The 132395-nt window shown below is 40.3% G+C and overlaps 6 protein-coding genes across 17 annotated transcripts in view; 1 reads left to right on the forward strand and 5 right to left on the reverse strand.

Moving 5' to 3' along the window:
* LOC113589465 (protein shisa-8) overlaps nt 1-12998 on the forward strand; it is a 44080-nt gene extending 31082 nt beyond the window's left edge. For both annotated transcript variants that reach the window (XM_027029145.2, XM_027029146.2), the window contains one exon: nt 5798-12998. In XM_027029145.2, coding sequence (XP_026884946.1) covers nt 5798-6261 — 464 coding nt within the window. In that variant the 3' untranslated portion in view covers nt 6262-12998. The remainder of the gene's footprint in view (nt 1-5797) is intronic.
* A 9454-nt stretch (nt 12999-22452) lies between these two features.
* On the reverse strand, nt 22453-52235 carry mrtfaa (myocardin related transcription factor Aa). 7 transcript variants are annotated; one of them, XM_035525261.1, is made up of 19 exons: nt 52149-52235; nt 50011-50073; nt 48431-48636; nt 42287-42352; nt 34681-34736; nt 34499-34574; nt 32153-32314; nt 31763-31902; nt 31498-31608; nt 30563-30801; nt 29444-29612; nt 28552-28974; nt 27648-28259; nt 27029-27226; nt 26828-26935; nt 25805-25939; nt 24972-25058; nt 24821-24878; nt 22453-24732 (listed from the first exon to the last, which is right to left on the reverse strand). In XM_035525261.1, the coding sequence occupies exons 3-19, from the start codon at nt 48597-48599 to the stop codon at nt 24179-24181; spliced, it is 3363 nt and encodes a 1120-aa protein (XP_035381154.1). In that variant the 5' UTR covers nt 48600-48636; nt 50011-50073; nt 52149-52235; the 3' UTR covers nt 22453-24178. The 7 variants fall into 7 exon arrangements, with proteins under 7 accessions (XP_035381154.1, XP_026884934.2, XP_026884935.2 ...); XM_027029133.2 differs by lacking the exon at nt 52149-52235 and adding an exon at nt 50244-50269; XM_027029134.2 differs by lacking the exon at nt 52149-52235 and adding an exon at nt 50244-50262 and having other exon boundaries at nt 50011-50079.
* slc25a17 (solute carrier family 25 member 17) lies at nt 51485-58624 on the reverse strand. 5 transcript variants are annotated; one of them, XR_003411984.2, is made up of 12 exons: nt 58437-58624; nt 57859-57919; nt 57550-57616; nt 57171-57322; nt 56132-56248; nt 55599-55747; nt 55280-55375; nt 55051-55136; nt 54562-54727; nt 52446-52521; nt 52281-52331; nt 51485-51733 (listed from the first exon to the last, which is right to left on the reverse strand). XR_003411984.2 is itself a non-coding variant. In XM_027029140.2 (10 exons), the coding sequence occupies exons 1-9, from the start codon at nt 58542-58544 to the stop codon at nt 54577-54579; spliced, it is 987 nt and encodes a 328-aa protein (XP_026884941.2). In that variant the 5' UTR covers nt 58545-58624; the 3' UTR covers nt 54113-54366; nt 54562-54576. The 5 variants fall into 5 exon arrangements, 3 of the variants coding, with proteins under 3 accessions (XP_026884941.2, XP_026884940.2, XP_026884943.2); XR_004775880.1 differs by lacking the exon at nt 51485-51733 and having other exon boundaries at nt 52239-52331; XM_027029140.2 differs by lacking the exons at nt 51485-51733; nt 52281-52331; nt 52446-52521 and adding an exon at nt 54113-54366.
* A 1832-nt stretch (nt 58625-60456) lies between these two features.
* Nucleotides 60457-61310, reverse strand: zmp:0000001062 (GTPase IMAP family member 8). Its single transcript, XM_035525060.1, is given in 2 exon segments — nt 60457-60599; nt 60602-61310. Coding segments are annotated over 2 exon segments (852 nt in total).
* A 9192-nt stretch (nt 61311-70502) lies between these two features.
* Nucleotides 70503-96683, reverse strand: LOC113589463. Its single transcript, XM_035525061.1, is given in 33 exon segments — nt 70503-70526; nt 71093-71258; nt 71443-71688; nt 71861-72021; nt 72198-72382; nt 72501-72620; nt 72939-72988; nt 73121-73559; nt 76307-76390; nt 76516-76531; nt 76940-77319; nt 77627-78034; nt 81466-81528; nt 81660-82049; nt 82581-83075; nt 83339-83410; nt 83509-83895; nt 84121-84236; nt 84285-84615; nt 85723-85794; nt 85884-85997; nt 86082-86270; nt 86493-86987; nt 87837-87905; nt 88013-88399; nt 88626-88741; nt 88802-89132; nt 91861-91926; nt 92014-92400; nt 94092-94490; nt 95029-95091; nt 95638-96024; nt 96185-96683. Coding segments are annotated over 33 exon segments (7707 nt in total).
* A 19385-nt stretch (nt 96684-116068) lies between these two features.
* Nucleotides 116069-123444, reverse strand: LOC118241146 (uromodulin-like). The gene is made up of 8 exons (XM_035525062.1): nt 123375-123444; nt 122166-122228; nt 120979-121186; nt 120362-120431; nt 117388-117579; nt 117192-117255; nt 116376-116498; nt 116069-116259 (listed from the first exon to the last, which is right to left on the reverse strand). The coding sequence occupies exons 1-8, from the start codon at nt 123442-123444 to the stop codon at nt 116069-116071; spliced, it is 981 nt and encodes a 326-aa protein (XP_035380955.1).
* Nucleotides 123445-132395: the final 8951 nt, after the last annotated feature.

Genomic DNA, 132395 nt, shown 5'->3' on the forward strand with positions numbered 1-132395 from the left:
ATCATTACCGCTGCATCTCCTTCTACCCTGAGCCCTCTGCAACCCCACGATCCAGGAAGCTCTGGCCACCATCCAGGACAGCTCCGCACACCATCCAGAATAGCTAACAAATATGTATTCTTATGTGACAATAGAAGGTCGGGGTTAAGAATATTATCAGCATAAAGCCCTTGCTAGAGTGGAAAAGAAGATTTTTTAAAGTGAATATTTAACTACTTAGTGACTGAGTGAGTTTTCAAAACAGCCAGATTTAGCTGAAGAGACAGCCATTGAAAGAAGAGGCATGTTGTCATGTCTTCATTGTGTCTTGAGGGTGGTTTTAGTTAGGGCAGAGAGGGGTTTAATTAGAGCTTTTAGGTATCTGTGAGCTGGTCCACTCATGGCTTTGTAGGTGTAAGCGTATTCAATCTGATGTGAGCCAATACAAGGAGCCAGTCGAGGTAACGCAGCAGGGGGGTGACATGGGAGAACTTTACATCTGCATTCTGGATGAGTTGAAGGGGTCTGATGGCACAGAGGGGAAGGCCTCTTGCAGTACAAGCATCTGAATGGCCTCTGTGGAGAGAAATTGCCAGATTTTCCTGATGACTGAGTCAAGGTAGCAATATGAGGAGAGAATTGGTTATCCAGCAGTACCCCAAGATTGCACATCTTTTGGAGTCAGTTGGAGTGATCCAAGTGTTCTCTAGTGAGATCCCAAGGTCTTAACTAAGGAAGACAGCTCCTGAAATATATTGCAGCACAGTCCTGCTGAGATTTAGCTTCAAGTGATGAGCTGCCATCCATGAAGAGATGTCTGCTAGGCCTCCCAAGATACGAGCAGAAACCTGAATGTTGGGTGGGTGGGGGTGGAAAAGACAAACTCAGTTTAGTATTATCAGCATAGACATGGTATAAGAAACCATGTGAGGATATAACCTCACTAAAAGTTCTAGAGAAAGAACAAGAGAGGACCAAGTATTGTTGGTTGGGGAACACCAGTTTGTATGGCATCGATGTGGATCTTCTAACCAGATATGACTGTCTCTGAAGGTATGAAACACAGAAAATATATTGTAATGAACATATAATATGAATATATGGCCAGGGTTGGGGGTGGGTTCTGTGTATGTGCAATTCAGACACATTTTTTGCTTAAAGCTATTTTCATTATTTGGTGCATCCCACATACAAATGCAGATATTGCTCTCTAGTCTTCCACCATTGACCTCTGACCTCACTTAAATAACCACATGTAGAAGACTGATGTAACAATAAATATAAAATAAATTAAATATTAAAATCTGCAATTGTACCCAGACTTTTGCATTAGGGAAATATTTTTTTATTCTGACTAAATGGGTCACACACACACACACACACACACACACACACACACACACACACACACACCCTGCCCCCACCCCCACCCCCCACCCCCACAAACACAGCCACACTGCATATGTCTCTACCAGCTAATGCTTGCATAAAGACTCTGCAGCCATATGCTCAGGACCAATACACACACACACACACACACACACACACACATTCTATGTGGATGATTTCACCTGGAATCGACTCGAATCCAACAGTGCAGTCACAGTAAAAGGAAAGGACAGAGAAAGGACAGAGAGAGATCAAATGGAGGAAGAGTGAGAGGGGGAGGGGCCTGAGTGAAGGTGAGAGGAGTGGGGCCAACATGTGACAGGTGCGTCAGCAGGTCATTGGCCCAAACGCAACCTTAATTAAAAACACTAACGAGGTAGAGGGAGAGAAAGTGGTAGAGCTGAAAAACAGAGACAACAGACAGAAACAGAGACAGAGGAGGTGAAGGAGTGAGTGAGAGAAAGTGACTGAGTGAAGGAGCGGGTGAGGAAGAAGTAGAGAGAGAGAGAGAGGGAGGGAGATAGAGAGGAGAGGGGCAGAGAGGGACAGAGAGAGAGAGAGAGAGGGGGATAGAGAGATATGAAGAGAGAGAGAAATAGAGTGTGAGAGAGAGTGCAGTATGGCCATGGGAGGTGACCTAGCCCTCCTGCTAGCTCAGGGACATATGTTGCCCCCACCAGCACTTCCTGTGCATGTGATGCCACTGAGCAGTTCTGTCACATGTGCTCCTCTCGCGTCATCATCCCAATGCAGACATGTATGCACCAATAGACATTCTCCAGCGCACACGCACACGCCGACACACATGCACGCCAACACACGCTCACAGGCACGGGCAGGAAGAGCCTCTTTTTAATGCCCAGTGGAGGAATCACCCGTGCACTTGTGCATTCAAGCCCACACCATGAGGATTAATGGGGTTGTTTATTTTCACAACCTCCTGACTGACCTTACAAAGGAATAACTGTGGAGCAATGGAACTAAACTCTAAGTTTAACTCTAAACTAACTAAACAAACACTAACTGTGTCAGAGCAGAAGCAGAGGGATTTACTGGAGCAAAACTCAACTGTGATTTTCCTTACATGATCTTTGATCACTTTTCTTAAAGAACTGCTGTTAACCTGAGTCCAGTTTTTCAAAAGATACACAATGGAATGATCATTTAAACCATCAGACTGAAAGAGAGAGAAAGCGGGAGGGAGAGAGAGAGAGAAAAAAGTGAGAGACTGAGAGGGAGAAAGAGAAAGAGAGAGGAAGAGAGAGAGGTTTTTTGATATTTCACGATATTAATCAATTACGATATACAAGCACACAACATTCAAACACACCTTACAATTTCAAAAAGGAAAAAGAAAAATTTAACTAAATAAATCATCAAAAACCACTCCCTCATCTTTCACAGTGCACAAAACATCATTGTAACCCCAAATATTTTCAGATATATTCATAGTAGAATAAAACTTTTATCTTTTAAACATATTTACAATACTACTATCAGTCTGTGCTTCAAACACTTCCTACTGATCCACACTGCCATCTTAGATTGCCCTAAAATTAAATTCAAAACATTGACAAAATGTTGACATTGTGCTTTCTGTATGTAATTATACCCACAAATAAAGAGTGTTGATGTAAAAACCACACCAAATCGCTCAAAAATAATTATTAAGAGGTTAAACAATGATGTCAACCTGGGACATTCCATAAAACAGTGAAAAACTGTTTCCCTCATGCCAGAATACTGACACTCAGGACTCACAGCTGGGTTTAAAACTGAAACAAGAGCATTAACCGTTACTATATTATGTAAAATTCTCCACTGTAAATCACTGTAAGGCCTTGCCAAAGGTGGTTTATGGAGAGCTCTCCAGGCTGGATTGAACCCTTCCCTAAGAGCCAGTTTCTTGCACCAAAGGGTATCGATCCTGCCATTTCGTTTATCTTTATTTAATACTTTAACACAGGCTCTATAGAGGGTCTTCCCAGACACCTCCTCCAAGGTCATGTTCTCAGTAGCAGACAGCTGCAAAAAGTGGCTCTCACAGTCCCCAAGGTCAGGTGACCACGACAACAACAGCATAGGGAATACATAATTGCCACCATCAAAACTACTACTGCTGTAAATGGGATTTGATTTCAGCAGAGCAGGCTCTTCCTCTGTTAATGAAAGTCTCTATTTACCTAGAAGTTGTGACACGAAATGCTTGAAGACATTACATTCAAGTGGGATGCTACTCTGTCCACATCACCCAGCTCAGGACCTGGTAGGGTTAGGGGACAGAGAGAGACGGGGGGGGAGAGGCAGGGAGTCCCCCAGTTCATCTCATTCTGCCATTTCATAAAGTCGTCTGGGCTATGACTCACCCGTGGTCTTTTGCAAAAGGATTTGGGCGGTTTGTAGTTATGAAGCCACTGTATAGACACTGGGGAGAACCAGAACAATCATGCTAGGTCCTAATATAGACATGTTTCCAAAATTGATTTAATAATATTTCTGATAACAAACCACTAGATTTTCAAATACTGATCAATTACTATTATGTAGTACAGTATTAAAATTTCTAGCACTCAAAAAGGTTATGAGGAAATTAACAAAACAATAAACTAGCACTTTATACCCACCCCCTAAACAATAAATTAGCACTTTACACTTGCTCCCTGAAACACAGTCTGCCCTCATTTCAGAGTTTTGCCAGTATAAATTTACAGTGGGAATGTCAGCCAGTATATAAGATGAAGTAACAGGAATACCCATTAAAATCCAGGAAGTCAACAGAAACAAGCCACACATGCTAAGCTAAGTACTAATTTGCATATCAGCATATATTAACAAATTAGCGCTTGAATTAGCATCCATTTGAGCATATGAGTCCATTGGCACATTTACACTAGTGAATTAGCTTGACTGTACTGTCTCCATACTGAAAAGAACGTAAGAAGTGCAGCATGTGGTGTGGTGGTGGATGCAGGCTTTGCCCACACACAAATACACTGTAACATCCTGCTCGTTTTCCTTCCCTCACCAGTGAAATGAGCTGTGCTAATGGAGAGATTTTTTCTTCTCCTCTTAACTCTTAACCCTTAAAGAGGAAAAAACACCAAATACAAGCACAAAGCTGCTAGAGTGTGATGGAGTGACACTGGTGGATGTGGCCTCACTGAACAGGGCACAGCAGAGAGTGGCTAATCCAATAGGAGAGGTTAACACTCAATCATTAGTTTAGTTTACTATCACCACACTAACACACGCTAACACAATGTGCTACAGCCTGCTCAGCATTGCTAATACCCTACCACACTGTACTATGCTCTCTTCATAGCTAAAATGCTAACACCTGCTCTTGTTTCTGCTGATATGCTAACCCCTGCCTGTAGTATGGCTAACATGCTAAACCTTGTCACTGCTACTGCTCATATACTGACATAACATAACAGTCCATATTACAGTACTATGCACCACCTAATATGAACTAATATGTTAACATACTAGCACAATATACTTATTAATAATATTTTCTGATATACTAATATTCTCTGTTTGCCTACCACTACTAACCAAAATATGTAGCTATTATATAGAATTATAATAAGACATAATTATCAAACAGTTGCCATTCCTTTGTTGAATTTTTGTTAAATTGTTGGCACATGTGCTTTTTTCAGCAGCAATATGGATAAAAATAAGAAAACATTTGACTTACCAAAAAGCCATCACTTGACTGCCACCACTTTTCCATATCCTGGCTTAGCATGCTGTCAGTGTGTAATATTTACACCGGGAGTACTGCAGGACCCCTCACTAAGAGCATCCCCCCTACACAAACACTAACTGCAAGGACTTCATTTCAGCACATTCATTTCCAATGCTAAATGGGGCCAAAGACTCTGTTTGCATGTGTTAAAGAGAAACCCAAGGGCACATCTGACTATGCCAGAACCAGTGACTCTCAGCCTCCTGTATTTAAATTATGCTTCATTTAAATGACCATCGCACACAGCACAAGATAATTACTACTACAATTGTTTTGCAACTCATATCCCTGCATTTACCATTCAGAAACATAAGTATATATTGAGTATATATAATTATGTAAGTTGATCAGCATAGCAGTTTTTGAATAGCATTTTGTTACATCAAATATTTCTTCTTTAAAATGTTCCATCTATCATTATTAGTTATTATGCTACATTATTTAATGAATAGATGTAGAGATGTTAAATGTGCTTTCTCTAAGGGTGCCAGAATTCATAATTTCTACAATATGTTATACCTTTCCTTCCTGCTTTAGAGAAATTGTAATGGATATGCTGTTGCTTTGGAAAAATGTGGTTTCAACTGATTCTAGAAACATTTACTTTTTGTTCTATATTCTGAATGCCTTGTATAATTTCCTCTATCTCCCTCTTTCTCTCTCCTTTTCTCACAGTTGATACAACTGCCAGAGACTACTACAAGAGTTATCCTGTAGTGGACTACATACACCGCCAGCCTTCTCCTGCCACCTTCCAACCCATCGCTTTCCACCCAAAAGACAAGCCCTTCCTCCCACCACCAGACATCCACGCCCCGCTTGCGATCACCATCACACCCACTCACCTCCCCAAGCCCAATATCTCAAAGACCAACACCCACCCCCTCACCTCCAGTTCAGCCTTCAGAGCCTGGGACCCTGTTAAGAGCCCTGCCCTCCACCATGTACCCCTTATTGGCCAGCCGCAGCTGCCACTCTCCCACCCCAGCAGCCGACACCAGGCCTATTCTTACAAGCATCAGTTCAGCATAGAGACATTGCCAGAGATGTTCCCTCAGCCCATTGGGTACAGACAGTCCCCCCACCTCCTACCCAAACACAAGCTGCCGACAAACAGCAAGACAGAGGTGACTGTGTGAAAGCAGGCCTAGCATGATGAAGAGAAGAGAAGAGAAGAGAAGAGAAGAGAAGAGAAGAGAAGAGAAGAGAAGAGAAGAGAAGAGAAGAGAAGAGAAGAGAAGAGAAGAGAAGAGAAGAGAAGAGAAGAGACTGTCAAGGCTAATTGGAAGGTTTATGATTAGAAACATAGTAGCTTGAAAATGGGTTTAATAAGATGCTGTGGTGGTAACAGCTGACTGGGTCAACCAAAACATTTTCTGAACAAAAGGAAAGTATTTTGGTGAGTGGTCAGTGTCTCACAGAACTTTAGGATCTCTGGGTCATATTTTTAATCTACCTTCCATTAAGTCTCTCAGCCCTCCATTGTCCATGATTCTGCGAAATACTGTGAGGGAGCTGGACCTTCTCAGGAGCCCTGTGTCCCACAAGACCTTACACCCTTGTGCTGTCAGCTCCCATCCAACCTCCAGCTTACACAGGGGAGACATCACTACAGGAGGTGAGAAGAGAGGAGCATGAGGCGAGGGAGAGCAAGCAGAGTTGTGAAGGTTAATGACAGAGCTGGTTTAAAGTGGGTTGGAGACAGTGTCATTTATTAACTGAATTGGAGACAGAGGTGGTATAAACTGGGATGGAAATAGGGTTGATTATTTTCTGTTTTGGGGATAAAGTAGTTTATTAATTGAATTGGAGACAGAGCTGGTGTAAAGTGGATTGGCATCAGGGTTCCTTGTTTCCTGGTTTGTGGACAGTGTCATTTATTATATGAATTGGAGACATGGTTGGTCTAAACAGGGTTGAGGACCACATTGACAGGAGGCATGGTTTGTGGTTCTCAAGAGTCTGAATAGGAATAGAAGTCAAAATGGCAACAGGAAGACACCAGGTGTTAATTGGCTTGCGAACATTTGTGTCAGGCTTGGGTACAGATGTGGAAGAGTTACAGTTTTAAGTGACAGCAGAAGTGGGACAGAAACAAGTTTTACTGCTGCCAGTCAGTCAACACTGCTCCTGCATGTAGTCATGACAGCTCCTCTCCAGTTGTTACTATTTGCACCATCACCCGGTACAGGCGATAAAGTTTACAGGTATAGGCAATGTTATGAAACTTGGACACGCAGAAATCACCAGGGACAACAGTGGCCTGAGAAGATGGGAGTGCCATAGCAACAGACAAGCGACTGTCTAGGTAGCTGGGTAGGAGTTCAGAAAAGTCAGTTTCTGCTGTAGATACAAAAAATTGTTATGTTTCAGAAGTGCGACCTGCATCAGAACCACAGGATGCTTATGCTCATAAAAGTAGCTGGACTGCATTGCTATTTTGATGCATGTACACCCTTGATGATACCACTATTTTGGGCTAGATGTTCTGAGAAAACAACACAGACATGGGCACTATTTTGTAGACTTTTTTAAGTGCCAAAACAACACTGGGTGACATATATAACAGAAACAAATAACCCACCAAGGATGTATGCTAAGCTAGTATCTGTGAGGACATAGGAGATGCTAAACCATGCTACTCCAAGCAGAGATGCGTGTTATGATGTGCTAGTCCAGGCAGAGATGCCTGTTATGCTGTGCTAGTCCAGGCAGAGATGCATGTTATGCTGTGCTAGTACAGGCAGAGACATGCACTGTGCTGTGCTATCATGGAATAAGAGGCAGGGATGGGTGCTGTGCAGCACAAAGCGATCCCAGGCAGGGGAAAATGACTGATGACTGCTGTTGGATCTCAGCTCGCCTATGCTGCTCCAATCTGTTTGCTGGCCTGCTTCTGGCAGCTGGGATGGCACACACTGCACTGCAGGGGGCGCTGTAATTAACGACGGCCCCTTTGTGATGTGACAGAGCTAAAGTCCCCAGCTCCTCATCCAGAGCCGGACATACATACACTTTCTACAGCTGATACTGCCGCTGGCCAATTGCAAAAATTCTGCCTTTTGACTACAGAAATAAGACAATTTGACCTTAACAAATTTTGCCCAGATAGAATTTAATAGTAGCAGAGAGCAAAGTATCGTATGACTGAATTGTAATTTTTACAGGATCATGAATGTGGAAAAAGAAAATTTGAAGGGATTTCCTGATCTGCACTACTTCCAAATGCTTCAGAACCCAGGATGAGATGGAATTACAGGAATCAGAAAAATAATGCCACACTCATGCAAAATGTCACACTCTGCAAAGTGTCACCACTGGAATAAGTGCACTTTACACTAGTGCTAAACTATAGCAGCAACAAAAACAGTCTCTCCCTCTCACCCTTTCGCTCTCTCTACTTCCAGCAGGGTGCATTTTGAAAAAGAGAAAAAGAGTTCGTTTCTACTTAGTGACAAACTGTCAGGACAGGCCTGTATAAAATGCAGTTGTTGAGGTTTCAACGAACAGTTTTAAACAAAATTTCCCACACAGTCTCATGGGGTGGTGCTGAGTACAGCGATGCGATTTAATTATCTGGCCCTGCTACCATCCATGGGTCTGTCTCCATGGAGATTGGTCTGGAGTATCTCTTGGCCCCGGGTGAACCCACAGGACTCAGTCACCAGCCAGCCTGATACACAGATGTTATCAGCCACTGTCTCTACATGTAGCCAATTGCATACGACAAAGCCTGGGAGAAAGAGAACACAGCCACATTACAGACTGCAAAGGCAACAGTGTTATCCTCCAGATGTTCACTGACTTTCTCCTATAGAGCAGGGAGTTCTGTGATGATGAGACCCCTCTTCATAACTAGAGCACCAGCGGACTCCTGTAGGGTATCTGAAGGGCAGCTGGAGGGCACCTGGAGGGCACGAGAAGGTGCCAAAATCTGCCAGAATCCTGGGCAGTGTGGGAGATGTGTTCTGGCTTTCAACATAAGGACAAGCATAAGAGTACTCCTCCAGACACTCCATAGCCTAAGAAAACCTTGGACACCTTGGATTCATTTATCATCTGTCCTGGACTTGCAGGAGCAGGACCAACATGTAAAAACACAAGGTTAGAGTACATAGGATAGAATACAGTATGGTAGAGTATGGCAGTCTGCAGTAGAGTACAGTTGGGTAGATAACAGTAAGATAGAGTAGAATAAAGCAGAATACAGTATCATAGGATAAAGTAGAATACCATAGTGTGCAGTAGAGTAGGGTAGAGTAGAATACTGGAGGGTACAGTAGAATAGAGTAGGGTAGAGTACAGCAAATAAACCTCTTTGATGCTGTCTCCAGAAGGTGTAAATATCAAATGAGCTCAGTGACTGTTGTATTGAAAGAGTTCTGTTATCCTATTGAATGCAGCCAGTAGTTCCATACTCCAACTGAACGCAGCCATGAGTTCCATACTCCAACTGAACATGACCAGGAGTCCAATACTCTAAACACAGCTTGTGTTTTGTCGCTAGCAATACAGTGTATACAGTTCTACCTGTTATGTTTTGTACAGAACTTAAAAATACTGAATGTTGAGTTGAACTTGTAGCATTTGACAAGCACGTCGAAGTGCTTCCAGAGTTTCAGTACACTTTTGACATGGCCCTTTCACAGTTTAAAGATGTCTTTGTTGCCATGTTTGAAACTTGTTCTATGTATAGTAAATAATGTTTAATATAATCTCCTTTAACAATGCATTAATGTTTTGGTGAAAGATTACTTGCTAATCAAATGATTTTGGACAGTGTATAAAAAATAATCAAACTTAAAACTTTCCATTTGTTGGTAGTGTAACATGCTGGCCTGAGTTGCCGAAGTGCATGGAGCAGGACAAACAGACTCTCTCGACATGGACGAACATTTAATTACATAAAACATAACGGCACTTACATATAACGCAAGCAATAAATGTGAATACTTAACGATTAACACTGAACAGAACAATGAACATGACTACCTTTAACAATGACGAAAAGTACAAGTTGACAATGACGACTCTAACATTTACATCAACACCCTACATCAACAATGACCAACACCCTGCACACAAGAACACAGGTTTGTATACATAAAGACAAGACAAGTTGCAGGTGTGTATAGGCGTGGCCACAAACAAATATCCTCCCACTTCACATGGCGGGCCAAACCTTGTGACTCGCGGGAGGCAAGCATTCTGTGACAGGTGGTTTAATTGCTGTGTATTCATATAACCATGTAAGCTGTACCTTTTGTCAGTGATTACATTTGAATTTGTGTTAATATAAGGGCTTATTAATAAGGAAAACCGCTTTTATGTGTAAGATGCACAAAAACGTTGAACTAATTCCAGATTCTCCAACACGAAACAACGCAGTTTGAGAGTCCAAGGATGACAATTTCCAGCACCTGGCTAAAATAAAGGCAACAGAATGGCATGTAGGTTATGGGCTGAGAAACTGAGGAGGATGTGTGTGACAAGACCCATGCAGCCACTCTGAGCAATCAAATGATCCTTATTTTCCTTCAACACTGGTAGGGTTAATTGACTGTATGGTTAGAGAAACTGTTCCATAGGTGAAGTGCTTCAGGTGTGACTAAAGGAACACAGCCTGGTATGCTGGAATATGCTGGGGTACACTGGAATATGCTTCTGTGGGTTGTTCTAGGCTACCGCATGTCAAAGCCTAACAGAAGGTAATAGCTTGTATGTTGACCTTCAGCAATAATAAAAAAAATGTCTACAATTAAATCTATATCTGTTGGGCAGAGGAGTAAATGGTTTTCATCTTCACATTGCTTTGGCCAGAGAGATTCCAGAAGAAGGACCTTAGCCTTTGGAGATGTTTGACTGCTATTAAGATCAGTGGCTTTGGCTTTGTTTCTTAATATTACCATAAGTTGATAAAGAGAAACTAATAATAAGAATAATAATAATAAAAGGCCTGGAAAGGCCACCTCCTCCATTGGTTCTGAGGTGCTTTTGAATATAATGCTTGGACGGCAGCAGCATTATGTAAAACAGGAGAAGCCACAAAATAATTGGGGAAACCAGCACTCAGAGGAAGCCTCTAGTCAGCTGCTATAAACAGGTCATAGCTAATGAAGAGCCATGCATGACCCAGGCTCAATTCTTACAGGAGAACTAATTAGGCATGCACTTGTTTTTAATGATCCCATTGGCAGGAATTTTGATTTTGTTGTTGGTTTCATCTACTGTTAATTGTAAATTTTAATTATCTCATATTTATGCACAAATAATGGTTTAGAGCAAAAAGATACTGTAAATATATGTCATGTGAAAAATATTTTTTTGTGTATAAAATGTGAACCTACATCAGCATGTACATGTATGCACACACACAAACACACACACACTACATATATTCCTTGGTAGTGGCCGTGGGTGCAGAGTGCACTTTGCTCTGAGCAGCCTAGCTCTGCTGCTCTGCCAGGGGCTTGCAGTCACAGTGAAGACACACCAGCAAAGAAGCTGTTCTTTATGTAGCAATGACAACTAGTACAAAGAAGCAGTCCATTTGACTGTGGAAGCCCACTGAGTATTCTAGAACCAGGTGATTGTGCAGTGGCTGGCTTGACTGCTAATAAGAATCCTCATTGAGATTACACTGCTGAGTGGACCAACTGTCCAAATGCAGACCTTTATGGTGCCCAGTGCAGACCCAGCTCCATAGACCTGCAGTGCCATCCACCACCACCGCTGCTCACAGGTCTACAGTAGCAGGTCTCTGCTACTCTAAGCTTATTCTGAAGTCTTTCTCCATCACACCTGGTTGGCCACCTTATCTGGGAAAAGGCATTTAGAAGGTAGGAGTCCACTTTCTGAACCATTCTCCTCTCCTGCGACCTCTGCATTCCTCATTCTCTCCATCCATCCTGCTTTGGTGGAGAGAGAGAGTGAAGGCTGGTATAGAGAGAGAGAGAGAGAGAGAGAAAGAGAGAGAGAGAGAGAGAGAGAGAGAAGGCTTGTGGGGAGAAAGACTGAAGACTGGTGGAGAGAGAGAGAATGAAGTCCCAGATGGCACTGATGTCTGAGTTCATTTGAAGCCCAAGCGTGAGTGAGAGCCAATCCATCTTAACATCCTTCCCATACGCTCAGTCTGCTTGGAGCTGAATTAAATTCACCTCAGCTAACTTTTCACTCTCCCCATCTCTCTCTCCTTCTTCTGCAGTTTCTTTATGAACCTCCTCATTCAATATTTCAGTAAATTCTCTTTAATCTTTCACTGAAGAATTTTCCAGCTGTGGTCAATCTATAGGCTCAGTGTGTTACGGTAAGGGTTTTCCAGCACTTACTAAAGTGTACCACTGAGCAACTTAAAACATTTCTATGACATACTTCAGACAGGAACAAGGATGTACAGGTGTTATGGACCATTGCAGCAGCACATGTATAATGTTTGGCTTCCCAGGATCAAACCCATGCGAACAGAAAGAAACAAAAAAATCAGCCCAGAGGACTGGTGAGCATTCCATAGTTGTATTTCAAGCAATTTCAGTATGAAACCAATGTCATGTTGTCCTGGGAATCCTTCATGAATCATGCTGTGTTCCTCAGACATCAGCCAACCTCTAAAACTCTATATGACCATATGAACCATTGTGGAATGGAGAACAGCAAACTTGCTCTGGTTCAAATGGTCCGAACTGAGTTGTAACTGCATCTCTGGACATGTAACAGTACTTAATATTAACATTCCTATTAGTTATGATGTTGACGATAAAGGTTTTTAGAATGCTACTTACAGAAACCTGTATGTTTTTTTAGCATCTGTTTATAGACAATCCTTACTAAATGGTCTTTGTATAAACTTACTACAAAAATTAAAATGAAGAGCAAAATACTTTAGAGTGTTATGTGTGGTTATTGCTTATGGTGTGAGAGCTGATGGGTGTGAGATCGACAGTGATGGTTGATGGGTGTGAGGTCAGGCGGAGTGACGTTTGATAGGTGTGAGGTCGGGGGAGTGATGGTTGATGGGTGTGAGGTCAGGGGCTGTGAGGATATTGGAGTCTAGTTTGAACTTGTGTGTGTGTGTGTGTGTGTGTGTGTGTGTGTGTGTGTGTGTGTGTGTGTGTGTGTGTGTGTGTGTGTGTGTGTCTTAATATTTCTATCTGTAGACTCAGTGTATGCAAGAAACAAACTGAACTGAATTTGTTTGCTATTTTTGTTTTAATGTCATGTCTAATCCAGCAGCCGTTCAGTGGGCAGGGCTCACAGACCAGGAAGTGATTAGGAATTAACTGGGTTTACCTGGGATTACACTGGATTACCTGGAATTACCTGGGATTTCTACTACAGAACAATGCTGCCCATTTCTTTCTCGCTGTTACAGTGCTTGTGGTGAAGAGAGAGCCGAAATCTGACAGAGGCTTCATCATTCAGGCAGTGCAGCAGGTATAATGGGCAGAACCGGATTTCTAGACACACACACACACACACACACACACACACACACACACACACACACACACACACAGACATAATGATAGATATCTGTATATAATTTATGCATCACCTACACCTAACCTTAATCCTAACCTTTACCTCAGTGACCACAAGTAAATTGTTTGTCTGAATTAGTCCCCACAAGGTCAAAAATGTCAAATATTCCTGTATTTGTGGGGACATTTGGTCCTCACAGAGATATATAAACACATACAGGCACACACACAGATGAACACACATACACATGTATCATCACTGTTTTTTCAGAGGGTGAGCAAAACAATGCTAACATGTTTCAGTTTGTGCATGTTTATTTTAATTAATACATTTTTATGCAGGCCACTTGATGATCTATCGGCTCCTGAAATCATAAAGCATTCTGAACATACACAGAAGTTGATGCTCAGCAAATGAATAGCCAAGAGATTATTACTGCTTAAATATCCTTTAATTTTAAGATATCACTTCTTAAATATCCTTTCATTTTATGAGATTATTACATTTTAAATATCCTTTCATTTGAAGAGATTATTACTTCTTAAATATCCTTTAATTTTAAGGTTGACATGTTCCACATCTTCCATGTCTGTCTTCAACTACAAGGAAAGATCATTTAAGTAGTTTAGTAAGTAAGTAGTATGAATCTTTCCCCCTTTTGTTAACTGCATTTATAGTTTGAAGGCAAATCAATTTTTTTTTTGCTATTAAGACAATATACAGGGTGGGGTTGGGGGAAGTATCAGGAAGTATCTATAGTTACAGCAACATTTAACAGGTTGTGAAAGAGGACCGTCAGTTCAGAACCCAACCTGCAGGGACAACAGTGCGAGCCTCACCGAAATGTCTAAAAATGTCCCCGTGTCAAGATAGGAGAGAACTGAAATAATGAGCACCTATTCCAAAAGTCGGAATGCTGGCACAGGAAGGAAAGGCAGAAAGCAATAGCTGAACCTCACAGACTGAGGTTAGCAGCTACTGGGGGCTGAAACCCCCCCAACCCAAGATCCAAAAAATGAGCTCATGACTCCACTCCACTCACTCTGACTCAGTGTCACGCAAAAAGTAGCCGTGCATCACGACATTCATAACGCCACTGCTTTTTCCAGACATTGGAAAAATTATACCAATGTGAAAAAGTATGAAAGCGATACATATAAAGATCAAATACAAAAGCAAAAAGATTGATAAATAAGAATATGAAACATAGTAGATGTAATGGTACGCTCCCCTTCCCACTTGTCACATGGTACGGCCCACCACGTGCAGTGTGAGTTTACTGTTAACTGTTCTCTATGTGACTGCCCCCTTGACTGACCCCTTGATTGTTACCACACACCTGAACCTTGCTGTTGACATCATTTATATATATATTTAAACCCCTGTGTGTGTGTAGCAGTTGGTTATTGTAGGTGTTAGCATCTGTGTTAATGTTCCCGCTCACATTTATACTTTGTGCTAATGCTTATGTGTCTGTGCTTGTTTACTATTCATCGCTTGTATCACGCTGCACCATTTGTTTCATGTGAGTGCCATAACGTTTATTGTTTTTCCGTGTCTCGTCTAGTGTAAATAAATATGTCTGCATTGAGAGGTGTTTGTTCGTCCTGCTCATTGCCCTGCGGCACTTGGGCCGTCACAGCCGACACAGCAGCAAATAGAGAGCCCTACAGTTGTTTTCCTCCGGGAAGGTCACTGGTCTGAGGAACTTGTTCAATAAGTTACAGGTTTACTGCTAAAGCTTGTGCACCACATCATGCCAATATAAACTGCAACTGTAATCTGAACCCCTTTACTACTCATGCTGTTTACTTACTGCCTACAGTATCCAGTATTCTTGGTTAAAGGTAATCTGGCCCCTTACTACCCATGCTATTCACTTACTACAGTTCCCAGCATTCTTGTTAATTCTTGGTACTTTTAGGAATGATTGAAACTATTGATCACTTTGCATTATAACTGCTTTACAGTACACCATGTGCACAATTATTAGGCAAGAGAGTATTTTGACCATATCAACATTTTTTATGCATATTCCAACTCCAAGCTGTATTATCTTAAATTCTTATTGTATTTAAGCATATCAAGTGCATTTTTTGTTTGTTTGTTTGTTTGTTTGTTTAATGAGGGAGGGTGTGACCTAAGGAGATATCCTATATCAAGGTGTGCATAGTTATTAGGCAGCTTCCTTTCCTCAGAGAAAATGGGCCAAAAAAGAGATTTAACTGATACTGCAAAGTCAAAAATTGTAAAAAGTCTTTCAGAGGGATGCAGCCCACTTAAAATTGCTAAGATGTTGGGGCGTAATCACAGTACCATCAAACATTTTGCTACAAATAGTCAACAGGGTCACAAGAAATGCGTTGAGAAAAAAAAGACAAATTAACTGCCAAAGATTTGAGAATAATCAAATGTGAAGTGACCAGGAACCTGTTATCCTACAGTGCTGTCGTATTCCAGAACTGCAACCTACCTGGAGTGTCCAGAATTACAAGGTGTTCAGTACTCGGACACATAAAGAAGGCTGAAACACGACCACCACTGAACAAAACACATAAAGTTAAACATCAAGATTGGGCCAATAAATATCTGAAGACAGCTTTTTCAAAAGTTTTATGGACTGATGAGATGAGAGTAACTCTTGATGGACCAGATGAATGGGCTCATGGCTGGATCAGTAACAGGCACAAAGCTCCACTTCAGCTCAGATGCCAGCAAGGTGCAGGTGGCGTACTGGTATGGGCTGGTATTTTTAAAGATGATCTAGTTGGATCTTTTTGGGTTGAAGATGTGCTCAGAATCAACTCTCAAATCTACTGCCAGTTTTTAGAAGACACTTTCTTCAAGCAGGTTTACATGAAAAAGTCTGCATCTTTCAAGAAGACCATGATTTTTATGCAGCACAATGCTCCATCACCTGCATCGAAGTACTCCACTGCATGGCTAGCCAGTAAAGGCCTTAAATATGAAAGAATAATGACATGGCCCCCTTCCTCACCTAATCTAAACCCTATCGAGAATTTGTGGACCCTTCTTAAAAGAGAGATTTACGGTGAATGAAAACAGTACAGCACTCTGAACAGTGTCTGGGAGGCTGTGGTTGCTGCTGAACTAAAAGTTGATCATTAACAGATTCAGAAACTGACAGACTACATGAATGGAAGGTTTATGACTGTTACTGAAAAAAATGATGGCTATATTGGTCACTGATTTTTTTTTTTAAAGTCAGAAATGTTTATTTGTACATTTTGAATAGTTTGTTTATTATTATTTAACAGATGAAAATAAACAAGTAAGATGGGAAAATTTCAGTTTTTCATTTAGTTGTGTAATAATTCTGGACACTAATAGTTTTCGAACAATTATGCACACATAGATATTCTCTCAAAAACCTCACTTTTACTTTCTTAAATATTAATGTTTGAGGTTTATTAACATTTTGATTGACCGAGAGCACTGTAGTTGTTCAATTATAAAAGGAATTCTCAAAAATACAACTTGCCTAATAATTGTGAACAAAGTGTATAGTGCCATACTTTTAAAATTACATGTTCACAATTAAAAGTGAAGAGGTTTGAATGCATTCACAGATAAAGAAGGGCAGCAACAGGACATAAAGGACAAGGAGTGTGTGACAAAGTAGACGAGCAGAGAGAGGAGGAGAGAGAGAGCAGGAGAAAGACTGAGAGAAAGAGCAGATGGAGGGAAAGAACAAGATGGAGAGAAGAAGAAAGAAAGAGAGAGAGAAAGATACAGAGAGGGAGAGAGATATTCGCAGATGTCTGCGGATGCTGAAGGAGATAGGGAGAGACGAAGGGAGAGAGAGAGAGAGAGAGAGAGAGAGAGAGAGAGAGAGAGAGAGAGAGAGAGAGAGAGAGTGGAAACACATGAGGAGATGGAGCAAGTTGATGAGAGAGGAGATAGAAATGTCAGTCAGCAGAATGGCTCATGGGAAAGGAAGACGTGTGTGCTATTACAGATAAACAATCCCCACATAGTACACCTACACACACACGCGTGTGACTATAGGCACGCACACACACCTACACACACTATCATTAAGATTGATTTTGCAGAGTGAAGCAGATGCTGATGCAGTGAATGCTTCAGAGTGAGGACCATCAATCTATTGCACACACGCACACACACACACACACACACACACACACACACACACACACACACACACACACGCACAGTTTCACATACAACTATATACACACACATACAGTCTCACATACAACTACACACACAGACAGTCTCACATACAATTACACACACACACACACACACACACACACACACATTCAGACACACACACACACACACACACACACACACACACACACACAAACACACACTCACAGTCACAAATACACTCACTAGAGGGCTAATTGCAGCCCCACTAGTCTCTCCACTGGTCCTGTGTACAGCAAAAGTTGAGAGACAGACATACAGAATATTAAATATGAGATATAGAAGCAAGGAAAACTGGCAATTGTCCAGTAGTCCCAGTACTAACCCCTACATAGCTGTCTGAGTGTGTGTGAATATAATAAGCACAGCACTAACCCCTACACTAACCCCTGTCTGATTGTACTTGAGAGACAGCAGGTCGAATGGCGTGAAACAGATGTGTTCTTTTTTGTCCAGCTCATTCATTTTTTCCTGACAGTTCTAGAACTTTTACCTGCCGATCACACACCTCTTCTCACTCCAGCGATCCTGAGCAGATCAGGGAGTGGGCGAAGCAGAGGAGCTTGAGCCATCCATCTTCAGTGGGCTAATAAAGCCCTCCTGGGACTCCAGAAGCAGGCAGCACAGGCTGAAAACAGCACCATCTGCTGGACAGATGTTGGACAGAAATTGCAGCAGGAAATGCAGCTCTGCCTTATTGAAGGGGAAGAAACCAAAACATTGTCATTGCTGAAGCGCTCAAACTCTCTGAAATATTTTCCTGCCAAATAAATCAGCAGTGATGTGCTCACGTGTGTGTATGTGTGTGTGTGTGTGTGTGTGGGTGTGTGGTGGAGGGGTTGAGTTGGCAAACAATTATAGCTAATGGATATATCCCCCTCACCGCCACACACGAGGAGAACAGGAAATGGGAGCCTGTGATGTCGTATAGTTAGCTATGGAACAGACCACAGGAGGGCGCTCTCTCCCAACTCCTCTGTTTAAGCCCCACTCAGCTGCCTCCAACCATCATGAGATAGTACAGCTGGAGGTCATGGAGAGGCAAAATATCCTCAGGAGTTACCAAACTCCAGAATCAGTCTACAGTACCAGACTCCAATACCACTCCAGTACTCTACAGTCATGGCCAAAAGTTTTGAGACTAGCACAATATTTTTTTTTTTTTTTCACATAGTTTGCTGCTGCAGTTTTGGGGCAATTTGTGGCAATTTTGTGCCAATTTGCATTAACTCTAGATTGTGAAGAGTAATCAGATGAATTGCAACTAACTGCAAAGTCATTCCTTGCCATGATAATTAACTTAATCACAAAAATGACTGCATTCCAGCCACTGCATTTCAGCTCTGCAACAAAATGGCCTGCTAAGATAATTTCAGTGAGCTTCTAGAAAGTGCTAATGAGGACAAGACAGCTGATCAACCAGTAATCGAATCAAACATTTATTGAATCATCAAGAACTTCAAGGAGAGAAGTTCAATTGCATTGAAGAAGGCTTCTGGGCACCCAAGAAAGTCAAGTAACCACCAGGACTGTCTCCTAAAGAGGATGCAGCTACAGGATCGGGTCACCACCAGTGCAGAGCTTGCTCAGGAATTGTAGAAGGCAGGTGTGAGTGCATCTGCATGCACAGTGAGGCGAAGGCTTTTAGAGGATGGCTTGGTGTCAATAAGGGCAGCTAAGAAGCCACTTCGTTCCAAGAACAACATCAAGGACAGACTGACATTCTGCAGGAAGTATAGGGATTGGACTGCAGAGGACTGGGATAAAAAAATTAAAAAAAAATCCTCTGATGAAACCCCCTTCAAACTGTTTGGGACATCTGGACAAATGATTGTCCGGAGTAGAAAAGATGAGCGCTACCATGAGTCCTGTGTCATGCCAACAGTGAGGCATCCTGAGACCATTCATGTGTGGGGTTGCTTCTCATCCAAGGGAGTGTGTTTGCTCAAAATTTTGCCTAAGAACATTGCCATGAATAAGGATTGGTAGCAAAACATCCTCCAAGAGCAACTTCTTCCAATGATTCAGGAGCAATTTGGTGATGATCAGTGCTTTTTCCAGCATGAAGGAGCATTATGTCACAAGACAAAAATGATATCCCAGTGTCTTGGTGAACAAAACATTGAAATTTTGGGTCCATGGCCAGGAAACTCCCAAGAGCTCAATCCCATTGAGAACCTGTGGTCAACTCTCAAAAAGAGGATGGAGAAACAAAAACACAGACACTGTGATCAACTCCAAGCACTGATTAGGCAAGAATGGGTCACAATCAGTCAAGATTTTGCCAAGAAGCTGATCTCCAGCTTGCCAACAGGGCCCAACAGTGGCAACATGGCTGCAGTAGGATTTGAACTGGCAATCTTCTGATTATTAGTCAAGGACCTTATCTACTGAGCTACCATTGCACAGAGGAGACGCAAGACATGCACGAGGGCAGCACTACCACCATACGTACACACACATGCACAAACACATCCTTCTAACACCAGGGTCACAGTGCTAACGCCACACACACACACACACACACACACACACACACATATATACATGGTAGAAGGCTGTTGATGGATAGAGAGCTGAAGTGCTCTTAAAACACATCTCTCTTTCTCTCTCTCACACACACACACACACACACACACACACGTCACACACTCCACAGCCTCAATTTGCAGAAGAATGTATGCATGTACCCACACACACATGCCATACACATCTCAGTCTCTATTTGCGAGAGAGAATGCATATATGCACCCCCCCCCCTAACACACACATACATACACGTCACGCACATACACACATTACACACATCTCACACATCTGAGCCTCGATTTGCAGGATACACAAACAAACACATACACACACACAGAAACACAAGACAAACATGCACACACACACACACACTTACATCCAGTTGTTTATATACATTTTCAGTACATGGGTAATACATGTGTATGTGTATTGTACTGTAACTACTTGTATATGTAATATGTAATATATTTGTATATATTTATATGTAACTATTTGTATATGTAATATGTAAGAAGTTTCTATGTCCAATCCCAACCATTATCTTAACCCCAGTAAGTTTTACCTTTTCACTTTTGAAAAAGGAACCAAAAAGCACTTATTTTACTGGTATGAACCAAGTAGGTTATGCACCTGTTATTTTATAGTCAGTACAGCAGCCCGTGAGAAACCTTCCAAAGCAGAGCATACCTGTCTTCACAAGTTTAAACTTGTCTTGTCTGCTTGTCTGTCGTTTTCGACTGGTCCTGACGCAAAGCTGAGTTCAGTGAAGTCCACCACTGCACACCACTGCACAGCCTTCTTGTTGGAAGGCTCGTGAGAGATGATTTAGCCCAGATGAGGACTCTGATTAACAGGCTGAGGGAAGCGAGTTAGCTCGGGGAATGCAGCAGGAGTCTGGCCTGCACCTGCATACAGCCACACTTCATCATCATCATCATCATCATCATCACCACTGCCATTAGTGAGCACCAGGAGACCCTACTCACTGGAGCTGAGTTGGCATGCTGAGTTGGATACAGTAAGCATCTTGCCGTTATTTGTTGGGTAAGTGTGTCGTGTTATATGTAACTTATCTTGTTTATCTTCTTGTCGTTGTTAATTTTGAAGAAGTCTATAACTGTAATTATGCTCAAGACAGGACAGTACTGCAGGAGGGTCTCTCCTAAACCCCGATACAGTACTGCAAGAAAATCTTTCCTAAACAGTAGTACAGTACTGCAGAAGGGGCCCTCCTAAACACCAGGACAGACTATCAAGTGGGTCTCTCTTAAAATTACTGCATACAGTTTTGCTGCTGTGTCCCAGCACCAGAAAGCATTTTCAGAGAGGCCACAAGCACATGGAAGAATATTTCATCTCACCTCACCTGTCCCCCTGGATACCCTGGGTCAATATCATTTATGTGTGGAATGAAGTGAAACATCACTCATGAGCCCTGCCTGTGAAATGCACCTATCATTTGACCCTGGCTCCTGTGCGCCTATACTGCACAGTGATCTGTACTTCACAGAGAGCTGTATTACACACAGATCTGTACTGCAGAAAAGCTCAATAAACGAAATAAATCTGACTCTGGTGGCAAGAGTGACATCATTGCACTGCTCTGCTCAATCTGGATCCCCAGGATCATCCAGGCCATGTGTTATCACAGTCCCAGTGTCAGGCCCTGAGGCAGGTTCAGGCTGTAGAACTCCAGGGTGAACCGGCCCATTCTGCACTGTGTCTCTGTCAGTTGGGGTTATTAACCTACAGATGGTATCAGTCAGAGGTATTGACCAGCAAACGGTGTCAATCAGAGGTATTGACTGCAAACGCTGTCAATCAGAGGTATTTACCTGCAGACAGTGTCAGTCAGAGGTATTGACCTGCAGACAGTGTAATAGCCTATAGATGGCTTCTGCCACAGCAGATGAGAAGAAGTGCTGAGGTTCAGGAGTTATGCAACATTCTCCTGGAACTCTCAACTTCTCAGAGCGAGGTAAACTGGGTCACTGGCAAACAACTTTTATATTAGCAAATGTGAGTTATTACTTCTAGTCTTAAGGTTCTGGTGAATATGACATCATTACACTGTGATAGGAACATTGTACTCCTTTCTTTAATAATCAGTGCAGAAAAAAAAAAACACTTTTATTTTTCATTTATTTAAAGGGAAAAACAAACATTATAAATGCCCAAACTTTAGGCCCTATCTGTGACACGTCCAGCCAGCCAGTGAAAGGGAAGCTGTAACAGCCAGTGATAAGGAGGCTGTAACACACTGTAACAGCCAGTGACAGGGAGGCTATAACATGTCCAGCCACCTAGTGGGAATGGGACTGCTGGCTACTGGCTTTCAGAGCCCATTCCATGAGCAAAAGTCCAGTCCGGGTTTAACCACACAGTCCAAGCCATTCTAAGTGCACATTTACACTGAGAGAGGAAGCATTACAGAATAACGATTCCCCTGTGCATGATTATATACCATATATTAACATGTATGCAAACATACAAGACAAACAGATCATACACACACACAAGGATCCTGAGTTGCATAAGCAGCAACACAGTAAATACACTGAAGTAAAAAAATGAAATAGAGAAATGTGTGAATGTGTGTGTGTGTGTGTGTGTGTGTGTGTGTGTGTGTGTGTGTGTGTGTGTGTGTGTGTGTGTGTGTGTGTGCCTGCTTACCAGTCATGCATATGTACCTCTTATGTAAATTCAGCCAATCTATATCTCACCAGTGGTTATAAACACACAAACGCACAGATGTAACTCAGTTCCTGGACTTGGACTGTCACATATCCAGTCTTTGCCACTTGTAATTGAGGTTGCTCTAACACAAGCTCTGGGTCTTACACACCACAGACGAGTACATGGGACTGTGTCCTTACTGTACAAGAACAGATAGTAGCTCTTCACCTGGGTGATGCATGAGCACTTTGTGCTTGGAGTTACCATGCACTGAAGTACATGTTATCAAACAGAGGGCCATGTGTGGGCTAAAGTCATCAGTGGGATACAGGATCTCTGATGTCAACGAGCCAGAGTCAGCCCATAGCTAGATACGTGCTGCCTCTGGCTCTTATAGATAGCCATTTGTTTCTCACTCAAGACAAAAGGAAAGTAAGCTGATGTTGGCCATGGTATGTTAAAACATAGGTTAGAGTTAGCTCTGGCCCTTGTGCACACACCAGTGCATGTTTTAGTGATGTCACAGCTCTAAGTGTGCTCTTCGCGTGTGGTGCCAGAGCCTAGCCACGTGGCCACGTGGCCCTGAGCCAGCACAAGAAAACTGATTCACTAGTGTTTCAATGCTGCTGTCCAGTCAGAGAATCTGTGTGTTAGTGTGTCAGAACATTCACTGTTTTAAAAATGACCTCAGTGAAACTACAGCTTCCTTAAAAATGACAATAGTACAATGACCCCTGACCCCACAGACCAGGCAGCCTGCTCAATAACAATGTGATTTAGATCTTAGAAACTGTCAGATGTTCAAATGTTAGCTAATGAGGGAGACTACATCTCTTTTGCATGTTCAGCCACCCAATACCTCCTGAATGTGGTTAGTAAACAAATCACATTATGAGGGCTAAGAGGTGTTCAAAACTGCAATCTTTTAACCAATTGGGTCTCTTGAAGCAACTGGACTGATGTGTAGTTTTATAGAGTTACTCCAAGTGAAAGGACAGCAGACACTAGAAGGCTCAGTATGACAGGAAACATTCGGCTGTTTGGCAATATAGGACCACAAGGGCACTGACTACAACAGCAAATGTGTGTGTGTGTGTGTGTGTGTGTGTGTGTTTATGTGTGTGGTTAATTGCATGTGTGTGTGTGTGTTTAGTTCCTTGTGTGAGTTTCATTTGGTTATAAGCAGGAGTCCCAGTGCAGCTGAAGATCAGAACTGTCCAGAAAGTCTGTTGAAAACACACTAGTGGAAGGGTGTCCATTGAGGCCCACTACACCTGGCCCATCCCCACCTGTTCCACTCAAACCAAGATCTAGCCAATCCATGCTGTTGAGGGCGGATTCTGCCAGCTCTAGCCCCGTATGACTGGATGGCAGCCCAAGGTCATATGTGTCCATTGGTGAGGAAGGGTGGTCCAGGATACTAGGTGTGCTTAACAATTGGCTGTGGAGTTCATCAATGAGAGTGACATGACCACCAGGCTCCACCCCCAAAAGAGGTTTTCCAGTGGTGCTTTCAAGGAAGTCCTCCAGGCGCCCACTTCCAGCACTGCAGTTAGGAAGTTCTCCATGAGCAGAAGACCCATCCATTAAAGGTTCCCGAGGGGTTTCTGTGATGGAAGGAGAGGGCAGGGAAAGCTGAAGAGGGGAGGAGCTTGGTGAAAGGGGCGGAGTATGTGGGCAGAGGCAGGACAGAGCAGGATCGGGAGTCGGTCTGAAATTTTCCGAGATTTCTGCAGTGCAAACAGAGATGGCACAGAAGAATAAACAACTGTCTAATAAACAACAAACAAAAACAGATCCTTTCTGTTTTGAACTCACCACCATTCTGAACAAGGGTGTCAAATAGGTTATCCACACGCTGAGTGCGTCCGTTCTTCTGCAAACACACCCACACAAACACATGCGCTCAGTGACACAAGACTACAGCTATGTATATCAAGAAAGAAAGAGAAATGGAGCAAAGTCGCACCTTTCGGCGTGAAGTTAGGGTAGACCTTAGGTTAAAGGGGGAAGGAGAGAAAACTGTATGTTGGTCTGCACCCACACGCATCTCCTTCTGATGGGGATGATGGGCAGGGATGGAGGAGAGAGAGATGGATGGACATTCATTCATTGAGAAACAGAGAAAAGAGAAAATTAGAGAAGGAGTAGAAGGGTAGAATTTTCAAATGGCAAAATAATCCAAATGAGGGGTCATGCAGAACCCAGCCTTCTCACTCTGGATGAAAGTCTAAGGTCTCAAGGACCATAGTAGAGGGACCAAGCTAACCTGCTAGCTCTGTTAGCCATTTGGAAGACAAACATGACCGACCTGTGCTGTCTCACAGAGTCTAGGTCATCAGCTACATTTAGGCATCTTTGCTATATATAGCCTTGTTTATGATTAGCCTGAGCTCTCAAGGCTCAGCCAGACCTATCTTATTCTATCATTACAATTTTATCATCCAACCCAATTAGGCTGCTAGGCCAGCTAGTGGCCGGAAGATAGCTAAATGTAGCTGTCCCAAGCTGTGTTGGAATTATTATGGGTTTTTTTTTTTTTCAGTTTATATGTTTTAATCTACAGTATATATAATAAATCCAGGAAGTACATAGTACTATGCAATTAAGTATTTGCTCAAACAAACCTTATTTACCTGAGCTGCTTCATATAGCACATGATATATCAGCACACATAACAAACATCACAATTAACCTTTAACACACAACAAACATCACACTCAATCTTTAAAACACAGAACAAACATCACAATTAACCTTTAACACACAGAACAAATATCACAATTAACCTGTAACACTTACTCTTTGGTTTGAAGAGGAGTCCATCAGAACATTAGTGGAGACAGGATCTACCTTGGCTAAAAATGACTGTACATTGGACAGCGCATAGCGTGCTTTCATGTGATTGGGTGAGACATGTTTCTCAGGTTTTAATGCCTGTCAAGGTAAAAGAAATCCATTTCAATTAGCCATGCTAATGAGCATGCTATACTAATAGTTCTATGCTAATACATCAAAATCTGGGGCAGTGACCCCATTAGCCCCTATTGTGTTAATAGGCCATTTCAGTGAAACTTTAATTTTAGGAATATCTACAACTATGAGACACATTAGCATTTCAATTAGTGAAATTATAAGCCCTATTACTACACTCAATTGCCTATTAATTATATTTATCACAGCATAATTTATATAACTACTTTGTGCTGCAGAAGCTCAGACTAACTTTCATAGCCCTCATTAACCAGAATCTTCCCTAGATCAGTTAGCAATAGGGTAAAGAGCAGTGTGCCTACCCCAGCATAGTCCATGCTGTTTTCTACCACTTATACAACCTGGCTCTTGACAGCAATAGAATACTAATCTATACAGTAGGTGTGCCAGCAGAGCACATGTGTGCAGGACACCATGCCCATCATTTCTATGCAGTGCTGTACATCACTGTTTGGAAATCCTGCACAAGAAGCAACCCTGCCCCATGCCCTTGTGGGTTACTCCTTACACACACACTCACACACTCTCACACACACACACACACACACACACACACACACACACACACACACGCACACACACATGCACACACACACACACACACACACACGCACACACACACACACACACACACACACACACACATTGAAGATGCATCGGAGGGGGAAAGTGCTTGAAAGTGCAGGGAAGTATAGTGGTTCTCCAGGTGCATGATGGGAGTACATGATGATGTAAGTGTATCTTCATTGAGCTGTTAAATACACTAAACTAAACAAGCACTGGCGTATTAGACAGCTCCATCCAGCACAACAGCAGTGACCTGTCGCTCACCTTTTTGATTGGTTGTTTACAGATTGTCAGTGGCTTTGATTTGACGTCACTGATAGGTATCTGAGATGCTGCTTGACTGGATAGCTTGGTGGGTGTGGACTCCATTCTCTGGAAATGACATTAGCGGGCATTTTATTGAATAAAGCAAAACAATGTGTGATATTTATTAATTTAGGGCATAGTACAAACTCTGCCTGGCACCTGAAGAGTGATTGGATTGGCCATGTTGGTAGGTGGGTTGTCATTGGCTTGGTTATCAGTGTTGTTATTGGTCAGCATTAGCAGGAAGTGATTGCCGTTGCTGTCCATCACTAGTGTTCGGGAGGAGTTTGATTTAAGGACATCCAATGACAACGAGGGGAGGGTTCCTGACTGCTGCTTGACAAACACTTGAGACACCTGCATGAACAATGGAAATAAAATAAATAAATAAATAAATACATAAATAAATAAATAAATAAATAAATAAATAAATAAATAAATAGAATCCCATCAAATTCACATCCTTTCACGCTCAGTGTGTGAATAATGGTGTGAATAATTATGATAACCACATACTCCTACATATTTTATTCATATCCCTTTATTTAACCTGGGAACTACTAATGCCATTGTACTGTTTCTCTTTTTAGTGTGTGTATCACTGTTTCTTAGTTCCAGCATGCACAGTATAGCAATGCTGCCCTGCTCTGCTGAAGTGGTTTGTAGTGAGTGGAAATCAAGTGCACTAACAAGCAAGACAAATCTTAAACTGCAGTGTAGAGGGTAATCTCCACTCAGTAATCATAATGCAATCCCTAAACTTTGTGCTGAAGTATACCTGCTCGAAGGAGGACTGCTGAGAGGAGCTCTTCTGGGAGGTTTGGAGGGAGGAGCTCTGCTGGAAGGTCTGCTTGGAGGTTTGGTCGGAGGAGCTCTGCTGGAAGGTCTGCTGGGAGGAGCTCTGCTGGGAGGTCTGCGGGGAGTAAGTCTCTGGCTGTGCAGAAAACATGTGGTTCTGCAACCTGCTGTACATTTTCTTCCTCCTGTGCTGCGTTTGTCTGTGTAGGTTGAGCTGGTTCTGCAGTTGCACCTGCTCCTCCACCACGCACTGCTGTTCTGGCTCCACCTCCTCCATAGGAATGTCCTGAGGCTCCTCCTTGATGGTGATTGGTGGATGTGGTTGGCAAGCTCCACCCCCAGCCTGCTGATCCTGCAGCTGGGAACGCAGCGCCTCCACCTGCTGCTGCTTCTCCTGCAGCATGCGTGTCAGCTTCGCAATGCGCCGGTCTTTCTCCCGCAACATTCTGTCTTTGTCCACTCCCCCCCGAGCAAGGTGGAAGGGGCCAGACTCAGCGAGGGGCCAGGCAGCAGGGGGTGCTGAGGGCGGGGTTGCAAAGGAAGGATCAGGAGAAGAATGCTGGAGGGAGAGCTGGGTCAAAGGAGAACTCACCTAGCAGAAAGAGGAGGGCGAGACAGCTATTAGAAAACCAGACAGGTATTAGGGGTACACATTTGTATTCACTTTCAGCAAACTGCTGTATGTTGTGCCAGTTCCATCTTAATAGGTCATGACTTTAGTCCAAGCTAAAACTAACATAAAGTAGAAATCACTGGATAAATCCTTCTAAAGAAACAAGGCATTAGTTAAGGTGTCAAAGTTAGATTGGGGAGATTAAAAAGCTTAGTTGTCTATGGTTGTAGTCACAGTGTCACTGTCTAGGGGTATGAAACACTGGACATACCATGTCTCCAAAAGCATCTCCATTACAGCTCTGGTCATCTGGGCTTATCCCAGCCAATGAGTGCTCAGAGGGGGTGGGAGATCCAGGAGATGAGGGACTAGAACCGCTAAAATGAGACTGAGTTGCAGGCTGAGCTCCACCCCCTCCCAGACTGGCAACCAATGGTAAAGCTGCCACAACCATGCCAGAGTTTCCTGACTGGTTGAAGACAGTGGTGGAGGCTAGGGATTGGGTAGGTTGCTGTGATGTTGACTGGGATGTGCTGGTATTAGAGTCAGCTGGCACACTAGTGCTCCCTGTGGTACTGAATGGTGCATTGCCACCATTTTGTTCTTGGAAGTTTTTCAGGCGCTCTATAAGGTCGTTTTTGGTCCCTGAGACAGTGAGGCCACGTAGTTTGAGTTCATGCTTCAGCTCTGCCACCTACAGGCCAAAGAGAGACACACACAGTGGCTCACAATGGTTTATGGGTAGTTATAACTAACAATGTTAATCAAGTCTAATACTAATACTAATCCAGTGTAACAGTAGTCTATGTTAACCTAGTATAATACTACTACTAATCTAGTGTAATAATAGTCTGTTTTGATTTAGTGTAATACTAGTATAATGACATAATATTGCCGTTGTTGGATTAAAAACATAAATAAAATGCATTATTATTATCATCATTATAATTATTGTTGTTGCTGTTGTTGTTGGGTTTTTTTTGTGTTCCTTTACCCTTATTAAAATTGCAATTGTAATTTAGTGAATCAGTTGTTTAATTGGTTTAATTCTATTGACAAAGACCTCTTAAAAACTGAATTGCACCTTAAAAGCTACATTGCATAAATGCACCTGCAGTGTGTTTTGACTCATGCATGATTTATTTAAAGGGTGCCTGACTAACCTTTAGTTCATCCAGGTTAGAGGGCACTGGTGGTAGATTAGCGTCAAGTGCTACTGCAATGGGGTGGCGACTTGGGCCATTCATATTGGTGGATGTTGGTTGAGAGGGTGGTGTGGACCTCACTGAAGTCATGCCATTGGTTGAAGGTGCTTGCTGGTCTGCTGGAGGCCTGAGTGAATACATTTTATTATTAAAAAAACCCCAATATTCAAACGAAACAGTAGTAATACAGTAGTTACATAACTGAAGCAGAACATGTGTACAAAGGTACAAACAAATATGCATTGCAGACTGCTTAATTTTAATTTCAATCAATAACAAAAATAATTCACAAGGAAAACTGAATCTCTTCAGGTTATCTGGCACAGTTTATTTCACATGGCCTGGAGAAAGTCCGCTGTTCATACAAAGCCAAGTGCCCAGAAATAGGGGTCATGCGATAAAGGATGCTCAGTGCCGCTGTATCCTCAGCACTGCAGTGGGGCTGGCGGCATGTGGGGCTGGCACATTCAGCTGGCTTCACATAGCTAAACGCATGCCTTAAGGGGTGTGTAAAGATGCTTGGGACTCTGGAAACCCCAGGTCAGGACTAGGCTGTGAAATGGTAGCCTGGCCACTATCTGGGCACCAAGTTGTTTCCAGCAGGGAGATACTGCACGAAAGCATCTTAGGCTATGTGGTGACATGTATTTGTACTCTGGCCACTGTGAGGAGAAGGTTATTATTATTATTATTATTATTATTATTATTATTATTATTATTATTATTATTATTATTATTATTATTATTATGCAGGATTATTTGGCCAGCGTTAGGAGAAGGCAGGGTAATTAGTACTAAAGTAGCTTTGTATTTCATTTGTATCTTTTTGTCAGTTTTGGCCCCAGATGTTCTTGGAAATGCATAAATAATAAACAGAGTTTGTGAAGCCAACAATAATACCCTGTTCTATCTGGTTAGTGGGATAATACAGTGTTGTGCATGGAGCCCTAAATGGATGGAGCTGTGATATACAGTGTTACCCACTGCTCTGCCTGGATTGGGCTATGATATGCAGTGTTACCCACTGCTCTGCCTGGGTGGAGCTGGGAGGATATACAGTGTTACCCACTGCCATACCTGGGTGGAGCTGGGAGGATGGCTTGGTAGTTGCAGTGCTGTTGCTGCTGGCTGATGATCTGCAGCTGTAAGAAGAGCTGCTGCTGGTGGAGCAGTTTGGAATAGGTGGAGTCCAACATGGTTGGAGGTTCTTTCCCCACTTTCTGGTCAGGAGGGATGTACTGGTGGTACTTCAGCTTTCTCACCTTGGGCTTGCTGTCTCTCTGTTTCTTACTTCGCTCAGGAGCTGCCTTACCACCCTGAAAGAGAGAGAGAGAGAGAGAGAGAGAGAGAGAGAGAGGGAGAGAGAGAGAGAGAGAGAGAGAGAGAGAGAGAGAGAGAGAGAGAGAGAGAGAGAGAGAAAGAGAAGGACAGTAAAGGAGAGTCAGGGTAAGGAAGAAAGACAAAAAGAAAGAAAAGGTGAGAGAGTGAAAGAGAGGCAGAATGAGAGAGAGAGAGAGAGAGTGTGTGTGTGTGTGAGAGAGAGAGAGAGAGAGAGAGAGAGAGAGAGAGAGAGAGAGAGAGAGAGAGAACCAGGTTAAGGCAGAAAAAAAGATTCACAGAGTGAATGAGTGACAGAGAAGATATCAAACAACAGTAAGCAGGGAGTGTTCAATCTATACTCTCACTGTGTGAATCATATGTATAAGGGACCTTTTCTGATACCTCTGATTTTCTTTCCTGTATAAATTAAAAGTTGGTTTTCATACATTTGAAAGCCAATCTGGAAATAAAATCCAGACACCTTTGACTCTGGTGACAATGAAGACCTTAAAAGCTGTGAACAACATTTTTAAATGAGAAGTTGAAGAGACCATTTTGCAACATAGGGCAGTTATAACTCAATGGTTAAGGTATTCAACTAGTAATCAGAAGGTTGCCTGCCAATTTGCCACTGTTGGGCCCCTGAGCAAGTCACTTTGGATAAAAGTTTTAGCTAAATGCCAACAAATCACCTTAACTTGTCCAGATGTGTGCCTTTGGGGTGCTGCCGTCCCATTGATCAGATTCTGCCCAGGGGCAGGAGCAGTGGTCACAGGTAAAGGAGGGGGTGGGGGAGGAGAAACCTGGGAAAGGACCAGCAAAGAGAAGAAAGATAGGGGAACACTCAATATATCTGTGTAGTTTGCAGTATTGCAGAGTAAATATGTATGTGTGCATTTATGTGAGTGCGTATGTGTATGCATGCACATGTGAACATGTATATGTGTCTGTGTGTACCTCTGCAGGTGAGGAGGTGCTAGGCAGTGAATCAGATGATGAAGTTGGCAGGGTGATGCCAAGAGGAGAGTGATGACTGATGGAGTGATCAGGAGAAAAAGCATCACTGCTCTCGTCATCACAGGAAGTGTTTGCTTCTTCTGAGTGACACAGTGAGAAAGCAAGAGAGAGTCAGACACAGAGAGACAGAGAGCTACAGAGATTAAACAGATGATTAAGTGCTATTAGGATTATCTGATTGCATGCAGTGAGGGTTCGAAGTCAATATGCTTACTTGTTTTAGGTAGTGTTAATGATATGTTGATTTTACTCCTAAATGTTTGTGTGTATGTGTGTGCATATTTATGTGTGTGTGAAAGTGTGTGTGTGAGTGTGTATATGTGTATATACCTATCATAGCCTGTGTGAGGCTGCAGTTGACTGAGAGGATGTTTTTCTGGATAAGTTCCATGGGCCCAGGCCGCTGGGCCAGTTTATCGTTCAGGTCGTCAGCCAGGCGAGCTCTCTTCAACAACAGCTGCTTTGCCTGCAGAGAGGGCTCTGCTGATGTCTCTGCACACACACATGCACACCACACACACCATTACCAAAGACTCTTAGAATAATCAGTAAGGTCCTGGAAATCAGTGATGCCATTTTGTAACTGGTTGCCCAGCTGGCATTTGACCAACCTTCAACATTGAAATGTGGTTGAAATAATGTCGGTTGTTGTTTCAACATTGAAAAAAAAAATGTTTAATGTAAATCATTGTGAAAAGGGTACAACAAATTACTTATAAATCAACATTGGAATTTCAACAATGAATCAACATTGAATCAACAGAATTTTGAAGTGGTCATGATCAAACTTAAAAATGCTGAATCAACACTGAATCAACATCAGCATTTATAATATTTTGATCATGACCACTTCAAAAGTCAAAAATCGATATCTCACGGAAAAAAAACAAACAAAGCTAACATTATTTTATATACCCCAGAGGTAAGGTAGTTAACGGCTCTGCGTGTGAGTACTACACAGGAGTTTATTCGCGCGCGTTTATAACTCTACGTAACACCTTCACGCCATTTTGTCGACAGAGAACAAAGAGGAAAAAGACAGGGATAGAGTGCCCCAACATTTAAAGGTATGCCATATATTAGAAGGTCATAACCTTTGTTATAGAAAGTGATGTTACTAAAATGCATTCTGACAACGCTTGGTTAATGCTAACGACACAGTTTGGCTAGCGTCAGCTAACTAAATTAGCTAGCGGTTGGGAAACGATGAGAAACAATGTCACCAACAACTACAAAAGTACAAGTTGACAGTGTAAGAGTTACACTGGGTGGCTAGGGGTGATTTGTGCATCTTTTTGTATGTTCTCCACATTAAAATGTGAAAGTTTGCACTACTATGAATAAATTAATCTTCTCATTCAATTAAAATAAGTATGATTTGTCTTCTATTTTTTAGAATAAGCAACAAAACGTGCAGGGAGGGAATAGATTGACTAGCTCAATAAATAGTTTGTGAATGAATTAATAATTACAGGCATTTGTAAAACAGTATTGTTATTGATCATACATTTTCTTAATGTTATTCTCCACTTTTCTGTGATCAGTACAGCTGAACAGCTTAACGTAGCTATAGACTTGAAATTTGCTCTTAGAAATACATTGGGGAATGTTGAAGTCTGCCACTTACTGAAGTCAGTATAGTAAGACACTCAAAGCACACATACACGGACCCCATCCCTCTCTTACTTCCTAGTCACGCCTTAGCTTTAGCACTCACCATACAGAGATTAGCTATAACATCATGTAGTAAGACCCATAGTATTATTTACATTTCTTATTATTGGCATTTTTAATTGCCTGTCTTATTCAGTTTCTTGTTGTACTCTTCTAGTTCTCTGATATTCTAAATATTCTAAAAAGTGTTTTAATTTTGGAATCTTATACAGTGCTTTTTTTCCCTTCCATATATTTACAGCATTTAACTGATGCTTTTATCCAAAGCGACTTACAGTTATGACTGAGTAAAACTTGAGCAACTGAGGGCCTTAAGGGCCTTGCTCAGGGGCCCTTAAGTGGCAACTTGGCGGTGGAACCAGCAGCCTTCCGATTACAAGTCGAGTACCTAAACCACTGAGCCACCACCATAGAGATGTACAATGTAGAACATTCCAACTGTGGAAATCTGACTGTGCCATTTAATCACATTAAAAGCTGATATGTATGTATGTTATGGCAAGTAAGTTAAATGTGAACAGTATTGCATTGAAAACATGAAGCGGGTAAATAATTAAATTCTAAACTAGCTTATAGAATAATTGAATTCATAATTGTGTATGTTGTAAAATGAAAAGTAAATGAAATGTCCTCAGTGTTAAAAACAAATTTGACAGTGCAATATCAACAATGATTCACTTTTTAAAATTGAAACAAAATTCAGCACTGCTATGTTGATGCAATTGCCATCGAAAGTTGAAATGCATATTCAATGTTGAAAAGCAAAACAATGTTGCGGTTTCAAGGTTGATTCACTTATCAAAATTGAAACATAATTCAACATTCATTCATCCTTGTTCCATGGCACTGATTCAGCAGGGAATAAACGTTGAAATGCTAGCTGGGTTTTCAGGTCCTGAATGGATTGGTTGCAAGCTGGTGGCTTAGGGGATGGTAGCACTGCATGATAATGCTTTTGCAGTGGACGCAGGGTAGCTGAAGGGGGCACCGTGAGTGACTTACCCTCCAGAATATGCATCCTGACCAGCTCAGAGCGGTCTGGTCGAGCGCGAATCTTCCTCTTTAGATAGTCCTCTGTCTGAAGAAAAACAGAGAGAGAGAGATGAGAAGTGAAAGTAAAAAAGAGATGAGTAGTGCAGGGAAAGCGTGATCGTGGAAGTGCACTGTGGGAGAATCTCACTCACCCTGGCTCTCTCTAAACTGCGTCTCTGTTCATGGAAGGCAGCAGGACTTTTCAGGGCTGATAGAGACAGAGAATCAGAGAGGCAGAGAGAGAAACAGACACAGAAAGAGAGAGAGAGAGAGAGAAGTAGACACACACACAGACAGTCAAACAGAGTTGCAGGGAAAACGTTTCTTGCACATCCAACACTCAGCATTATGTTACTCTCCACTCCTTGTCGAATAATGGTCTGGACTGTGCACATATGTGGTGAAGTCAGAAATCATTCCATGTGAATTTGACTTTTAGTCTCTTTATTTTGACAGATATCAGCCTTCATATTTGTAGTTTTCTTTTTGTTTTCATAAAAGCACTGAGGGGAGGCGAATCTCAAACCACGAGGAACTGGGGTATAGATTCGTTTCCTTTCACCTCCCACTAAGAATGAGGCAATGGATAGTGGATGACCCCACAGAGGCCTGCATTCTGTCTATGAAAGCCATTCAGGAAGAAGTTTCTTCTGCATGTATTTCTAGAACTCTCTGTGTGGGTCTGGAATCTGATTAGTTGCTATTGATATAGTTACCATTGTTATATCATCAGCAAAACTCTCATTTAAGTGGCATTGCAGTCACAGCAGCTTAAAGTTGCTCTCAGAGAGCCTGAAGAGTGTGGACGTATGTACTTGTATGCACATGTGTGTACGTGAGTATTTGCCCGCGCATGTGTGTTTGTGTGTGCTTGAATGTGTCTCAGACGTGCTGTTGTACTTCTCAGTCATGCTAACTGCTGAAGTGCCCTGGGTGTCACTTTCAGTGGGGAACATAAAACCCCATTTCAGGGATCATGGGTAAGCAAAAAAAGAGTGGAACTCAGACAGACAGAGAGTGAGACAGACCGAAAGGAGAGAGAAAGAAAGATAGATGGACCACCTGGTGGTACACACAGCTGTGATGCCAGTAGACTCGGCAGTGGTATTAGTGATGTGCTGATTTGTGATGGATTGTATGCATTGTAGTTGTACTGGTAAATTCTATTAAGAGCACTCTTACAAAACTGTAAAGGAAATGTTCCTCTTCAGAAAACAGACATGAAAATAAAGCAAAACAAGAAGTGTCTGTCTGTCTGTTTTTGGCACTGACCTGAAAATGAGGCTCAATGCTTTTTAACTGAGTAAATAACAAACAATGTGTGTAATAGGGTTGGGTGATAAGAAGGTAATGCCCTGTATTTGAAAATGGTGATGGTAATTAAAATAATTATTGTTGGTATTTCAAAATGGCAACATGAACATGTCTGTTCCACTTCTATCTTGTAACATGTAATAACACATGCAGGGACGGTGCAGAGCTTTAGAGGTTACAGATTGGTGATTGATGTGCTTATTGTTTGTTGAGGTCATACATTGACAGAGATGGGGAAGACAACATGGATAGTGGTGAGTTAAGCAAGCTAATTTCAAAGAAAAATTCTACTGCTGCAATTTGGCAGCATTTTGGATTTGTTCCAAATGAAAAGTGAGAACCAGCAAACCTTGATGAACCTGTATGTAACATTTGTCTAAAATCTAAGGATGGAATCCAAGGATGGAAACATGTTGAATATGCATTCTCATCTAAAATTAAGAGCCCCTTAATTGCTTCACAAATGCCATTGACCTCAAAAAGCCACATGGTCACTGCTGGTAAAGCCACAATGACTGTCACAACAAATGGTAGCAGGTGCTTTCACCAAATCCACAAAATATATAAGGGGTGGTGTGCGATGGAAGGCATGTACATTAGCGGTTGCAAAATACCTCACTAAAGAAATGGTTTCAATCCACATGGCCAAAAAAACATTCATTTAAAGCCATGATACAAACACTTGATTGCCAGTCTGAGCTACCTGGAAGGAAATACTTTTCTAAAATAGTGATTCCCAACTTTTATAACAAAGATCGACAAGATGTAAACACATGCAGCCGTAGACTGCAGACAGCTATTCACTGACAAGATATGTGGTCATACCTGAACATGACTCCATACATGTCACTGACCGTCATACTGGATATTACCATCTAAATGTCTCAAAGCAACGTTTTTCCCAGAAAGTCACACAGATGCCAACATTACTGGCGGGCTAGGTGATGAACTCTGAGAATGGTGACTGGTTGAAAAGAAGCTCTCTGCTATAACTACGGATAATGGATTTAATATTGCAGCCGCTATCAAGCATTGACCATTGACCATGGTTAAAATGTTGTGGTCATGGTCTCAATTTGGCAGTGTCAAGCACACTACAAGACCAAAAACAAAAACCAGATCATTGTCTTGGAATTTGCCATGCCATTACTGTGGCTTCTCCCACTGCTGGCCTGGGAATGAGAACTGAGAAAGAACCAAGTGGACTTGGGATTTCCTCAACACATGGTAACTGTCCATTTATTTTTTACAAGCCTATTCTGTGGTTTTGTAGTAGCCTACATTTGTAGCCTACATCTTAATCTTTAATGTATATAATGTACCTTGAATAAAACAAAATACCTTGAATAATTATACATTTTGTAACATGCCACATACAAGCCAATTTCAGTTTGCTACTAAATCAGCATTGAACTGTTGAACTGTTTTGTGTTCACTCCATAAATGCGCATGTTTTTGTCTTATTAATTGTTAAAACCTAAAGTTTTGCCTCTGTTTTTAGACAGTATTTAGCAAGAGATTAAATCTATTGAAACTAATGGCTGAATAGTATAGGCTAGGTGTGTTTAAAAAACCTAAAAAAAAAAGGTTTAAATGTGGGGTTTTTTTTCAGATTTTTCCATATTGTGATGTGCAAAATAAGTAACATTTGTAATAAATATTTTTCAAATAAAACATATGTTTGTTTATGGAATGTATGTTAGTGTGTTCATCCTGCCCCCCCTCCAAACCCCTGGTAATACTGTATACCACGAGATTATTTGAAGATGGTATGATAGTTTGATAAAAGGCAATACTGCCCAACTCTTGTGTGTAAAACCATTCACTTCAGTATTACAACAAAGCCTGAGCAACTCGTGTTACATCCGTGCTTACTCGTGGTTAAACAACCTGCCTCTGCTCTGGTGTAGAAGGTGCCCAGTGTTGCATGTAGTACTAGCGTTGCACATAGTAATCTTCCACTATCTTCCACTACCATTTCAACATGTACATATACCAATGTGTCTGTCATGAGCTATGCTCCATGTGCCAGTCATTTACATTTGTGTGTGTGTGTGTGTGTGTGTGTGTGTGTGTGTGTGTGTGTGTGTGTCTGTGCGCATGTGTGTACATACTCTCTCTGTAATTATATTCCCTGTTCCACTTCCTGTGAGTGATATTGCAATTCCATCCAACCTCAGTGTGCAGAAGTCAGTATTTATATAAAGATCACACACAGGCACACCCAGGCACACACACAGGCACACACACATATACTTCAGCATTTTACACAACATTCAAGACCCTAATCAGAACTGAGCTAGACTTTAGGTTTCGTCTTAAATATGTTTAAAGCACATACCCTCTGGCTTCCTCACAGAGGTGCACAAGTTCAGGTCCAGGCTATAAAAGCCATGCTAGGACTCTGTAGCACCTGGCTGTTTTCACTAATTAATTCCACTTAATGGTTTTAACTCATCAGCAAAGCCAGGCAGTTGGAAGAAAATCCTGGAAAAAAAACATGGGCATTCAGAATCAGAGTGCTTCACGTCTGCTTCTATTCCTGGACAGATGGCAGACAAGCACTCAAAGACGTAGCTTCATCTTTTATTGAAGAGGGTTAGGGTTCAACCCCAGCTGATGGCTTCAAGCAATGTGCTCTTTGAGCTTTGAACTTGTCCATTTACTTCCTGTAGGTCACAGAGACCAGATAAATGTAGAACAGGTCTAGATTTTTTTTTTAGTTAACAGATGCATGACTGATTCTTTTCCTTTATGTCAGTGCAGCAATCATATCTAGTATGCATGCTTTTGTGTGCATGTGTGTGTGTGTGTGTGTGTGTGTGTGTGTGTGCGTGTGTGTCTAATCAGATCTTTCTCATTCCTGTTGTACATATTTGACACCTTGACATGCCTTATTTAGCTCATTAGATCAAGTCTGAAACACATCAACCAAACCACAGTTCCATGGACGTTCTGTGAATCAGTGATGTTGAACAGCGCGCGCGTGTGTGTGTGTGTGTGTGTGTGTGTGTGTGTGTGTATGTGTCTCAGTGTGTCTAATCAGATCTTTCTCGTTCCTGTTGTACGTTTGACACCTTGACATGCCTTAGTTAGCTCATTAGATCAAGTCTTAAACACACCACAGTTCCATGGACGCTCTGTGAATCAGTGATGTTGAACAGCGTGTTTATGTATGTATGTATGTATGTATGTATGTGTGTGTGTGTGTGTGTGTGTGTGAACATAAAGGCTGTGTTTACCAGGCCCTGAGTATGGTTCCAGGAAACACCAATCCTGAGCTAATATGTACAAACACCAGTGTTTTTTTTTTTTTTACCCCTGAGGCCTCATTTCACCTTTAACCTTTCCTTTGCTTTAAGAAACCTGACAGATTGCACAGAGACACTTGAGGTCACCACAGAATGGGGGCTCATTCCATACTGTAGGCCTCTATCAATGACACGACACCACGCTACTGTCAAGAATTACTGCTTACATGCGCTCTCTCACACACACAACACAAAACAGAAAAGGCTTTTCCTCACAAGGTTTTGCTAACCACAGGAAAATATTCATGGAGGTTAAAATGTGTCTGCTGGAATATTTATCAGAAATTAATATTTGGCTTAAGGGGCAGTGCAAATAAAAATATCCAGCAAGGTCATCTTAATATAGACCAAGCATTCTGTGTGTGTGTGTGTGTGTGTATGTGCGTGTGTGCGTGCGTGCGTGCATGTGTGTGCGTGTATGTGCGTGTGCACGTGTGTGCGTGTGTGTGTGCGCGTGTATGTGCGCGTGTGCGTGTGTGTGCACGTGTGTGTGTGTGTGTGTGTGTGCGCGTGTGTGTGTGCACGTGTGTGTGCGTGTGCATGTATGCGTGCATGCGTCATAGCAGCACACCCATGCCTAAGCTTGGCTGCTCATGCACTTAGAAAAAGCTCAAGATGGAAAATAGTCCTCCAGCACATTAAGCCTTCATAAAACTGAAATGAGGCTCCCATCTTGTCCTGGTGAGGGAAGGGATACAGCTCATCTTGTTTTGAGTCTCACTCTCTTGGATACATATATCCTGGTATATTTCACAGGCTTCAAGACCCCACAGGATTTAATCCTTGATTTACCTTGCCAGAATTACACTGAGCTTTGGCCAAGTGGCTAAAAACTCACCACTCTTCTTCTGGAAGTGAGATTACACCATGGAATGTATGGAATGTTCCACTGAAATGTTTAACATAATTCCAGAACATTAGTGGTTGCATCTTTTGGTTATGTGGTCTCAGAGCACATGTTTACAGTTGTGGAGAAGGTCTACTAGAATCAGAGGGCAAAAAGGAAGAACACACCCTGAGAGACTGCACTTCCTCATCTTCACCACACTGTATCAGAATGGCATCTTCAACAAGGGGACATCTGAAGACACTGGTGTGGACATTTTAAAAGGAATGAAACAAAATCTTCCACAAAGAAAAGCATGTAAAGTATCAGACAAAAGCTGAGACCGGGTTCCCCTCCTACTCAGTTTCTTGGAAGCTGAAACTTAATGTTAACCGGTGCCCTTTAACATTCTCGGATACGTAAATAGAAGGAGCTTAACTTGATCACACCTTCTACTTACAGTTACTTTACATCCTCAGCAGACACACTTCTACGGAGTAACTGACATGTTTCTCAGTATTACAGTGTGTGTTCCTGAGAATCACCCTGGTTGTTGTGTTGTTGCTAGCACCTATCTACCAGCTTTTTCGGATGAGTTACCCAGCAAGGGGTTCACAAACACAGTGTACTCAGGGAAAGAGAGCTGATCACCACCTAGGTTTTGGTAGAGAGTCTTAGGACATGCCTTTCATGCCTTAAGCAATGTGACTGGATACAGGTTTAATGAAGACCACACAGGCTCAACTTGGCCCAGATCCATGCCTCACCAAGAGAGTAACACGGCCTTTATAACATACATGTAACAGCCTGAGGGGAGGGTGGGATACAGCAGCCTGTAATATAACACACATATAACAGCCCAGGGGAGATGATTTGGAGATCTGCACGGTGCATCTTGTCGCATGTGGCTAATGTAATCCCAAATTACCATTACTTTAAATCATGCACACCACACTTGGCACTAAAGGTACTTTCCAACAGCCACAGTTTCAAACAGCCACTGGAGGCTAGAGCAGAGAGATGCCCACTATCCATAGGTTAAGCCCCACTCAGGCATGTGCTCTGTTCAACACGGCCACCATGAACTAAAGAAGCAATTCAAAACTTTGTCTCTCTAGAGCTGACAGGCATTAGCTGTCTCAGACCAGAGGGTGCATGCTTTCTCAAACATCCCTCTGCCTCTCGTCCCAATACGCAAACACTACATACAATACTGTATAAATAAATATTTTGTACAGAACTATTATGGACATTTCATAGTGAAATGATCATAGTTCCTTAATACGTTATACTGTATTAAAAATATATTTATATTGTAAATGTGTTAAATATGTCCAGTTATAAATGTATGAAAGGAAATGGCAATTGTGTTTAAAAAAAATCTCAATGTTAGTTTTACAGGGCTTTTTGCATTACTGCAAAAACACCATAAACAATCCCAAAGGCTGATATAACTCCTCCAATTTAAGTCCTCCAACCTCTTGAGCCTTGGCATATTGGATATCAGCTTCTTGGCAAAATCTTGACTGATGGCAATCGATTCTTGCTTAACAGTGCTTTGAGTTGATCACAGTTTCTGTGTTTTTGCTTGTCTACCCTCTTTTTAAGGGTTGACCACATGTTCTCAATGGGACTGAGATCTGGGGAGTTTCCTGGCCATGGACCCAAAATTTCAAAGCTTTGTTCAACAAGCCACTTGGTTATCACTTTTGCCTTGTGACATTGTCCTCTGTCATGCAGCAAAAAGTATTGTTCATCACCAGATTGGTCCTGGATCATTTGGAGAAGTTGCTCTTGGAGGATGTTCCTTATTTATGGTAGTGTTCTTAGGCAAATTTTTGAGTAAACTTTTCAGTGTTCTTAGGCAAATCTTTCAGCATTGCCAATAAAAAGTGAAAAAAACAAACTTGAAATGCTTATAATTGTACTTCACTATACCATATAAACATCTGATAAAAGGAACTAAAAAACTTTGAAAATCAAATTTTGTGTTGGTCTCAAAACCTTTGGCCATGACTGTAGTTTTAATTTGAATGGCAGATAAAATAGAGCGGAAATGCAACCCACAAGGCAAAGGGAAATGAGTTTTACTCAATCTTACAATCTACAAACCAAAGCTATACGAGGAAAAAGGGCAGAATGAGACAGCCAGTTTAATCACTGGTAAGCAGGCTTCAGTTTACCTGTGTATTATACAGGTATTTTATACTACAGTTTCACAAATGTCTACAAAAGCAAAAAGTGTGGGTTGTGGGTTGTGCTGGTTTTGTGGTTGTTCGTGTTTAGGGTGAGGAAGGGAACACTTACGTGGCATGATGCCCTGACTGACCAGTTCTTCTCGTGTGCGTCTTTGCTGAAGCTTGATCTGCAGCACTGCAAGAAACCACAGGGAAAGAACCAGTGAGCAATGCCAACAGTCTGAAACATTTCCACTGCGCAGTGAATCCCTAACTACAGGAAGATCTACACAACCATTACACAGTCTTTACAACTCAAACCAGAAATGTGCCTGTGCCACTCAAACACATGAGCAAATTACACTGATAATAGACTGAGCTGATAATAGACTGTATATCCCTTGAGTAAAGCACTGCATAAGCAGGGAAATACCAGCAGCCAATGCTGCTAACATTCTGCTGCTCGTCAAATCAGCCCAGCCACTAAGGATTCACCAATCAGCCAGAACTGATCACAAGTTCCTCACAGGACACTCAACAGCAGCTGTGGAGGCCGCTGTTTGCAACAGGAGTTAAAGTGCCACCGTAACCGTTCAGCAAAGCTGTTATTCTACGATAATTCTATCAAAGCAGCTCAGGAAGTCCTGCTAACAACACCCTAGAGAGGTCCATGTTTTACCTTACACACAGCACAAAGCCACGCTCCATTCAGTCTCATCAGCTGCCAGGAAACTTGATGAAGACCCTGTAGCAGCTCTAACTCTCCTTCACACAGACGTCAGTAGAGTCAGTAGAAAATGTATCATACGGCAAAAGAAAGTGAGAGCAAGAGAGAAACAGAAGGACAGAATGAGTGTGTGTGTGTGTGTGTGTAACAAACTTCCTCTTCCTGTTTCTTCATCTTCTTAAAAAGAGAAATGAACGCCTGTGTGTGTGTGCAAGTGCATGTGTGATGTGTCTACAGCTGGCTGGTGCATACTTATATTTTAACAGATAATTCAAACCTGACTTCAGGTTCCAGTCTGAAATGAGGAAAAGTGAGTAAATGTGCATACACACCCAAATGGCAGACTGGAACTACCTCCAAACATACTCTGATCACCCTGAACTGTAGGGCATGATTAGGGGCATTAAAGTCTGTACTAAAAGGATGAAAATTGTAGAGCTGCACATCTGTTATATGATGCTCTTAAAACAATAGCCAGCACATATCAAAACACACATCATTGCTGTCTACCATAATACGACCTTCAGAGACCATGAATAATAACGCAAATAATGACAATCAGCATGGTATCTGACTCCTCTGAGAGCTGAAATAAGGATGTGAGTTTTGGGCTAAACAGAGTTTATCCTAGATCAGAACTCCTATGCAGAGACTCCACTAATCACCGCCCATGTGTCTGCACAGAAAGCAAAAGCTAATTATCCATTGGCATCTCTGATTATCCTCTGTCATCTCTGATCACCCTCCGACATCCTGCACTAAGCACATTAAGAACATGGCACATGCATGCTTCTACTAATTCAGTACTGTGGGGAACTGACAGACTTCCTCTAAGAAGTCAATAAGAGTTGCCAGAGGAAGAGATATGGTCGTCCTGTGGTTCACTAGCATGGCAGCTGTGAGCAAGGGAGCACTGCTTTGACAGCAACACTCGCATCTCCTTCCTTTTCTGCTGAACATCCAGTCTGTGCTTCATCAAAGCCTAAATAACGTGATTATTATGTGTACGTGTACCTCTAGGGCATGCTGCATCAGTGTCACACTGATCACACTGATCAGTGTCGAAAGATGATCATGCTTCATCAACACACCGGTTCTGTCTAATTTCTGCATGTGTAAAGAAATGACATCACAAACGGCATCAAATACTGCCACAGTGAAAGTCGCCCCATGTACAGTCGTGGGTTGGGACTTGAAGCAACGCTTACGTTCCTGTCCACATTTATCCACAGAGCACCTGCTCAGGGACTATATGCGTCCCAGAGCGACATCCCCCAGCACCTGTTGGATTACTAAATTGTAGTCCTGGCTCGCAGCTGCTGGGACACTAATCAGTGGGCTGTGTCTGCAGCCCCACTGAGGTGCTAGATCACCGGCCTGAGCCGGACGCGGGTCCCACATTCCCAGCAGCCTGAGAATAGGTTGTCTTGTGGCCTTCTCTTAGCTGAGAGCCAGAGTGACGTCCAGACCTGTAGCAGGAATTGTGTACTAGGTCATGATGCTGCTCTGGCCTGTGGGGGTGCAGAGGTCTGAACCCAGTCTGGGGTGTTTGCATGTGTCGGAGGGGGGTAAGTGCATGTTTAGTATTAGTCATACAAAGTGCACTAAACACTTTAACCACACACACCTTGTATGTTAAATGTCACTGCTCTGACTTTAGCACTCAGAGAGTAGCCTGTAATAAACCTGCCCGAGTTTGGCTGGTTTAAACATGTTGGCTGAACCCTTGTCTGAAACACAGTAAGTGTACTCATCTGCCAAGCAACTTTCTAGAGGGTGCCAGTGACATCGGCTCATCTGGGCTAGAAATACACAGTCATGGACACACAGCATGTGTCAGCGCCTTGAGCGTGTATGTCCCTGGGATTAATAGAGGGAGAATGGAAAATAAAGAGCAAGCTGATGCAGAACACATGCATCACAGTATACCCTCTCCATTTCCCCACCACACCAACACATACGGTCTTGCGCAGCCTTTAAGCCTTTACTGCTACTGAAGGAGTGAGCTGCTTCATGTTTAAATGCTAAAAACTATGTAACAAAAAATAAATAAAGCATTGGCTGTAAACTGAAATTATTTAAAATTTTCTTTAAAATTCTGAATGTTTTGCTTACAAATATAAAATGTCTCAATAAATAGTCTAATTAGTTTTGTTTGACACACAATGAGTTTTCTGCTGAAAGTGATAAAACATGCTCAAAAGTGCAAGTTGTCTTACAGGATGCTATACCCACAAAATATTCTCCCTCCATTTCTCTCCATCTCTGTCTCCCTCTGCCTCTCTCTCTCTCTCTCTCTCTCTCTCTCTCTCTTTCCACAGCAGCTGACAACCCTCTTCTGCTCTCTGCTGTCCTCACTGTACTTTGCTGAGTGTATGAATGTAAACTATGACTCCACCTCTTAAAGTGAAACCTTCATGAAAACTACACTCAAGACTTGTGTGTGTGTCTGTGTGTATCAGATGTAGTTTTATTAGCCCTGGACTGGGCAAGAACCCTGACCTCTTCCAACTCTCTCAGACAGTTGCTGACCTCATTACTGTGCCCCAGACTAATAATGCCACAAATGAACTCATAGACCCTGTTAGTGTCCAGGGAGCAAGCCTCCAGTGAGACATACTGAGACACACAAGACTGAGAAACAGAGGCACATATATAAGACACGAGCCACCGCTGTGCTGTTATGTGAGTCAGCGGAAGGGAAGTGGTGTGTGCACAGAAACAGGAGTTCACACACACCACACACACATCACACGATGAAGGAACATGTTGGAGTTCACACACACTACACACACACACAACACATGAGGATGAGACTCGCTGGCAGCTGTGGCTCCTATGCTGCAATATTTGCAGACACAGTGGGAGGTGGTGAGATAAGCAGAGTGAAAGTGGGGTGTGTGTGTGTGTGTGTGTGCGAGTGGGGATTACAGAATGCTGGGTGACTGGTCTTGTATGTGTGTGTTTAGGGGTTACTGTGGTTACATCTCCAGGATGAGGTTTAAATTAACAAACACAAATGCACAATGTTTTAGAGCCAGTTAATAATGGAGTAAATATGCCAGTAAATATTACCACAAACCAGTAACGTTAGATGTCATGTTTTGTATGTCTGGGTGTGGGTTTGGGTGTGTGTGCGCGTGTGACTTTCTTACCTTCTCTAACACTTGGGCAAGCCCGCCTCTCCAGGTCCAGTTGCATCCCTTGTTTTTCTATGCTGCTGCTGATTGGCCCAAAAGGGGTGTGGTTGATGTGGAGACATGGGCTGGTGTCCAGCATGGTGAAATATTTTTTTTCAAAGCAGTAAATAAAGCTAAAATCAGCCTAAACAAAGCAATAGTTTATGACTTACTGCATTTATCACTGACAAACCAGAGCAGACTGAATCAGAAAAAAAAAATAAATAATTAATGGTGAGCTCAAAAACACAAAAAGCTACTGAAGTGGAAATGTCTTGAAACATAGGCAAAATTCTTGAAGAACAAGAAGGTCCTGAACAAGAGAAAACTCCTGAAGCAGAAAATTCCTGAAGCAGATAGAAATGTCCTGAAGCAGAGACAAATGCAGCACAGAGCTCAGAGGCAGATGCTAGCGACAAGAATGCTCCCATATACATTTCCCAGGGCAGGGCTCTCAAACCAGGGAGAGGAAGATACTGATGAGCAAAAAGACCAGAAAGCGACAGAAGAATGCAAAAAAAGAAAAGAATATGCAGAAATATGAGAGAAAGTAATTTTAAAAGTAATTCCCTCTGAGCTCCTGCACTATAAACAGCTCTGCACTTAAGTGGGCTCCTGCACTGTAAGTGGTCTGCACTTAAGTGGAGCAGCGTGAACTGAAAAAGAGAGAGAGAGAGGTAGAGTAAGTAAGAGGGAGAGAGAGAGTGAAGGGGGAGAAGGAGAAAGTGAGAATGTGTGTGTGCGAGAGAGACACAAAATGTGTTGCTGTGATCAGGGCTATCACAGAACTGTAGCATTCAGATCTCTTGTCTCTCTCAATCCTAACCAGAATAACATGCACATATGTGTGCTTTACATATGTTACCCTGTTATACTATTTCACAGTCTATGTATGCGTGTGTGTGTGTGTGTGTGTGTGTGTGTGTGTGTGTGTGTGTGTGTGTGTGAGTGTGTTGCCTGACAAACTGCTTCACACTGGGCATTTAAAACGGTGAGAAAAAGACTTTCATATAAATAGTGAAAACCACACACACCATAATACCCAATCACACAACACATATCTAGAGGTGTGTGTATGTGTGTGAATTTTTCTTCTATTAAATGTATCTTCTAATTACACAGTATTATCTTTACACAGTACTTAATCTATACAATCTAAATAAATAAATAAATAAATCTGAGCAAATACAGTATTTTCCCCACACAAAATGAACACACAATCTCACACACACACACACACACAAACACATGTGCTTCCCTGGGGATGCAGTTTTAAATAACTGGTCCAGCTGGCCTGCACAACTATATACAGCAGCATATCACTTCTACCATGAGAGAGTGGCTAGCTAGAGTTTCTTTACACACACACACACACACACACACACACTCACACACACACACACACACACAAACTTTAATTTGTTTAAGTATCAAAATGTGCAAATAAGACTGTGAAACCAAATAGAATCAGAACATTTTCTTAAACAACACAGCACGATAATGAAAAGATGTAGTAAACTGAATTACTGTCTCAGATTGTCAAATTCTAATGATATTATAATTCAGTCGTTTAATTACACAGTGGGTTAAAAATTAGATGCATTTATATAATGACGTATTAATGCATGATCATCTCTAATCACATGTATACAATAAAAAAAAAACATTTATCAGTTTAATTAATATTTAAAATAAAGCAGTTCAGATAAAAGACCTGTATATGTATCAGATACACTGTCAACACCAGCACCCAGGTGACCTTTATCTAAACTTGTCTGCTGAACCCAGGCGCAGGACCTCTTCTACCCACCAGGTGGCAGCACATGTAACAAATTTTGCCATCTGACTCAGGAATCCTGTTTAAGTTAGTTTCACCACTCTTGCTCTGAAATTGGTCTGTCATTAATGAAGTTCAGCAATTTATTCATGTATCAAAGGTCAGAGTGGTGAGCTGTGTATGACATTGCCCTCTAAAACCAGCAGTCACACAAGAGTCTTCCCAAGGATGGAGTTTATTCTGAATTACAGACACTCTCCCTGCCTCCTCAGACTCTAATCTATAGTCTCCATGTAGCCTGCTCATGATGGCAGACTCCCCTTCTGCAGCAGTAAGGACCAAAATACACCCACACAACACAGAAGAGAACACACGCAGCACACAACACAGAATCACACACACAGCACACAACACCGGCACACACATACAGTATACAACAAAAAATAACAGGAGTGCATCAGAGAAACTTTTCACAGGAACTCATCACAGCTGCATTTTTCTCCACTGATGGTTAAGCCACCGCTCTGAACAGAGAACCCAGACCACAGGGCCCTGCAGGAAGAGCAGTGTGGCCCTCACTGAATCCCTCACCGTTCCTCCGCTCCTGAATGGGCAACAAAAGGCTGGGGGTGGGCTGAAGAGACAGTTCCTGGAGGTCACTGGTCACCGCGTCACTCTTAGAGCTGGGGTAAGGACCTGAAGCCCCAGCTACAGAAACAGCATCAGTGGAGGTCAATCCATATTCCTGCAGGCTTTCCATGGTTGCCAAAGTAACAGAGAAATGTTACATGACAGGTCTGAGAAAGAGAGAGAGTGAAAGGGAGATTAGAAAGTTTAGCTCAGCAGAAAGCATCTGGGAGTCATGGCGTCTGAGAGCCATGGTGCTTTTTGAGGAAAGCTCGGGAACTAATGTAACATCCAGCACTAACATTTCAACACCAAGAACTGAAGAGTTTGTGGCTGGGATAGTTTATCTGCTCTCAGAACAAACTGGCACTGAAGAGTGCAGTGCTTCACAAAACTTGTACATTTTACAAGCAGCTGCAAAATATGTTCCAGCAAGTTCTTCACAGGTAAAGCACTAGCAGAAGACCAGCACACATGGAGGACCGAAGAAAACCAGGTATTCCCCTTTAAAAGACACAGCAGTTTCCACTGAGTGTTGTAGGAGAACACATATATTACCATGAACGGTGATAGATTTGGATTCCTTGTGGGTGTTTCTCAAAGAGAGTTATACAAACTTTTACTCCTTTGTACGAGGTAAATAAGGTTTAATAAGTGGTGAGGAGAAAGCAGCTGATGAAAGCAGTTTCTGTGGCTGAGGTCATATTCTCAGTCCAGCACATTCTCATCTTAGCAAAGCCTCTGTCCTACATCCATAGCAGATCTCCACTAAAAACATTTACTCAGAAAAATATCACTCAAACACATATATTCACACACGCAAAACACAAAACAGCCTTTTCATGAGTACAGTGCGTCGGTGTGCTCATGACTTGCACGCTGCGACAAATCCAGAGATAAAATTAAAAACTACTTAAGGAATCGCTGGTATGTTCCCATGGAAACCTCTGTGCAGTCACTTTGTCACCATGGGGATTAGTGACTGACAGGCTGTCTGACCAATAGGAATATTAGATTAATTAATGCATGATAATCTGTTAAGATCCACAAATGTGCAGTGAAGCTTCAGAGCTGTGTGAAACTGAACAGAATCAGAACATTTTCTTGAACCACACACCATGACGCTAACGAGATGACGCTAACGAGATGACCGTGTGAAACCAAATAGAACATTTTCTTGAACAAGACAGCACGATGAAGAGATTACTGTCTCAGGTGTGTCAAATTCTAATGATAGCAGTATTTTAATTAACTACATAATGCACTGTTATAATAAAAATACTAGCATATTAAATGTATTAACAATGTATTTGGCAGTATATATGACTGATAAGAATATTTGCCACTTTTGGGATAGATATGTTTTTTCTGCTGCTTGTAAATGTGCAGGGATGTGCATAAGGAGGAAGTTGTGAGATTGTCTCGTAAACAGAATTAAACTATATATCCCTCACATACAGCATGGGAAATGACAAACTAATGATATAGTTCTGCAGGAGCTATATGCGCACAAACCTGTGATGAGGGATGTGATTTATACTCACCTGGCCTATTTTACCCCTAATTATCAGGCTGTTGCACTTTCCCCACCCCACACACAGCACAACCTAGACCTCAAAATAGAGAGGGAGAGAGAGAAAGAGAGAGAGAGAGAGATAGAGAAAGAGAGAGAGAAAAACACATTTGTTTGATGTTTGCTTATTAAGACATCTGTGGTGATATTGTTCAGCATTTGCTACAGTTCAGCATTTAACATTATCATCCCCTCCCTACTCACTACAAAGTTAGAGGATCTAGGACTGCATACATCCCTGTGCGACTGGATCTCCAACTTCCTAACAGACAGACCACAATCGGTATGGGTGGGCAACTGTGCCTCATCCACCCTCACCCTCAGCACTGGAGCTTCTCAGGGTTGTGTCCTAAGCCCCCTGCTCTACTCACTGTACACCTACGACTGCACAGCCACTTCCAGCTCCACCATCATTGCCAAGTTTGCTGACGACACCGTTGTCATGGGTCTGATCTCGGACAACGATGAGAGGGCGTACCTGGAGGAGGTTAAACACCTGGAAAATTGGTGCCAGGAAAATAATCTCCTCCTAAACGTCAGTAAGACAAAGGAGCTGATCGTGGATTGCAGCAAGAAGCAGGAGCGGCACTACCAACCTGTGAGGATCAGTGGAACCATGGTGGAGAGAGTAGATAGTTTCAGGTACCTTGGTGTTCACATCTCGTAGGAGCTGTCCTGGTCCCGCCATACCAACTCCCTGGCAAAGAAGGCTCGTCAGCGTCTTTACCACCTCAGACGCCTAAGAGACTTCAGACTGCCCTCCAAGGTACTGCGAAACTTCTACACCTGCACTATCAAGAGCATCCTCACGGGGAACATCACAGTCTGGTTTGGGAATAGCACCAAGCAGGACAGACAAGCACTCCAAAGGGTAGTGCGTTCAGCAGAGTGCATCACTCACACGGAACTTCCTGACCTGCAGACCATCTACTACAAGCGGTGCCAGACCAAGCCCAGGACGATTGTGAAGGACCCGACCCATCCCAACAATAGGCTTTTCTCTCTGTTGAGGTCAGGGATGCGCTTTCGCTCCCTGAAGACCAAGACAGAGAGACTGAAGAGGAGCTTTTTCCCACAGGCCATTTGGGCCCTGAATCAGGGAAACTGATCAACTGTGGGGACCACCACCACCATGTAGCATAACTGTATATATATATATATATATATATATATATATATATATATATATATATATATATATATATATATATATATATATATATTCTATTACCACCATGTAACATAAAAACTGTAAATATGCCATTTTACAAAATGGATCTGTACATTCTGTACATATATATACACACAACCATATACATTGTACATTGTGTATATAAACATAATATACATATATTGTACATACATTGTTAATATATTTTTGTACATATATAGAATATATATTTCTCTATGCACCCACCCATTTTCTTTTTCCTCAGTTTGGACAGAGCATTCTCAACCATTTCACTGCGAGTTATACTGTGTATGACTATGTATGTGACAAATAAACCAAACTTGAACTTAAACTTGAACTTCAACTTGAACTTGTGTTCATTGTTCTATTAAGCTTTGGCAATATTTATTTTGCATATTTAATATTTTATACTTTGTACAGTCATGCCAATAAATATATCTTGACTTATCTGACAGATAGACAAATACAGTGCGTTTGCACTTTTCCCACGCACCGCCTCGACCTACTCAAAACAGAGAGAGAGAGAGAGAGAGAGAGAGAGAGAGAGAGAGAGAGAGAGAGAGAGAGAGAGAGAGAGAGAGAGAGAGCGCTAGATGGATGGGTGGGGGTAAAGTACGATACTGACAACAATGCCCTGCTGTCTGGATCAGGTGCGGGTTCACAGGTGAACCAGAGAACCGAGTCAGCACCGCACACAACCGGATTTTTCTACACTAGAAACCCCGGCATCAAGTCTCATTTCACTAACGGGAAGTTTCGGTTCTTAAGCAGATTCCCTTATCCAAAGCAACCGGTTTACATGTGCTGCGGACACCAAAAGATATTTGCAATTTTGCTGATCAGCCAGGGAAACGCTTCAAAAATCGTGACGGACATTACGTAACGCGCCAACGGGACCTCATCGGCCCGTTGCTTACCGTGACCAGATGTTGCTCGCGGTGTCTAGGTGATTCTGATCCGTTGCTTTTCAAGTTATGCAGTTCATAGATAGCTTCAAATGTTACCACCACATGTCACGCAATTCGTAGACACGTCCAAGCGTTACCTACCTCGAGAGCTCGGCTCAACTGTCAAACCACGATCACAAACTTTCGCTATTCCTAGAAAAAAAAAGCCAGACACATATCCAGCAACGGCAAACACTCGGGCGTTACAAGGGCGCCTGTGCGAAGCGCGTGGGTAATACTTCCGAAGAACGTATTCACTGCGCTTACATTTTCACGCGCTTCGGCATTCCACGGACTCCGCTCATCAAGGTCCTTTTCCGTTACCGTCTTTCAACCGGAACACCTGGCCAAAAAAAGACAACCACTTATTGTTTTGTCTATAGAAAACGTTTTTATCGACTGTTCTGAGAGCTGTCGTCATGATGAAAAGTTGGATTTAGATGTCATGACACAAGTAATTTTTAATTTTTTTCCCAGCAACGTAATCGAGAGATGGGATGAGACCCGTGGGTGGCATGTGATGTAATGCTATTTCTATGTTTCTGTATTAAAGGACATGAAGCTTAAAAACGTCACAAGTTTCCACTGTGGTAATAGGATGAGCACAAAGAAAATAAAATGTTTCTGCCTACATGTTTAAGGCATTTTTATTTGTATAAATCTAAACAATATTTAAAATCAGTGCAATAGTTGTAGTTAACAGATTTAGTCACAAACTCCTGTTTTAGTCTCTCTCTCCCCCCCCCCCCTCGCCCCCACTGTGTGCCTTTGTATATCGGATTGAAAAGGGTAAGGATAGGTGCTTCGCGTCCTTGGGTCATTTTGATTACACTTGGCAACAATTTTTACTTTTTTGCCCCACAAACTTAAATAGGCGGACTTTCTATAACTTTTTTTTTTTTATTACTTAATTTGAATGTTAGGATTGTGCTATCAAGCATGGTTTGTAAGTGACAGAACAGTGACCTTTTGAAATAAGTATTATTCATAAACAAGGCTATTACATTTAATATGTGTACAAACATATTTATAAAAAGTGTGGGTATGTGATTTTCACCTATATTTGGTTTCAGGAACCTCCCTCTTTAGCATGTCTGCCAATTTATAGGGCCCCCACTTTCTCCATACATATGTGATGAGTAGACTTGAAAAATAATAACTTTTGGGCAATGAAGTTTAACACTTGCCTCTAGGTTCACAGGCAAATGATACCAGGTTCTGTTTAGTAATCCAAGACAATGTTTAGATTACATACTTTTTGGTGACGACAACAACAAAAAGATCACTTTCATAGAGCATTATTAAAAACAGTGTAATATTTGCAATTTATTGATGAGTCTTAATTGTTATGTAAAACACATTTACAACCAGGTCTGGGTTGTAAGATTACTGGTAATGTAACCTAAGCCAAAGAAGTCAGTTACTTCTAATTAATTTCCATTACTTCTCACTTACTTTTACAGTAGTGCTACATTACTGAGACGGCCCTTTGAAGCAGAAAGCTCAGGCTACTCTTCTGTAATAGATATTGGCCATGTCTATTTATAAATTTTGCCCAAAATGGTGCTCATTTTAGAAACAGAGTAGAAGTTGGTCAAGCAGGGCTTGTATGTCAAAAAGTGGATTGGAATGCAGGCTCTTCATTATATATAAACAATATTTAAAAACTTTTTTTTTCCCCTTCTCTAAAGTGCCGCAAACGAGATGAAGAATTAGATTGCTTTGTAGTCCCCGAATGACCTAGTTTATGCTCCACAGAGTGGGTCATAGAGGCTGCCATGTCTAAAATAGTTCACAATCTCTGAAACTGGCCACTGTGTGTCAGTCCTGCAACTCCAAGACAACCTTTAGGTGGGGAGACAGACTGTCTCTTTAGTTTAACAGACATGTCTGGAAACTAGACTAATTACACCTTACACGCACAGTCACCCATCTTAAAATTAATCATCATTTATTTTTCAAATCAATCAGTTGCTGTGATTGACCAAGAAAATTAAACACATTTGTAACTTCTGCAGTTTCAACTCATTGTAGAAGTGTCAATACAAGTGATCTGAATAACAAACACTGAATTGCAGTGTCCTTCTTAAGCCAGAGACGACAGTGACATCTTGTGAGATCAGACTGTAAGGCATGGTCTAAATGACCACAATGACATGCTCCGAGCACCAGCGTTCACTGCTGTTCCCTGTGGTATGGAGGAAAGCTGCAGTTATGTTTGTAAACAGGCTACACATGCCTCACTGACAGCAAAAGCACAAATGTTGAACACGCATGTACACAGAACTGCAGAAATACAAAAATACATACTATTTAACTTGGACCAAACAAACAAAGCCTAGCAGCTACTAAGCCAGGGCAGCCCCAAGGCATCCTGAATTACCACCAGTTGAGGTGATCAGCGGGAGGGGACCCGCTGTTTGACCCCCATGGCCCTGAAGGTGGCAGCAGTGATCTTCTCGTAGAGCAGAAACATCAGCGCAGCAGTAAGGACCGTCTGCAGCAGCTTCGCCTCCAGACCCTTAAAGAGCCCCTGTACACCCGACCTCCTACAACATGACAACAGTGCAACACAACGCAACAGTACTCAGTGAGAAACAGGAGTACAGACTTGCCATACACAGTGCAACAACAAAACAGTGTGTTAAACTATGGTGTGGAATGTTTATAATAATGATATGGTTTAGTACTTTGAAACTGCTTAGGGGCAACAATCTGCTAGTCATTAGTGGTAAAGTACAACAGTTCATCACTAAACTGAAACATGCATTTCTATTGTTCAGGGTGGGTCGTCTATAGGGTTCTGGGTGTATTTTTCTGTTGAGAAGATATCTAGCATGCAACATTCCTGGCTGGCTGTGTGTGTGCTTACCGGACTCTGTTAATTAGAAGGTATGTAACACTCCTCAGGCTGTTCAGTAGTTTGGATTGCTCTGTTGGCTGCCTGTGCTGACCAAACTGACCAACACATACACAATCAGAAAGACACACACACACACCCAAACCTCTTAAAACAAACATTTGAGATTATACAAAATTCAAACTACTAATTCAAAACTAAAATAAATCTTTCCCCAACTGTAGAAATGTTAACATCTCACCCGTAGGATGGACTGAACTGTCTGCAGTGGGTAGGTTACCGTGGTAGCTACTGCCTTGGCAACAGCTCCGATCAGGAACGCCTCCACAGAGGACAACTACAAGATGCAAAGAGGACAGTGGAGTAATGTAGCAGGAGATCTGTAGCCCACAAATTCCCAGTGCTGCATTTGCCGAGGCACTGGAGACAAATGTGGCACTAATGTCAGACACAAACTGCACAGTCGCATGATGGCATTCAGTACAGTGGAATTCTGGGATTAATGATCAGTCACAATTCTCATTCAAAGCAGAGTGCAGTGAGGTTTGTGGGGTGCTCACCTCTCGTAATACCCCTCTCCTCAGTTGCCTCTTCAAAGCCTCATAGATCATGAACTGCACACCAGGATTCAGTACCAGCAACAGAGAAGGAAATGTGCCATTCCAAAGAGCACCCACTCCCTCTCTCTGGACAATCTGCACCAAGGCATCTAGTTTTTTTTTTTTTTTTTTTTGGGGGGGGGGGGGGGGGGGGGGCTTATTACTTAAAATAAACAACACCAATCCCAAATTTGACCAAGCTGTGTGACTCTCTCTGATCGCACTCGATTAATTGCCCCGCCCCCAGGCAGCATGGATCATTCCCTCTGCTACATATACTGCAGGACTTCTGCTTGCAGCTGGTCTGACATCAAATGGTATCTGATAATCTGAGTACATACAGAGCAGTTATCATAGAGGATAAAAAAAGAAAAATGTACTATTTACAGGTCTTGCTGTTGTAGAAGTGAACTGAGAGTCACAGATACACACACCTCCTTGCAGAGAAGTCCATCAAACAGGTAACACCATAAACATGAACACACACTTCTTACCCATAATCCCATGGTACTGTGTGGGTTGTACGTTTGCATTTCTGAACTTGGCCCCCTGCAGTTTGAGTCTGGTATTGACTACCCAGAGCGGAGTCGTTAAGAGAACATTCACTACACCTGCACACACACACACACACACACACACACACAACAATGGACCGGTAAGTATGGCTTCTTTGAAGTAGGAGTCAGTGCAACAGTAGTCAGATGAGGGGTAACCCCATCCTCCAGGTGAGTGTGCGTTGCACCATGACCCAAAGCATGTGTGCCAGCGTCCACTGCAAGGGGATTGGTTATCTTACCAGAGTTATTATACTGTGAGGGTCTGATGATCATAGCAGTAATCTTACACCCGGAGGCTAGATTACCTTTGTACTGATTTTACACTAGGTGGAGCTAGATTACTTTAGCAGTCATCTTACATGAGGAGGCTAGATTACCTTTATACAGTCATGGCCAAAAGTTGAGACTGACAAATGTTGGTTTTCACAAAGTTTACTGCCTCAGTTTTTTAAAAATCCTTTTGTTGAATGCAGTAATTTGTGATGAAAAATGATGACAAGGAATGACTACAATTAATTGCAATTAATCTGATCACTTCACAGTCTAGAGTTAATGCAAATTGCCATCATAAAAAAATGAAGCAGCAAACTTTCTGAAAAAAAATTGTGCTAGTCTTAACTTTTGCCCATGACCTTAGAAGTGAACTTACATTATGTGGAAAGGCCACAGGCTGACAGAAACTGTGCTGCATTTATATCAGCTGGCAGCACTGACTTCCATGTTCAGTCCTTGTCTGAGGTAGTATACCTTCAACACTCACTGAGACAACAGAAGCAGTAGACACCAGCTAGCATGCTGTTGTTGGAATCTACTACCTGCTTGCACTATTAACGAAGTTGGAATGTTCAGGTAAAAATATCACGTTAAATAAATATGGCTTGTCTACAAAACTCAGATGTCATATAGGTAATACAGTACCATGCACAGTATGTCCTTATTTTATCTGTTAATTTCATCAGTCACTTTGAGAGCTTACCTGCAACAATGCCGATAATTAAGTCTTTGCCTGGGGTTGACCGCTGACCCCGGAGCCATGTGGCCTTCAGACTGTGAAAGCAGTAGAAGTAGACAAAGTTGGAGCAGCACAGACTGCAGATGACTGGAAACCAACCCCTGTAGGGAGCTAACCTGTGAGATGGAGAGAGAGTATTCAGAGATTAACAGAAGTTTGCAGTCATTTATTAAACAGACAGAGAAAGTGATGCAGTAAAGGAGAGGCAAAAGATCTGATATTGTACAGTGCCTTTAGACAATAAGGCAGTAGTTTATTTCCAAAGAGCACATGAGTAAAGAGGCTTCAGCAGTGTAAGAGCAGTGCGTGTGTGTGTGAGGGAGTGCAGAGGGACAGGTCTTACAGGCCCTCCTCCTTCACAATCTCAGCCAGAACTGCTGGGGTGGACCTTGCTTTCCGCTGTTCATCCACTGCAAAACAACACAGGCGGCATGCAAGACCCAGCATGTGCCAGATCAGCGCACAGTATGAGAGCCCCAACACGTGCCTGTCAAAATCATGCAAACGTGGTTGACTGTCGTGAACAATGAGTCTGACAGGTGACTTATGAGGGAAATCTGAGGCAGGTCTGCAGTCACATGTTGAGGGCGTGCTGTATCTGAGAGTGAGACTTGCTGCTGGCTACAGTGTGGACAAGAGAGTCAGTGATTACCTTGCAGCCGAAGCCTTGCGGTGTCCAGGGGAAAGAAAACTGTCATTGCTGTCATACTGCCCTACACACATGCCAAAACACCCAGTCACACAACATGACCCAAGCATGTATATGTTCACAAACAGGTGAATTATCTGTCTTAGTGTGTATTATTTTCTTCTTAATTCCCCTCTTCTACTTACACACATAATTCCCTTTATACAGTATACAGTACTCAAGCTGTACCATGTAAGTACATAAAACAGACCTTGAGCAAATGCAGTATACACACAAATATGAAAGACTAGCAATATATGTTTCTCTTTCCTTTTCGTTTTTCTGGTGAACTAGCATGTGGCAAAACTCGCGATGTATAGGCTATGTAAAGCTAACATTCCTTACACATGACAGTATGCACAATGTCCGCAGACTTGCAGGAAATAAGATACTGTGTTGCCATGTTAATACAGAATCTTACAAAAACATATACAGCTTATGGCTTATATCACGAACAGCATTGCAACGGCGAACAGGGAGTAAGTTTTAATGTTAGTCGCACTAATGCGCCGCGCCGACACTTTCCTGCATCTCCTGCTTACCATTGCTCCCGCCACTGCGTGCACGAGACTTCCGTATGAGAAAACATCCGCAAGTTTAAAGTCATCAGGAGCCATTTTTGCAAGAAAAGAAGCACCAGACCGACCCATTAACGTTTGTAAACCATAATCCAAATGCCGTCCGCTAACAGTTTACCTTCCGTTTTCGGTTTGTTTGTCGCTTGGCCAAAGGTTTCCAGTCGACTTATTGTGACGTTGACACATTCGGGTTGACTGTAGCCAATGATACAGGCCGTTCTCCAGTTCACGAAGGTGATTGCACAAATATTGAAAAACGTCACTCAAATACCTCTGTGATTGGATAATTATTTGATCAAATCAACCGTTATCCTGATTACTAAGGCTAAATTAAAGAACAATATCGGAGCTTACAAGTAATCTAACGGTCAGACCATTAATATATAACCTACTTAATTTATTTGCGTGTATAGGTTGGAAGTTATAAGTGGTGGAGTCTCTAGTATATTTTAACTGAGCCCAGATGCGTTAATAACACAAGATATCCAGATATCCCTAAAGTTATGTATGTCTAACCAGACACCTCAGGTAAACTGCAACTCAACCAATCAGTCAAGGTCACGCACTCCTTCGTATAGTTACCAACTGCACTAAACGTGTTCCCTATGTGCAGTAGGCATTCCAGCGAAGAGCAAAGAATCAAAAAGAGATCAAATAATTGATTGAAATATTATAGTCCTCCTGGTCGAAGTATACAGTCACATTCAAAATATGTATATTACCTTTCTACCAGGTAACACCTGGTTTAGATAAAACAGAAAATAACACATTAACAATAACCAAGAAAAGAAATTACATGCGCAAACACTCATGAGCTAAAACAGGTTTATTTCTATAAAGTATTCCAAGAGAATGCAGCATTATAATTGTATGCAACATTGATATAAGCCTTCATATGCTAATGTAACCTACTTTTGGAAGCATGCCACTTTTTATTATAAGATAGCGAACCTTCTGCCAGCGCTGCTAGTTTATCCCTCTAGTGGCGAAACTGAGAACTGCATTGAAAGGACATCATTATTATTATTATTATTATTATTATTATTATTATTATTATTATTATTATTATTATTATGGAATAAAATATGAAAAACTACAAAAAGCTTTCGCTTTATTGGTTTTGGTCCCCTGGTGAAATGGTGAATGCAGTGATGGTGATGTGCACACTAGATGTACAATCTTTCCTTTTTAATTACTTAGAAAGGACAATTATTGATTCCCATACATATGCACAAACAAGCAGCAAAAGTGAAAGACTGCTTTGCTGGAAGTAACATGAACAACAGAAAATGAACAGCAGAACACATAATGCTGATAAGGAAAGAACACTATGCAAGGTATTCTGGCCAGGTGGACACCTATGGTCTAAACAATTACAATAGAGCATAGCTACTCACATTCTTCAAAATCAGGCTTGATTTTTCATCTTTTAGCTGTCCTATGAGAAGTTGTCATCATCCTCATCATCATTGTCCAAAATAAACCCAACAAAGAAAAGCACTGTGTTTCTAGTGAACCTACACTGATTACCATTCAATTAAATAATATTATCTGATCATGTTTCTTCATAAACAGTCCAGAAGTAAGAACAAGAATTGTGAACGCATAAATCAGATAAACACAGATCACATTTCACATCATGTTACAAGCTGAGTTACAAGTTGCATGTCGTCATAAAATAATTTTTAAAGAAAGCTTACAGTAATATGTTATTTGCATTGGTAAATGCACAGTTGCATCTGTACTTTGATTGGTTTGTTACTGACCCAGGAGTTTAAACACAAAGTGATCTTAAAACTCTCGTGGTAGCTATAAGGTCGATTTGTCTTATATTTTGTTCGTCAGTGATCTAATTCAGACTGTGCTACACGTGACAAAATGTGCTGGATCATTCAAATGCTGAATCTCTAGGGAGAGGAAGACCTGATTGTACAATAGTAGTGAACAGAGAGAATGAGGTCAGAGGTTGTTAAGGCATCTGTACTTAGTTGACATCTGTACTTAGTTTATTAGTGCTAAAGGAGTGAGTCTTCATTAAGCTAATGGAAACCTTGTGTTTTTGTGAGCTCTCTGCAAGCTTCCTCACATCTTCCTCTTCCTCTCTCCAGGGCTTCTGTTTCTGCCTTTGTCCTTGTAAATTTCGGCCAGCTCTTGCTCCTTCCTCAGAATCTCCTCCTGCCTCTCTCATACCTTCCTCTCAGAGTGCAGATACAGCACTGTGGTGCAGTATTTCCTGCCGTTGATCGCTACTAAAGTCTTAATCTTCTCCATGAGTTTCACCACCTGCTTGCAGCTCTTCATGTTCTTGAAGAACATAAACCCTCTGCTGCTGCAGCGGATGAACTCGCGCAGCGCCTTATCAGAGACAGGGACTATGATGATGACATCATCGGGCATCCTTTCCAGCCGATCGCCGTGTGTGAAGATAATGATCGTGTACTCCCACACTCTCTTTCCGAACATGCTCTCAATCAGCTTGCGCATGTCCTTGTCCTACCTGGTGAGGTTCCCAATGGGCTGCTCAAGCAGGAAGGCATGCAGCCCTGGCTTACACAGCAACATGGATTTCAGGATGTCCTGCAACACCTTCTTCTCCATATGCTTGGTCTTTTTGAGGCTCGTTGTGTCGATCACTGCCACGGGCCTGCCCTGTATGCTGGCATCTGCCCTGGTGCACTGCTGTATTACACGCGCCAGCTGCATGTCCGTGTTGAAGCTGTGGTGGCCCAGGATGGTGTTGCCCGTGGAGCTCTTCCCCACCCCGCGATGACCCAGCAGCATGATATGCCACTGCTCCACCTGCCCTACACCACATGCCACATACTTTGTTTGAAACATAGCGCACATGTGGCTTACAATCAAAAGCTAAGGCGGGCCAAATAGCACAAAGAGGTGCACATTATCATATGGCCTGCATCTACACAACTAGATAATGTACTTCTAAGATATGGTATGCATACTGAATAAAATAGCCAGTGAGTACTACGGGTATAGAACAGTTGTTAAAATGATTGCTAACGCACTAATGCATGCTTAATCTGCTACTGGCAACTGCATACATCTTAAGCAGGCCTGTCTGAAGTATATGAAGGTCTGATCTCAATAAAGTGAAATACTTATAATTTGCTTAATCAGACACAGTGGCTTGGCCTACCTTGTGAGAATGGGGATCTCAGTGAACTGGACAACTCACAAATTTCACTATCAAGCTTGAGGGGGAAAAATGTTATCAATTTCCAGTCAAGGCCATATTGCACTCTGCAGCTCTGGAGTTGTGTGCGCTGAAGTATTTCATATCTGTTTGACATCTAAGGACGTTGGAATGCTGTCTGGAATGTTAACTACATATTTGCTTAAGTTTCGGAAGCCCCTTGCCACCAAAACAGAGGCATATGCTTGTGTAATTCACTGAGTTCATAAGATTTTAAAAAAGAAACATAAAACAAGAAAAAAGGAATAGAAGTACCATACAGGATAGTGGCTTTGACAATGTGTATAGGGTATCTTTATGAAGAGAAAACTCGCACAGCTCGGGGGGGGATGACAGCATCCCTGTCTCCCTCTTGAAACGTCTCCCCATTCCACATGTCATATTCTGTTGTCATGGCTTTTTACCTAGAAAAAACTACATAATACAGCTCAAACATGAATAATCAGCACTGTCACTGCTAAAACAGACGCTTCAGCCAATATAACTTTTTTCAAAGTTAATTTCTATATTGCAGCACATACAGTTTGTCTTTTACACACAGTTATTTTAAAGTAGATTTAATTGTAGCAAAATAACCAAGCACTTATCTTACACCTACACTCCAGGTTCACACGAAGAGGAATGACCCTTCCCTGTCTGCAGATGGTCTGAGGCATACAGACAATTTCAGCACAGCACCTACGTCAGCCAACGCCACCAGGCTCTCTATCCTGAATTCAGCAATGGTATTTCACCAATGAAGAAGGGCATGCATCAGGAGAGAAACATCTGGAACAATAGCCAAGAATATTGTACATGAATATTAATTGCTTTTCCAAAATGACTTAGTGTTTTTGGAGATTTTATCCCAGTGAGATACTGAAAAAATTACCGATATACAGAGGTTATGGAAAGTGTTAATAAAAAAGAACAGAGTGTAAATGAAGTATGCACACACAGACTTGTCTCCCTCTAGTGGCACTGGAGTGAGGAAACTAAACATTTGAGATTGTGAGTTTATTATGGTATAGTTATAGTTCAAATCAGTAGGTGTGTGTTGTTCAAGATTCGCTCCTGTAGTACCCATAAGTGGGATACAAGAATCCAGACATATATATATACAAAAAAAAAAAAAAAGTCATTGTGGGGTGGTGAAATCAAATTGTAGAAACACAACAGTAGAACTCAGGGATATATTGAATAGTGAAAGTGAAAGAACATTTCCACACGCACAATGCGAAGGGAACTCAAGGGATTGGGACTAAACAGCTGTGTAGCCTTAAGAAAACCACTTGTCAGTGAAGCTAACTGGTAAAAACGACTTCAATTTGCTAGGGAGCATAAAGATTGGACTCTGGAGCAATGGAAGAAGGTCATGTGGTCTGATGAGTCCAGATTGATCCTGTTCCAGAGTAATGGGTGCACCAGGGTAAGAAGACAGGCAGCTGAAGTGATGCACCCATCATGCCTAGTGCCTACCGTACAAGCCTGTGGGGGCAGTGCTATGATCTGGGGTTGCTGCAGTTGGTCAGGTCTAGGTTCAGCAACGTTATGTCCCCAAAGAATGAGGTCAGCTGACTACCTGAATATACTGAACGACCAGGTTATTCCATCAATGGATTTTTTTCTTCCCTGATGGCACAGGCATATTCCAAGATGATAATGCCAGGATCCATCAGGCTCAAATTGTGAAAGAGTGGTTTAGGGAGCATGAGACATCATTTTCACACATAGATTGGCCACCACAGATTCCAGACCTGAAACCCATTGAGAATCTTTGGGATGTGCTGGAGAAGACTGCACAGTGGTCCAAATCTCCCATCATTAATACAACATCTTGGGGAAAAATTAATGCAACTCTGGACAGCTTGTGGAAGCTTGTGGAAACGATGCCATGGCCAGGCAGTATATATATATATATATATATATATATATATATATATATATATATATATATATATATATATATATATATATATATATATATATATATATATATATATATAATGCACTACTATAATGCATATCTATTTCCTATTAAATTGTAATAAATGGTCCACTGGTTGGTCCTATCTGCCAAAGCATTTTTTTTTCACATTAGTCAACTTGACTTATAAACTTGACTACTGCAGGCTGTGCAAGGGCAAATAAAGAGAATTAGGAAAATCAGAAACCCACTGAGTTTGGAAAATTAGAGCATACCAATCAGAGAAGACAAGGATAGCTATCCTACATTTACAGAGTCCCATAGGAGATTTAAGATTGTCCACAACTATCTAGTCACTAGCTAGTCAGTGTTCACTCTCATTATTGACCTCCTCTGTTGCTCAGATTTGTTTTCTTTGTAATAAAGAACATTTTGTATATTTTTGTCATTTTGCTTATCCTCAAACCTGCATGAGACATGGAACAGTATTTTCTATGAGACTAGACTCTAATGTGTGTAATGATTAGTGCATTTTGTGCATTCGGTCCTCTGTGAGACTAGATTCTAGTTTGTATAATGATTAATGAAACTAGACTCTAGTGTGTATAATGATTAGTACATATTGTGTATTCTGATATAACAGGCTAAGTAGCTACAATTTTCATTCATTTTCATTTCTGTTTAAGTGCAGTATTACAAAGTGATTTGATTTGATTTGATTTCTCTCTCTCTCTCTCTCTCTCTCTCTCTCTCTCTCTCTCTCTCTCTCTCTCTCTCTCTTTGTAGATTTTCTCTCTGGGACCAGTTCAGCAGTACTCTGCACCAGAGCCTGCCCACATCTGCAAAGACACCTTAATTCCCATGCAGCCACTTCTGTTCACTCCATGAGCGGCCACCAGAGGGCATGCTAAGTTAAGAAGAGATTCATAATATAGTGATGGCAGGCAGTGCTATCAGGATAAGAAACATTCAGAGTGAAATTATTGAAGATGAACTCTGTCAGCCAATCAACAGACAGAAGATCAGGTGTGAAGTGGATGAGATGCTTTTGTCCAATACAGCATGAACAACAGGATGAAGTGTAGGATGAATTTATGGTGTTTTACTGTAGTTACCAATTATTTAAATATTGAATTGTAATAATGTACATTAGATAGCATCACATGTACAATGTTTGTAATTTTTTATATTGAAACAGTTCAATATGTTGTGAAGCCAATAAAAATGCAAAATAAAACCCTGAAGTAGATTTTTCTTAAAATAGAATAAATGAATATTTACATTAATGTTATGGATTTTATGGATTCTACAGTTCTACTATTATAATCGGTGCAGTACCCACAACAATAAAGAAGATAAGACGTATCAAACTCATATTGACAGGGTCAAGCATTTTAAAGGTTTGGCTTAATCATAAAGGGATGTTTAATTTTGGAGGGTCTGGATAATTCAGTGGCAGATTTAATCGTGAAACAGAAGCTAACACTTTTAAAAGTTCTCTATCAAACTCAGTATGTTATGGGAGTTTGCAAAATATGATGTGCTGCTGTGAGCCCCGTCCAGATGGCCGGAGGGGTAATGAAACATTTTTCTTAGTGTGTTGTAGAATAAAGTTCTCCCTCAATTTCTTTTCTCCCTAATCCAGCTGCCCTGAAGGATAACATAACTTCCTTTTTTTTTGTGGTTGGGGGGGGGGGGCATACGGTTGGCTCTCAAGTCCCACCAGCTCCATTCTATAGGCTGTATTGGTCTCTTTCTGTGCGCTCCTTGGAAGACCAAACCAATTCTCTGGTTCCAGGTGTGGTGGACTCCAGCCTATTCCTGTTCTTTTTCCCGGTGTGGTGGACATCAGTCAGCCTGTTCCTGTTTGCGCTGTTGTGGATACCGTTCAAGTTGTCATTCCCACACTCATTGTCACTCCCATGCCCTTGCCCCACAGCACTTCTGTGCCTACTGAGGCTGTGCTTCTGGACCTGCCTCCGGACCTACCGGACCAGCCATCCTCTCAAACTGTTCCTGTGGCCACATCCCATGGCCACTGGAGATGCTTTTCCCGTTTCTGATTTCTTCCACTCGTCTCGCATTTAGCCCTCTTTAGCGTCTTGAACATTACATTTTATCTCAATCTTTGCTGGTCATTCACTCTGCTCCACCTGTTCCATCTGGTTTGGCACATTATCTTCCATTCATTCCTGATTTATCTCTTTCAGCTTTTCCCGTTCAACTTGGTTCTTCTGCTGTTTAGCTGTGTTTGTTGTCCTAATCATGCCTAGTTCCTCTTTTCCTTCTGTTGAGTCTCACTAGTTCTCCTTGTTCATCTAGCTTTCCTGCTGTTTATTTATTAATCCTCCTGTTAGTTCTGTTAGCTTTGGTTTATGCTTAGCCTGCCCCCATTTTTTGTAGTTTTGGTTATTCTTGTCTTTCTGTCTGTGTTTAATTTGGCCACCTCTGGTTTTCATTTCGGTTTATCTTTCCAGATATTGTTAACCTGATTGTTGTATTTAGTTTTATCCTGTGTCTTGTTACATTTCCCTTCTTGTAGATAGATCTCTACTTTCTGTTTGTTTATTAAACATATCCTTTGCTGTACTCATCTTGTCTGTCTGCTTTCTCTCTAGTTAAGTCTTCCATTCCATACATCCCTAACTCAGAGTATTTGTATTCCTTGATAAGAAGTGATGCATCTCCGTGAGTGTGTTCGCCCTCTCAGCCTCCCATGTCACAAACATTCACCAGACAAAGTCAAATATGTTTTAAATGAACACAGGAACATGTAAATGTTCAGTTCTGAATAAAGTTCCATCAATCCTGAGAAAGTGGTAGTCTAGTGAAGTCAGTACATCCATCTGTAACTTTTCACCAATATCTTCAGGTGGTGTTGTGTTCAGGTGCATCAAAGGGATTCTCCTAGACCTTCAAAATAATCCTTTATTTGCATATAATATGAACTAATAAAAATATAATAAAATGTAATATACTTTACAGGGAATTGGTGTCTATAAATTATGCAATACTATGGTGTTAGATGGTTCTTCACTCTAGTGAGTGAGTATCTAAACATTTACATTATATAATGCTATCTAAAGAGATGAGGTTTGAAGGCAACACAAGATTTACTATCATAATACAAGTCAATTAGTTACATACGAGAATGAGGGAGTTATTGTAATGATAATATACAAATTATACTGTAAATAATAAAGTACCAGCTATACAGCATAGAAAAAACAACCTGAATGTTACTTATAAATACAGTGACAGAGAGAATGTATCAAAGGCTGAAGGCAGCCACCCTACCCAGGACTCGAACCTGGAACCAACAGAAAGTAATGTGCACTCTGACCACTTTATAATTTTCAAAGCACAGCTTAACTCAGGTTTATGGGCATTCTAAAGATGACACAGACCCACATGGTTGAACTGACCTGTTCAAGGAAACTATCCTATGTCTTCCCATAAGGCACTACACTCATTTACTGGTAGTGACTACCTAACAGGTGATGTCTCACCCTTGTGTGTTTGATGGTTGAAATAAGCACACCTTACCTTTGTGGAATAACAGCAATGCTACCAAACTACTGCAGAAGAACAGTCCTGATTGACTGACTGAAATACTGAATACTGACCTCACACACCCCTCACATGAACTGTTCACCCTTTTGCCATCTGGAAGAAGGTACCGCAGCATCCAGTCCCGGACCTCCAGACTGTGCAACAGCTTCTTCCCAGAAGCCATTAGACTCCTGAACTCTGGCTAACTCCAATTCCAATTCAGATTCCAAAATGGGCATTTCTATACATGCTTATACACAGTCACACACACACACACGCACACACACACACACACACACACACACACACACACACACACACATACATACGTACGTACATACATACATATCTATACACACACTCACACATTGTTTTGCATCGGGCTAGTGCTGAAGTCAAACCTCACACAAATAAACTATGCATTCCTGTTGCAGTCTTGCACATTATCCTACTTGCTGCTAGAGTACTGTACTAAACCAGCACTGTACTCTGAACTGTTCTGGCTGCTACCGGTGACTGCTATGTTCAGGGTAGCATGTCACTGATTCCTATGCACAACTCATTTTACATATGCCCAGTACTGTGTACTGGACTAAATAATTGCACTGTCTACTCATTTTGTATTTGTCCTGGCCTGTATTTATTATTGTTTATTTAATGTTTATTTAATGACATTTTTGCACTATATTGGACTGTTTGCACTTGTGTAGCATGTTGTCTGTTGCACTGTTGTTTTGTGTTGCACCATGGTCCTGGAGGAACATTGTCTCATTTTTGTTGTGTACTTGTATAAAGCTGAAATGACAATAAAACCTCTTTGAACTTTGAACTTTGAACTTGAACAGATGCAGACAGTGGAGTGGGAGCACAAACAGACTGGGGATGACAGAAGGATTGGAGGGAGGATGAGGAAACACAACAAAAGATGACAAACAAGGATGGATGACCGGAGGTACAAAAGATGAGGAAAACAAAAATGCAACATAGACCAGTCTAGGGCTAATGGGACTGGAACAAAAACAGAAATGGGCACTGGAATGGACACATGAATGGACACAGGGACAAAAACAAAGGGTCAGGAACAGGCACAGAAACAGGCACAAGGATGGATAACACAACAAGGGGCAAACCAAACCAACAATTATCTGTGCATTCACTGCATCTACTCACATATTGCACTGCAGCTTGTTCCTAGAGACAGGCATGCTCATGGTGCTTACCTGGGATCATAATGCATAGGATCCTGTTTTTTTCCAGGGAACGATGAGATGCGTGTGTACCCTCAGCACCAGGGGATTTGTTGTCTCTGGCTTGGTGGCGGCTTCGCACTGTGTGGGAAAAGCTGGACTTTTGTCCCAGCTAAACAAACACATACCAGTCTCGGTCCTTCACTGTGTCCTTGGTGGGCTGGTCATTCTGTAACATGGAGCGTTTGGGAGACAGATGCAAATTCTGAGAGGAGTGAGATTTATTAAGGTTAAATCCAGAATCTTGGTTATAATCACAGCCTGTGGATGGCATAAGAGGCGAGCTACAAGCTTAGCTCTCCTGGCAGGAGGACGCACCCTCCTTGAACGAGGTAGATGAGCATATGACCAACTTTTGTCACATTTCAGTGCTGGATTTTGTCACACTGGTTGAATGTATCACTTCAATTTTAAAGGAACATAAGTGTGAGCAAGATATGTATGTCCACTTTAGCCACATGGAAGGGTGCATGGTCGGCTGTGTAGTCTACCTCAGTTATTTTTAATTACAGTATTTTGAGTATTTTTCCTAGACATGGTAATTAGATGTGGTGCCTAATGTTGCTGTTATGATAGTTCTAGCAAAACAAAGTGGTAAATGGAGAGAGCAATATGCACATATCTATTCGGGAATCTATTAATATTTTGCATACATAAATATTAATGTTTTTTCATATTTTCAATTATGCTCAAAAGTACTGTTTTATTATATTATAATATATTTATATTGAATGTTGAATGACTATATTATATTTATATTGAATGTATTTAATATTTTCCTGTTTCTCAATATAGCAAATATATTGTCACAGATAGTATGGTTAAATGTGTACAGCAAGTAAGCAAGATGAAAAATAAAAGAAACAAAGAAATAACAAATGTAAAAACTCATACAACATTGTTCTTGCTAATAATGAAATTTATTGAAACAGATATTAAAGGTAAATGTGAGAAATTTGAAAATTAAATCAACAAATGTGAAAACAAAAATCTAAAACTTTTCATGATCACTATGCAAGGTGCACTACATATTTTACACCAACATTAATTCAGTAAAGTTATGGAAAGTCATTCATTGTTAAATAAACCTAATAAAATAAAGATTTTCATAAAGGAATGATCAGAGATTTAAAATAATAAACAGATTTTCATATTCTGATCCTAGTGTCAGATTGACAAAAGGAGATTCTAGTTTATTTTAGTAGAGATTATAGTAGAGCCTAGTAGAGATTATAGTAGAAAATATTTTTTGTTTGCATGCACATGATCTTCAGTGAATGATCCATACAGTTAGGAGATCCACAAAGACACTCTGACTAGTTTTAAAACCTATATGCCTGTAAAAGAAAAATGTCACATTCATACAGAATATTAAACCAAAACACTTCAAATCAAGATTAATATCGGTGATGTTATTAGGTGCTATAAACGTAAACTCAGAATGAGTCCTGCGGCAGGTGTGTTACTATTCATATTGCATCAGTAATTATGTTAGATATTTGAAACCTAAGCAAACATGGAGACTGCTGTGTTGTCTCACCTCTGCTTCTCTCAGTCCTGATAAAAGGCCCCATGGAGATGGAGGAGGTGTCATGGGCATCCACAGACCTCTCAGCTCTGTGGTGGTATCCAGGGTGACAATGCTGAAAAAGAAACAGTGATGGTGTCAAAAGGATTTAATAAACATTACTGCTCATTTAGGAGAATAAATCATTAGAGACTAACATATTCAAGAGTGAACACATTCTAGATGAAATCAATTTACTCCTTTCCAATAAACTTTCATAATGTTTCACAATTGTAAGGGTTGGTGCCAGGCCGAGGGCACCTCCGGCCACCAGAGGGAGGCCTCGAGTCAAGCACGCCACTAATCAGGCTTAACACCCAACAGCTGGGCTAGGCCTATATTAGCCCAGTGACCCAGTCACTCAGTGTTGGGTCTTTGTCAAAGTGCTGAGCCAAGTGCCTAGCTAGATATTGAGGTGCCCCTTAGCCATTACAGTTCCTTTCTGGTTTTGTTTGAGAAATTTTAGTTTGTTTTCCCCAGTGCATCAGGGCTGCCATTCTTCCTGTGGTGTCCTTGCTTCTCCCTTTTCCCACGTTCGGTGGGGTGTTTAGTTTTGTCGTTCTCCGTTTCTCTGAAGGGCAATACACGCAGAGGTAGTTTTATAGCTGTCGCAGGCTAGTGGGTCTTTGTCTGCCTCCCAACATAGTGGCTGGGGTTCAACTCCCCTTTGGTTATTTACTTTTCTTGTTTTACCTGTTCCACAATCTAACTGTTCTGCACATGGACCCACCATTAGTGGGTGGTTGCTCACCCAGTAGGCTGTTGGTGTCATCACCTGGGTTTGAGCTCACCTTATAGTTTCTAATACTTTTTTTTTGGAAGAACAAGGCATGTTTTTGCACCATCAATACAACATTAATGCATATTAATATATGAATGTATATTAAAGTGTGGAGAACACTGTTGGAAATGCTTATATGTAGTAAGACTTACATTTTCTCAAATGAGAAAAATGGATGTTAATTCTTTCCTTTTGGTAAGAGAGTATTACAGTTCTACATATATTCTGTGTGTCATCATTCTACATTGTTAGTCATTATTGTTACCTCTCTGCACTAACATTGTATTTACACTGCATTGCTGAAGCTCTCTATTTAGCACTGTGCCTCTGTGATGGGGGCAGTGGTCAGAACTCACCATTGCACAGTTGTTGTTCTGCAGAAGGCAAAGGTGAATGGAGCAGTGAAGGAAGACCTTGTTAAAGGGGTATTTGTTAAAGGTGAACATCTTGAAGGAGAAGCGGGCTGTTGTGAAGATACCATTCTGAAGGACTTGCACTGTGTTATCTTCCGGATTAGGGCACCTGAAAAACATTGTGGATATTTAATCTTACAATCTGATTTTAAAAAGAACACATGAATCCATGCTTAAACCAAAAGAGTTAAACCAGTTTTTGGGTAGTCCCAACATTTCCCAAGTGCCTGTTGGCAAAAGCTTTTAAAGTTCTAGTTAGCTCTGCATGTACAGATAAAGAAAATGCCCCATACTTATTAATGATGAGGTGCCAAGGGTCAGCAAAGTTGCGTTCATTCTCAGGGGTGGCCCAACATGAATCAATCACTGTAGCAATCTGACGGCTGTCCACCCCCTGGACAATCACTGCGACATAGATCCTCTGATTGACCTCTATGTCTGCACTGCCATTGTAAGGGTGGGAGAAACCAGGATCCTGATAGGGAATCATTCTGACCTGGTACATCCCCACACCACCTGGAAGGGTCTTGTGTACTATGCTGTAGAAAAGTACAACCACACACTGATTAGTATTTGGCAATACTCTCTGTACAAAACATTAAATAAAATTAAAAATATAAATGTAATACAACTGTCATGGCATCCTCACAAATATGTTCGTGCTTTTTGTCAGTAGAGATTTGTTAGACCCCAGACACTTTTCTGCCTCACCTCTGTAGAGGGTTTAATGCAGTGGCCATAGTAAGTGTTTGAGTGAGCTCATAGATGCAGGAGAACTGCAGTCCTAGTGTTTTCTGTCTGTTAATGGGGCCTTTTGTTGAGTTGCCTGTGCTCTGGATAGAGTTCTTGTATATGATGTGAGTTCCATTGGCCTGTAGATATTGGTAAAAGTTAAATTTAGTCAGGAAAAGGTCAGTGTATGTGATAAATATGCATTCCATTACACAACATGTATGGCAGACTAATTTAGCGGAGTTGGAGTACTTTGCATGCTATTTATTTAACAGGTAGCAGAAACTTCAGCCTGCATGAGTAGTGTTTATTGTACCATGAGGTTTGTGCCACAGACATGATCATCATTATCAAAGTGGAACACCAGTCTGCCATTTTGGACTGTTCCTCTGCAGCTGGGGTCATTCAGGTGTAGGGTGTTACCAGGGAAACCAGATTTAAAGAGCTGACAGCGGGACAGAGATATTGTGCCAGAGCTGCCCTCACACACTTCACTAGCATCTGGAACACAGAGAAGGGGCATGAAGAAAGGTGTGAGTCAGAAGTAATTTTCATCAAATGGTGTTAAATAAATTACTTTGAGTATGTTCCACACCAGTGTATTAAAATTTGTATTTACCATAAGACTCTGGGTCTAATCTAGGTTCATCCTGATTACAGAAGCATCCATAGACATCATCTCTCTCCTCACACCATTCATCCTCAGTGCAGTTCAGCTCCTCACAGGACTCCACTTTTGCTATAGGACAAAAAAGAAAAAAAACTTCAAACAAAAAAGTCAATTTTTCATTGTAATAGTTGCTGAGATATTGAATATTATTTTCTGACTATTTTTGGTTAAGAATTTCCAGTGCTATTTAAAATGATATTTTATTAATATGCAATTTATAGTAATATAGAAACATGGAAATGTTCAATATGACATTATAGATTAACATTTTGACATTTCAGATGTATGACAAAGACAATAAGGCAGGCAATTATTTAAAAAAAATAAAAACTAAGTTAATAAACATGGAACAAAGTGGAAATTTAAGAGGAAATGTGAACAGTTTACACTTAATGGAAGTGGTGACCACTGTGGTGGGCTGTGGTAGGTCTGTAGTGGTAGTTATGGGTTCTGTAGTGTTAGTTGGTGTTCCTGACGTGGTAGATGGTTTACTGTTGCCAACATCTGTAACAACCCATATTTTCAAATTAATATTATGTGCTTTTGATATTTCTAAGAAAAATTGTGATTGTGTTAATGTATATCATATACAGGCACAGTAAGCTGAAAAACAGTTGGTCGGACTGACAAGCTCGTATATGTAATAACCCCCTGGACAAGCTTTCACTTGGATGGGGGAGGATTTGTAATAACAGCAGTCATTGTTCCAGCTCCCACACACTTGCCGTGTGACCACACCATCTTCCAGTTGTGGATGAGGACCATTGAGCCAAAGAGGGATATATGTGCCACACATGCCCTCAGTAACACATGAATCTGGCATCTGGACATTTTTTCCCAAGTAGAAAAGCCGATACCAGCCATTCCAGTTGATAAAGGTGTCACACCATGCATTCTGCCCCCATGGAAAGGTAGCATTATAAAGGTTTGGGTTGTTTGTTGCTCTCCAGGAGTCGCTCAGCTCATTATATTGCATACAGGGGTCAATGGTTGGGTTTGTAACAGTCACTGTAATAAAAAATCATGACACAGTTTTCTTAGAAATTTGGAACTTGGAAAGTAAAATGTTGCTCATACACTATGCGCCTTTTTAATGTACCTCATAAAAGAGTGCACAAAATGCATTTTTGTTTTACATTTAATAGCAGCCATACCACACTGAGACACGTGCACACACACATCCCAATACAGAGTGAAGATTATCATGGAAACCACAAACCTCAACTGAACACAAGCTGATCTCAAAAATACTAAACCTGATGTAGGTCTAGAGAGGTTTAACAGCCATGGAGAGGTGAATAAAAGACTGTATAATCTCAAATATGTTAGAATGAGTTTGCTCACTAGTTAAGAGGGCAGACTGTAACATTTAACATTTGTTTCCATGTAACAATTAGCAGCAATAGCCAAGCTACTGGCTACCATGAATTTAGAACCAAATGCAACCATCACTGTTCTACTATCCTGCGGTGTATATAGAGTGTGTGTTTGTGCGTTTATGTAAGAGTGCATTAATGTTAAATATTGGATTTATAAATATCTACTTTTTGTCATATCTGAAAGAAATTGCCTTTTTCCCAGTCACTGCATGATGTACAGAGTAAACCATAAAATATTTGGTTTATTTAAGTGAAGTTGTCGTGGAGTCAAAATTGGGCCAACTGTTTTGAAGAAGAATTTATTTAATGTGCAGCTATTCATTTTCTTTGATGAATATTAATATTTAGCTTCTCCAAATATTTGACAGGAGATCTAAATCTACAACTAGATCATAAACTGAGTGACTGCTCCTGTCTGAAAGCCCCTAATTATGAAGAATGTATTGACATTTGTTTCCAGTGTATGTCCTTATATATGGTCTACATTATACATCTGATTTTTTAAAAACACATACCCAGACCTAAACCCACTGTTTATTATGGGTGATAAACCCCTCTCTGTCCTGCAGCAATTGAGCACATCAGCACTTTCAGATGGTTATTGTAGGTGGCAAACTCCTCTCAGTCCTGCAGAGACACTAACACTTGTAAAAGCCCAACAGTATTTAATAAACTGATGTCAGTGCACCAGACACAATTATGCCACGGCCACATTCTTATCGGTGCTGACCGAACAATCTGCCATACAAATACTGTCTGCTCAGTAGTAATCTTCTAACATTCAAGTGCATAAAAACATGGCCAGAAAATGAACACTGCTGAAGGGCTAGATGATGGCTAATCTGAATGATGCATGAAAAAACCAAAAGACTGTACACCTGCAAGGGTTTTCTAATACAGTGGTGTTTCTAATAAATTTCTATTACTAATACTAATATTAAAAACACACCAAGATAAAACTTTTATTTTAAAACTATGATCTCAGTTTCCAAAAAGGATATCGGCAGGCTATTTGGTCCTTTGCTAAAAAATGGGTACTGTTTCCTGATGTTCCATGCGGATCAATTTTTGATAGACCTAGAAAGTAACTAGTTGGGTACTTATTTTTATTTCTTTAGAAAATGACAATTTAAGGAAATGAGAAGCATGAGCAGTTTACCGTTAGTGGTATTGGGAGTGGTGAACCCAGTCGTGAATGTTGACATTCCTGCTGTGGTAATTGCTGTAATGTAACCTGTAATGAAGACATATTAAAATGTATTTCTTTGAGAAAAATAAATGCATGTGATAAAATGTTTTGTTTCAGTATTCACTCCATAAATGTCTTCAACAGCAATGCAGCTTGGATCTTGACTTTTAGAATGATCTCCCCCAAAGTCAACCTATGCACTCTTCTCCACCCCCGCTCCTTCCCTTCTTCTTACACAATCTTTCATATTCTGCTGGTCTATGAACTGAAGTCAGTGCACAAGCCACAATTGCACCCCTGCCACATTATTATTGGTGCTGTGTTGAGAACAGTCTAACATACAAATACTATCTGCTCAGTAGTAATCTTTTAACAATAATCTGCATAATAACATGGCCAGAAATTTAACTTGTGAAAGGCTAGATTATGGCTAATCTGAAAGATGCATGGAGAAAGCAAGACTGAACACCTGCAAGTGGTTTCTAATACAGTGGTGTTTATAATACAGTGGTGTTTCTAGTTAAATACTAATGTCAGAATCACAGCAAGATAAAACAATAAAAGCTTTTATGAGTTTCCAAAATGACAGCAGCAAGTTATATGGACTTTTGCTCAAACTTAAGTGTTTACAAAAATTGTTTAAAATTGATCATTTTTTTTGATTGACCTAGAAAGTAACTAGTTAATTATTTTTATTTCTTTATATAATAACATAATTCAAAGAAATGTGTGTAAAGAAGTGTGACCAGTTTACCGTTAGAGGTATTGGGAGTCAACACAGTGCGGAATGCTGATGTGGTAGTTGCTATAATGTTTATATATAGAAAAAAAAAGAAAGAGAAAGAGAGAGAAAGAGAAAGAGAGAGAGAGAGAAAGAGAGAGAGAAAATGGGCACAGATACATGTATCTGTTTGATGCATTTATGGTGCACATAAACAGTTCACGGAAATCTATGAATGTAAATGTAGCCACTGACTGTCTACTTGCAAATATCTTTAACGTTGTCAACACCACAAAACTAACTCTGCTCACTTTGCTGTTGTCATCTGATCATGATCCATAATGATGAATTTTAGATTAACAAAGAAAATATGTATGCAAATATGTATGCAAATGACACCAGTTACAGTTGGAGGAAATGTGTGTGTGTGTGTGTGTGTGTGTGTGTGTGTGTGTAAGCAGTTTACCAGTAGTTGCAGTGATGATCAATGTGGTTGGGTCTACAGTTTTGTTTGGTTTTGGATCGGTAACTGGTGAAATGGTGTCAACATCTGTAATGGAGGCAGTTAAAATCTTACAAAATAATTGGATACAAATAAATGCAAGAGATGGAATATTGTGTTTACAGTTTCCCCCTATGCATTCAACAACAATAAGATTTCATCGGTCAGCTCACATTGGTTGACCTCCATCTGTGTGGGATTTAAGAATCACATTTTTAGAGATCTTAAAAAGACAAGTTTTCTTATTCATTAATATAATCACATTGTGTTACACTTTTGCTGATTACAGCAAAATTTCAAGGCAGTCACCATTATTATATATATTAGTCTTTTTATTAGCACAACAAATAATGTCTCTTAGTATTAAGAGACATCCTTTGCATCAGTAATTTTAAACCATTGCTTACAATAGCTACAAGCTTCAGATCTTACTGATATAATCATTGCTACATTTTTTAAAGGAAAAAATTAAAACAAATAAAAAACACATTCTGACTCCCAGCTGCCACCACAGCTGAAAACTAACTTGCGGGAAACACTGGGTAAATTAGAATATTTACCAGCACAGTAGGCTGAGTTACAAAAGGCTGGGCTCACAAGCTCATATACGTAGTAATTTCCTGGACAAGCTTTCACTTGGATGGGAAAGGATTTGTAATAACAGCAATCACTGTATGAGCTCCCACACGCTTGTCGTATAACTACTCCGTCCTCCAGTTGTGGGAGGGAACCGTTGAGCCAGAGAGGGATATCAGTGCCGCACATGCCCGGGCTAACGCATGAATCTGGCATCTCAACATTATTTCCCTGGTAGAAGAGCCGGTACCAGCCATTCCAGCTGGTGTATCTGTCACACCATGTCCACCACCACCACCAGGAGTTGTAGTAGTTGTGCTCTGCATTGTCTGTGGCTCTCCAAGACTCCTCCAACACATTGTAGTTATAACAGGGGTCAGTGCTTGGGTAAGTAAAGTTCACTGGTGGGGAAACACAAAACACTCTTCTGTGAATCATAAAGTTTTCATTCTGCCTTTTTAAAGAAAAGTCTTACAGGAGAGCAAATTTGGATGTTACAATTTACATGTTTTTGAATCTCATTTCTTAAATTCTATTACTCGGGGATCGCACAGGACTCTCGCTTTTCAGACATTGGAAAAAAAAATGTTACACACTTGTTTACACACAAATGTTTACTAGAAATAAAAATAATTGTGTGAATATTGTGTGTTGATAATGGTTAAAAGCAGCACCTCTCTATATATGTATATATCAATAAAACTCTACCTGCACAGTATGTAGGCATTGGAATCGACACATCTGGCTTGACAAGTTTGTAGACATAGTAATGCCCTGGACAGGCTTTCACTTGGATTGGGTGGGACCTGGACACTGAGCTGCACTGGCCATCAGAGTAGGCATAGATTTCTCTGGTCACAATTCCATCCTCTGGTCGTGGATGAGAACCACCAAGTACAAGCGGAGTGTAGCCACCACATCTCATGTAGCTCACACACCACTCAGACAGCTGAGCACTATTCCCCTGGAGAAACAGCCGATACCAGCCATTCCATTCAACAAGAGTGTCATCATGGCCAGTGTAGAAATTATATAGTTCCATTGTGTTCCTCCAGTAATCATCAACAACATCATGGTAGTTACAAGGGTCAAACGTGAAGTCTTCATGAGTAGATGCTGTGGAAGTATAATCATGATGTTCATTGACATAACCTATCTTATTATTGCTGTAACATGGGCTCAAACCCAGGTCAGATAGATGATGACACCAACAGCCTACTGGGTGAGCAACTACACTTAAACGGTGGTGGGCCCGTGCGCGAAACAGTTAGATTGTAGAACCAGTAAAACAAGAAGAAAAGTAAATAACCAAAGGTTGGGAGTGAACCCCGGGTGCTTTGTTGCAAGGTAAACAAATACCTGCTAGACTGCAGCAGCTATAAAACCACCTGCATATATATCGCCCTTCAAAGTAATGGAGGATGACAAAACTAGAGGAAAAAACTAAACACCATGCCGAGCATGGGAAAAGGGAGAACAAAGGATGCCATGGGAAGAATGGCAGCCCCGATGCACTAGGGAAAACCAAACTAAAACTTCCCAAACAAAACCAGAAAACAGGGAGGAACTGTAATGGCTAGGGAGAGCTTTGGGAGAGAGACAGACCTGAGGGGGAAAACTGGAGAGGGGATGAGACGTGTAAAAACACGGACATCCTTGCAGCACAGAAGTGAGAAGTAGCACAAGGGCTCACAGACCTCGATACCCGAAGCTGCTGGCTAGGAGCTTGGCTCAGAACTTTGGCAAAGATCCAGCACTGGGTCACTGGGCTTATATAGGTCTAGCCTAGCTGTTGGGTGTTAAGCCTGATTAGTGGTGTGCCTGACTCGAGGCCTCCTTCAGGTGGCTGGAGGGGGCCTCGGCCTGGCACCGACCCTTACAATTGTCATTTTCCCCATCTTTCTCCACTATGTGCCATTACGCTGTAGTTTTCCATTTCTGGATGAAATTACGTACTGCATGTTTGTTACTCTCTTTTATTATTGTCCTACTCTTTGTGTTCTTTTTGTCCTCCTGCTTGAAAATTTTCCCCCTCTTTTTTTTCTGTTAACTCTTTTGACTAGTTGGCCTTTGCGATGGTCTTATTTCGCAATCATCTGTGAAATTGAAAGTTTCTTTCTGTAAACTCAACTCTGTTGCTACTCGTCCCTTTTCTAGCTTTCTTTATATCTCTTCTTTGTCTGATTTTTTCAAACATTCTTCACCTGAAGATTTGGCCGCTAATTACAATAGTCTCTGCAAAACTGTACTTTTGTTCTTTCAGGACTACTCACACTGTTCCACGGTTCACCTCAGAGCTCAGAGTCATGAGAGCTAATGTCAGGCATTTAGAGTGCCTGTGCAAGAAAACTGGGCTCACATTTAATTTCTTACTTTTCGCTGAGCATGTTTTCAAATATAAGGATGCCTGCCTGCTCACTTTTTTTATTCTAACCTCCCTCACCATCCACCTTTAACAGTCCTGCCCAGAGTCAAATCTTTCTGGATTATTTTCAGGATAAAATTAATTACATTTTAAGCATTTTCCTTTGGTAACTTGATTCTCTCTTTCACAAGCCACCATCTCTCTGCTACCTGTTAATTGGCTCTCGGTCACTGCCTCTGTCAATCTTTCTACTGAGATTATTTCTAAATCATATATATATATATATATATATATATATATATATATATATATATATATATATATATATATATATATATATATATATTGTTTCAGTTTGACCCAATTCCAACTGCTATTCTCAAATTTTCTGCTTCTGGTATTTCTGCTCCTACTGCACATTCGATTAATCTGTGGTTCTCATTAGGTGCAGTCCCACCTTTTCTTAAAACATCTTTTCTGACTCCCATACTAAAGAAATCTGGATTCGATCCATTCTCATTGGTCAATTACAGGCCAACCTCCAACCTCCCCTTCCTACGTAAAGTCATGGAAAGAGCTGTAGCTGCATGTCTGCACGACTTTCTGTGAAGCATCAATTTATGAGTCCTTTCGTTCTGGTTTTCGCAACATGCACTGTACTGAATCTGACCTCATAAACGTTATCAATGATCTGCTGCTGTCAACAGATGCCAACGTTTTCAACATCCTGCAGCAGCGTTTGATACTGTTAATCATCAAATACTCATTTCTAGACTGTCATCTGTTGGTATTATTGGCCTAGCCCTAAACTAGCTATGAGCATATCTTGCCAATAGACAACAATTAAATCACAATAGGCTCTCACAAATCGTCTATGACCTCTGTTGATCAAGGTGTTCTCAAGGGCAACAGTTCCTAGACTGCTCCTCTTCATCATATACATTTCTCATTGGCTGTCTCTTTGAATCCTCATTCAGCTTTAAGTTTCACATTAAGTTAATCACTAAAACGTAATTTTATCATCTGTGTAATACTTCCCCATTCTCATTGATAGTGACTCTAGAATGTTGATTAATGCTTTTTTTCCCCCCATATTACTTTCTTGTCTATAGCCTTCCAGTCAAATTGATCAACCGTCTCCAATACATCAAATACTCAGCACCTAGACTTCTTACATTAACAAAGCACACTTTAGCTCCTTCAGTGCTGCTGCTCCCAAACTCTGCCTCAGTGTCTTCGTAACTGCTCAACTCTGTCTTCTGTCAAATCCTTACTTAGAACATAAACCTTTCCTCTCTTCTTCTCTTTACCTGTCCTCATCTCGTTCCCTAATCCCTAACTGTATATATTTTATATTTATCACGATCAATCCCTTCCATCTTCTGTGTTCTGTGTTTTCCCTGTCTTCAGTTTAATTCCATTCCATAGTTTTGGTTTGTCCTCACATTCTTTGAATTATTGTTTGAATGTGTTTCGTTATGGTTGTTTCTTTGTACTCCATGCCTTTGTGTTTATTTTAGCCTTCATAGTTCCTAGCCTTAGTTATAGCCTGCTTCCCTGTTTGCTTTCGTGCGTGTTTGTTTTGTTAAGTCATGTATTCTCGTACTCTCCGTGTCGGCTCTATGACCCTGGACTGCCTAAATGACTCTGATTTTGGATTTGCCTATAATAAATCTACCTCCTCTCCGCACATGCGTCCGTCTCTTTACCGCTCAACGTTACAATATTACTTATCATAAAGTGTCCTTGGGATTGTGAAAGGTGGTATATAAATTGAATGATTATTATTATTATTATTATTATTATTATTATTATTATTATTATTATTTTCTAGAAGAAAAATAAATTAATTGTTCCAAAGTGATTATAGGGTTACATTTGTGTCCAAAGTATTAAACAAAATTACAAGATCTGGTAGCACAACATTAATTACCAAAATCTAAAAACAGATGTTGTGAACATAGATGATTAAATGTATCCCTTTATTGGTCAGTGAACTCAGCTTGTTCTCTAAAGTTTATCAGTGTCCACATTTCTTTTCAGGTATTTTTGGTATTATTATTATTATAGGTACTTTAGTATTATTGGCTTAAACTATGCCAATGGAAATCAAAAGTGTTTGGTATGAATGAAAAAAGCTAACTAAGAGCAGGGAGATTCTCAGTTACATACAGCAACTTACTCAGGGCCATTTTAGATTCTGCATCACTTGAGTGTTCAACAACTGCAGATGTGGTGTTGACATCTGAAGAAAGAAAGGAGGAAAATGAAATTGAAAAGCAAAGGATGACAATATGATGAAATATTTACAGTACATGAACAGCACACATCTGTTTAATTACACTTCCTTCCATCACTTAAAAGATAGTCAAATACCTGTACAGTAAGCCATGTTGCAGAAGATTGGCCTGACAATCTCATACACATAGTAGTTGCCTGGACATGCTTTAACACGAATTGGGTTGGACTTGAAGAGGCAGCAGTCAGATCCTGCATTTGCACAGACTTGGCGAGTGACCACTCCATCCTCTGGCTGAGGATGAGGACCATTGAGCCACAGAGTGTAGTAAGTACCACATCTGTTAACATCAACACAGCTCTCTGCAATACGGATATCCAACCCATTGTATAGCAGACGGTACCAGCCATTCCAGTTGAAGTTGCTGTCACAAATTCCCAAACCAGGTGCATTATTGGCTCTCCAGGGTTGGTCCAGGGAGACGTAGTTGTTGCAGGGATCATAAGATGTAAGACTGTTTAAAGCAACTGTCATGGATATTCAAAGAGAAAAATAAATTAATATTTAAATTGCCAAACCATTTTTATTAAATTAACAACAAAGCTAGCAGAAGGATACAAATACAATATAGCAGTGTTTCAGGGAGATGCATTGCTGGGATCATATGATGGGCTGGTTAATGCCAAGGATATCCAAAACGTTAAAAAGAGGAAGTACCTCATTCTTCTGTGTGACTCTCAATAATATTTTAAAGCTACAATCATTTTTATGGATATGAAATAATGCCTGATGACATTTAAAATGCTTATTGTAATTGATGGGCAAAGTTTGATTTGCTATTCATTCATTTATTTATTTATCAAATGTTTCTAGCCTTCCAACTAACACCCTGAAGGGTAAGAATATTCAGAGTGCTCATTACAATTTATTTTAAGTAATAATCAATTTAACAATAAAAATGATACACATTTTATAGTTGTTAATTCATTACATACAAAAAAAAACAACACAAAAAAACCAGAACATTGTTATGTTCTAACATGGGGAAAAGAACATACCTGCAGTGTATGTTGGCAGAGGAATTGACAAATCTGGCTTGACAAGATTGTAGACATAGTAATGTCCTGGACAGGCTTTCACTTGTATTGGGTTGGACGTGTAGTAATTACATTGGCTTCCATACCACCCATTTCCCCAGTACCACCAGTAGTATCCCCAGTACCACCAGTAATTGTAAGAAAAGGAGCCATAGATTTCTCGAGTAACAATTCCATCCTTAATAAGGGGATGTGAACCACCAAGCAGCAGTGGGGTGTATCCACCAGATGACATGGGGTCAACACACCACTCAGAAATCTGTGCATCTTCTCCATGTAGATACAGCCGATACCATCCATCCCATTCAACAGTGTTGTCATCGTGACTGCTGTAGTAACCAGAGTAACCGTAAGTGTAGTAGCCACAACCATAGTAACTGTATGTAGTTCTCCAGGTGTCATCAAGTACATTGTAGTTCTGACAGGGGTCAAAAGTAGAGCTGGCTGGATTGGGTGCTGCAGAAACATAGTCATTAATGAACATTAAGATATAAATTGATATGCTTGACTGGACAATATGTATTACTGTGTATATTTATGTTGTAAATGTCATTCAGAAAAACAGCACATTTATTAAAAGATGGTAAACTGAATAATCACTGAATACGTGTTAGCGTGTCTATTTAAGTTGTATAGTAATCCAGATAATTGATGATAAATGTATTACACTCTAAGTAAATGTATTACTGTCTGCAAAATTTATTTATACAGCAACTTACTCCTGGCTGTGTTTAGTTCACGTCCACTAGATATGACTGGAGGCGCACGATTTGGAGTTATGGTGCTGGAATCTGAAAAAAAAAAGAAATGTGAAAACAGATGATAACATGGCAGATAATGTAAAACTCTAAACTGTGAAATGTGTAAAATCATGTATCATTTGTCCTACCTGTACAGTAGGCCATGTTGCAGAACATTGGCCTGACAATCTCATAGACATAGAAATTGCCTGGGCATGCTTTAACACGAATTGGGGTGGACTTGAAGTAGCAGCAGTCAGATCCTGCATTTGCACAGACCTGGCGGGTGACCACTCCATCCTCCAGCTGAGGATGAGGACCATTGAGCCACAGAGGGTAGAAAGTACCACAACTGGAAACATTAACACAGTTCTCTGCCATACGGATGTCCATCCCATTGTACAGCAGGCGGTACCAGCCATTCCATTTGAAGTTGCTGTCACAAATTCCCAAACCAGTTGCATTATTGGCTCTCCAGGGTTGGTCCAGGGAGACGTAGTCATTGCAGGGATCATAAGATGGGCTGGTTAAAGCCACTGTCAAAGATATACAAAAAGTAAAAATGTCCTTTATTCCTTTTATAAAATGTTCTACAATTTTTAAAGCATTAATCATTTTATATTAATGACTTCTAATGATATCTGATTACATTTCAAATCCTTTATGTCATGAAATTATTTATTTAGTGAAGACTAATGGACCCTAATTTGTTTCTCATGACCATGTGTATAATGATAAAGAAGTAGCAAAATGCACTCTACCTGCAGTGTACACGGGCAGAGGAATTGACACATCTGGTTTGACCAGTCTGTAGACATAGTAATGTCCTGGACAGGCTTTCACTTGTATTGGGCTGGACGTGTAGTAATTGCACTGGCTTCCATACCACCCGTATCCCCCGTACCACCAGTAGTACCCCCAGTACCACCAGTAATTATAAGAAAAGGAGCCATAGATTTCTCGAGTAACAATTCCATCCTCAATAAGGGGATGTGAACCACCAAGCAGTAGTGGGGTGTATCCACCAGATGTTATAGAACCCACACACCACTCAGAAATCTGTGCATCTTTTCCCTGTAGATACAGCCGATACCATCCATTCCATTCAACAGTGGTGTCATCATGACTGCTGTAGTAACCAGAGGAACCGTAAGCATAGTAACCATAACCATAGTAACTGTATGTGGTTCTCCAGGTGTCATCAAGAACATTGTGGTTATAGCAGGGGTCAAATGTAGAGGTGGCTGGACTGGTTGCTGTGTAAAAACAAGTAGTTACACACATCTCAGAATTGAAATATGACCTTTTACTGTGATAATAGTTGCAATATAACAACATGTGTATGTCTATTCTGTAAATACAGTGTCTGTTTAAACATGATTTTAAGTGCATAAATAAAAAATGTATATAGTCTGTTGTTAGCATATGAACAACCATCATTGAAAGACATAAGCTGGATTGCTTTATCAAATACAGGCCAACTAGTTACCCCACTTTGCAGGAGATGTAGAAAGTGGTGTATGATTTTGTGTTATTTTTAATATTTGGGTCTTTAGTCTGCAGTTGCACATATATGAAATACAACTGAAATATATATATATATTGGGTGTGTCTAGTAAAGTTGTGAACAAGCTTAAGTACAAGGAGGGTCTTTTTAATGTGGATCTGTTGTATCAGTGTTGGCTAAGGTCCAGGCTATGAACTCTTGTTCCCATCTACTCTTTCTTCAATGGTAAGCCTTTAATTAACCTTAAGCAATTTCTGTATTGTATTTTTCTGTACTTTATTTTGTAATATGTTATCCTTTTATCTGAAAAATCTTAACTTCCATTTAATTTATGTCATTCTTTGCTTTATATTTTATTTTTCGTTTTGTCACAATGTTTTATTTTATTCATTTTCCATCAGTACCTATTTCTAGGTAAAGCTTCTGAACCCAGTAGACAGGAACATAAAGAATGGAGAGGAATCTAGAACTAGGGATTAACTGGACACTCTTGGTAATAAAGATTCTTAATTGAAAACTACTGATGCAAACAAAACCAAGCAACATGGATAGGAAAACAAAAGGATTAAATCCACTGTTAGTAAGGGATAAACAAGACACAAGTGCACTTGAGAAAGGATGTACAATATGAAACATGACCACATCAGGCTCTCACCAGATGAACCATAATACAAAAGGGGTGAAACTGACAGTGATTTATAAAGATATAAATTATAAACACTACCATTTAATTTGTGGATAATGCATGTAGCCCCAATGAACGATATTCATTATGTAGTCTGTTTAGTTTGTGTAAGTAATCCAGACAATTGATCAATTTATATAGACTGAAAAATAATTTTTTATAGCAACTTACTAATGTTTGTGTTGAGTTTATTTCCATTGGATATGGTTGTAGGTGCAGAAATTGGAGTGATGGTGCTTGCATCTGTAAAAAAAAAAATTTGACAAGAGGGTTGACAGCATAAAGCCTGTAGAAATCTTTACATGTTTAAAATCATGTATCATTTGTCCTACCTGTACAGTAGGCCATGTTGCAGAACATTGGCCTGACAATCTCATAGACATAGAAATTGCCTGGGCATGCTTTAACACGAATTGGGGTAGACTTGAAGTAGCAGCAGTCAGATCCTGCATTTGCACAGACCTGGCGGGTGACCACTCCATCCTCTAGCTGAGGATGAGGACCATTGAGCCACAGAGAGTAGAAAGTACCACATCTGGAAACATCAACACAGTTCTCTGCCATACGGATGTCCATCCCATTGTACAGCAGGCGGTACCAGCCATTCCAATTGAAGTTGCTGTCACAAATTCCCAAACCAGGTGCATTATTGGCTCTCCAGGGTTGGTCCAGGGTGATGTAATCATTGCAAGGATCAAAAGATTGGCTGGTTAAAGCCACTATCAAAGACATACAAAAAGTAAAAATGTTCATCATTCTTTTTATATAATGTGCTATAATTTTTAAAGCATTAATATTTTTTATATTAATGACTTCTAATGATATCACTTTTTGACTCCTTTATGTCATGAAATTATTTATTTATTGAAGATCAATGGACCCTAGTTAGCTTCTCATGAGCACTTATATAACAATAAAGAAGTAGGAAAAAAACACTCTACCTGCAGTGTATGTGGGCAGAGGAATGGAAACATGTGGCTTGACCAGTCTGTAGACATAGTAATGTCCTGGACAGGCTTTCACTTTTATTGAGTGGGACGTGTAGTAATTGCACTGGCTTCCATACCACCAATATCCCCCGTACCACCAGTAGTACCCCCAGTACCACCAGTAATTGTAAATATTGGTCCCATAGATTTCTCGAGTAACAATTCCATCCTTAATAAGGGGATGTGAACCACCAAGCAGCAGTGGGGTGTATCCACCAGATGTTATAGAAACCAAACACCACTCAGAAATCTGTGCATTTTGTCCCTGTAGATACAGCCGATACCATCCATCCCATTCAACAGTGGTGTCATCATGACTGCTGAAGTAACCAGAGTAACCATAGGTGTAGTAGCCATAACCATTGAAACTATATGTAGTTCTCCAGGTGTCATCAAGTACGTTGTAGTTGTGACAAGGGTCAAAGGTATCAGTGACTGAACTGATTGCTGTAAAAAGAATAATTACGAGTTTCATTTAGTTTTATAGCAAGTAAAATGTTAAAAAAAGAAAGTGTTCTATAAAAATACTTTATATGACTCAAGGAATTCAGCTTGTGGTAGAATGAAGTGTCACTTCCTGACCCCAGGCTCAGGAGGTCAGACTGTGTCCTTCTGAGGCATTGGTTTAAGCTCATCCCTTTGTATTTCTAGAAGCAGACTACCATACTGTGCTATTGACCATGGGCATGAGAAAAAAGGTATGGTAGCTATGGTAGGTATGGTAGCTATATATATATATATATATATATATAAAATTATTATTGTTATTGTACAGTGAAGATCATTGACAGTAAAGGTCCTCTGCAGAATGTGTGAGAGATGCCCTGCCAAAATGGCATGAATAATAGTCAACTGAATGGAGCACTGTATCTGTGTATTGATGTCAGAACAGTTGTGCCTATATAAGCTGTATTAGCCACTCATTTTTGGATGAGGTTATCATTCTTGTAAAGGTCTTTTCTCCAAATGGCTATAGCTTCACCTTTATCAGCTTACTTAATAACAAAGTGCAGAGTATTCTTCCAAAGTGCAGAGTATTCTTCCTTGGGAGTTTTATACTTTTTGGCTCGTTTGTACAAATGCATTACTGGGAGGTGTCCAAGGGTACTTGTAGAATTATATTTCGATGAGTCAAGGTTTCCACCAACAAGACAAAATGGATAGAGTGATTTTCCTTTTTATATTATTAGCCTCAGTGGACCACATGCATTAGTTTTTGTATTAAGTTTGAATCTGTAATCGAGACGATCAATCAATTTATTATAGACTTTAAAAATGATTTTTATAGCAACTTACACATGGGTGTTGTGAGTTCTGTTCCACTGGACATGTTTGCAGACACAGGAATTGTTATGCTGCTGGCATCTAAAGAAAGAAAATGTGAAAACAGGGAAGAGAACATAACCTGTAGAACTCAAGAAATGTGTTGGAAAATAAACACATGAAATGAATGAATGAGATGAATGTCCTACCTGTACAGTAGGCCATGTTGCAGAACATTGGTTTGACAATCTCATAGACATAGAAATTGCCTGGGCATGCTTTAACACGAATTGGATTGGACTTGAAGTAGCAGCAGTCAGATCCTGCATTTGCACAGACCTGGCGGGTGACTACTCCATCCTCTAGCTGAGGATGAGGACCATTGAGCCACAGAGTGTAGAAAGTACCACATCTGGAAACATCAACACAGCTCTCTGCCATACGGATGTCCATCCCATTGTACAGCAGGCGGTACCAGCCATTCCAGTTGAAATTGCTGTCACAAATTCCCAAGCCAGGTGCATTATTGGCTCTCCAGGGTTGGTCCAGATAGATGTATTCATTGCAGGGATCATAAGATGGGCTGGTTAAAGCCACTGTCAAAGATATACAAAAAGTAAAAATGTCCTTCATTCCTTTATAAAATGTGCTACAATTTTTAAAGCATTAATCATGTTTTTATATTAATGAATTCTAATGATATCTGATCACTCTCTGAATCCTTTGTCATGTACCTATTTATTTAATGAAAACTAATGGACCCTAGCTAGTTTCTCATGAGCACTTATATAATGATGAAGAAGTAGGAAAAACGCACTCTACCTGCAGTGTACACGGGCAGAGGAATCGAAACATCTGGCTTGACCAGTCTGTAGACATAGTAATGTCCTGGACAGGCTTTCACTTGAATTGGGTTGGACGTGTAGTAATTGCACTGGCTTCCATACCACCCGTATCCCCCGTACCACCAGTAGTACCCCCAGTAGTACCCCCAGTACCACCAGTAATTGTAAGAAAAGGAGCCATAGATTTCTCTTGTAACAATTCCATCCTTAATAAGGGGATGTGAACCACCAAGCAGCAGTGGGGTGTAGCCACCAGATGACATGGGTTCAACACACCACTCAGAAATCTGTGCATCTTCTCCCTGTAGAAACAGCCGATACCATCCATCCCATTCAACAGTGTTGTCATCGTGAGTGCTGAAGTAACTGGAGAATCCATAAGTATAGTAGCCATAACCATAGAAACTGTATGTGGTTCTCCAGATGTCATCAAGAACATTGTAGTTGTAGCAGGGGTCAATAGTAGAGCTGTCTGGACTGGGTGCTGTAGAAACACATCATTATGGCGATCTTTACATATATTTCCCATCGCATCCATTCTAGTGATATTGTTGAAAATATAACTCATTCTTGAGTTAATTTGAACATGATTTTCAATGAGTTACAATGAGTATAGTGCTCCTTCAGAGGCAAAGGTTATAATGGTTTTGAATGTGTCCAACTCACTTCTATCTGTCCTAGTAAATCTAGAAATTGTTGCATGATCTGTGCATGCCTATAGATGACCTATAGTCTGTAACTACACTTATAAAATACAACTGAATGGTAAAATAGGAGGATAAGATAAAGCTGCCAATACATATAAATACTACTAACATGTCTGGTTAGTGCAAATAAACGAGGGTTTTGCCTTGCTTTTTCTGAGCAATGGAGGCCACAGGAATGTTTCTCTGTGTGTCTACCTATTGGAATTTATTATGGCAAGTAACAGGTGATCAAGGTGTATCCCATTCTGTGTTCAAGGCTACATGTGAAAGCTGAGATCACATTCAGGTGCAGGGTATATTTTAGGCTGAATAATAAGCAGGTTGTTCCCTGCTGCTACCAAAACCACAGAAAATTTGCATGAAGATGGGGAACCATCCTAGTATCAATGAGTTGCATATAGATGTATACCAAATAACGTGACATGAAAAGGAAATATTTCTTTTTACATTTTATATAACTGCTTGCTACCACAGCAACTAACTAGGAGTCCCCATGTTGAACATTTGCTGTAGTTCATGGCAGTATCTAGGCTTCCAACCATGGAATTTTTGCAAAAATATATTTTAATGCTACTCCTTTTTTTTAACCATATAGAGGACTTATTATATGAAAAATAAGAATATTGCTACTTGGTCACTTGAACCTGTCACTTTCTGTCAGAGAAAATTCTGTCACACAAAATTCTGGATATGCCGCTTCTTATCAAAATATAGCAAACATCCATTGACTATTATTATTTAAACTAGTTTACTCCTAGTTATATTTGTCTGTCAAAGCCTTGATTGACGAGTGCTAGTGATGTCTGTTAATTGTCGAAATAGATTAAAAACTGCTGTAATAGACTTACATGACTCATCTTTTATGGCATTATATATATATATATATATATATATATATATATATATATATATATATATATATATATATATATATATATATATACGCTTACATATTCGGAACTTTTCTGAATTTAGTCTATCGCTGCCAAAATCACACCCTTACTTCACTTGCAGAGTCAATGAATTACTCACTGCAGTCTCTTCAATGTCTCCTATTGTATTTGTCCTTGGTGACTTTACCATACATGTCGATACAAACTGTAGTTGCTCAAGATTTTGGAACTGAAGTAGAATTTTTTGAGTTTTGATTTAGCACTTTGATTTCCCCACTTACTCTCTTGGGCACTCACTTGATTTGGTTCATCCCCTTGGTTTAAATGGTGTTGTTGGTTCTAAGATTTGGATCTCTGATGATTTACTTGTTGACATTAGTCTTATGTTGCCTCTATGGACACCAGAGATGAAAACCACAATATCCTCTCATAACCTTAATCCACTTAATCTTCAGTCCTTTTCTGTTTCTATGCACATTTTTTTTTTTTTTGGATTACCAATCCATGCTGTCCAAAGCAAATGCTCTCAAACTATAATTACACTATCTATAAAGCTCCTAGTACACATGCCCTCTTGTCAATCCACCCTGTGCCCTCAAACCGTTCCTGTCCTTGGATTACTTCTGAGCTCCAGGCCAGGAAAGCAGGAGGCCATCATAATGCACATTATCAACTCATTATTATACAAGACTGCAATCAATGTTGCACATTAACATTACATTGTGAGAAATATAAAGTACTCATAAACTTCCATAATCTTGGTGCCATTTTTGATTCTCTCTTAATTTTCATCTTTGATTCTCTTTTCATTTGAATGTTATCAGGTCTCTTATTAAGATTTATTAATTAATCCTTCATTAATCCTTCTACAGTCTCCATAACATTTTCAAATTTTGCCCCATGCTCAGTAGCAACGTGCTTGATTGTGGTAATGCCACTTCTCTTTTGTCTCCCAGTTAAACTCTCCAGATGGGCTGAATCGACACTTCCCATTGAAACTGAATGGGATCCCTTGCATGGTGTTGTTTTACCTGACCAGTAGAAATCCACTGTAACACCAGCTGAATGTGGTACATAGTACTACAGCAGTAATTTAGCTGATAGAGCTTGAGCAATTGAGGGTTAAGGGTCTTACTCAGGGGCACAGCAGTGGCAACTTGGCGATGGTGAGGATTAAAATGACAAACTTTCAATTACTCCAAGCATATTATTATTTAAAGCACCATTAAGTGAGAGAAAAGCACTTTATAAATAACATTTTTATTCAGTGTGCTAATGACAATCACCAGTCCACTTATCAATTATAAAACCATACCTACCTATTATGTGATCAGAACCAAGCACAAACATAAGCCAACATTAAGACATTTTGCCATTTTCACTTTTGGTGTCTGTTTTCAAAGCAACACACTGCTTCAAGGTAACAGACTGTTTTAGTATTACATTAGTATATGGATAATAAAAGTAGACTGTAATTTTCAAAAATGTTTTTTACTGCAATTTACTTTGTGGATAATTTGTGTAAACTGGTAAATATGAGCGTTTGTCTATGTTGTAGATGTTATTCAGAAAGTCAATAAACTTCTGAAAACAAATTTTTGAGACAACTTACTGATGGTTGTGTTGAGTTCAGTTCCACTGGATTCAGATGTAGGTGAAGGTGTGATGCTGCTGACATCTGCAGAAAAGAAAATGTGAAAACAGGGATGACAGCCTGTAGAACTCTAGAAATGTGTAGAAAAAATAATAAAGACATGTAAAATACCTGTACAGTAGGCCATGTTGCAGAATATTGGACTGACAATCTCATATACATAGAAATTGCCTGGGCATGCTTTAACACGAATTGGGTTGGACTTGAAGTAGCAGCAGTCAGATCCTGCATTTGCACAGACCTGGCGGGTGACCACTCCATCCTCTATCTGAGGATGAGGACCATTGAGCCACAGAGTGTAGAAAGTACCACATCTGTAAACATCAACACAGCTCTCAGTCATACGGATGTCCATCCCATTGTACAGCAGGCGGTACCAGCCATTCCAGTTGAAGTTGATGTCACAAATTCCCAAGCCAGGTGCAGTATTGGCTCTCCAGGATTGGTCGAGGGTGACATAGTAATTGCAGGGGTCATAAGATGAATCATTGACAGCAACTGTCAAAGAAAAATAAAACATAAATAAAAATACATTCTTGTTTTGTGCGCTATAGTGGAGTGGTGGCAGGATGTGTGATGTGCCCGTCTGAAACCCTTGGGATGCCAACTAAAGCAAGCCCTCTTAACTCTGGAAGAGCACAGCTTGGCACATTTGGTACTGCATGTTCCACTAGGCCCCACATCATTGTACTGTAGCCAATTGTTGGAATCTGTTGTATCACTATATTTTCTCAGCAAGTTTGGTGATGTTTTGCATCAGATTTTATTCTGAGTATTGTGATAATTTGCACAGAAACCTGAATGTTTGTTAATGGTTACAAAGTATTACTATATAATGTCTAAGCATCAGTAAAAATGTGTAAATGTGTTCTGTGTAATGTAAAGCTGTGCTGAGGATGGTCTGCCACATGAACCACATCTAGTCATTCAATAAGTTCAGTGTACCTTCTAAATGGCCAGAAACTGATCACTGTAAAAGAGCTAGAAGATGGCTAATGTGAATAATACATAGCACAGCATGGTATAAAGACTAGACAACAACAAGAGGTTTATAATACACAAGTGATTATAATTAAACACTTTAATCAAAAATGTTTTTTTCCTAATGATGAAATATACATAGATCTAAAAACCAGTAAGGTAAGTAATTATTTATTATCTCATTGTATAAATGACTCAAAATCAGTTCCATGTAGGGGAAGTGAGTAGTTTACCGGTATTGTGAGAGATGTCCACATCTGCAATAGAAACATTTTCAAAATGAGTAGTTTTAGGAAAACTACGAACACAAAAAATACAAGTATTAACGTGAGGAAATATGTGTTGAAATAGCATTTCTCCTATATGCCTATATGTACTCAGCAGTGGTTCTCCTTTAAACATAAACATTTTACATAATGACCTCCCCAACTCTAGTCTATTCTCAATATAAATCAGGTGATGGTAATTATAACTTGTGTTCCATTCCAACATTTTCCCTGTAGTTATGGTGGAGCTAATACAATTACATAACTTCACCACATGTCAGCTACCTGCTGTCACAGTATGATTTCTGGATTTATATGCCAAAATAAATGGACATTTATTCAGATCATTATAGTTTTCACAGGGGTCAATATTTGGGTATCTAAAACTCACTGTTAAGGAAACAAACCAGTGATGTTAGAAAGTTTAAATGCTATATAATATCACCAAGATTATATGCATTTTTAAGATATATGATTTGTCAGTCCAAAATGTAATTTTTACATATTGTCTTTGAATGTTATCCCTTATGAGGCATCTTAGTCATACCACATACAGGTCTTTGATTGACATTTTCTTTCATTTACAGCCATTAAAAATAAAAGAAAAAGAAAATATAATAAAAGTTGTGACCTTTGTTTTAAACACCTGACATAATGGCAAACGTTTGTTTTTAAAGATTCACATTCTTTCCTATTTTTGTTGTGAAATATTTGTCTCAGGTTGTTTCTGATGGGTGAAATCCTCTGTTTGTTGTGTATCAATTTTCTCTCAGTTTATTAAGTGGCTAACATGCAAGATAAAATGTAAACCTTTCCTAATGCTTTATTTACAAATATAGGGTCTTATATAAAATCAATTTATTACTAAACATATGGGCTACACACATAAGAGCTGAACATATAAAAATGATCGATTAAAACAAAGACAGAGAAATACTCTACCTGCACAGTATGTAGGCATTGGAATAGACACATCTGGCTTGACAAGTTTGTAGACATAGTAATTTCCTGGACAGGCTTTCACTTGGATGGGGTGGGACCTGGACACTGAGCTGCACTGACCATCAGAGTAGGCGTAGATTTCTCTGGTCACAATTCCATCCTCTAGTTGTGGATGAGAACCACCAAGTACAAGTGGAGTGTAGCCACCACACGTCACGTAGCTCACACACCACTCAGACATCTGAGCGCTATTCCCCTGGAGAAACAGCCGATACCAGCCATCCCACTCAATAACGGTGTCATCATGACCAGTGCTGTAAGTGTTCGTGCCCCTCCAGTAGTCATCAATGACATCGTAGTAGTAGCAAGGGTCAAACGTGAAGTCATCTTGAGTGGACTCTGTGGAAGCATAACATTGATAGCTTATCAATTAGAATATTTTATTACAAAACAATCAGGTATCCATAGAACCCCAAATGCTTAAACATACATTTTCCAGATGCTTTCAAGTTTTCCACATGTTAAGATGAGTTTGTAACATACCAAAATTGAAAGGGTCTGAAAACCTCTCTCATACACTATGTGCATACATAATCTAATATTAAATGGTCTAACAATTACCACTGTTTGCATGTCATTCTCTACATCTTGTAGGAAGGAACAGATCTCCCAGTTCACCAAGACCCATCCCTATATTATTCTTAGAGCTGATTAACGTTTTGAGATTTAATAGTATATACCTTCTTTACTTTTAGGTTATTTTTTTCTTATCATGTCATGTTTCTTTAAAATAGTCCATACAAAAATTAGATGGCATATGAATTTTAAAAAGCTAATTAATACCAAAGACAACAGAATTATTTGCAGATTAGTTGGGTAAGGAAACAAATCATGAAACTGGATCCATTCAGACTAATGACATGGCTAAAGAACTTACTAATGGTCACACTGGATTCTGTACCAGATGAGGTTACAAGAACTGGAGATGTGGTGTTGACATCTGAAGAGGGAAAGCAGGAGAAATGCAAAATTGAAAATCAAAGGATTACAATATGATGAAATATTTACAGTATATGAACAGCTCTTCCATGTCACTTCCATCTTCAGTGATACGGACTTCCTGCACTCAGTGCAGACTTTAACTCATGGTTGTAAAACAGTCCTGCTCCATCCAGTCTTTGTGTTTCCCTACACCCCTCAGCTTTTCCCTACACCTTATAGTTCTTCATTATACTCTGGCCCATAACAATTGACTGTGGTAGACTGTTCTTCTGTTTGCCATTTAAAACACAGCTAAAAGTATTACTATTCATCTAGAACTTTTATTATGATCTCATCTGTCCTCTGTGTGTGTGTGTGTGTGTGTGTGTGTGTGTGTGTGTGTGTGTGAATTTATTGTGTTATATGCACTGAAAAACAACCTTGGATCTGAGAAGAGTGCTATATAATGTATTATTATTATTGTTGTTGTTGTTGTTGTTGTTGTTGTTGTTGTTAATAATAATAATAATAATAATGTATTTGAAATGTATAATTGTGTAAATACCTGTACAGTAAGCCATGTTGCAGAACATTGGACTGACAATCTCATACACATAGAAATTGTCGGGGCATGCTTTAACACGAATTGGCTTGGACTTGAAGAAGCAGCAGTCAGATCCTGCATTTGCACAGACCTGGCGAGTGACCACTCCATCCTCTAGCTGAGGATGAGGACCATTGAGCCACAGAGTGTAGAAAGTACCACATCTGTTAACATCAACACAGCTCTCTGCCATACGGATGTCCATCCCATTGTACAGCAGGCGGTACCAGCCATTCCAGTTGAAGTTGCTGTCACAGATTTTCAACCCAGTTGCATTATTGGCTCTCCAGGGTTGGTCAAGGGAGATATAGTTTTTGCAGGGATCATATGATGGTCTAGGTAATGCAACTGTCAAAGATATGATTATCAGCAATTATTATAAAAATAATACATTTTTATATAGTAATTTCGTCTGTATATTGTAGGCTCATTCATTGTAGTGAAGACTAATTCCTTGCTGTGTTTTAATGGAAACTCATGTAATGATAAAGTGGGAAAAGAACTGTACCTGTAGTGTATACGGGCAGAGGAATTGACACATCTGGCTTGACAACTTTGTAGACATAGTAATGTCCTGGACAGGCTTTCACTTGGATTGGGTTGGATGTGTAGAAACTGCATTGGTAACCGTACCAGCCATAATACCAGTACCACCAGTACCACCACAAATAGTCACCACAGGTCCCATAGATTTCTCGGGTCACAATGCCATCCTCCACAAGGGGATGTAAACCTCCAAGCAGCAGTGGAGTGTATCCACCAGATGACATTGAGCCAAGACGCCACTCAGAAATCTGTGCATCTTCTCCCTGTAGATACAGCCGATACCATCCATCCCATTCAACAGTGTTGTCATCATGAGTGCTGAAGTAACTGGAGAATCCATATGTATAGTAGCCATAACCATAGAAACTGTATGTGGTTCTCCAGATGTCATCAAGAACATTGTAGTTGTAACAGGGATCAAATGCAGAGCTGGATGGACTGGTTGCTGTAGAAATAGGCATTACACAGAACTTAGATTTTCGATATGATCCTAAATTGGGATTTTGTTTTAATATTGTTCATTTAATTACACATGTATGGCCAAACTATAATTGCTGGATCTGTTTTTATATATTTTGTTCTAAATCAAATGATACTAATGATTTAAAATTCCTCTTTATTTTATAACATTTCATTTGTCACAGAATATTCATATAGTACCATGATGAAGGGCTTCAGCAAACCAATACCAGATAGTGTACTAAATAAATTTCACATTTAACATTATGAACAAATCATGTTCCATTTTGCCAACAGTGTCAAAATTTGATGGAGTAGAACCTTTCTATGCACTGTCATGCACATCAGAAACTTATGGAAAATGGCACTTTCAGCTTGTATGTAATGAATCCGAAGCATTCTGCATATGATTAGTTTGGAAAGAGAATGGGTTGCAGACATGGCAAGAATGTATGCCACTATGATTACCCAATTGGTCATGCAGATACCATTGTGAAAGACAAAAATATCATGTAGCCTGATCCCAGTATATTTGGGCTTTTTGTGGTATGGTTCTAAAATGATGAAAGAATGAGGAACAGCTTTTTGCAAGGCAAAACAAACTGAAAAACAATCTCTCAGTAATCCTTCTTAGGAGAGTCATAATTAATGCCTTAAGCAGTCTTTTTCTGGGATATACCACTGCTTTCAAAAGAGAACTAAAATTATGTTTTTGTCCGAGAAGTGGCAGATGTGCAATCTTCTGGTCACCAGAGGTCCTCATCCCTGGAATACTAGGGGTTGCTATGGTAATTAATCACACACACCTTTTACTGCTTTTGCTTTTCTGGATTACTGACTTGCAGCCTTTGCATTCTATCATTTGGATTTGTGGCTTGGCCTTATTGTGTATTGCTGCATATCTGATTGTTGGTCTAGACCGCTGTCTGCCTGAGTTCTGATTTTTTGCCTCTGCCCCTGTTATATTACTATTCCAGTAAAGTACCCCTGCATGTGAACCCTAATGCTGTGTCTGAGTTTTATCCCTCACAGATTATATCTTTACCTGTAATAACAGATTTATTTCGAAAATAGCTTGAAAATGTGTTTTTTTTTCCATTTCAAATTATCTAAGCAAACAGTATCTGCACAAATTCTATAATGTAACATTAGCTTTGCTAACCTGCATAGAGGAACAAGTTTAAAAATTGTAATGCTTAAAACGGACAATCTTTAAGATGTTAAGAATCGTATTGGCTAACTAGCTAAGTACAATATGTCATACTGTTAGGCTCATAAGGTTGTCAGGTGAAAACTCATACCAAAGTGAAACAAGATTAACATTTCAGTGGAGATGGCACATCAGTGGACTACAACCTTTCAGCGTCTTTCCCTTAGAGTTAATGAATGTTCATTTTAGAGGCTTACTTCACCACCTTTTTTTAGTCTGTACTCAAGTGCTAGGTGAATGTAAGATCAAGAAAAATATCTAAGAACACACATATCTCAAGGTTAGCACTTGTTCTTAGAACTGTAAATAAGTAGAAAAAAGTCACAAGACATGAATTAAGAAAATTCTAAATATGTTTGTGTAATAATTGATTATATTAATAAAAAATATTAATGAACACTTTTAAGAATGAAGTTAGGGATATAGTAGATGCTGTCACTGATATGCAAAGTTTTGAACAATAAACACTACTATTTATTATGTAATGTAGCCTCACTGGAAAAATGCATATGTCCAAATTTTTATAGCAACTTACTCATGGGAGCATTGAGTTCTGTACCACTGGACATGTTTGTAGACACAGGAATTGTTATGTTACTGGAATCTAAAAAAAGGAATATGTCAAAACAGGGATGACATATCAAAGCCTGTAGAACATTAGAATTGTGGAAAAACAATAACGTATATAACTGTAAAATACCTGTACAGTAGGCCATGTTACAGAACATTGGCCTGACAATCTCATACACATAGTAATTGCCTGGGCATGCTTTAACACGAATTGGGGTGGACTTGAAGAAGCAGCAGTCAGATCCTGCATTTGCACAGACCTGGCGGGTGACCACTCCATCCTCTAGCTGAGGATGAGGACCATTGAGCCACAGAGTGTAGAAAGTACCACATCTGTTAACATCAACACAGCTCTCTGCTATACGGATGTCCATCCCATTGTACAGCAGGCGGTACCAGCCATTCCAGTTGAAGTTGCTGTCACAAATTCCCAACCCAGTTGCATTATTGGCTCTCCAGGGTTGATCCAGGGAGACGTAGTCATTACAGGGGTCATAAGATGTAAGACTGTTCAAAATAACTGTCATGGATATACAAAGAGTAAAACATGAATCATTATTTAAGTCCTTTTAAAAAGATGAATATTCTTTACAGATTTATTTAATGGATTTGCACTGTCAAGCCTGCTAGGTTCAGTTTGTTAATAAACACTGTATATTAAAGGCTAATGGATCCTTGCTATTTTCTAATGGCAACTCATGTAATGATGAAGTGGGAAAAAGCACTGTACCTGTAGAGTATACGGGCAGAGGAACTGACACATCTGGCTTGACAAGTTTGTAGACATAGTAATGTCCTGGACAGGCTTTCACTTGGATTGGGTTGGACCTGTAGTAATTGCACTGGTAACTATATACCCCATATCCCCAGTACCCCCAGTACCCCCAGTAATTGTAATTATAGGTCCCATAGATTTCTCTTGTAACGGTTCCATCCTCAATAAGGGGATGTGATCCACCAAGCAGCAGTGTGGTGTAGCCACCAGATGACATGGAGCCCACACACCACTCAGCAATCTGTGCATCTGCACCCTCTAGATACAGCCGGTACCAGCCATCCCACTCAACAGAGGTGTCATCATGACTGCTGTAGTAATTGGAGAATCCAAAACTGTAGTAGCCATATCCATTGTAACTGTACATAGTTCTCCACATGTCATCAAGAACACTGTAGTTGTAACAGGGGTCAAAAGTAGGGCTGTCTGGATTGGTTGCTGTAGAAAATAAAACATTAATGTAATGACGTGCTTCAAACCAAGGTGGATTCAGATATCCGTGTCTGTATATACCAAGATCTATTGAAAGCAGGACAAGGTGACTGAACCACCACCTGAACCTGGATGGAGGACTCATGCAATGTAAGTGAGGGAGTCTCTGCTTGGCCACAGATACAGGGACCTGTAGGCGTACTGCTTTGTTTCCTTGTTTTTTGGGGGTTTTTTTTTGGTCTTCCTCACACATGTGGAAAGTGATGGAACCAATTTTGTTTCAAAACTGTGTTCTCCAGTGTATACAACATAACTGAAATACCAGGACTGAGCATTATTGCAAGCGCCTTGCACCTTACTTTATTGTGTCTCGCTAAAGTAGAGGTAGGCACAGGTGCTGCCAATTTGTCCTAATTACCAGTGCATGTGGCAGTACTGTTCCTCCCTCTAGTGGCCAGTCATGGCAGCTCTAGGCTGGGATCTTACACATAAGACTTTGATTTCTGGTTGGATCATTTCTTATATATATACAAACTGTGCTTGCAGGATCTAGCCAATGGGGTACAAAATCCCTTGTGGTGCCCCTTTATCCCAGTGTTACTGAATTCCATTACATGCTATAGCATATACACTGCCTGGCCAAAAAAAGGTCACCACCTGGATTTAACTAAGAAAATAGTTAAGCGCTTCCCATTGGATAATTATTGCATGGGTGATTATGTTTCACCTGGCAACAAGTTATTTAACCCTAACTGATGCAGTGAGTAGCTTCTCAATTGTTAAACAACCATGTCGTAAAGACACATCCTGTGGTCGTGGAAAAGATGTTAATCTGTTTCAGAAGGGTCATATTATTGGCATGCATCAAGCAGAGAAAACATCTAAGGAGATTGTTGCAACTACTAAATTCGGGTTAAGAACTGTCCAACTCATTATTAAAAAGTGCAAGGACAGTGCGGAAGCATCATCTTCCAGGAAGGAATGTGGTCGGAAAAAAATATTTCTCAACTTCTTTGTCAGTACAGCAAATATAAGATGCAACATTTCACTTTCTTCCCTACTTATCTCCGCAAAGTCTAAGCCTACATCTCTTCCTTTTCTTTAAGTCAGCTTTTCACAGATGGAAGGCTACCACTTTTTCCCTGGGTGGTTTTCTCTCACATCTTCTCAAAGATGTACTGCTGCTGTGTACCTGCTTCTGCACCTATTTTCCTGAGTCTGCTCGAAGACCTGATTCTTAATGCCTGCTGTTTAGCACTTTTCTGTACTGAACACGAGCCTAAGATTGCTACTGAGAATAAAGACGCTCCAGAAGTCACCTCTTGCTCTTTCTGTGCCACAACTGTCACACAGGGTCAACGAATATTGCAGTTTTAAAGTCTTTTTAAAAACTTGCTCAATCTTAACATAAAAGGGTGTCTCTTGTAAAAACATATTACCAAATAAGATTTTTTTTTTCATTAAAAGATAAATATTTTTGTTTGTTTTTTTAGGCTTGAAATATAGAAGGACATTTAAAAAGATTTTGTTTCTGTTTGAAACTTTTTTAAACATTGCTATTTTGTATGTATGTAGCCTCACTGTCTATGTTGCACATATAATCCATTTATTACAAACTGCAACATTAATGGTTATAGCAACTTACTTATAGATGTGGTAGGTTCTGTTTCACTGGACATGTTTGCAGATGCAGGAATTGTTATGCTGCTTGCATCTAAAGAAAGGGAATATGAAAACATGACAAAGCCTGTAGAAATCTAGAAATGTGTAAAAAAAAAAATAAATAAAAATAAAAAAATGTCATACCTGTACAGTAAGCCATGTTGCAGAAGATTGGCCTGACAATCTCGTACACATAGTAATTGCCTGGGCATGCTTTTACACGAATTGGGGTGGATTTGAAGAGGCAGCAGTCATAGCCTGCATTTGCACAGACCTGGCGGGTGACCACTCCATCCTCTAGCTGAGGATGAGGACCATTGAGCCACAGAGTGTAGAAAGTACCACATCTGTTAACATCAACACAGCTCTCAGTCATACGGATGTCCATCCCATTGTACAGCAGGCGGTACCAGCCATTCCAGTTGAAGTTGCTGTCACAAATTCCCAACCCAGTTGCATTATTGGCTCTCCAGGGTTGATCCAGGGAGACGTAGTCATTACAGGGCTCATAAGATGTAAGACTGTTCAAAACAACTGTCATGGATATACAAAGAGTAAAACATTAATCATTATTTAAGTCCTTTTAAAAAGATGATTTTTTACAGATTTATTTAATGGATTTGCACTGTCAAGCCTGATAGGTTCAGTTTGTTAATAAACACTGAATATTAAAGGCTAATGGACCCTTGGTATGTTCTCATGGCAACTCATGTAATGATGAAGTGGGAAAAAGCACTGTACCTGTAGAGTATACGGGCAGAGGAACTGACACATCTGGCTTGACAAGTTTGTAGACATAGTAATGTCCTGGACAGGCTTTCACTTGGATTGGGTTGGACCTGTAGTAATTGCACTGGTAACTATATACCCCATATCCCCAGTACCCCCAGTACCCCCAGTACCCCCAGTAATTGTAATTATTGGTCCCATAGATTTCTCTTGTAACGGTTCCATCCTCAATAAGGGGATGTGATCCACCAAGCAGCAGTGTGGTGTAGCCACCAGATGACATGGAGCCCACACACCACTCAGCAATCTGTGCATCTGCACCCTCTAGATACAGCCGGTACCAGCCATCCCATTCAACAGAGGTGTCATCATGACTGCTGTAGTAATAGGAGAATCCAAAATTGTAGTAGCCATATCCATTGTAACTGTACATAGTTCTCCACGTGTCATCAAGAACATTGTAGTTGTAACAGGGGTCAAAAGTAGAGCTGTCTGGATTGGTTGCTGTAGAAAATAAAACATTAATGTAATGACGTGCTTCAAACCAAGGTGGATTCAGATATCCGTGTCTGTATAAACCAAGATCTATTGAAAGCTGGACAAGGTGACTGAACCACCATCTGAACCTGGAGGGAGGACTCATGCAATGTAAGTGAGGGAGTCTTTGCTTGGCCACAGATACAGGGACCTGTAGGCGTACTGCTTTGTTTCCTTGTTTTTTTTTTTGGTGGGGGGGGGGGGGGTTTGGTCTTCCTCACACATGTGGAGAGTGATGGAAGCAATTTTGTTTCAAACCTGTGTTCTCCATTGTATACAACATAACTGAAATACCTGGACTGAGCATTATTTCAAGCGCCTTGCACCTTACTTTATTGTGTCTCGCTAAAGTAGAGGTAGGCACAGGTGCTGCCAATTTGTCCTGATTACCAGTGCATGTGGCAGTACTGTTCCTCCCTCTAGTGGCCAGTCATGGCAGCTCTTGGCTGGGCCCTTACACATTACATAAGACTTTGATTTCTGGTTCGATAATTTCATATATATATACAAACTGTGCTTGCAGGATCTAGCCAATGGGGTACAAAATCCCTTGTGGTGCCCCTTTATCCCAGTATTACTGAGTTCCATTACATGCTATAGCATATACACTGCCTGGGCAAAAAAAAAAGGTCACCACCTGGATTTAACTAAGAAAATAGTTAAGAGCTTCCCATTGGATAATTACTGCATGGGTGATTATGTTTCAGCTGGCAACAAGTTATTTAACTCTAACTGATGCAGTGAGTAGCTTCTCATTTGTTAAACAACCATGTCGTAAAGACACATTCTGTGGTCGTGGAAAAGATGTTAATCTGTTTCAGAAGGGTCATATTATTGGCATGCAACAAGCAGAGAAAACGTCTAAGGAGATTGCTGAAACTACTAAATTCGGGTTAAGAACTGTCCAACTCATTATTAAAAAGTGGAAGGACAGTGCGGAAGCATCATCTTCCAGGAAGGAATGTGGTCGGAAAAAAATCTTTCTCAACTTCTTTGTCAGTACAGCAAATATAAGATGCAACATTTCACTTTCTTCCCTACTTATCTCCGCAAAGTCTAAGCCTACATCTCTTCCTTTTCTTTAAGTCATCTCTTCACAGATGGAAGGCTACCACTTCTTCCCTGGGTGGTTTTCTCTCACATCTTCTCAAAGATGTACTGCTGCTGTGTACCTGCTTCTGCACCTATTTTCTTGTGTCTGCTTGAAGACATGATTCTTAATGCAGGCTGTTTAGCACTTTTCTTTACTGAACACGAGCCTGAGTTTGTTATTGAGAATAAAGACGCTCCAGAAGTCACCTCTTGCTCTTTCTGTGCCACAACTGTCACACAGGGTCAACGAATATTGCAGTTTTAAAGTCTTTTTAAAAACTTGCTCAATCTTAACATAAAAGGGTGTCTCCTGTAAAAACATATTATAAAATAAGATAAATATTTTTGTTTGTTTTTTAGGCTTGAAATATAGAAGGACATTTAAAAAGATTTTGTTTCTGTTTGAGACTTTTTTAAACATTGTTATTTTGTTTGTATGTAGCCTCACTGTCTATGTTGCACATATAATCCATTTATTACAAACTGCAACATTAATGGTTATAGCAACTTACTTATAGATGTGGTAAGTTCTGTTCCACTTGACATGTTTGCAGATGCAGGAATTGTTATGCTGCTTGTATCTAAAGAAAAGGAATATGACAACATGACATCCTGTAGAAATCTAGAAATGTGTAAAAAAAAAGAAAAAAAAGAATGTCATACCTGTACAGTAAGCCATATTGCAGAAGATTGGCCTGACAATCTCGTACACATAGTAATTGCCTGGGCATGCTTTTACACGAATTGGGGTGGACTTGAAGAGGCAGCAGTCGTAGCCTGCATTTGCACAGACCTGGCGGGTGACCACTCCATCCTCTAGCTGAGGATGAGGACCATTGAGCCACAGAGTGTAGAAAGTACCACATCTGTTAACATCAACACAGCTCTCAGTCATACGGATGTCCATCCCATTGTACAGCAGGCGGTACCAGCCATTCCAATTGAAGTTGCTGTCACAAATTCCCAAACCAGGTGCATTATTGGCTCTCCAGGGTTGATCCAGAGAGACGTAGTTGTCGCAGGGGTCATAAGATGTATGACCGTTTAAAGCAACTGTCATGGACATTTAAATAGTAAAAATAAATTAATATTTAAATTATTTTATTTTCACTACCATGCCTTCCAATGTTTTTGTTTGTTTGTTTGTTTGTTTGTTTGTATGTTTGTTTTAAACTAACAACCTTTGTATTGTACTGTGTCGCATTGTATCATATCCTTCTGGTTGTTTAAAGCAACCAGAAGGATGCATTAAAACTATCTATTGTAAAGTGAAGTACAGTGACAAAGTGAAATATATTGTACAGTACAGTAAAGTGTTTTCTTGTTTTTTTCATCCATTTTATATATTTCACCTCAGACATTTAATTGTATTATTACATTTTATATGATATTGTCATTGAGCTATATTGAATTCCATTGCAGTTAAAAAATTTCTTCATTATTGTTCTTTATAAAATAGGAAAGATTATTGCACCTGCAGCATATGTAGGTCTTGGGATTGATGTGTCTGGCTTGACCAGTCTGTAGACATAGTAATGTCCTGGACAGGCTTTCACTTGGATTGGGTTTGATGTGTAGTAACTACACTGGTAACCATACCACCCATACCACCAGTACCACCAGTACCACCAGTAATTAAAGGAGCCATAGATTTCTCTGGTCACAATGCCATCCTCCACAAGGGGATGTGAACCACCAAGCGTCAGTGGGGTTGAGCCACCAGATGTCATGAAGCCCACACACCACTCAGAAATCTGTGCCTTTTCTCCCTGTAGATACAGCCGATACCAGCCTTCCCATTCAACAGTGGTGTCATCGTGGCTCATGAAGTAGTTGGAGAATCCATAAGTATAGTAGCCATTGCCATAGTAACTGTATGTGCTTCTCCAGGTGTCATCAAGGACAGTGTAATTGTAACAGGGGTCATACGTGGATGCAGTTAGACTTGTTTCTGTGGAAATATAGTAATTTACCATTTACAATTACAAGTAAAACTTGTATTTTCACATGTTCAGCCTACACACAAAAATCTAGGTATCACCTGTATTTTTTATTTACATACACTGATTAAATATGAAATAAACTGGTGTCTGATGCCATTGTGAATGTGAGAAGGTAGTCAAGCTATATGAGTTCAAAATCCCAGTAATAAACAAGACCAATTTACAGCAAGCTAACAAACAATACCCATTTCACAACCTCAATATTATTTTTATCTGTCACATGAACCATATGAACATACACTAGGTTGAGCTCCTCCTTGTGCAAATCAACCACCTGAAAGCACTTTTATTACATATAGTATCCACTTTGCTGCTACATTAAAATTATTGCATAAGGGTAGGAAAGTGTGACTGCAATTCTGAACGAACCACTAGAGGTGTACTTTTAAGGAGCTGATAGTGTGAGTCTAAAAGTGCAGTTCTGCGAGTCTGCAGATAGAGCTGTCTCATTTTAAATGTCTAGGGCTGGTATAAAGACACAGATTAAGCTTAGTTTTGTACATAACTGCAGTACCAATACTGAATTGTTATGAGCATTTTTTTTTTGAGCATTTATTTTGTATTTAGTTTGGGCTTAGATTTAAGATTCAAGTTTTTTTTTAAGTGAACATGTTAATAAGTACTAATAAACATCACATGCATTTTATAAATTATTTCAAATAAAAATAAATTATTACTTCTATATAACATCAACTAATGGTAAATAAATAACTGAATGATAAGATCAGTATGTCCAGAGCTTATAGTATCCACCTTAAAAGTGAGGAGTAACAGGAAATTATCTAGAACACTCCAAGAATGTCTCCCGAATGTGCTAAAAAGGTATTAAATGTGTAATAATAGTTGATCATTATAATGGTTGATTTGTATGTTTATCATCAATATTACTGTTATTTAAATTCATGATTCATGTGCTTAACAGAGTGACAAAAATATAATGAAATGTGTATTCTTTTTTTGGCATTCTTGGTCTCATTCTGAATGTAGCATATTCAACATTGTTTATGGTGAGTGAATTGATATGAGGCTCTGTGTAACGTAACACTTGAAAAATGTAATTACCTGTTGTTTGTCCTTTGAGCTCTCCAACTGTGAAAGAAATAATAATAATAATAATAATAATAATAATAAGAAGAAGAAGAAGAAGAAGAAGAAGAAGAAGAAGAAGAAGAATAGTAGTGTTTAAATAGGGCAGACTTGTCCTTCTAGAACTAATACTGCAAGGTTTTGTTTCCCCATCACATTTCCATATAAACATCATACAATAATTAAACTTTTCAGAAACTTACCATTTATTATCAACAGCAGTGATAAACACAGTGGGATTAGAGACCTCATTGTGATGGACTGCAGCAGAGATGAAAGATTAAGATTACTAATTTGAGCTAAATTGAAATGTAGATGATTATTGAAAAGAGCACAAAGGATATAAAACTTAAAATATGTCAAGACATAAGCTATATGATAAGTAGGTCATTAAGACAAGTATGTCATTAATTACTTAATAGTTGAAAATAATAGAACATAGTAGAAAATAATTATTTCTGCAAAGATGCTTGAGTTGTGATTTTTAGTTTATGATGTTATTTTCTAGATTTGAAAACCTGCAAAAAGCATGATAAAATACTCAACTACAATATATTAGTTACATTTATCAAAATATTCAACTGAACAACCCAACCCGAGTATATGATGAAAAAGATGAACTCCAGGTTAAGGGATAAGTGAAGGTGAGTGGTCTCAAGTTCTTACCTGAACAGGCACCAGTAGAACAAATTCAGGGTGCCCCTCTCTCTCTCTCTCTCTCTCTCTCTCTCTCTCTCTCTCTCTCTCTCTCTCTCTCTCTCTCTCTTCACTAGTGGTGTCTGCGTGTAGTGATGATAACACAACTGCACCTGTACCCACTGATTTCGGTCTCCTGTACTCTGCGTCATATTTATACCTTTACTCATAAATCTGGGTGGGTCATGAAGGAACATTTAATGACTTTTAAATAAGGCCCTAAACCAGTTCTTTAAAGAACATCTCAGGTATGTCCATCACTTCAACAATTTACTTCCTTGTAAAGAAATATGCATTATGTTGATGCACACGTTCATTTTCTCACACAATAACATGTATGCACACATGCACGCACGCACACATGATCTGTGTGATGATAATGTTCCCAACACAGATGCCAGCACTACATTGACATAATGTTCTTATTTCTTCAGCAGTCACATGGTGCATTGCTGGAGGAGGCTGTAGTGCTGTCGATCCTTGCTGATGAGAATGACTCTGGTTAAGATAATCAGCCATACTAGTAAATAAAACCATGGTTTGACTCAACGCTCGCTGGTGCTAATGTTGGGGACTTTTATAATTCTGTGGTTTTGATGGTTCTATAGTTTTTGGTTGCTAATTTTCTTTTGTGTTCCTCAAGGCCAACTAGTAACTCTGAGAGCATTTTATGTATATGTCAGAGGTAAAATTATGAATGTAACAGCATTTTTTACTGCATAAGAAGTCAAAAATAAATATGACCTCAAAAATAAATATGTCCAAACCGAATTTTTGGACTGTGTTTTTGTCCTGCCCTGTAACTCCCTCTGTCCCCCTGTTGTGTCCTATCTTGTCATGTAACTTCCCCAATAACATGTGCAGTCCCTGGAATATATCACAAGGAGGGTGTTGGGATTAGTTTTTCTCTCCTCATCCAATCACATTCATAATAATTTTATACAGCTACACTAAGCACAGTAGTACAGTATGAAAATTGCATATCTGTGTCTTTATTGCACATACCTCTAAAAAATGCTATGAAGCATTTGAGTACTTGAGTATTCTAGCTCCCTTAAACCTGTGTGTGTGTGTGTGTGTGTGTGTGTGTGTGTGTGTGTGTGTGTGTGTGTGTGTGTGTGTGTGTGTGTGTGTGTGTGTGTGTGCGTGAGCACCACTCCCTGTTGAATCACTCACTATATGTTGACCTTTTCACTTAAGTGAAAACAGGCAAAGTCTGTTGGTCCTGCTTTTTTTTCTTACGCTTCATGTAGCCCTGTGAGACACTTTGGTTTCCTAATTCCTCCTGTGCATTCATGTCCATTAACATTAGTTAACATAAGTTTGAAGAATGCAAGCTTCTGTTATTTCTGCATTTGTTCTGTTCTCACAGAATGGATTACTTGACTGACCAGCCTGGATCTATTGTAACCTAATCTACGTTGGAGCCAAGACATATTCTTGCGTAACACTTGCTTCATCACCTGGTATTAGTCCCCAGGTTTGCAACCAGATGTGAATTTTTTATATCTAAATAAATTACCATTACCAGTTATGTAATGGGTTATGTAATGCTTTTCCCTGAGTGTTCAACATAGTATTGGCTAATTATGATACAATAGATTACATAAAAATGCATGCACTTCTGCTTAAGAAAGATAAGATATTTCAGTAGATAACTGAGAAATCTTAATTGTAAAACTATCCTGGATAGAGTCCCATGCCCTGACATTGACATATATAACATTAAGAGCAGTTGTGTAGTTTAAATGCAAAATACAAAGCTGTCAGATACATTAATCAATCAGTTTTAATCTTAGTTTCAAAACTAAGATAGCATTACTTTCTCTCCATCTTAGTTTTTAATTTAGGTTAATCAGGAAAACTACCTTGTTCACTACTGCATAGCTACACGTATTGGAGACATGGATAATTCAGAATGTGTTTTGCAAGATGTCTTTGCTAGCATGAAAGTAAGTTGATTAAAACATTTGTTCAAGGTCATCTGCATGAGCCTTTATTGTTGGCAGGAGGTCATTAGGTTACTGAGCACAAGCAGGCAGACCAACGTGACACAGTGTGACAGCAGCACTCAGCACAAAGTGTGTGATGCCCCAGTAAACGGGAGAAAGAAAGGTACCAAGAGGGTAGGGCTGTTCTGAAAGCCATCATTCATTCCATTACAAATTATTCTTTACTTATTTATTAACTTTGTAGTGTGGCATCATGGAAAACTATATGTTATGAAATCCAGATTGCACATGCAGTATTTTGAGGGCACCATGCTTTATGTATATCTGATTTATATTACAGTATTTAACAAACCAGAACACAGACATTTTTCTCTCCCTCTCTGTCTGTCTCACTTTCTGTATCTCTCTTTCTATCAGCAAATGAGATTTTGCCTTTGTGACTACCTGCAGAAAGCATACAATTCAAGTGTGAAGTATTGCAAAATCTATAGCCTTTTGTTTTTCAGATAAACAAACCCTAGTTCTGGTAAGGAATAGTTCCTTGTACAGTTACTGGCAAAATCTCAGAAAAAAAGAAAAAAAATCTTCTAATGTATGAAGATGGTTGGGATTATTCACATACTCTGACTTGAGGATCAGAGGCTGAGCTAAAAGAATGGCACAAGTTTGTATCTTATTGCCTTCCTGCATGCCAGCCCTCAAAATCCACTCAAATTATTTTCATTCGCCAGGAAATGGGATACACTAATTATTGTTATATACTTAATAATAATATTAATAATAATAATAATAAAAATAATAATATATGCCGGTTCTCATAGTCCAGCTGGTCTTTGTAGGACTCCGCAGAGTCCGACCCCGGAGCATACACAGGGCCCCTCCAAAATCGTCCAGCGGGTTCCTCCCTCTTTGTGGATCCATGGATCAAGGCCAGGATGAGCAAAGGTCTCTCCATGGGATTGTAGGAGTCCATGGAGTCCAAATCCGAGGACTGGAAAACGTTATACCAGTCCTGGCCCCGGACGTGGTTCTGTACGACTCCCCTGCTTCCACACCTGGACCACGCTCACCTGGACCATGCTCACCTATTGTGTGAGTCAGGAGGGGGCCCAAGAACACAGGGGCTTTCCTGCATGTGCTATGGGAGAGCGTTTACTTTGCTTCTTTCCCTTCTTCTCTTTGCCTTCCCAGGCATCCTTCATCAGTCAGTGTTTCTGTGATGTTCGGAAGGTTTAAGCAGGATGCGGGGATGAGGTATGTTGACAAAAATGTTTATTACGACACTTCCAAATAATGTGTAGCATGCAGGCAACCTCAACAACCTCAACAATAAGACACAAGACTTATTTACATGCATGACAATTACATACAACAAGGATCAGTATGTGTGTGTGTGTGTGTGTGTATATCTATCTATATCTAGAGAGGAGAGGTGTATTCATACTTTTATATATAAATTTCACTCATTTACATTTATTTCACTAATAGACATTTATAGAGTCCATAAATAACTAAATCAGAGAACAAGTCATTGTGTTGCAACAAGCAAATCTCGACTCAAGTCCCAAATCCTAAAGTTTGAGTTCTAATCAAGTAGTGAAGCTATTTGTTTAATTACATTTTCCAGTAGTAAGATGGTTGTCACTACTTTATAAAATAAGTAGTTAAGTAGTCTTAAATAGTTAAAATACTTACTCAGCAAAATATCAGACAAGAACTTTTCATTTTCATAATGAACATAACTTTTAATTTCTTCATTTACAATGCTTCATGTTGGTTGGTTGCTATGGCTGCTAATAAGAAAAATGTTTCTGAGAATAGTTAATTTCTCTCACAGCTTTTTTTTTTAAATAAACTAGAGGTGCATCAATCACAGATTTTCTGAACCTTGGATAATTGCATCTATGAAGCAGCTTGCCCAACATTACATTTAATATTAACAATTAATGTAACCTAGTACATTGCATTTACATTTTTAATATGCCTGAAATCAAAAGTTGATTATCTTTGAGAGCTGATTATCTTTCCCTTCAACACTGCTACTGTTATATGGATAACTCTGTTTTCTTGTACATTTGACATCAACTTGGAAGTAGCTATTGGCTAGACTAGCACATCTGGTAGAACAAGTAGTGAGGTGTTAGCCAAGCAAGGTCATGGTCTTTTTTTCAGGAAACAAATATACTGATAAATATGTCATGTCTGTCAAATGCCTTTGATAAAAAATAAATAAATAAATAGTAATAATAATAATGAACTATTATTAGTTACTATAATGTAGATATTTGTGATGAGGTCTGGTATGGATATGCCTCATCAAACCATTAATATGAACAATGAATAGGATTACTGTCCAGTTGAAGATTTCAACTGGTCTCAAATTTTTATATCATCCTGGTTAGTTAACTGACCAGTTAATGTAACTGGCCACTTGGTAGTTACCAGAAAAAGTCATTTATATTTGTGATTTCCACGGTTTTGTCACTGGTATATGGTACAAAATGAACAACTGGACTACCTCTGCTTTGGATTCTTGCATATGTTGCTACTGCTTGTAGTGACATAAATATAAACCTGACCGTGCCAGTTGTATCATTCATACCCGGAGTGAGGAACGGGTGCTACGGGGTAACTAATGCATGGAGTTAGCATGGAGCGACACAGACAGTGGTGTGGATACTCTGAAGGGCTTATTCTCTATCCCAGCTATCCCAAGCCAGGTTACTTGGCTACTATCGTTCTTTTTGTATATAAAGGAAACCATATAAAGCATACAGCATTATCAAACATAATATTGAAAAGGCTAACAGAAAGGTATGTTATCAGTTTTCCCAGTTTCTTGCTACACTTCTCAACGGAGATACTAATGCAACTCAGTTTTTGCCCATATACCAAACTATAGAGTGTTATTGATTTCAAACCATATTTTGTATAGATGTAAAAACAACAAACTTGTTTTTACATACCAGCTGGTCATTGTAGCAGGCCAGCTAACCAAACTGCTCATTGTAGCAGACCAGCTAAACTAGCTTGAAGCTTGAATGAAAACATAGCCTATGCACTAAATTTGTAATACATACTGAATGTAGCTAGTTAGCTAGCTAGTTATTAAATCATGTTAAATGGGATTTTATCAGTGTTCTTTAAATATGTAAATGTTAGATACTGGAGCCTTTCTGTCTTCAGGCACTCAATGCAAGTTCTCTACCTATCAGCCATGACATGGCAGCTTGACCGTGAGCTGGTCGCCCGAGGTCATCCGCTCCCTCTTCGTGTCTCCTTTACCCCTCCCTTTGTCTCTCTCTCTCTCCCTACACACAGGTGGCTCATGGAACAGCTCGTGGCTCGTTCATGCAGAGAACATCTAATCTTTACTAACCTTGCCTCTTTCCTTTCTACATATACCCTTAGAACATGCCTCACTTTCCCCCGTCATCCTGTAGATTTAGATAGTAGATATAGGACACATATGTACTCTGTGCTTTCCTCAATAAAGCGGAACTCTCTTGATTCACCACATAGTAGTTCCTATAGCCCTGCTGGTGCCTCATGTGTCTGCCATTCTAACCACTATTCCATCGCTATTTTACTGTTGTGGATATTTGCTCTGCCTTTTTCTCTGTACCAGTCCACCCAGACAGCCAACCACTTTTCGCATTTAATTTTCAGGGTAGGCAATACACGTGGTTCTGGCTCCCCCAGGGCTTCCTGGACTCCCCGGCTGTGTTCTCCGCTGTTGTAAGAGACGCATTGGTGTCCTGGGTCCATCCAGAGGGCTGTGTTGTTATCAGTTACGCAGACGACATCCTCTTGTCATCAATAACGCAGTAGTGCTGCGCGATGGGGTCCCGCTCACTACTGAAACATCTGGCTTCATGTGGGTTTAAGGTTTCACCATCTAAGCTCCAGTGGTGTAAGCCGTCTGTCACATATCTGGGGTTCCTGCTGTCCGCTGGTGAAAACCGCCTCTCAGATGACCATCGGGCAGTCATACTTGACATCCCTCCGCCCAGCACAAAACAAGCCATGCTGAGTTTCCTGGGTGTGGTTAACTACTGCCGCCAATGGGTGCCGGATTGTTCCTTTCATGATTGTTCCTTTCAGTCCTCAGGCAGGGCTGTGGAAAAGACTGTCCTGAGATGTTGGCCTCGATTGAACCCATGTAGCACTCATTTAGGACTCTGAAATCGACCTTGTGCTCTGCTCCAGTACTTGGACTGCCGAATTATAATCTGCCCTTCCACCTTTACATGTCTGAAAATCGCTTCTGACATCGCTAGATCATTCTGATGACTCAACTGCATGGAGGCTATCCTTGAGTCCTTGAGCATGCACTCTAAACTCTCTAGCATGCTGCTTGAAGGTAGCCATCACATTTTTGTAGGTGACTCATGTTTTAAACTGTCTGACTGAATTTTCCTGTGGTTATTCTATCTGCTCTCTGCCCAACATCATTTGGGAGGCTTACTCTATCCATTACAGGTCTGCTCAAGTAGCTGAACTGATGGCATTGACCAGGGCCTGTTATCTATTCGGGGATCAGGTTGTCACCATCTATACTGATTCCTGTTATGCGTTTGGAGTTGCTCATGACTTCAGTAAGATTTGGCATTCCAGGGGGTTCTGCACCTTGGACGGTAAGCCCATTTCTAATTCAGGACTAGTGTCTGCACTTTTGTCGGCATGTACACTACCACCTCAGCTGGCTATCGTAATGGTCAGGGGTCATGACACAACCTTTGGATCTGACACGACCTCTGGCAATGCCTTAGCAGACGAGGTTGCATGTTGGGCAGATGTTAATGCCCCCTCATGCCCATACACTATATCATGGAAATGTGAAGCTGTGTCCATGTTTTCTCATTGTTTGGTCCCGACTGATATCGATCTGCATTTCTTACAAGTTCAGGGCACATGACAGGACTGCTCCCACTGGGCTGATCAAAGATGTAGGCCTGATAAAGATGGTCTGACCCGGAGGGGCGTATCATCCATCCTAAATCTGTTTTGCCATTTCTTGTGCGTCATTTTCATGGGATTTCACAGGTCCTTTACATTATTTTACTGTCTGATTTGGTTTCTTTCATTTGGTTTGTTTGGCTTGTTGTGCTCAGGTGTTTATTGTGCTCAATAAAGGTATTTAAAACACCTGCATTTTGTATGCTTTTAGACACACCATCTTTTTTCCATTTGATGCATGCTTACTCCATGCATTGCTGAAGGTGCTACCACCTGCTGGATTAACATGGTACCTACACTTGCCTGCTAATGCATTATACCTTTGTCTTGTTATTCCTTATTAGTGAATATTTAAGCTCTGAGTTTTGTTATCCTGTGTTGTGGAAATCATCTTGGATAGGTTAGAGAAACAATATAATGATTGTAGCAATTGCTGTGCTATGAAATGACTCAAAGGCAAGCGTAAAAAAAAATAAAGTTAATGCAATGAGGATGTCTCAGTTACACACACACAAGCATCTGTAAGGGACAGGCACTTGGCATCTGTAAGGGAGAGGGTGACTTCCTCCCCTTCTTCAGCCCACCTTTATACATCCAAAGCAGTGAGAAAAAGGACCAACTCCCTACTAGGAGTTATGTCTAACTGCATCTATCTTCCCAGCACCAGCATCAAGAACCTGGGCAAGGTCAGGGGTCAGAGAGACACGAGGAAGTACCTGTAACATCTTAATTTACTGCACAAATTGTTCAAGAGGTTGATTAACTATATGTTTTCCATTACACCTGGTTGTTGGTTATTTTTTCTATGTCATTCAGTTGGTATGTTCATATTGTTAGCCTGTTCCTTTACATTGTTTGGTTTCATTTATTCGGTTGGTTTCGTTAATGTTTTGCTCATGTCTTGTTTGATTTATGTTTGTATTTGTGCCCCTTCTGATTATGAAGTCCCTCTGCACTTGCATCCATCTCCTTGCTTCACTTGTGCTTACCCTCAAGCATGTTACACACAGGCAGGACTGTTCAATGTGTACAGCAAGTAACTAAGTAGAATCACTCTGTAAGGAACAGGAAATATTTTACACTCTCAATATCAATATACTCCTCTTCACCCAGGTATTATATCCTATTACAATGCTCAGCTTTGATTGGAAAAATGATTACTTTCTGATTAATGATCACATTAATGACATGTATTCATGTCTTCAATACATTTTTCTTCTTGCTTTAATCTGTTGTGCTTCGTGTTATACTTTCTTTTTTTGTTACATGTTAAAATAAACATTTTGGTTTGAATAACCTCTGCATCCTGCCTCGCCTCCCAGCATCACATAATAATGAAATCAAATCATTTCTTTCAAGAAGTAATTTGTAATAGGAAAGAAAAAATCTAATTAATTTTTAGAAGTACAAGTAATGTTTCTGCGCCATGTGTTTTTAAAAGACAATCAGCTGTTTTTAAAAGACAATCAGCTGACTATGCTCTGGATAGAGTTCACCTGTAGATAGTGGTAAAAGTTCAATTTAGTGAGGAAAAAGAAGTCAGTAAATTTGATAATTATGCATTGTTTTACACAACATATCGGAAATCAATTTATATTGCATGCTTGCAGTTAGTGTTAATTAAAGTATTTTGTATGATATTTAATTTTTGTGTAAAGGAAACTTCAGTCTGCATGAGTAGTGTTTATTGCACCATGAGGTTTGTGCCACAGATGTGGTCATCATTATCAAATTGGAACATCACTCTGCCATTCTGAACTGTTCCGCTGCAGCTGTGGTCATTCAGGTGCAGGCTGTTACCAGGGAAACCAGCTTCAAAGAGCTGACAGATGGACAGAGATATGGTGCCAGAGCTCCCCTCACACACTTCAATAACATTTGGAACACAGAGAGGAAGTGTGAAGAAAGGTAGATTGAGGAGTAATTTATCAATTGGTGTTAAATAAATTACTTTGAGTATGTTTCCACACCAGAGTATTGAAATGTGCATTTATCATAAGACTCTGGGAGTAGTCTAGATTCATCGTGATTACAAAAGCATCCATAGACATCATCTGTCTTCCCACAACACTCGTCCCCAGTGCAGTTCAGCTCCTCACAGGGCTCCACTGTTGCTAAAGGAAGTAAAATGAGAAAACTTTATAGAGATATTGAGAATTTAATTTTATCACCATTTTTGGTTAAGAATTTCCTATGCTATTTTAAATGGTCATATATGAAATATGCCATTTATATTCCTATTATAGAAATATGTTGTGTAGTTGAGCTCAATCCAAGCAAACAAACTGAAAACATTTGCTGTAGGTGCATGAAGCAAATAGTAGAATATCCACAAAAATTAGGAATGTAGCCCACACAATACCCTCAATGGATCAGGAGAATCCAACAGAGGTTTTGACGAATTTTATTCCATTAGTATGTTTTGATGTCAGCCAGTGAAACAAGAGCAAATGTTTCAGCATAGCTATGAGCACTGACGATGCTGACAAAATGTTTGCTCGTTTCACTGGCTGATATCAAAACAAACTAATGAGATAAAATTGATCAAAACCTCTGTTGGATTCTTCTGATCTTTTTCTGGTAGTGTGTGCGCGACATTCTTTATTTTTTATTCATATTACAGAATCATGGAAATGCTGAATTGACTTCTTCTTAAGTATTGCTTTTTCAATATATAACATTTTCTCAACATTCAACATTTTCATATTTCAAATGTTTGAAATATAAAAGACAGTAACACGGGCAAATGGTTTGCAAAATATAGTACAAAGTGTTGATTTTTCTCAGAGGAAATGTGAATAGTTTACCATTAAAGGCAGTGGTGATGACGGTGGTGGGCTGTGGTGGTAGATGGTGTACTAGTACCATCATCTGCGAAAGGCCCACATGTTTCATTTAATATTACCTGTTCTTGATATTTCTAATAGAAATAAATGGGATTTTGTTAATGTAAAACATTTACTTACCAGTACAGTAAGGAGAAAAACAGATGATCAGACTAACAAACTTATATACATAATAACCTCCTGTACAAGCTTTCACTTGTATGGGGGAGGAGTTGTGATAACAGCAGTCACTGTTCCAGCTCCCACACACTTGCCGTGTGACCACACCATCTACCAGCTGTGGATGAGCACCATTGAGCCAGAGAGGGATAAATGTGCCACACATGCCCTCAGTAACATAGGACATTTTCTCCCAGGTAGAAAAGCCAATACCAGTCATTCCAGTTGATAAAGGAGTCACACCATGCACTCTGACCCCATGGAAAGGTAATGTCATAATGGTTTGGGTTGTTCATTGCCCTCCAGAAGTCACTCAGCTTTGTACGTTGTAGTTCGTAAAGGGGTTAAAGGGGTTCGGAGGAGTCACTGTTATGAAAACATAACAGTGTTCTTGAAAAGTTGTAATGCTGTAAAATGTTGCTTGGATAGCATATGACTTGTAATGTACCTTATAAGTGAACATTTTTAATAGCAGCCAAACCACAATATTTTTTAATATTTTGCTGACATACACCCTCTTGCTCACTCGCTCGCTCGCTCTCTCTTTCTCTCTCTCTCTCTCTCTCTCTCTCTCTCTCTCTCTCTCTCTCACTCACATTCACACACACACACACAATACAGGATGATGATTATCATGTAAACAACAAACCTCAATTGAACAAAATTTGGCAGAAATACTAAATATGATCTAGGCCTAGATAAGTTTAACAGCACTGATTATATGACTGTATAATATAAAGTCTGATAGAAACTGTTGAACATAACTAAATATAGAATGAGTTTGTTCACTAGCTAAGAGGTCAGACTGTAACATTTAACATTTGTTCCCATATAACAATTAGCAACAACAGCCAAGCTAGTGGAAATGACTATGAACTTAGAAGCTAACAAAACTATAATTATTCTACCAGCCTACAGTGTACATAGAATGTGTGTGTGTCTTAGGGAAATATTGATGTTACATATCAGATTTATAAATATCTACTTTTTCATATCTGAAAGAAACTGCCTTGTGCGTGATATTGCTGGGTTAACTATTTCCCAGAATCACTGCATAATTGTGACGGACGAGGGTTAAGCAGGATACGAGGCACGTCGAGCATAAACATACGTTTTATTAACACAGACTACTTAGATCAAACACCGACAACTTTGACGATACGAAACGAGACTTATATACACGCATGACAATTACACACAACACGGATCAGGTGAATGAGACAAGAGGGCGTGGCAATACAGACACAGACATGCACACACACGCAGACTTGAGGGGGGAGGGGCCGTACCGTGACAATAATTTACACAGTAAACCATAAAATACAAATGAGAAGTGTAAGTAGTTTACCAGTTGGTGGGGCTGTTGTTGTATTGTAATCTGCAATGAAGACATTTTCAATTTAATTTATTTGAGAAAAATCGAAGTAATAAAATACTGTGTTAACAGTAAAATGTGTTATCAGTAGTTGCTCAGTATTTATTCAAGAGCAATGGCGCTTTGAACTTGATTTTACAGAGTTTTATAGACTCTTCTTTAACCCTCCCTCTCAAGTTCTGTCCCCTTCCATTCTTCTTACACACTCTCTCAGCTTCTACTGGTCTATGGGGTGAGTGAAAGTGAGTGAATTAATATATCTCAAACTCCTCTCCTCACACATTGTGAAGTTATGTCTGAGAATTTCTGGTTGTAGCTAAGACATGTTAAACACATGGAAGATAGTCCACATATAAACATGTAACATACTGATAAGACACCCAAGATGTTTCTTGGTTATGATAAATATAATATTAAATGAATCTCCTCCTATATCCACAACATGTTGTTCAGATTACATATATTGTAGATGGGCACAGATATTTTCACTGGATTGCTGCATTTATGATGCACATGAACAGTTCACTGAAATGTAAATGTAGCCACTGACTGTCCACTTGCAAACACCTCTAACATTGACAATAATGTCAATACCAGCAGATTAACTCTGCTAATTTGCTGTTATTGTCATCTGATATATTTTTTTTTCCATAATGATGAATTTTAGGTAAACAAAGTAAATATATGATGTATTTATCTCTTCATAAAAATGACACCAGTTCCAATTGGAGGAAGTGTATGTGAGCAGTCTACCAGTAGTGGGAGTGGTGACCACTGTGGTTGGTCCTTCAGTGCTGCTTGGATTTGGTGAAATGGTGTCAGCATGTGTAATGGAGGCAGGCTAAATTTAATTTTACAAAATAATAGGAAGCAAATAAATGCAAGTGATTGAATATTGTGTTTACAATGTAATACTCTGTCAACAATAATAGGATTTCATCAGTCATTTCACTCTGGTTGACTGCCATCTGTGTGGGATTTAAGAATCACATTTTGAAAGAAGTTTAAAAGACAAGGATATGCTTTCTGATTGGTTAATATAATCATACTGTATTACACTTTTGATGATTACATCAAAATTTCAGGGCAGTCACCATCAACATATTTTATTAGATTTATAGTTGCACAACAACCAGAAATGTCCATAGTATTTAAATATATTTTTGCATCAGCATTTTTAACGCATATTGCTTAGAACAGCTATAAGCTTCAGATCTGTCATGAGGTGTATGTGGTAGGTTTTACATATAGCACCTTACATGCATATCCATTGCTGCATTTTTGAGAGAAAAACAAATAAAAACAGAAAAATAACAAAAACATAATGTGACTCCCAGCTGCCACAACAACTGATAATCACCTTGGAAGAAACACTGGGTAAAATAGAATATTTACCAGTACAGAAGGCTGGGGTCACAAGCTCATATACGTAATAATTTCCTGTACAAGCTTTCCCTTGGATGGGGAATCATTTTAAATAACAGCAGTCACTGTTCCAGCTCCCACACACTTGCTGTACAACCACACCATCTTCCAGCTGTGGGAGGGAACCATTGAGCCAAAAAGGGATATCAGTACAGCACATGCCCGGGCTAACGCATGAATCTGGCATCTCAACATTATTTCCCTGGTAAAAGAGCGGGTACCAGCCATTCCAGTTGGTGTATCTGTCACACCATGTCCACCACCATCACCACCAGTTGTGCTCTGCATTGTCTGTGGCTCTCCACGAGTTGTCCAACTCATTGTAGTTATAACAGGGCTCAGTGCTTGGGTATGTAAAATTTACTGATGGAGAAACACAAAACACTCTTCTGTGAATCCACTAAATTTTTGCTTCTGACTTACCAGAGAGTATAAAATTTGCATTTTACATATTTTTTAACCTCATCCCTTAAATATCAATAGTCAAGGTCCACATAGGGCTTGTTTGTTTTAAACTTTTTTTCTTTAGACACTGAACAAAATAAAAACATTCTGACAGACTTGACAGAAAATGGAGAATATAATTCAGCAATGTTTTGTTAAATTTTTTTTATGACTCCTTTTGTCTTCCTTCAGAATATCTCCCTGTATGTAAAACTATTTTAGCAAGTAAAAATAAGTGTAATCTGATCTGGTATAATTATATAATATTTCTAGTTTCAGGCTGTTTTTGAGATTTAACCTATTTATAGATGTTTTACTACCACATAAATATGTGAATTACTCTACCTGCACAGTATGTAGGCATTGGAATCGATACATCTGGCTTGACAAGCACTATTGCCCTGGAGAAACAGTCGATACCAGCCATCCCACTCAACAATGGTGTCGTCATGACCAATGTAAAAATTGTATATTTCAATTGTGTTCCTCCAGTAATCATCAACAATATCATAGTAGTTGCAAGGGTCAAATGAGAAGTCGTCTTGAGGGGATGCTGTAGAAGAATAAGCATGATAGTTTATGTCAATGAGGATATCTTATTACAAAATAATGAGGTGTCCAAAAGAGTAACAGGGTTAACAACACTGGGTCAGAGGGGCAAGTACTCCCTGTTGTCTAGTTGCCACCTCTCTAGACACCCATGGAGGAAAACACCCAAGAGTGGGCCAACCTCAGATGGAGGAGTGTGACAGGAGAATGGCTAACCAAATAAAAGAGATCATCCACCCAGCTTGCGCAGGGTTTGAATGGAAGGTTGGTGCCCAATGCGCAAAGCAGTGCTGCTAGCTGTGAGATGCACAGTGATGGTGGAGAAGGGGGAAGATGCAAGACCTAATTTGGTAGCACAGGTTTTTTCTGGTCTGAATGCTTCTCCACAAAAACAGGAAGGCTAAAGCAGAAATTTCTCCTGACCTCCTAGTCGAACTGGAGACATACAAGATGACAAAGCAGAGCTCTAACTGCTGAGCCAAAGAGGAGGGAGGGGGGACTGAGAGGATAGAGAGATTATGGTGGAAGGCGAAGCAGGGGAAATAACCATAACATTACAAAGAGGGGCAATAGTCCCCCATAGAAAAGGCAGAAAGAGACATCACTCTCCCAAAGAACAGCCCTTTAAGAATACTATTTGCTGCGGAAGAAGCTAACGTGTTGCATACACCATTCATGAAGAATGGCCTTTGAGAAGCCGTAAATGATTCCTTTTATTGGTCATTGAATTCAGCTTGTTCTCTAATCGCTACAATTACAATACAATCTGTGTGCATATTTCTTTTCATTCTAGGTATTCTAAGGCATTCAATGGTATTACTGCTTATTTTATTTTTCAGTTTTTTAGTTTTTGTTTAAACCTGTATGTGGGAATCAAGTGTCCATCTGTATCTGCAGTTTGGCAAGAAGAAAAGAAAAATAAATGAAATAAATCCATTCCGCAAAAGGATAATGGAAGGTTCATAGTTTTTACAGCAACTCACTCAGGGCCATTTTAGATTCTGCATCACATGAGGGTTCAAGAACTGGAGATGTGGTGTTCACGTCTGAAGAGAGGATGAAGGAGGAAAGTGAAATTGAAAAGCAAAAGATTACAATTTGATGACATATTTACAGTACACAAACAGCTCAGGTCACTTCCATGTCACTTGAAGAAATATTGCACAGTGAAAACACTTTTTCGATCTGGCCTTTCCCATTCAAGTGATAAGGCCACAAAGCCGATTTGACAAATTTGACATAGGGCCACATAGGAAAGTGCCTCAAATTTGATTAGAAAATTTCAAATTTGTCTGTCCACATAGAACTGGAAAAATCAAATTTGAGTTGCATTAAATCATAAAAATGGACATGAGTCACTTCAGGTTGGTAATGTGAACACAGCCTTAGAATTGAATGGATGCCAGTAAAAAAAAAACCACACACACTGAAATAAACATATTCTGTTGAATTTTGTCATTTATATGATGAGAGAATGACTGACAGAGCTAAATGATTGATTATTAATAATAAAATAATTTATTTCTACCTGCCATTAAAGTCCCACATTAAGGTGCAAAAATATTGGGTGGCAATGCAAACTGAAAACCTGCAGTGGTTTACTAATGTGGACTAATTCTATGGACACTGTAAAAATGTGGAATATATTTATGCCAAGGCAAAAGATGTGCGGTTTCTTTGCCCTTCCTGTTTTTAAAATGGTGCCATTGGAACTGCTGTTCAACAGGTTTGGTGGTTTGTACAATCAATGACAGGGACCAAACCTGTTACAACTTATATTGTTAGCCTTAAGATTGATGAGTAATGGAATACAAAACACTTCAAGACTATCCCCTGGAGGGTTCCTGATTGGCTCACAGAGGGTGGGATTGAGCTTGTTTTTCAGAACAGGTTGAATAGGTCTATCAGACCAGTTTGTTACCTGCTTAGTCTCATTCTGTGTGCAGTATGATTGACATCGTCTATGGTGAATAATTTGATCATTTCAGCAGAACCATGCTCCACTGACCCATCGCTTGGCACTAAAAGAATCAATCAATCAGGTCAATTTATTGCTGCTGAGTACTGCTGTGTAAACTTTAGGAATGCTGTGTTGGGAAATTTTAGATGCAGCTGCCCATTCCAGTCAGCTGACATATAATAAGATTTTTGTGCTGTCGCACACCATCCTACACCCAACCAAACACACATACACAGCCCATCACCCTCACAGCCCCATTCACTCTCCTCCAGCCAATCAGACACCTGCAGCCCATCAATCATCAGTCCCTCCACCAATCACAGCACACAACCACTTCCACAGTCACAATCACCCATTTATTAATTATCACATACACCTGCATGTCATTCCACTTTTCCTATTTATGCCTAGGGGAGCATCTCCTCGGTGCTTCATCTCCATTATGAGGAGGTGCCTTGCAAACCTATGCACTCCAAGACTCTTGTTGACTTTTGATTGACCAATTTCTGTTTGCCTTTGTTGTTTTTGTTTTGTTTTTTCTCACTCACGCCTTGGTCCTTCACTCCAAAAATGTCACATGTGCATAACAAAATGGCTAGAAACTGCTCATTATTGAAGGGCTTGATGTCTGACATGAATGATGCATGATAAAAGATTGAACACATACAAGGTGCTTGTAATACATCTCCCTGTGTGTGTGTGTGTGTTTGTCTGTATAGCCACACCCTCCCTGTGTTTCACACCTGCTCCTTATTGTGTGTCATTAGTATGCATGTATATAAGTCTTGTGTCTGAGTATAGGTGTTGTCGATGTTTAAACCCGGTTAGCCTGCTAACCAAGTAGTTGTCTCAAAAGAAACATTTGTTGTGTGTAACATGACTCATCCTTGTATCCTGCTTTACCTCCTCACGTCAAACATCCAACATATAACTCCCCCACACCTGGTTCTAACAATTCAGATGCTACAGACTGCAGATTGGTGAGTGAGATTAGGGCAGAGTTAAACTAATAAGGGCAGTAGGTTTCCACTAAAGGAGTTGGGCATCTTAATTGACCTGCATTTCACTGGACTGGCAGGTTAACCCTTTTGCAATATCATACTCTTGGGTGAACATATTTGGAAATAATAAACAATGGACTCGCATGAATAAGAAGGTAGGCGTTTGCCTATGTGTAGAGGGTAGAGGAATTTGTAATTATTAGGTAGATTATGTAGCCTAGGAGTATGTTAAGATTGGGTGACTAAGACATGGTGATACAAATTTCCATTTAAAAAAAAGTGGTGAGATACAAAAATGTTCACCCTGATGAAATGCTCCCAATAGTTCTCTTTAGTCTAACTCATTTAAAAGCAGTTAAGATGGACTAACCTTTTATTATTATTATTATTATTATTATTATTATTAAATAAATGTTAGAACAGCTTATGGCCATAAACCAATAGTATGAATCATAACCTCCAAAACGTTCAGCTTTTTGCAACTATAAAAGCAACATTACCTGTTGTTTATACTTCAATCAGTCCACCTGTGAAAGAAATAAAAATAAACTGATCCTGACTTCAGTCAAGATGCATCATCTGTGCCACACAGAATAACGCAGGAAGAACTGAACGATCTTGTTCATGATCTGGAGCTGGCCAAGAACAAAGCAGAATTACTAGGCTCAAGACTTCAGCAATGGAATCTTTTCAGGAAAATGTACGAGTAACGTTGTATCGAAAGCGGCATCTGCTGTTAGAGCCTTTCTTCAGAAAGGTAGATAAACTTGTTCTGTTCTGACGTCAACGGCTTGTTGAATGCCCTCAGAATCCAACATGACCCAGAAGAATGGCGATTGTTTATAGACTCTTCAAAAATGAGTCTCAAGGCAGTATTGCTGCATTATGGAAATCGTCTTCCTTCTATTCCAGTCAGACACACTGTGGATATGAAAGAAACACATGACAGCATGAAACAGTTGCTGGATTGTCTTGAATACAGCAAGTATGGCTGGCATATCTGTTCTGACCTTAAGGTAGTCACTCTGTTGATGGGTCTGCAGCTGAAATATACAAAGTACTGCTGTTTCCTATGTGAATGGGACAGCAGAGCACGTTCTGTGAAGAAAGACTGGCCCCTGAGGAAGTCTCTGAAGATTGGAGAGAAGAATGTGCAGCATTCAGCACTGGCAGAACCAGACTAAATACTTCTACCACCCCTACACATCAAACTCGGTTGAAGAACTTGGGAAAAGCCATAGATCAGAATGGATCAGCGTTTAAATACCTGTCTGAGAAATTCCCTCAGATCAGTAAAGCAAAAATTAAAGAGGGAATTTTTGTGGGTCCTCAGATCTGTCAACACTTCATAGACAAGAAGTTCGACTACCTGCTTAAGGGTGACGAGAAAAAGGCTTGGGATGCATTTCGTCTGGTGTCAACTAACTTCCTCAGGAATGTCAGGGCTGGAAACTACATGGAATTGGTTAAAGACATGTTGTCAATGTATCACAAACTTCGATCGACAATGTCCTTAAAGATCCATTTCCTTCATTCCCATTCCAAATTTTTCCCTGAAAACTGCAGCATGGTAAGCGACGAGCATGGCGAACGCTTTCATCGGGACATTTCAGCATCTGAGAAAAGATACCAGGGGAAGTGGTCCACTTCTATGTTGGCTGACTACTGTTGGACGCTAGTCAGAGATGAGCCTGAGCACGTCCACAAACGACAGGCAAAGCAAAGTCATAAATAGACAGGACTTCTGTTACAGTATGTGTTATTTCATAATTTTTCTAATGCATAAAAAAACTGTGAATTTCTAAGAAACGGTAGCCAAGTCAACATTTCTATTGTCAGATTCGTGCTCAGCTCCTTCAACTTAATTAAAATTGGCTAATTTTATCTCAGAAGCATGCCTTTTGTAAAGGTTTGTTGTCCAGTGAATTTGTCATTGTGTGGACTTGTCACTGGGGAGATGATATGTAATAGATGTTACATGAAATAGTTCCTACCACAGAACCAACAGCTACCACATCAGGAGAAAAACACTCTACCAGTTCAGAAAGGAAAAAACTGTGACTGCAAGAACAATGACTACCATTCCAGGAACAATTAGTGTAATTCCAAGAACAAGTAACAATCCAGTAACAATAACTGTGACTCGAGAAAGACCAACTATTACCACTCCAAAAGCAGGTACCAGTCCAGGAATGGCAAACACCACTCCAAGAACAAGTATCAGTTTAAGAACAAGAACACAAGCTACTACTCCAAGAACAATTACCATGCCAGAAAGAACAACAGTCAGACAAGGAACAACTAACATTCCAATTCCAAGTACCAGTCCAGGAAAATGAACAAGAAGTCCAGAAACGAGAACTACCACCAAGGTGTATCAATCTGACAAACACTGCCACTCCAAGAATAATCAGTACCACTCCTCCAAGAACAACAATTACCATTATAACAACAAAAGAATTTACATGGAAAACCACTTCCTCTTATGTGAAGTGGTTCCAGATATTTCCATATCACTTACAGTTAATATATATAAAACAAATGCCTGTACAACTTCTAGGTTTACCAAATTAATATGTAAAAAAAAAAGTCAGAGGATTACCAATGTGAGAGACAATCAGGGTATAAGAGTATCACTCTCACTCACTCACTTTCTCTGACCTGCCTTGCCATAAGTCTGCAATGCTTCTAAACCTATTTTAGATTCCTCTTTATTATGAATGTGGATTAAATGGACATTACTGTTTGTATATTGTGTTGAATAAAGGTATATTTTCTTTCTTTTCTTTAAAAAAATTGACCTGAATGTATCCAGCTGCAGAGGAATAGTCCAAAATGGAAGACTGCTGTTCCATTTTGATAATGATGAGCATGGCTGTGGCATAAATCTCATGGTACACTAAACATTGTGTCATGGGATTCCCCCCTGCCACGAGTTATGTGGTGCAGGGGGATCACATGTGTATCTAGCCATGCCCTCTGTGATGGCACACACCTGCACAGAGTTCAGTGTTCTGTCTATTAAACCCCTGTCTGTGTGTGCCTCTTCGTTAGTTATTGTTGATGTAGCATGCTTATGTCATTGTTAATGTAGATGTAAACTGTCTTTGCATGTTCCTGTTAATGTTCCGTTTAAGTGTGTTTGTGTTTAACGTTGCTATTGAATGTGAGTGCCACCATTGTCTTTTATGTTATTTGTTAATCAATGTTTCACCAAGTCAAGGGTGTCTGTGCACCCTGCCCCACGCCCTGCGGCACTCGGGGTGCCGTTACACAATGCCCATGCAGACTGATTAACATTTCAGCTACACTTCAGCCTTTTAAGCACTGAGACTGGACAGAAAGAGTAGATCTCTAGATGGCTTTCACTGTGATGGCCCGAGTTTCTCAGGGCAAGGAACAGGGTGAAGCATCTCTTGACGCAGACAGAAATTTATTAACAAGATGAAACATGGATTAGCCATAAATGTTGTGGCAGTCACAGAAAACAAACTAGTGCAGCGTGATAGAAACAGTGAACAAATAACAAGTACAGAAACACAAGCAGTGACAGGATGAACATACAGTGACTACTAGCACTTGATAGACACTGGAGCCTTTCTGCCTTCAGGCACTCAACGCAAGTTCTCTACCTATCAGCCATGACATGGCGGCTTGACCGTGAGCTGGTCGCCCGAGGTCATCCACTCCCTCTTCGTGTCTCCTTTACCCCTCCCTTTCTCTTTCTCTCTCTCCCTACACACAGGTGGCTCATGGAACAGTTCATGGCTCTAATCTAATCTTTACCAACCTTGCCTCTTTCCTTTCTATGTAGACCCTTAGAACATGCCTCACTTTCCCCCGTCATCCTGTAGATTTAGATAGTCGATATAGGACACATATGTACTCTGTGCTTTCCTCAATAAAGTGGAACTCTCTTGATTCACTACGCTGGTGTCAGTGTCTCTTGACTTCCCTGTATCCGGCTACAGAGGATGGAAGGCAGAGGGTAACTTAGAGGAGATTGAACCTGAAGGACTGGTCACTTTGAACCAGTTTCTAACATATAGTACAGTGTTTTCAACAATAAAGATAAACAATGTATTAATTATTCATATTCACAGTGTGTCACGGCACAGCCACGTCCTCCTAGACTCCTCCCTGTCTTTCTGTGACGTGGTCTGTGTGTGTGTCTGTGTCTTCGTCTTGTTTTCAAGTGTTCTGTTTGTGTTTTTGTTACAGTTTTAAGTATTAAACTAACCATCTGTGCTTGTGTAAACACGACTCGTCCTTGCACAGTGTACAGAGTGTACTTCAGCATTTTTAAAGTTTTGACTTAATAATAGAATGACTTGGATATCATGCAGAATGAGTGGTTTAATACCTGTTAATGCTGTGCAGCAGTGAGCAGTTAGGCCCTTCAAATCCTTTAGAAGGGATAACAAAACTTGGATTAAAAAAATTTATAAACATCTTTCATAAATAAAATGAAATTTTAAAAAAGCTCAAACTATTCCTAAAGTCATATTTATTTATTTATTTATTTTTTACTGTAGGACACATTTCTGTCTGAGAGTGGAACTAATCAAAACTGCTCATTAGTATGGCTGCAGGAACTTGCTGCTATGTACATGCAAACCTGGAAATTTAATCAATGAAATGTATAATTTTCACTAAAGCCTGCAGCAGTCTGGCCTTACACAGCATTCTGAAGAAGGGGCGATGGCATTATTACAGAAACGCATACAGTCTATGCTAAAACATCATGGTATGTATATGCTACAGAGGTGGTCACACTGAACTGCTCCCTCGATAATTTTTCATATGGGTGGAGCAAAATCAGGGGATTTTAGGCAATCTTGATATTGTGAGACTTTGGAAAGAACATAGCCAGTCAGCAATCAGATAATATTCCCTAACACGATCAGGCTTGTTAGTTTGTATTTGTAATATGAAGTTAATGGAGGAGCAGAAAAGGCTGCTTGTCATAGTCATTGGGGATTTTAAGCAGCCACAGCGCCTGGGAGAAAAACGGGGGGGGGGGGGTGTATATTCCCTCATTACCATGCCCCCATCTTGTTAGTTACTTGTCTGTTTCACCTGTTGGTTGTCACTGCCCTTGTTAAGGTGTATTTTTAAGTCCCTGTTTTGTCAGTAGTGTATGTCAGTGTTTGACCCTGAATGTTTCACAAGCTGTACTTTGTCATGAGCATTAGCAGGTTTTCTCATACAGTAGAGACGCTCTCAGCAGAGACGCAATCAGTGGCCGCTCTGCAGGATGCTCTGGATGACGCAGACTGGGACATGTTCCGGCGCAGCACTGATGATGTCAACGAGTACGGAGGCAGTAGTAGGGTTTACTGGGAAACTGGTGGACGACACGATTCCAAGAACCACCATCAAGAAGTTTCCCAAACAGAAGCCCTGTGTGGACAAAACCATCCGCGAGGCTCTGAACTCTCGCACTGCTGCCTACAACGTGGGGATCATCAGCGGGAACACGAGTACAAGTCTGCAGCATACGGAGTTCGCAGCGCGGTGAGGGAGGCACTACGGGAGGAAACTAGAGACACAGCTCCAGCAGAGTTGTTCTAGATCCCTGTGGCAGGGACTACAGATGATCACGGACTACAGGAGCCCACTCTCCGGACTAATGAGTGCGGATGAGTCTCTGTCGAACGAGCTGAACACATTCTTCACTCGCTTCGAGGGTACATCTAGTAGCACTAATGCTAACAGCACTAGTGCTAATGGTACTATCGGCGCAGCCAACGGCGCATGCGCAGAGCCCACCATAAAACAGCGCCCTCTTATCATCACGGAGAGTGACGTGAGGAGAGTGTTTAAAAGGGTGAATACCAGGAAGGCGGCGAGACCAGACGGTATCTGCGGGAGAGTTCTCAATGCCTGCGCAGACCAGCTAGCACCGGTATTCACAGACATCTTCAATCTCTCCCTGACGCTCGGTATCGTCCCATCGAGCTTCAAGCAATCCACCATCGTCCCCGTCCTGAAGAAACCTCTACCCTCCGGCCTCAATGACTACCGCCCTGTTGCCCTCACATCAGTCGTGATGAAGTGCTTTGAAAAGCTAGTCAGAGATTTCATCACATCTTCACTACCAGCCTCCATGGACCCAATGCAGTTTGCATACCGCCACAACCGCTCCACTGATGATGCAATTGCACATCTGCTCCACACCACACTGACCTACCTGGACAAAGGGAGGGGTAATTATGTTTGTCGACTACAGTTCAGCATTTAGCACTATCATCCCCTCCCTACTCACTGTGCGACTGGATCTCCAACTTCCTAACAGACAGATCACAATCAGTATGGGTGTCTCATCTACCCTCACCCTCAGCACTGCAGCTCCTCAGGGTTGTGTCCTAAGCCCCCTGCTCTACTCACTGTACACCTACGACTGCACAGCCATTTCCAACTCCACCATCATTGTCAAGTTTGCTGATGACACCGTTGTCATGAGCCTGATCTCCGACAACGATGAGAGGGCATACCTGGAGGAGATTAAACACCTGGAAAACTGGTGCCAGGAAAATAATCTCCTCCTAAACGACAGTAAGACAAAGGAGCTGATTGTTGATTGCAGCAAGAAGCAGGAGCGGCACTACCAACCTGTGAGGATCAGTGGAGCCACAGTGGAGAGAGTAGATAGTTTCAGGTACCTTGGTGTTCACATCTCGCAGGACCTGTCCTGGTCCCGCCATACCAACTCCCTGGCAAAGAAGGCTCATCAGCGTCTTTACCACCTCAGACGCCTAAGAGACGTCAGAATGCCCTCAAAGGTACTGCAGAACTTCTACACCTACACTATCGAGAGCATCCTCACGGGGAGCATCCTCACTGGTTTGGGAATAGCACCAAGTAGGACAGACAAGCACTCCAATGGGTAGTGCATTCAGCAGAGCGCATCACTCACATGGAACTTCCTGACCTGCAGACCATCTACTACAAGCGGTGCCAGACCAAGGCCAGGAGGATTGTAAAGGACCCGACCCATCCCAACAATAGGCTCTTCTCTCTGAGCTTTCGCTCCCTGAAGACCAAGACAGAGAGACTGAAGAGAAGCTTCTTCCCACAGGCCATTCGGGCCGAGACCACCACCACCATGTAACATAACTGTGTGTGTGTGTGTGTGTGTGTGTGTGTGTGTGTGTGTGTATATATATATACATTGTGTACATATATATATACACAACCATATACATTGTGTATATAAACATAATATACATATATTATACATACATTGTTAATATATTTTTGTACACATTTAGAATATATATATTTCTCTATGCACCCCTGTTTTCATTTTCCTCAGTTTGGAAAGAGCACTCTCAACCATTTCACTGCGAGTTATATTGTTTATGACTATGTATGTGACAAATAAACCAAACTTGAAACTTAAAATTGAAACACACACACTCACACACACACACACACACACACATACATACGTACATACATACATATCTATACACACACTCACACATTGTTTTGCATCGAACTAGTGCTGAAGTCAAACCTCACACAAATAAACTATGCAGTCCTGTTGCAGTCTTGCACATTATCCTACTTGCTGCTAGAGTACTGTACTAAACCAGCACTGTACTCTGAACTGTTCTGGCTGCTACCAGTGACTGCTATGTTCAGGGTAGCATGTCACTGATTCCTATGCTCAACTCACTTTACATATGCCCAGTACTGTGTACTGGACTAAATAATTGCACTGTCTACTCATTTTGTATTTGTCCTGTCCTGTATTTATTATTGTTTATTTAATGTTTATTTAATGACATTTTTGCACTATATTGGACTGTTTGCACTTGTGTAGCATGTTGTCTGTTGCACTGTTGTTTTGTGTTGCACCATGGTCCTGGAGGAACATTGTCTCATTTTTGTTGTGTACTTGTATATAGCTGAAATGACAACAAAACCTCTTTGAACTTTGAACTTTGAACTTGAACAAATGCAGACACTGGAGTGGGAGCACAAACAGACTGGGGATGACAGAAGGATTGGAGGGAGGATGAGGAAACACAACAAAGATGACAAACAAGGATGGATGACCGGAGGTACAAAAGATGAGGAAAACAAAATGCAACATAGGCCAGTCTAGGGCTAATGGGACTGGAACAAAAACAGAAATGGGCACTGGAATGGACACATGAATGGACACAGGGACAAAAACAAAGGGTCAGGAACAGGCACAGAAACAGGCACAAGGATGGATAACACAACAAGGGGCAAACCAA

Source organism: Electrophorus electricus, chromosome 4, assembly GCF_013358815.1.
Source record: "Electrophorus electricus isolate fEleEle1 chromosome 4, fEleEle1.pri, whole genome shotgun sequence".
Classification (NCBI taxonomy): Eukaryota; Metazoa; Chordata; class Actinopteri; order Gymnotiformes; family Gymnotidae; genus Electrophorus; species Electrophorus electricus.

Excerpts from the sequence above, each read along its gene's own strand:
- mrtfaa (XM_035525261.1), bottom strand. The coding sequence starts at position 48,599 with ATGGAAAGCCTGCAGGAATATGGATTGACCTCCACTGATGCTGTTTCT. Across the intron at positions 28,975-29,443 it reads CTAACCTGGATGAACTAAAG|GTGGCAGAGCTGAAGCATGA; the intron begins GTTAGTCAGGCA and ends TTTGGCCTGTAG. Across the intron at positions 25,059-25,804 it reads ACTCCTCTTCAAACCAAAGA|AAGGAGATGCGTGTGGGTGC; the intron begins GTAAGTGTTACA and ends CATCCCCATCAG.
- slc25a17 (XM_027029140.2), bottom strand. The coding sequence starts at position 58,544 with ATGGGTCGGTCTGGTGCTTCTTTTCTTGCAAAAATGGCTCCTGATGAC. Across the intron at positions 55,748-56,131 it reads ACAGTACCATGGGATTATGG|ATGCCTTGGTGCAGATTGTC; the intron begins GTAAGAAGTGTG and ends AAAAAAAACTAG. Across the intron at positions 55,137-55,279 it reads CAGTTCAGTCCATCCTACGG|TTTGGTCAGCACAGGCAGCC; the intron begins GTGAGATGTTAA and ends TGTGTTGGTCAG.
- LOC118241146 (XM_035525062.1), bottom strand. The coding sequence starts at position 123,444 with ATGATTGATGGGCTGCAGGTGTCTGATTGGCTGGAGGAGAGTGAATGG. Across the intron at positions 121,187-122,165 it reads AGAATCTAAAATGGCCCTGA|CATCCCCTCAAGACGACTTC; the intron begins GTGAGTTGCTGT and ends ATTCTTCTACAG. Across the intron at positions 117,256-117,387 it reads GTTATTATGTATATAAGTTT|ATGATGGTACTAGTACACCA; the intron begins GTTAGTCTGATC and ends GGCCTTTCGCAG.